Here is a 144,179-nt window from a genome sequence, read left to right as displayed (position 1 = left end):
CCTACCTTCAATCCTCTGACTTTATTACTCCGATCACCAACTTCTTCATATATTCTATCAGATTTGTGACAAAGGAAGGGGTGGAACAACTGAAGGAACTAAAGTTGTTGGTAGCTGATCCTCCCTTCAATTTTCCTGATGTGTGGAGGATAGTGAGGAATCGTCCTTCGGATTTCTTTCCCCATCTATTGTAACCCCTGCTGCATTGTAACCTTAATGCTTCACTAACTTTCCTTTAATTGATGAGCTTTGTATGACTATTATTTTGAGCTCATCCCAGCCTAATCGGCCATAATTTTTGGATGTAGAAAACTACTTGAATGGTTGGATATTTGTATATGCATAAGTTAACCCCCCGGCCGACTCAACTTGATAGTTCATTCTCATCTTTCACGACCTTATGACTTTAGTCTATACCTATGCATACGGATTTTTCTCCTTTCTGGACATGTTGTGAAGAATGCGTTACATTTGCTTTCCAGTATTCTCTATGTATGCAGGAAGGGTGGAGCTATTGGAGGGTATTTAATTTTTGCTCAGCATATAACGACAAGGTGAGCTTGTTGACTAGGGTGACTCAGGTGAATGAGGCGCCCACCTTTTCTGCTCATTCCAAAATGACCGTGCAAAAGCCTTCACTCGTTTTATTTTTCATGTCATATATCTGAAAGCCATAATTTGGTTGGGTTTTAAAAGATTAATCATGACTTGCCTCGGGATCTAACAGGTTTGAATTTTGCGCTTGGGGAGTGTACTAGTCACGTTTGTCCAGGTTAGCGTATTCTCCCTCGCATACTCAATATTTTACCCAACTGCTTGCTGGTTTGTTATTGGTTCACTTATTTATCGCTTTAATATTTACCTCCCCTTCGGTAGTGTCATCGAAAGGTTTAGAAACAAAACCCTAAGGGTTTATCCCATCATCTTCTTCCTCCGTTGTGCTTGTTCCTTCTCTGTTCCATTGAGGTTCTCCTTCCTTTCTCAATTTTCTGCTCACAATGGCCTCTTCTTCCTCTTCTCCGCCCGATTGGTTCGCTAACTATTCTTCCAGTGCTATTGATTCGGAAGCCTATGCGATGGGTGTGAAATTTGGGTTCCCTTCCTATTTGGTCCTTCCTTCTCCGGCAGACCATCCTCATCTCCCTTTGCAGGGGAGCGTTGCTGTCTTTTGGGAACAAGTGGTTTCTGGTTTTCGCTTCCCTCTTCATCCTTTATTTGTTGCCATAAGTCAATATTTCAACATGCCTTTAAACCAACCTATCCCTCAATCCTTCTCCATACTATCAGGCTTCGTCACCGTTTCTCAACTACTTGATTTTCTTCCTTCCCCCCATCTGTTTCATCAATTTTTTGTCCTCTGTCAAGTAGAAGATAGTCTTTTCAAATTCCAGAGTCGTCCTAAGGCTATCTTATTTAACAGAATTCCAGAGCAGGCTGAATGGAGGCAGAAATTCTTCTTCTTGCGTCTACCTTCTCTTCCTCCTTACCCCATTACTTGGTAAAGGACTCTTCCCCCTTCTCTAAACTACCCCGAGGGTGCTACTGACTTGACCTTTTATGAATCTATGTCGAAGTTGAAAGGGGCTAAATTTTACTTGCCGGCATTAACTGTTGAAGGCCTACTTTTTATTTTTGGGATAAGCTCTATAGACACGGAGTTGGAGGCTCCTTTTGGTGATTTGCTTACCTTTCATCGTACATATTTACTGTAACACACATAGGATCCCTAGAAATTTTACATGAATTTATGCATGATTAAATGGGTTTCATGTGGATTCTTCCTTAAAAATAAAATAAAAAGAACCAAAAAGAGGCATGACCAAGGATTGAACCTTAGACCTCTTAGTAAGTGGTTCCATGTTATAACCAGTAGCCCTAGCAGGGGTGTGCTGATATGAAAAGAGGGAAATTATGGTTAAAGGTAAGGAAAGTGAAAGCTCTCTTCACTAAGAAGGAGAAGTCCAAGTTTCCTTCTTCTTCTTACAATGAAAGAGAGTTTTGCATTCTCCCTTCATTTAGGATGAGTAAAAGAAAAGGGAAGGAAAAATTCATTTTTCCTTCTTCCTTTCATTTGGAATAAAAGGAGAAAAGGAAAGAGAAAATTTCATTTTCTTCTCTTCCTCCTCCCTCCTCCTCTCCACCGAAACCAAGCTCCCTCTTCTCACCATTGCCGAGACCAAGCTAAAAGGGATTCTTCTCTATGAAAGCTTCACAAGCAAGGTTACTTCTCTTAGAGAATTAAGCGAGAGGAAGTAAGTATTCCCCCTCACCTGCAGTACAAGTAGCCTCCTACGTTTTCTATGCTTAAAATGTTTTGAAAAGAGACTTAGGGTTCGGCCATGATAAGTTTTTGAAAGGAAAATATGTTTGTTTATGCTCCTTCATGATACATGATCTATTACATGTTGTTAGTTAAGTTTTCATGCTACATGTTGTATAAACAAAACCTAAAATTTTACCTTAGGTTTTGTCCAAGGATGAACATAAGGTTTAGAGCAAGGTTTTAAATTCTAATCATGTTTGTTTATGCTCCTTCATGATACATGATCTATTACATGTTGTTAGTTAAGTTTTCATGCTACATGTTGTATAAACAAAACCTAGAATCTTACCTTAGGTTTCGGCCAAGGATGAACATAAGGTTTAGAGCAAGGTTTTGAAATATAATCATACTTGTTTATGCTCCTTCATGATGTACGATCTATTATATGTTGTTAGTTGAATTTTCATGCTACATGTTGTGTAAACAAAACCTAGAAACCTTACCTTTAGGTTTCGGCCAAGGAAAGAAAAGGGGCTTAGAGAAAGTTGTAGACTTAAACTATATTTGTTTTATGCTTCCCCATGATGTATGATTTTCTATACAATGTTAGATTGAATTTTCATGTCTTAAGTTGCAAGAAAAATTTAGAAACCCTACCTTAAAGTTTCGTCCAAGTTAAGATACAAGGTCTAGGTCAAAGTTTTGAAATGAAAACATGCTTGTTTATGCTCCTTCATGATACATGATCTCTTATATGTTGTTAGTTAAGAGTTTTACGCTTCATGTGGTATTAAAAATCTAGAAACCCTACCTTGATGTTTCGGCCAAGTTAAGATACAAGGTCTAGGGCAAAGTTTTGAAATGAAAACATGCTTGTTTATGCTCCTTCATGATACATGATCTCTTATATGTTGTTAGTTAAAAGTTTTACGCTTCATGTGGTATTAAAAGTCTAGAAACCCTACCTTGATGTTTCGGCCAAGTTGAGATACAAGGTCTAGGGCAAAGTTTTGAAATGAAAACATGCTTGTTTATGCTCCTTCATGATACATGTTGTTAGTTAAGAGTTTTATGTCTCATGTGTATTAAAAGTTTAGAAACCCTACCTTGAAGTTTCGGCCAAGTTAAGATACAAGGTCTAGGGCAAAGTTTTGAAATGAAAACATGCTTGTTTATGCTCCTTCATGATACATGATCTCTTATATATTGTTAGTTAAGAGTTTTATGCTTCATGTGGTATTAAACGTTTAGAAACCCTACCTTGATGTTTCGGCCAAGTTGAGATACAAGGTCTAGGGCAAGGTTTTGAAATCTAATCATGCTTGTATATGCTTCCTTATGATGTATGATCTTTAATATATGGTTGGTTTAAGTTTCATGCTTCATGTTGTATTTAAAAGTTTAAAACCTTACCTTTAGGTTTCGGCCAAGAATGGATGAAAGGCTTAGGGAAAAATTGTGTAACCTAACTATGCTTGTATAGGCTTCCTCATGATGTATGATCCCTAATATATGGTTGGTTTAAGTTTCATGCTTCATGTTGTATTTAAAAGTTTAAAACCTCACCTTTAGGTTTCAGCCAAGGTTGAATTTGAGACTTAGAGCAAAGTTTTGAAATCTAACCATGCTTGCTTATGCTTTTTCATGATGTATGATCTCTTACATGTTGTTAGTTTAAGTTTTCATACTACATGTTGTATTGAAAAGTTGGAACCTCACCTTTAGGTTTCGACCAAGAATGAGTTAGGGTTTGTAGAAAGATCAAAACCCTAACCATGCATGATAATGACTCCTTATGATGTGCTATGGGCTTTAGGTCACCATGTTGTATGTTATATGCTAAATGTTATGTACACTTATGCCATCATGTTATGATTCCTTATGATATGCTTATGTTATGTGCACTTATGTCATCATGTTATGATTCCTTATGATATGCTTATGTTATGTGCACCTCATGCTATCATGATATGTTTATAAAAGGCTTATGTAAGATGAAAAGCCTAAGAGATGCTTCCCTTAAGTTGGGATCAAGAGCACTCTTCATGATATGACAAGGAGATGCTTCCCTTAAGTTGGGATTAAGAGCTCTCTTCATGATATGACAAAATATGATACGCTATGATATGATAAGAAACATGATATGCTATTTTACTTTTGTATGGCTTGTACCAAGAGTGGACTCCATAAGCGTCCCTAGGTTGATGGTCTATGAAACGGGCCTAGTAAAAGGGATGGGCTCCTAAGTTGCCCCTAGGTCAATGGTCTATGAAACGGGCCTAGTTCCTAGTAGGTTCAAGATTTGCTACCTTGGATCTATTTAGGATGCGCGCATTTATGTATGTATGTGGTACAAGCCGGGCCCTCATGTTGAGATTATGTTTATGTATATGATATATGTTTTCAAAAGGACATCTTGCATATACTCATTTCATGATACATGTTTTCAAAAGAACAACTTGCATCTACAAGTTCATATTATATGGTTTCCTTTATGCTTACTTAACATGCTCTTGAAAATATGACTATGATGCTTATATGATCATGTTACTACTTTAAGTTTATGCTCTCACATGATATGATATGACTTTATATTTATGCTCTCACATGATATGATATGACTTTATGTTTATGCTCTCACATGATATGATATGACTTTATGTTCATGCATGATTCATGATTTTTGTGAGTAGGAAAGGGACTTGCTAAGCCTATGGGCTTATAGTTTTTATGTTTCCTTGTACTGCAGAAAAAGGAAAGGAATGGCTAAACTAAGAGGAGCAGCAGGAAGGGCAAGAGTGTGTGTGGCAGTGGCACGGTGGAAGAATACTGCTTTATGCTTTTATGTTCTAAGTTTGCATATGAACTATGTGTTGTCTTTATGCTTTGATAGTACTTGAACTAGTATAGATAGTTATGCACTTATGTTCTTCATTGTTTCATGCTAGTATGCTTATGACATCATGAATCATGTTTCAAGTAGTTGGTATTAATTAAGTTGTATGCATGAATACTAGTATGTCTACATGTTCAGTATGATAAGCATGATGATTAGTGTAGAAAATAAATAAATAAATAACTGTTTCCGCTGCCATGATTTTATATATATGCATGCACATATAACTGTAAGTAACCCCGTCCCTCCTGAGCAGTGGGAGGGGGGGGCATTACATTTACTATCTCTAGTTTGTTTCTAAAAAAAAAAACACATGGCCTTTGTCTTTTTCAGCTGATGCCATTTTCCCTACCTTGTGTATAAGAATTCACGATTGATAAAGCCCATTTTGGCTAGGTTGGGGGAAAGGCTATTAGCAAATCATCGTCTCAATCCTACAGCTTCATTTCTTGGTTTGATCCCTCCTCAGAAGGTCCCCGCTGAGGAACCTGAATCTTCTGAGGAAGAGAGCCCCTTCACTGTTCGCCAAGCGGTCACACTTGTTTCAAAGAATAACTTGGCTCCAATCATTATTTATGAAATAAAGCAGATTCCCATAGTCCCTGCTGAGATGTCCCATGGGAGGGTTAAGGAAATTATGCCTTATACTCGTGTCCATCCTAACATGGCTCTTAACATGATACGACTAGGTTTATTGATTCCGCCCATTCTTCCAGTTACTCCGGTCCTCGAGATAACTACAGGTGCACCGCTATCTCCTCTGCTTGCCCAGATTTCCTCTCCTACTCCTATTGCAATGAGGGCTAGGAGAACTCCCTGTAAGAGGTCCTCTCATTCAACCACCTCTAAGGTTGTTGTTGGGCCAGCTGTGGATTCTACATCCTCCGTTTTACCTCCCGCCATTCCCATTAGTGCACCAAGACCCCCTCTGCCTTCCCACATCGGTCCTTATCCCCCTCGCTCCAACTCAATACCTTCTTCTCCCCTTCCAAGGTCGTTTCCTTCTTCTTCTACAGGTCCTACAACTTCAACCCCTCCTCGAATGCTTTTCAAGTTGACCCAAGGTCTCCCTTCGTTGTTGAGGAACGACCCTATTCCTTCTTCTATTGGCATCCTTCAACTGAAGGACTCTATGGTCGAGTCTTAGGTACAAGGCTAGAATTCTTTGAGGGGCAAGAATATTTTCGATCAAGCTGACCTATACAATCAACAAGCCTCTTCTGTAAGTATTTTTAGCTAAATCTTTCGAATATGTGCATATAGTTTTTAACCAAGTTACTATGTTTGTCTAATTTTCCCCTATGTGCTTCTACATGGACAACTTGGCCGCTAACCTAGAGAGGGAGAAGAGAGAACTGAAGAATCAGTTGAGGAGCCTAAGGTCGGCTCCCACTACTCCGAGTAATGAGGTCCTTCAACTTCAAGAGAAGGTAAGTTCTCAAGCTAATATGATAGCCCTTTTGGAGAAAGATTTGCAACATCACCGCCAAATGCTAGAGGTTAAAGAGGAAGAGAAAAGGGCCTTAGATTTGCAAATACAGAGCTTATCTTCTCAGCTAAGTGTTGAAGTGGCTCAGAAGAATAAGGCCATTTCATATGCTATTCTTAGATCTTCTATCCTAGAACAATTCCAAACTTCCATCTCCAGGTCCCCAGATTCAGCTCAAGAGTTGGCCTCTCAAAATTTTGAATTATTGCAACTACAAGAAAGATTGAAAGCTCAAGATTCAGAAATAGATTTCTTTACTAAAGAATCAGAGCATTTCAAGACTGAAAAAACCAGTCTACAGGAGAGGGCCAAACACCTTGAGTTGGAATTACAGACCTATAAGGTTGGTGAAGAGGAAAGATGGGAAGTTCATCGTCAAGAGTACCTGGCTTCCCCTGGGTTCACAAAGGAGTTTGTCGGACGTATGGTAGGAGCCTTGAACCATTCAGTTAACGGGGTTCTAACACAACTGTGGGAAGGAGGGTTCATACCTCAGGAGCCTCCTCCTCGATTTATAGATCGCCGGCGACTTAACAAGGAACTACCTAGGGAACTTGTCAGCAATTTCAAGTAGGTCTTTGATGCGCCAGTAAGACTCTGTGTGTTACATTCTTTATGAAGTCGTATTTATGCAGAATACTCTACTATTTTAACCATGTCTACGTATTTCCGTTATGACTATATGTTAACCCAACCATGCAAAGGAGCATTCGTAAAGCAGTTAAGTGTATGCGACATGTTTTTAGATAAGGAAATAAAATAACTAAAAGTTTCAACATACCAGCTTGTCTTCCAGAATGGGGTTCTTTTGCCAGTAACCGTACTCTTGAGCGGATGTAAGAAAGACGCCTTCTCGCCATCCCTCTCGGAGTGCGTCCGAATCAGTGTGGGAAGGTGGGCGAATATGAAATAATGCCTAAATTTTAATATATTGTGCCTGGAGCTATATTCTTGACCACATCTAGCGTGATGTGGGGGGTAAAAGTGTGGTTATCTCTTAGTCACTTATGTATCCCAGAAAACCAAGGTACTGCTGTATCTCGGTCAGGCATGTAAGCCCAAGTGAGTTTATATAGATACTTAGAAGACCAAGGTCTAACTATATCTCGGTCGGGCATGTAATCCCGAACGAATTTATATTGATACCAGAAGACCAAAGTGCTACTATATCTTGGTCGGGCGTGTAATCCCGAGCGAATTTATATTGATACCAGAAAACCAAAGTGTTGCTATATCTTGGTCGGGCGTGTAATCCTGAGCGAATTTATATTGATACAAGAAAACCAAAGTGTTGTTATATCTCGGTCAGGCGTGTAATCCCGAGCGAATTTATATTGATACCAGAAAACCAAAGTGTTGCTATATCTTGGTCAGACATATAATCCCGAGCGAATTTATATTGATACCAGAAAACCAAAGTGTTGCTATATCTCGGTCGGGCATGTAATCCCGAGCGAATTTATATTGATACCAGAAAACCAAAGTGTTGTTATATCTTGGTCGGGTGTGTAATCCCGAGCGAATTTATATTGATACCAAAAAACTAAAGTGTTGCTATATCTCGGTCGTGTTAGAGTGTATACTAAAAGTCTAGCTTTTGGTATAAACATTTATCTAAAAATAAGAATCACATTGGTCAAATGTCTACATTTATGATAAATGTAGTTGTTCAATTAATTTATATTGTAGATAACATGGTGTGTGGTGTCACACACAGAGGATCATGTTATCAGTACCTTATAAATTATAAACAGTTGCTCACGACCATAATGGAAAGGAACAAACCATTGGAAGGTCGTAGTGTAATTAGGTATTAGTTTATCTTAACTATATAATTACACTAGTACACTTAGAGTGTATTGAGTAGGACCATTTGAGGTCGTTTCTTTTATACTGACTTTATAAAGAAACATAGACCTCGGTTACTATGGAAGTGTGTGCTCTTAATCCTAATATAATAACAAGCACATATATTTGATATTTATTTCTTTAATTTATCAATGGGTGAGATTTAGTTCGATAAATCAATAAGCCCGATAAGTTGGGAAATGGTATCACTTATAGTGTGTGTTGTTGATTATAGAAGGAAGCCGTGTCCTAGAGATACTAGGTTGATAATGTCCTCAAGAGGAGCTCATAAGGATTGTCATGTTAAACCTGCAGTGGACTTAGTCCGACATGATAATAAGGTTGAGTGGTACTACTCTTGGACTAAGATATTAATTAAATGAGTTGTCAGTAACTCACTTAATTAGTGGACATTCGATATCTTAAACACAGGGAGACTAACACACTCATAATAAGAAGGAGCCCAAAAATGTAATTTGGGATTGGTGTGGTAGTTCAATAATAGTTCTTTAGTGGAATGAATTATTATTGATGAAATTAAGTTGTGTGTTCGGGGCGAACACGGGATGCTTAATTTCATCGGGAGACCAAAACCAATTCCTCCTCTCGGTCCCTATCGTAGCCTCTAGTATATAGAGATTTATACCCACCGCATACCCACCTTCTTACCCATCCAATGGGGCCGGCCAAGCTAGCTTGGAACCCAAGCTAGGGCCGGCCAAGTCCAAGTGGATGAGCCATGTAGGTGGCCGGCCAAAGCTTGGGTCCCAAGCTTAGGTGGCCGGCCATTAGAATATTAAAAAGGATTTTTATTAAAATTATTTCTTATGTGGATATCATGATTTTAAAAGAGAGTTTAAAAAATTAAAAATTTCCTTTTATAACTTTCTACAAAAGATTAAGAGAAGATATTAATCTCTTTCCTTATTTGTAGATTAAAAGGATGGTTTTAATTTTTGGTAAAAACTTTCCTTATTTGTAAATCATCTACATGTTTAAAAGAGAGTTTAAAATTTGAAATCTTTTCTTATTTGTTGATTAAAGGAGAATTTTAAATTTTAAGAAAACTTTCAATTTTAATCATGATTTAAAAGAGAGTTTAAAATTAAATATTCTCTTTTATAAGTTTCTACAAAAGATTAAGAAAAGATTTGATATCTTTCCTTATTTGTAGATTAAAAGAGATTTTAATTTTTAGAGATAACTTTCTTTTTATCCACATGTTTAAAAGAAATATTTTAATTTATAAAAATTCCTTTTTATAAACCACCATGAAGGGAAAAATTATTTGAGAAATTTTTATAAATTTCCGAAAGTAAATTAGGAAGTTTTAATTCTTGTGTGAATTAAAATTTCCTTGATTTGTGGAATGGTGTGGCCGGCCATTGTATTTGTAAAAAGGAAATTATTTTTAATTAAATAAAATTTTCTTTTTCATGGCAAAATAATTAAGGAAGATTTTAATTAAATTTCCTTATTTGCCAAGACCAAGGATTATAAAAGAGGGGGTAGAGAAGGCTTCATGGGGAACAACTCTATTCTATTCTTCCTCTCTTTTCCTCCTTGGTGGCCGGCCCTAGCTTCTTTCTCTTCTCTTCTTCTTGTGGCCGGCAATCCTCTTGGAGCTCTTGATGGTGGCCGGTTCTAGCTAGGAGAAGAAAGAGATAAAGGAGGTTTTGTTTCTTGCATCCCTTGGAGCTTGGTGGTGGTGGCCGGACCTCTACTTCTCTTGGAGAATTTTGGTGGCCGAAACCTAGAAGGAAGAAGAAGGTGCTTGGTGGTTCTCATCTCGGAAGATCGTTGCCCGCACAACGTCCGAGGTTAGAAGAGGAATACGGTAGAAGATCAAGAGGTCTTTCTAGAAGGTATAACTAGTATTTTTCCTTTCCGCATCATACTAGTTATTTTTGGAAATAATACCAAATACAAGAGGCTTACGATTCTAGTATTTCGAATTTATTTTCGATGTAGTGTTCTTATGTTTTCTTCTTTTCCTTGTGATTTGATTGTTCCTTTTGGTTAACCTAAAGTTATTTTAGGAAATTAAATATTATCTTTCTATAAAAGGTTTTGTCTAGTCGGTGGTGGTTGCTCCCATATCCAAGAAGGCCATGTGCCTCGCCACGTCAGTACTGGGAACCAATTATGGAAATTAATATTTAATGGAATTAATAACTTAGGTGATTTGGATCGAACGTGTTAAGTTCCGCAGGAGATCCAAGTCAATACCTAAAAGAACAAATAGATTAAGTTTTGGATCAAACGTGTTAAGTTCCGCAGGCGATCCAAAATTTAATTTAAAAGAACACATGGTAGCTAGGAAAAGGTTCAGACCTTTGTACAAAATTTTTGTACAGTGGAACCTCTAGGCTTTCCGAGTAGCAACCAACAGGTCGGGCGTGTAGTCCCGAGCGAATTTGCATTGTTTTAATATTAGGATCCTCCTACGCCTTCCCAGAAGCGCTGCTAGATTTTTTCTGATTAACCAGTGTCGAGCGAATACAGCCTGCTCGAATCATGAATTTTTACATTCTCCGTTTATCCTCAGGGAATTTAGCCCATCGAATATTATCTTCAAGGTCCCTAATCGAATATTATCGAGCAGAGGGAGCACGCTCGTATAAACTTGAGCGGAGGAAACGCACTATATTCCTTAAAGGTTTAAAGTCTCTGGTTCTCCTCTAGGAAGCCAGCCTCGTCACTCCTTGAGGCCCCCGATCGATTATTATCGAGCGGAGGAAGCACGCTCAGATAGATGGGAGCGGAGGAAACATGCTCTATCTTTTAAAGGTTTAAAGTCTCCGGTTCCCCTCCAAGAAGCCGCCCCGATCACTCCTTGAGGTCCCCGACCGACTGTTATCGAGCGAAGGAAGCACGCTCGGATAGATGGGAGCGAAGGAAACACGCTCTATCTTTTAAAGGTTTAAAGTCTCCAATTCCCCTCCAGGAAGCCGGCCCGGTCACTCCTTGAGGTCCCCGATCGGCTGTTATCGAGCGGAGGAAGCACGCTCGAATAGATGGGAGCGGAGGAAACACGCTCTATCATTTAAAGGTTTAAAGTCTCCGGTTCCCCTCCAGGAAGTCGGCTCGGTCACTCCTTGAGGTCCTTGATCGACTGTTATCGAGCGGAGGAAGCATGCTCGGATAGATGGGAGTGGAGGAAACACGCTCTAAAGAAAAATTGTTGGATTCATTCGAATAACTGTGTATATTGATTGAAGGGTAGAAACCTGCATCTTTCCATTATATCCAAGAATTAAATGAAATATAAAGACAAATTACAAGCGTATTTGTTAGGCCATGTATGGTTGTAAATGGTTAGCACTCCAGGGTCTTTCAAGATTCCTTTCTTCTGAGTCTTTGAGGTAATAAGAGCCGAAAGCAAGTTTCTGTATAACTTTGTATGGTCCTCCCCATTGAGGTGCCAACTTAGTAACATCACCCACAAGTTTGACACGCTTCCACACTAAATCTCCCACTTGAAAGAATCGGGGGATGACCCTTTTGTTGTAATTCTGTCTCATTCGCTATCAATAAGATGCAAGACAAGTTGCTACCTTATCCCAGGCTTCCTCAATAAGATCGAGTTCCATAAGACGTCGACCATCATTGTCTTCATCATAGAGTCATCTATGATCAGATTCTATTCCCACTCTAATGGGAATTATTGCCTCCCCACCATATACTAGCTGAAAGGGGGTTATTCCTGTAGCCTCTCATGGGGTGGTGCGATAAGCCCAAAGCACACTGGGTAACTCATCTGCCCAGCTACCACCAACATGATCTAGTTTAGTCTTAAGTCCTCAGATAATTTCTCTGTTGGTCACTTCTGCTTGCCCATTACTCTGTGGATATGCCACAGAGGTGATTGCCTGGGTGATACCATATCCCGTGCACCACTCTCTAATTCTTTGCCACTGAAATTGTCTGCCATTATCATAGACCAATTTGTGCGGAATACCAAATCTGCAAACGATGTGTTGCCACAAGAATTTGATGACAGCATTTTCAGTAATTCTCGCTAACGGTTCAGCTTCCACCCATTTTGAAAAGTAATCCATAGCTACCAATAGAAACCTTCTTTGAGCAGTGACTAAGGGGAATGGACCTACTATATCCATACCCCATTGATCAAAAGGGCATGAAATAATGGAAGTCTTCAATAATTGGGTAGGATGATGTGAGATATTTTGATGCTTCTGACAAGATAGACATGTCCTTACGAGCTGAGCTACTCTTCCTGTAAGGTAGGCCAAAAATACCCAGCTAATAAAATTTTACATGCTAGCGATCTGCCTCCAATATGACTACCGCATGAATCCTGATGAACTTCTTGCAATATGTATTGCATGTCTTCCGGTCTAATGCATTTGAGTAAAGGACTAGAAAAGGCCCTTTTATAAAGTTGATCTCCTATCAGAGTATATATGATGGCTTTCTTTTTAAAGACTCTTACTTGTTCGACATCACTCGGCAAGATACCTTGTTGTAAAAAGGATACGATTGGTGCTCTCCAGTCTCCTTGTATCTCCATATTAGCTTGTCTTTCAATACAAATACCAATATTGTTTGCTCTATTGGTCGATCTAAGCTCCAAGGTATCACTGCTGATGCAAGCTTTGCCAGTTCTTCGGCCATTTGGTTTTCTGATCAGGGGATCTTCTGTATATTTACCTCTTGGAATGTAACTTTTAATTTATCAAAAGCCTCTATATATAGTTGGTTGTTGGTCCTAGGAAAATCGTACCGGCTCCACTGTACAAAAATTTTGTACAAGTGTCGAACCTTTTCTAAACAACCTATTGTGTTCTTTAGAAATTAGATTAGGAATCACAAACAGAACTTAACATTATTGATTCCAAATTTAACTTATCTGTTCTTAATGGTTTAGATTTGGATCGTAAACGATGCTTAACATTATTGATCCAAATCCACCTATGTTATAAATTCAATTAAATATTAATTTCCAAAATTGGCTTCCAGGACTGCATGGCGAGGCACTAGTCCTTCTTGAGTATGGGATCATCCACCACCGCCTAGACAAAGCCTTTTAAGGAAAGCTAATATTTAATTTCCTTATATAACTCTAGGTTTAACCAGAAAGAACAATCGAATCACAAATTTGAAAAACAAAAAAAACACAAACTCGAATCACAAATTCGAAACTCTAGAATCATATGTCTCTTGTGTTTGGAATTTATATAAAAAAAAACTAGCATGATGCGGAAAACAATGACTAGTTATACCTTTTCTTTGTATGCTAATAACCTCGAGATCTTCTGCCGTATTCCTCGCCTCCTCTTGGACGTCGTGTGGGCGACAATCCTCCAAGATGAACCACCACCCAAAAGCTCCTCCTTCTTCTCTAATATTCGGCCACCACCACCACCAAGGAAAAAGATAGCAAGGGGAAAGGAAAAAGGAGAGGGCCGGCCACAAGAGAGAGCACAAGCAATAGAATAAGAATTGATACCTCATGAGCCCTTTCCTTCCCTTCTTTTATAATACTTGCCCAAGGCAAATAAAGAAAGATTTTTTATAAAAAATTAAAATCTTCCTCTTGTTTTCCTTTTCTCCTTTTTAATTTCCTTTTCTCCTTTTAATTGATTGAATGGCTGGCCCCCTTGCTTGGGCACCAAGCAAGGGTGGCCGGCCCTTAAAAGAAGAAAGAAATATTTTGTAAAAATTTTATAAGCAAAGAAAGAAAACTCTTATAAAATTTTACAAGCTCTCTTCTAATTTCTTAACGTGGATGTTTAAAAAAGAAAATTTTAAAACAAGTTTTAAAATTTAAAACTTCTCATTTAAAATTTTGTTTTTTTAACATGGTTACAAAAAAGGAAAGTTTCAAATTTAAAACTCCCTTTTTTTAAAAAACATGAGGATGATTAAAAAAGGAAAGTTTTAAAACTTTTAAACTTTCTTTTAAATCATGTGGCCTAATTCACATAAGGAAAGTTTTATAATTTAAAATCTTTCTTTTAAAACTTGTAGATATCTACAAAGAGAAGATTTTAAAAATTGAAAACACCCCTCATAATTTGAATTATGTGGCCGGCCCCCGTCAAATTGCATGTGGCCGACCCCTTTTGAGAAGATAGTGGTCGGCCCTTGGCTTGGTCACCAAGCCTTGGGCCGGTCCCCCTCTTGGACACCAAGATGGGCTTTTCATGAGTGGATATGAGGCATTAATGAGGCTACGACAGGGACCTAGGGGAAAAACTGGTTTTGGCCTCCCGACGAGCTTGAGTATCCCCTGTTCGCCCTGAACACACAACTCAAGTTCATCAATAATAACTCATTCCACTACAGAGTTACATTACCGCATCAATCCCAAATTATATTTTGAGCTCCTTCTTATTATGAGTGTGCTAGTCTCCCTGTGTTTAAGATGTCGAATGTCCATTAATTTAAATGAGCTACTGACAACTCACTTTAATTAATTTCTTAATCCAAGAGTAGTACCACTCAACCTCATTGTTATGTCGGACTAAGTCTACCTGCAGGGTTTAACATGACAATCTTTATGAGCTCCTCTTGGGGACATTATCAACCTAGATTACTAGGACATAGTTTCCTTCTATAATCAACAACACACACTATAAGTAATATAATTTCCTAACTTATCGGGCCTATTGATTTATCAAACTAAATCTCACCCTTTGATAAGTTAAAGAAATAAATACTAAATATATATGCTTGTTATTATATTAGGATTAAGAGCATACACTTCTATAATAACTAAGGTCTAATTCTTTTATTAAGTCAGTATAAAAGAACTTGCATTAAATGGTCCTACTCAATACACTTAAAGTGTACTAGTGTAATTTATTAGTTAAGATAAAGTAATACCTAATTACACTACAACTACTCCAATGGTTTGTTCCTTTCCATCTCAGTCGTGAGTTGCTATTTATAATTTATAAAGAACCGATAACATAATCTTCTGTGTGTAACACCACACACCATGTTATCTACAATATAAATTAATTGAACAACTACAAATGTAGATATTTTTAACCAATGTGATTCTTTATTTCAAAATAAATGTTTACAAAAGCTAGGCTTTTAGTATACACACTAACAATAGTTTAAGCCGATCACTACTGATCTCGAACTTGCCTGCCAATTTTTGTGCTGCCAGTTGAGAGTCGGAGTAAATCCATACCTGAGCTTCTCCTACATGTCGAGCTGCTTGTAAACCAGCTACTAGTGCTTCATATTTCGCTTCATTGTTGGTGGCTATGTAACTTAAATGAACGGAAAGTTGAACCCGATCTTTCCTGGGAGATATGAGAAGGATACTGATACCACTACCTTGTCTGGTAGAAGACCCGTCTACATAAATCTTCCAACCCCCTTCTTCTTCGTGGCCCTACACTTCTATTATAAAATCTGCCAGAGCTTGCGCTTTAATTGCTGAACGAGGTTGATACTGTATGTCATATTCACTGAGCTCGGTCGTCCACTTGATCAATCGCCCGAATACTTCTGGATTGAGGAGCACTCGACCGAGAGTTCTATTAGGTAGCACTATGATTGCATGTGATAAGAAGAAGGGGCGCAATCTTCTAAACGTTAAAACCAAAGCATAAGCTAATTTCTCGAGTGTAATATATCTACACTCGGCTCCTTTCAATAGATGGCTTGAAAAATACATTGGTTGTTATTCTTTACCCTCATGCCTCACTAGCATTGAACCTACAACATGCTCGTTCGCCGAAAGATATACCCATAAGGTTTCCCCTATTACAGGCTTAGCTAGCACGGGTAGGGTTGACAAGTAGTCCTTCAGCTCTCGAAATGCGTTGTCACATTCCTCATCCCACTGGAATTTATTGGCCTTTCAAAGTATCTTGAAGAAATGAAAACTCTGATCGGCTGATCGGGAGATGAAACGAGATAACGCAGTGATTCGGCCAGTCAGTCTTTGGGCTTCTCTCATATTGCATGGGGGCTCCATATCCTGAATTACTCGAACTTTGTTGGGATTTGCTTCTATTCCTCGCTCTATCACCATATATCCCAGGAACTTGCCACTTTTGGCCCCAAACAGGCATTTACCAGGGTTGAGCTTAAGCCCATATTGCCGCAGGGTTCTACAGGTTTCTTCTATATCTCTACATAAATCATCAGCCCAAAGTGATTTAATTAATATGTCATCTACATAAACTTCCATATTTCTCCCAATTTGTTTTCAGAAAATCTTATTCATAAGCCTTTTATAAGTTGCTTCTGCATTCTTTAGTCCAAAAGGCATAACATTATAATAATAAGTACCTCCGGCTATAATAAAACTAACATTTTCCTAATCATCTTTTGCAAGAAGCACTTGATGATAACCTTGGTAGGCATCTAACATACAGATATACTCGCACCCAGTCGTAGAGTCCACTACCTGATCAATGCGAGGTAGGGGATAGTAATCCTTTGGGAAAGCTTTGTTGAGGTCACGGAAATCAATACACACTCTCCATTTGTTCACGGGTTTAGGTACTAAGACAACATTAGCTAGCCAGCTGGGAAATTGCACTTCCCGAATATATCAAGCCTCTAGTAACTTATCTACTTCTTCCTTGATGATCTAGTTCTGGTCGGCTCCAAAATATCTTTTCTTTTGTTTGACAGGCCTAGCATCAGGATAAACATGTAATGAATGTTCTATTATTAAAGGAGAGATACCTGTGACCTCCTTAGGAGTCCATGCGAACACATCACTATTCTGGCCCAAACATTGTATTAACTCGGTTTTGAGCGAAAGGTCTAAATTGGCTGCCATATAGGTTACAGCTTCTGATCGTCCAGCTTGTATTTGTACCTCCTCCTTCTCTTCGTACACCAGATTGGGCGACTTCTCCTGGATAGCATTAACCTCCATCCTCTGAACTTTGCGGGCCACATTAGCCTCCGCGTGAATGACCTCCACATAGCACTTTCGTGCGAGTAATTGATCTCCTCGGACTTCTCCTACTTGGTCATCAACAGGGAACTTAACCTTTTGGCAGAAAATAGAAATGACCGCCCTAAATTCATTCAAGACCGGCCGACCCAATATAACATTATACGCAGAAGGTGCATCTACCACCATGAAGTAAGACCTCCTCGTTCTCATGAGGGGCTCTTCCCCTAGGGAGATGGTTAATTTTATCTGGCCGAGTGGTTGAACTTCATTGCCTGTGAAACCATAGAGGGGAGTTGCCATGGGTTGTAGCTCACTCGGGTTTATCTGCAACTGATCAAAAGCTTTCTTGAAAATAATATTGATCGAACTACCGGTATCAATGAAAGTACGGGAAATGTTGTAGTTAGCTATGACTGCTTTTATTATAAGAGCATCATCATGGGGTACTTCCACTCCTTCCAGATCTCTGGGCCCAAAACTGATTTCTGGTCCTGCTGCCTTTTTCGTGCTGCACCCGACTGCATGGATCTGCAACCGCCGAGCGTGTGCCTTTCTTGCACAATTAGAGTCACCATCGGTAGACACACCCGTTATCATATTGATATTACCTCATGCTGCATTGCTTCGATTCTCTTCCTAGCGGGCAATCGCTATCTCAAGCTACACTAGTTCATGTGCCCGGGATGATCCGCCCAGCGCCTGTAATGTACCCTGTTGTGTCTCGGTTGCCTGATATTCCCGTTTAGGAGGACTGTTATGCCACTGGTAGGGTTGTCAATTGGGAGATCGCTGATGATAGCGATTGTTGTTGGTTCTTTGGTTCCTTAAGGCAAAACAATTCTCAGTATAGTGCGTACCCGACATGTGATAGGTACACCACCTTCGAGGGGCTTCTTGTGGCATTTCCACATGTTGAACTGCTTGTGGTCTCCTCTCAGGCTGGCGAGGTGGAGGGGGAACTCCCTGAGGCCCCCTTAGCAGATGAACAGGAGCTACAGCTCCCTCAGGGCCTGTGGTTGAGATCGGGGTTGTACCTTCTTTCTTGTGGGCTGCTTGAGCTTCTTCAACATTAATGAATTCGGTGGCTCGCTCAATCAACAAGTCAAAGTTGGTTGGGGGATTACGCACTAAATTTTTGAAAAAATCATTGTCATTGAGGCCTTGAGAGAAAACACTTACCAATATTTCTGTGATAGCATTAGGAACATCAATAGCTACCTGATTAAACCTCTTGATATAGGCTCAGATACTTTCCTTAGGCCCCTGTTTGATGGAGAAAAGACTCCAAGGGGTCTTGTGGTATCTTCGATTGCTAGAGAAATGATGTAAAAATACTTTACAAAAATCCTTGAAGCATCGAATAGAGCCCTCGGGTAAGCGTTTGAACCATCTTTGAGCTGCTCCACCAAGGGTGGTGAGGAACATCCGGCACTTGACCCCATCAGAAAATTACTGTAGCAGAGAAGCATTCTCAAATTTGGCCAGATGATCCTCTGGGTCTGTGGTCCCAGAATATTCCTCGATATTCAAATTCTGATAACGCTTTGGCAATGGATCGTCTAGAATTCTCTGACAGAACGGAGTAACAATTCTTTCAGGAGAGCTATAACTGGTCACCGCTTTTCCTTTGTGCTTTTCCCTTACTGGTGCCTCATCGGAGGATTCTTGCAGTACCGGCTTTCGCCCTCCTTATTCCAGGGAGTGCGAAAAAATGCCCGAGAGTGTCTAGTGGGGGAAATGGGGGCAGGGGTTATATAAGCTATATCGTCTTCTTCGATACCTTTGTTTTTGCGGCGATCCGTAGTTGAGATCGCTGGATTTATTGCTACCGGCAAGGTGCCTCCAATGTTGGCTTGCTGCTGTTGTTATTGTTACTGTAATGCTTTCTAGACTCTAGAATTGGTAACTCCAGGTCTTCGTGTGTGAGAGTAATTGTATTGGGCTTTCCAGCATCTTCCATCACGTAGTCTCGGATTCAGGTAAGAGATTTCCCACAGATGGCGCCAAATTTGATCCTATCTGAGAGCTTGTGAGATGAAGCACTGGATGACGATGAATGATGACATATTCTGATACTAGCGAGTAGGGGAAAATTCCAGAAAAATCACACCGGACCTCACTGATATCCGAAAACTGGATGATCGATCCGAGAAAACCAAAGCGGATCGTATAAATGATATCTTACGAAAGGGAATTCCAGGGAGATGGCTTTGAAGATTAGCGAAAACTCTTCAATCTGATGAATGAGATGATCTAGTCTCCTTGCACACAATGAGACCAACCGACAAAGCGTTAGCGACCTAAGACTGGGGTGAGAATCCATGGCTAGGTCCTCCGACGCTCAAGTTAGTCTCCGGCGAGAGGAAGAAGCAATATGAAAATTAGGGTTTAATTCGGCTGCAATGCGTATGTTTGCGTACCTGGCCAGTGGAGAGGATTCCCCTTTTTATTCCACCTCATCTAACCTCCACAGTCATGAGATGGACCCCGGTTTGTTAAAGTTTGTTAAGAGATGACGTAAGTTAGAACTACAATAATAGTTTAAGGAATCTTTTTCTTACACTAGATGTACCTTCTTTGTCGTTTAGCATACTTGCAGGGACTTCTGGAATCCATTTATCGCCAGATTAATTAAACTATCACATAGTGTTATGGTTCACCTGTTACATACATTGGGTTAGTCACATAAGTTCATTCTATATAAACAAGGAATATCTTTTGTTATACTAGTCTCGACCGGTATTCTATACTCAATTGATTATTTATACTCAACCAGGGTTTTACTATCATAGATGTGCAAGAAACCATATAAGGTTAAAGTCCTTTATGTTCGATCTACTTCCCATACTCGGTCGATCTGTTGAACCCGGATGTTCACACCTTGTCGACCAAGATTAACCAGCCAGGCGTATAAAAGTGTCATTGCCCTTTAACCCTTCCTTTAGTTGATCGTATGCTACTAACTACTTTTGTGCTCGACCGGTCTGTTAAGCTCGGACAACCCTACATCATTGACTAAAATTGTCCGACTGAATCGGCAGAGACAATTTTATCCGGTAACCCTTCCTTCAGCCAGCCATGGGTCTGAGGTTACATGAGACCAAATGCATCTGTGTTCACTAGATCTACAGAACCCGGTCGGCCTCTACTCACCAGGCTCAGAGGCTTGATCAGTATATTATGTTCGTTCGATCTCTATCTATCATGTACGAAGTCAAGGACTTTTGCATTCGGTCGACTCTTCATGTTGGGTCAGTCATGTGTACCCGGGCGAGTACTCGAGCTCGACCGGTCTTCGCTTACCAAACCCATGCACTTGAGTGACCCTGCTATGTCCCACTCTACCCAAGGTTATACTTTCTATACATTGGATTGATCCTTTATATCCAACCGACCAGACCTACTTGGTTGGTTTTTTCAACCGATCCCACCTGCCTGGCCAGTCCTACCCGCTTGGTCGGTATTGCATACTCGATCGGTCTGTCACATCCGAACTATCCCCGTTCACCGTGCATAGAGCGACCTACCTTTGTCGATTTTAACCTTTTCCAGACGATCTTTCCTCTTATCCTTTCCAACCTTCCTCCTCCTCGTTTCTCTTTATCCCCTTTTCCTCTCAAAAAGGGGTCCTCTTATCACAACCCATATCAATTATGAATTCTTGAAAAGGTTGTTCAACCCTTATTAGATTCAAACCTAGCTAAAGGGTCTCAGGCATTCCCCTTTCTAATATTATGCTGGTTGGTGAGAGATTGAGCAGGATTCGTTTGAAATGCACTCTACAGGGACTGGATTGGTCTTACTTCATCATTTGAATTTACAAATTTAGCTGGTTTAGTAGAGAAGATCATGTGAACTCCTGGATCTTCTTGGATGCAAGAACTCTCATGAATCAATGAGTAGTTGATGCTCTGAACATTTCTATTCACACTTGTGCTAATGGAGGGGACTTCAGTACTTGCCATTTTAGGTGCATCCATGAGAGCTTTGTCATTAACCTTGCTTCCTGCACTTTAACAGATTATTTCAAATGTGCAAATCAAAGAAGCAGAGCAAACAAGTAAAAATTACCAGCAAAAGGTTACTTATCTCATTTTCAATCTCTATTTGAGTAGAATTTACAGCATCTTTAATTTCCCTTATGTAAGCAACAAACTGCTATATATCCATATTGGCTATTTTATTCTATTCAGGTAAGAGAACTGGAGAATCAATTAAATGGTGAGAGGACAATCAAGAAGGATGTTGCAAAGTTCCCAAAGCCTCCAGTGGCTCCTTTAAGATGGAGGCCTCCTTTACAAAGAATCACCAATCAATTGTCACCCTCAGGACACCAAACAAGCAGAGGTGTCCATCCAGTAATAGATAAAGAGAATTGTCTATTAACAAATAAAACTACTGGGGAAGATTTAGTTAAATCTCTGCACAGAGCAAGAAGGATAACGTTGGCACCAGTAAGAAGAATATTTGTGTACTATCTATTACCTTTAGATGTTGTAAGAAGAATAGTTATGTGTAATTTATGGATACTGACTTGATGTGCACAATATCTATTATCTTTTTATGCTGTAAGAAGAATATTTATGTGTTGGTTATATAGATATTGACTTGGTGTGTTTAGATACATCGGTGCATTTTTATTTGTGATTTTGTTAGTGAATTAATAATATTAACTTAATTTTATGATTTGCTTGGTGATAATATTGGTTTTTCACCATTTCGGAAATCGAATTTGTGTCGTTAAACAATACTGATATTACATCATTTTCCCACCGCTGCAAAACCGGTGTCATTAACTACTGCCAAAACTGGTGTTATTAACATATAATATTACATCGGTTTTACACCCGATGTCGTTAAGTGATACTACACCGGTTTTAACCCGATGTCTAAAATGGCAGACCTTTTACATCGCCTTCATAGACATCGGTCGAAAATGTAATAGACATCGGTGGAAAATCGATGTCTATGAGGGTTTTTATTCTAGTGACTAGATCAAACTTCCTTTATGGATGATTATAGGAAATTATTTAGGTTTGTGTGATCTTCTCCATCTGAAGGGGCATAATCCTATTTAATGGAATAAGTATCAAATAATAGTATACACTTAGGCGCATTTAATAGTATCCTCCCCATCAGAGTCACTGCTATTATTTGTGTGACCAAAGAAAACCAACTATTAATTTTATTTGTCATAAATTTAGAATGACAAGATAATAAAATTAATGGGTAATACCCTCTCTTACAAATGTTTGAATTTGTATACATCCACACTATCGTGGCATATAAAATTCACAGTGTTTTGAGGTGTTGGTGAATTTAAATGATATTGTTTGAGGAATCAATATTATTTTAAATTCTAAAGTTTTGACCAAATATTTTATGATTCTTAGGATTTCAAATGGCTTTCAATTCTTTTGCTGTTATATTGAAAAAAAATAAACTTACTAGTCCTAATTACATTGATTGGAAATGAAACTTGGACATTGTCTTAACTGCTAAAGGCTACAAGTTCGTACTTTTTGAGATCTGTCCAAGTTTGACTAATAGCGATTCTAGTGAAGAGGAGACTGAGAATCATAAGAAATGGGTCAAGGCAGATGAGATGGCGTGGTGTTACATTTTGACTTCTATGTCAAATGTGCTGCAACATCAACATCAGACCATGGCTACTGCTTATGATATAATGCGCAATCTCAAGGAACTCTTCGGGCACCAGAATCGGGCTGCTAGGCAGGAGGTTATGAGAAACTTGATGACAACCACCATGACTGAGGGGACACCCGTAAGGGATTATATCCTCAAAATAATGGCTCTTCTGAATGAGATGGAAGTCTTTGGAGCAGAAATCGATGGGGAAACTCAGGTTGATATCATTCTCCAAATGCTGCCTAAAAGTTTTGAACAGTTCCGCCTAAACTACAACATAAACAAAAGGATTTATTCGTAAGCGGAACTTCTAACAGAACTTCAAGCAGCAAAAGGGCTATTTCGTCAAAGTTCTCAAATTCACATTGCTGAAAACGTTTCTGCTTCTAAATCGAAAGGCAAAAAGAAGTAAAAGAAACAAGTTGGTTCAACAAATTGATCTCAAGGGACTGGGCCGCATGCAGGTGTGAAGAAGCCGAAGGGAAAGTGCTTCACATGCAAGCAGTTTGGATATTGGAAAGTGAACTATCCTAGTAAAAAGGAGAATAATAAAGGTATATCTTATTCTCTAGTGGTTGAAACATGTTTAGTGGTGTTATTTATCGGTGCCTGTGTGTAGATATGGGAGCCACTGATCATGTCTGCAATTTATTGCAAGGGTTCCAGGAAACTCGACGACTACATGAAGGGGAGATTACCATCAACATGGGCAATGCTACAAAAGTGGCGGCTATTGCAGTGGGAGATGTTTATTTATCTTTTGAAAGGAATAAAATAATGATTTTGAGTAATTGTCTTTATGTACCAAGTTTTAGAAATAACTTGATTTCAGTTTCTAAACTATTTATGGATGAATATTCTGTTTCTTTTGATGATAAAGTAGTTGTCAAGAAAAATAGGGTAGTTATCTGTTCTAGTACGTTGGTTAACAATTTGTATACTCTAAACCCAATAACTCCCATGATACAACAATAGGAAATTTAAAAGAGAGATATTTTTATTATTGTTAAAATCTTTCTTGTTTAGAATTACCAAATTCGTTTTGGGGATATGCTCTGGAAATGGTAATGTACATTCTGAACTTGGTACCTTCTAAGTCAGTACCCTCTACTCCCACAGAATTGTGGAATGAGTATAAGCCTAGTCTGAAATATATTCGGATTTGGGGTAGTCTAGCACATGTGCTGAAGGGAGACATTGATAAGTTGGAATCACGTACAGAAGTTCGCTTGTTTACGGGTTATCCTAAAGGAACGAAAGGTGATTTATTTTATAGTCCTAAAGATTAGTCATTGTTAGAATCAATGCCTGATTTTTAGAAGAAGACTATGTAATGAACCACAAGCCCATGAGTAAAATTGTTCTTGAAGAAATAGGAGAAGACACTTCTAACTTAGTACCAACGGTACAAGATGAGATACCACAAGAAACTGCAACACGTGTCACAAATGATGCACAATTACAAGTAATGTCTCGTCGTAGTGGGAGAGTTGTTAGGCAACCTGATAGATTCATGTTTTCAGAAGAATCTTCAGACTTGATCCCTGGTGAACATGAACCTGATCCCTGGACATATGATGAAGCACTCCAAGATAAAGATGCAGCATCGGTCTATCTATGGACTGAAGTAAGCTTCGAGATCTGTTAGACTTTCGAGTCGCAAAAACCGCTTTTTGCGTTGCGGAAACCTCAAAGCTAGCCATGGATTCGTGCGAAGATAAATAAATAAAATGCATGTACATGTTTGTCTATACTAGATCTACCTTAGATCTACATGAAAAGGAAGTATACCCTTGTAGCGATGCCCTTCACTTATCCCGCTCGTCCAAACGGTTGCCGGATCTCGTAGAGTGTCAAGTGTACACTCCTCTACACGTATCCACACGGACAAAAGGTGGAGAGAACCACTTAGAGTGTGCTAGCACCCTTGAGAGGTCTCGGCAATGGAGGAGAAGGAGAGCAAGAGAAGAGAGGAAGAGGAAGAAGAAGCCTTGAATGAGAATTCACTCACCACTAATGTGGTCGGCCACTTAATGGAGGTTTTATACCTCCATGTAATACCAAGAGTCATGGCTCTTGGTCTTCCTCATGAGGTGGCACATAATGATGTAGCCTTGATGATGTGGAACACCATCATTGGCCGACCCATGCCAAGTTACAATGAAGTGACATTTGGTTAAGTCAAACTTGACCCTTCATCTTCCCTCTCAAGTCAAGTCAAACTTGACCTCTTATCTCCCATGGTTGATCAAATCTACTCTTTGATTCAAGTCAATTTAATTTAATGAATCTCTATTCATTAGTTTAAATTGACTCAATGAATCATAGTCTAAATTAGACTTATTCGACACATGAATCAAATTGAGTCCAACTCAATTAGTCTAATTTAGATTACTCTTAATCCAACTTGGTTCATCACATGAACCTAATCCTCTTGGTTCATCATATGAACATAATCCTCTTGGACCATCATATGAATCTAATCTCCATCTAACTGCCCTTTGTGTGTGACCCTATAGGTTCTTGTAATGTTGGCAATGCTCCTAAACTCATTTAGAAACATAAGTAATGAGCGGTATCTAGCAACACATCATTACTACCCAAGTTACAAGAATGTTGAGATCCAACATCATCATTGTGACTACTAATTGTGACTCTTACAATATGTGACAATGTCCTTCTATCCTTGACATCTAAATTGATCAATTGAGGTATAGACCATGTCATCCTCTAATCAATTTATGTCTTGAACTCCAAGTAAACTCACTCTAATCAAATGAGCTCAATATCTCATATTAACTAATTTGGGCATGGTCATGCACTTAATGGTCTCACTCTATCAAGAATCATGATGTCACTCCCATCATATAGGAGGGATAGATCCCATCTACATCACTCACATCCCTCCGCATAATTTGTTACATACCCAGTAGTCGCCTTTATAGTCCACCCATTTACGGGTGACGTTTGACGAAACCAAAGTATGTAACTCCTTATGTAGGGAACCATGGTGACTTCAGGTCCAAGGATTGATAGTCATACTAATAGTCACATGAGAAAGTATATGACACTCATATAACGATCCATGATACTTTCTCATAGCGGGTCATTCAGTATACATTCTCCAATGCATACCCATATGTCAACTTGATATCTAATATACATGACTTATGAGATCAAGTCATCGAGTTGACCTACATGTTAGTCTCATCGCATTAACATTGTCCCTGAATGTTAATACTTGACTAGGAATGATTAAGAGTAGTGTTCTCTATATCATCTCGCTATCAATTCAACCAATCGATTGATATAGATAAGAATATTTTACTCAAGGGCGCTATTATACTTAGTTATTTGGTACCAATACAAGTAAGTATAATAACCATAAAAAATACCTTTGTAAATATATAGGAATATGATACATGGAGTCCATATAACAATCATCACATGATCGGCTCTAGGGCTCTCACTAACAAGATCTTGGATCATCCGGTTTAATGAAGTGATCCAGTCTTATGGATTCATTCAGTGTCCGGATGAGTCTTGTGAAGAGTGATGAAAACGTGATAGTATTTCTTGTACTATACGTAGATGACATTTTTGCTCATTGGCAACAATGTCAAAGTGTTGTCAGACGTAAGGGTATGGTTGTCCAAGTAATTTGATATGAAAGATTTGGGAGAATGTGGGCATATTCTTGGGATCAAAGTAATAAGGCATCGCAGGAAAAGAATGGTATGCTTATCTCAAGCTTCATACATCGATACTATTCTAACTCATTTTAGCATGAAAAACTCCAAGAAAGTGTTGGTGTAATCGACCTCCAAGGTTTTAATGTCAGACAAATATGTTTAAGTATGCTTAAGTATGTTTAAGTATGGAGTTTGATCTAGGGAAGTCCTAGTTGTAGGCTAGGCAAGGGAAGTCCTAGTTGGAGGCTAGGCAAGGAGAGAAATCTCGGTATATCGTGGAAGCCAGGTGGATAGGTCTGGAGGACCTAATCCCTAGGTAGCTGAATATTGAGTCATAGTTGTAGGCTAGGTAAGGGAAATCTCGGTATGTCGTGGAAGCCAGGTGGATAGGTCTGGAGGACTTGATCCCTAGGTAGTTGAATACTGAGTCTTGGTGAGTGAAGCCAAGTGAAGAAAATCCTAGGGGATGGTAATCTTAGGTAACGAGAAGTCTTGGAGGAATGAACTCCAAGCAAGGTTGATCTGATGGTTTCCGGTCGACTGTGCGCGGTCGACCAGACTAGCGGATCTCGGTAAATCTAGGTTTACCATTGTTTTCTGTATTACTATATTGTTGTTGGCTAATATGGTATTGCAGGAAAAGTCTTAGTGGATCAGGCGATCAGACACTGAGCAGACAAAAGACCAAACATGTCTGGAGGATCATGTTTGGCAGGTAAGTTGAGGTATGCAACTGGAAGAGCGACAGTGAGGTCGGGTTCCTAAAGGGAACAACCTAAGGTCGCTGATCCAACTAAAGAAACCGGGAAGGTTTTCAAGTTGAGATCAAGACAGTCCTAACTGTCATACTCATGCATTATATATTACTGTGCTAACCTTTGTGTTGTAGGGATACTTTGCTTAATACTGTGTTGCAGGTTTGGCCGGATCGGTCGACCAAACCAGAGGATCGGTCGACCGAACCAGAGGATCGGTCGACCGAACCAAGATGACTCAGCACAGATCAGTTTAATCAGCAACGATCAGATGTAGAAGGAAACTACACTGATCGGTCGACCGAACCCGAGGATCAGTCGACCGAACCATCAATATTAAAGGCGCAGTAAATGCAGATCACGGCAAATCTCGACGAATAGGGAAGGAACCTGTTCGGTCGACCGAACAGAGGGATCGGTCGACCGAACAGAGGGATCGGTCGACCGAACCATTAAAGACCAGTAAATGCAAAAGATTGAGCCAGCTTTGAACTTCAGCCAGGAAGGAAGGGAGCGGGTTCGGTCGACCGAACAGTGGGATCGGTCGACCGAACCTCCAGTACATCTATAAAATCAGGCTCAAAGACAGAGGCAAGAGTAACAACTTTCTGATCAAAAATTCCTGCTCTGCAAGCAACTCATCCTCATTTGTGCAGCAAGCTACATCATCCGGAAGAGCCGACCTAAGCTACATCTTCATTTTAAGTTGTCGGTAAAATTTATTTTAAGCTTGCATTTGTAATTCATTTAAGCAAGATAGGTGTTACTATCTTGCTCCATTGTATGATCTGCTTCTTTCCGAAGAATTTTAGAAAGAAGAGTTATAGTGGTTTGCTCACCGGTGCGGTCAAGGACCGCGAGCCTTCGAGTAGGAATCGAGCTAGGCTCCGAACGAAGTAAACAAACTGTCTCTATTTACTTTCCGTTGTGCATAACTTTGATTTGAAAGAAAAGATTAGTTTTAAAAAAGCGCGATATTCACCCCCCCCCCTCTATCGCTTCAAACGATCTATCAGAAAGGTTTTCAACCTTTTTGGTATGGAGTACCTTTATCTAAAGAGATGTCTCCTAAGACATCAAAGGAAATAGAGGACATGAAGACAGTTCCTTATGCTTCAGCTGTAGGAAGCCTAATGTATCCAATGCTATGTACAAGACCGGATATATGTTTTACCGTGGGCATGGTTAGCAGATATCAAAGTAACAGACAAGGGCATTGGATTGTCGTAAAACATATATTGAAGTACCTAAAAAGGACTAGAGATTATATGCTAGTTTACCAGGCAGATGATTTGCTCCCTGTGGGTTAAACGGATTCTGACTTCTAATCAAATAGGGGCAAAAGTAAGTCGACCTCGGGGTATGTGTTTACTTTGGGAGGTGAAGCCATAGCATGGTGGAGTGTTAAACAGAAATACGTTTCGGACTCTACCATGGAAGTTGAGTATGTGGCAGCCTCTGAGGCAGCCAAAGAAGCTATATGACTCAGAAACTTCTTGATGGAGTTAGATGTGATTCCTAGTTTACCCAAAATTATCATAATTTATTGTGATAATAGTGGTGCAGTAGCAAACTCGAAGGAACCACGAGCCCATAAGGCAAGTAAACCGATTGAGTACAAGTACCACCTAATACGAGACATCGTAAAACGAGGAGAAGTTGTTATCACCAAGATTGCATCAGCAGATAACCTAGATCCTTTCACTTAGGTCCTTCAGGCGAGAGCTTTTGATGGGTATGTTGAGGGGATGAGAATCAGATGTATGGCAGCATAGTCTTTTAGTATAAGTGGGAGATTGTTATGATGTATACTAAAAGCCTAGCTTTTTGTATGAACATTTATTTTAAAATGAGAATCACATTGATCAAATGTATGCATTTAGTAAAATGCAGTTGTCCATTTAATTTATATTGTAGATAACATGGTGTGTGGTGTCACACAGAAGATCATGTTATCAGTTCCTTACAAATTATAAATAGTAGCTCACAACCAAGATGTATTGGGACAAACCATTGGAATGGTTGTAGTGTAATTTGGTACTAGTTTATCTTGATTATAAAATTATATTAGTACACTATGTATGTATTGAGCAGGACCAATTGAGGTTGTTCCTTTTATACTGACTATATAAAAACACATAACCTCTGTTATTATGGATGTATCCACTCTTAATCTCGATATAATAACAAGCAAATATACATAGTATTTATTTCTTTAATTTATCAATGGGTAAGATCTATTCGTTAAATCAATAGGTCCGATAAGTTGGGAAATAATATTATTTATATGGTGTGTTGTTGATTATAGAAGGAAACTATGTCCTAATTATTTAGGTTGATGATGTCCCCTTGAGGAGCTTATAAGGATTGTCATGTAAACCCTGCAGGTGGACTTAGTCCGACATGACAATGAAGTTGAGTGGTACTACTCTTGGAGCTAGATATTAATTAAGTGAGTTATCAGTAACTCATTTAATTAATGGGCATTCGATATCTTAAACACGGGGAGATTAATGCACTCATGATAAGAAGGAGCTCATAATGTAATATGAGATTGGTGCGGTAGTTCAATAATAACTCTTTAGTGGTATGAGTTATTATTGATGAACTTGAGTTGGGTGTTCGGGTCAAACACAGGAAGCTCAAGCTCATCGGGAGGCCAAAACCAATTCCTCCTCTCGATCCCTGCTGTAGCCTCTATAAAGCCTCACGTTCACCCATTTTGATTTTGCTTCTTACCCAAATGAGGGGTCGGCCACATCCTTGCTTGGTGCCCAAGCAAGGGGCCAGCCAAGCCCTCTTGGTGCCCAAGATGTGGGTCGGCCAAGCCATGCTTGGTGCCCAAGCATGGGGATGGCCATACAAGAAGAGAAAAGGAAGTTTTGTTGAAATCAAAATTTTGTTAAAATCTTTCCGTTTATAGCTTTCTACAATGGATTAAAAGAGATATTTTAATTTTATTAAAATCTTTCCTTTTTTGTAGTTATCTACAATGGTTAAAAGAGAGATTTTAATTTTGTTAAAATCTTTCCTTTTTTTTGTAACCAACCATTATAGGAATAAAAGGAAGATTTTGTTTAAAACAAAATTTTGTTATAATCTTTCCTTTTATAGATATTTACAATGGTTTAAAAGAGAGATTTTAATTTTGTTAAAATCTTTCCTTTTTTGTAACCATCTACAATAGCAAATAAAAGGAAATTTTATTAAAAACTTTCCTTATTAGACGCTAGCAAAGATTATAAAAGAGGAGGAGGGTGGTGCCCAAAAACTAACACAACCTAAGGCTCCTCTTTTATTCTCTTGTGTGGCCGGCCCTTTCTTCTATCTTCTTCTATTGTCTTCTTCCCCTAAAGGTCGGTGACATCCATCCTTTCTACTTCATTAGGGTTGGCGCCCCTTTGGAGAAGACTCTACCTTGGTGGTCGGTTGCTTGGAGGAGAAGAAGAAGAAGGAGGAGGCCTCTTCACTTTGTATTCTTTGGTGGTCGAAAGCTTGGAAAAGAAGGAGAAGGTCGGGTGCCTTCATCTTGGTAGATCGTCACCCACACGACGTCCAAGAAGAGGAGAGGAATACAGCAGAAGATCAAGAGGTCTTTAGCTACAAGGAAAGTTACAACTAGTTCTTTATTCCGCTATGAACTAGTTTAGTTTTTTTTTTGTATGGATCCTAAAATACCAACACAAGAGGCTAGCGATTTTGTGTTTCAATTTTATGCTTCGATTTTATGTTTCAATCTTGTACTTTGATTGAGGTCTCTTTAGTTAAACCTAGGGTTTACTGTGAAGAGTTTAAATATTCAATTTCTGTGGAAGGCTTTGATTAGGAAGTGGTGGATGATCTCATACCCAAAAAGGCTGAGTGCCTCGCCAATGACCTGGATGACAATCCTTGAAATAGATATTTAATCAACTTCTGTAATATGGTTTAACTTCTGATGAACACATGGGTTGAACTTGGATTAATAATGTTAAGTTTCATTTGCAATCCAAGTTTAACTTCTGAAAAGCACATAAGTTGCTAGGAAAAGTTCTATGTGTTGGAGGATCGGTGGCCGGCTTGAAGGGGGGTTGGATAAACGGCACCCCCAAATCGTTAGCTTCCTATGATGTTAGCGCAGCGGAATACAAACAAACACAAATAGAAAGCTAAACTCTAAATACAAGAATGGAAATGCAAACCAAATTGCTAACACGTTCGATGTAACGTGGTTCGGAGATGATGCTCCTACTCCACGGCTATCCATAAGGTGGACGATCCCGATCCTTCGGTGGATTAGCCCCCGGAAACTCCGGCTATCTCAAGTCGCTCCTTGTGGGTGGAGAAACCTCACCACAACACACCAAGACCTCTTGGATTCCACAAACACTTGAGCACTTGTAGACTACTAATTAGACCTTAACCAAGTCTAATTTCGTCGCCTTGGCCGGCCATACCAAGCTCCTTCTTATAGAGCTTGGAACAAATCAGAACCTGATTTACCCGTTACCAGTCGACTGGTCCTTGCACCAGTCGACTGATGCCAGCCCAACGGCTCTCTGCTACAGTGCATCAGTCGACTGGTCCATACACCAGTCGACTGCTACAGTACGCTACAGTAAAACCCTAAAACTAGGATTTTACTCCGAGTACAATCTCTCATGCACTCGTACCCTCACGACTCATTTGACTCTTCTTTGCAGCCTTGACCTCTTGCCTTCAAGCCTACTTCCTTTGGCTCTCGTCCCTCGGATGCATCCAAGCCCGCGGCTTGTCTCCAATGCCATCCTTCGCGTATGCCTCGAAGTCGCTTCCCTCGGCCCTTGTCCTCGCTGCCTTGTCCACGGTCCCTCGGATGCTCCATCCTTCACCGGACCCGAAGCCGTCAACCTGAGTCACATGTGTCACCTGCAGTCCTGCACAACTCAAGTACACATATCAAATAACGAGGGTAAACCTAACTTAAACCCTTTGCCCAAATACCAAAACACATGGTCCCGCGGACCATTGGGATTGCTCCAACAATCTCCCCCTTTTTGGTGTTTGGCAATATGTTTAAGTTAGGGAAAACAAATAGCAAAATAAAAATGCTAAAACAAATGGACTTACGTTGCCAAGGCTACACACTTGGACTTACACCGCTGAATGGACTTACATTACCAAGGCTACACACTTGGCAATCGCCGAATGGACTTACATTGCCAAGGCTACACACTTGGCAACCGCCGAATGGACTTACATTGCCAAGGCTACACACTTGGCAACCGCCGAATGGACTTACGTTGCCAAGGCTACACACTTGGCAACCGCCGAAACAATGCACCAAGCATTTGAACCTATCACAAGGCTCCCCCTACACCTAAGCTCCCCAATGAGCTAGGATTTTACCACGGGCTTTTTAAGAACCTATCCCAAGGCTCCCCCTACACCTAAACTCCCCAATGAGCTAGGATTTTCCCACGGGCTTTTTAAAAACCTATCCCAAGGCTCCCCCTATGCAAAGGGAACCTATCCCAAGGCTCCCCCTATGCAAAGGCACTTAAGGTTTTCCCAACTAAACCTTACTTCTCCCCCTTTGCCTAACATCAAAAAAGTTCTCCAACAATATCCCAATTGTTGAAAACTTATCATCCAAACTGACCCTAAACTCATGTATTAATCCCCCTTGGATCCCATACATCTAAGCGAGTTGACATGGTCACAAACCAATGCTGAAAACAGTTTCAGATTGGTATCAGTCGACTGCCCTAAGTGCCAGTCGACTGCCCCTTTCGACAGAACCTTACAGAAACATTCTGTGGTCGAAATCTACTGTTACCAGTCGACTGGTATCATCACCAGTCGACTGGTATCGACAAAATGAGCTTACAAAGACATTCTGTGCTCAAAAACACTGTTACCAGTCGACTGGTATCTGCACCAGTCGACTGGCCAACTTCAGAAATGCACCAGTAATTCCCTAGACCTCCAAAAATCCCCAAATTTTATGGAGAGGTCTATTGTACCCTTGTCTACTTGGGAAAAATATATTAAAAAATATATCTATCACCAATCCCAAGATTGACACAAAATCCAAAACTAGCTAAATGGTTCAATTGAACCTTGACCTAAAGTCCTAGTTTTGACTTCCTCTTGATGTATTTGCCCATACTAACCCACAATGCATCCCTAGCATTGGTTTATATGGCATCTATACATCCAAAACCAATTATCATGCTATATGACCCCAATGTCATATTTTCAAGCATGAAACACAACCCATGTGTGCCAAATCCCTAGGTTTGAGACTCAAGTCCGTCTCTAAACCACTTGGCACACTCCATGGCTCCTCTAGACCCCCAAGTAGAACCCACCTGAGATCCATTGGCCATGGGTCCCAAATTGACTCTTGGAGCTCCCCCTAGAGCTCTTTGCCTTAGCCACCTCCCTAGGTGACTCATCTATTGTGACCAAACCACAATGATGTCCCTTAGAAGATCTCTTTATCTTCTTGGCCTTGGACACATCATCCTTGCCATAATCATATGCAACCCTAGCATATGGTCTCCTTTTGACCTTGGAGGGACTAGATCGGTATCCCAAGCCCGATCTATCATTGTTGGGTTTTTGGCTACCCAACACCATACTTAATCCCTTAGATCCAATAGTGAATCTCTTAAGGAATTTCTCTAAACCATCAAGCTTTGCCTTCAAAGCTTGATTCTTCCTTTCTAGGTTCCTAACCCTAGAGTCAACATATCCACCTTGGACATTCCTAGACCTACCCTTTCTAGGCATGTGTCTCCCCTTCTTAGGATTAATGCCTTGGGCCTCCTTAGGTCTACCATTCCTAGTTTTTTCATGAATTGGCCTCCTAGGGTTTTGATCTACATTAACCCTATTCCTATCATGATACTTAAATCCAAAATTTTGCATTGCTACATAATGAGAATTATTCCTAGCATGCATGGAGGAATAAAAATTTGAATTGCATTTCAAATTAGGGTATACCTCCCTTACCCTTGAAGCTCCCCCTTGACTTGAGCTCCTCTTCTTCTTCTCCCACTTCTTTAGATGCTCCAACTTCTTGAACTCTCCCTTCCTCGAGCATCTTGTGTGGTAGTGTCCAAGTTCTCCACACGTGAAGCATCTAATGTGCTTCTTCTCCTTCTTCTTCCTACAACTCAAATTAGATTCTAAAGGAATTGAATTGAATTTAGGAGATACCTTCTTCTTGCTCATTGGACACCTACTCTTGTAGTGTCCCTTCTCATTGCACCCGAAGCATACAATGTGATCTTTTGACTTTGCTTCGGTGGAGGTACTTACTATGTTGGTCACTTACAAAACCTCTTCTTCATCCTCTTTCTCCTTGGATGTGACCGAATTCATTTCCTCTTCCTCTTTTGATGTTGAATTGGTCTCCACACCCAAATGGTCCTTCTTCTCCTCCTCGGATGTTGAACATTTCTCAACTTCTTGTTGATCTTCCTCTACTTGAGCTTCTACATCCGTTTCTTCGGATTTTTCTTTTTCTTCTTCTTCTTGTGTAGGCATGAGTTCTTCCCATTGAACCTTCTTCACCTTGCTCCACAAATCGTGGGCGTTCTCATAGCCACCTACACCACTTATCACATTAGGAGGCAATAAATCAATTAAAATTGCTATTACCTTTGAGTTTGCCTCCGATCGTGAGGTTAGCTCCTCCGTCCAATGTCGTGTTCGGAGCTTCTTTCCTTTCTTGTCCTTTGGGACTTTGAACGGTTCATTTACCACCATCATGATGTCCCAATCCGTGTTGAAGAAGATCTCCATCTTCTTCATCCAATAGGTGATGTCCCCAAGGCTTCCTCCTTCAAACTTTGGAGGGACAATCAACCCGGCCATCTTCTTATGTGTTGCTCTTCTCGGCGGTTAGTCCGATGGAGAGCGTCCTCGCTCTGATACCACTTGTTGGAGGATCGGTGGCCGGCTTGAAGGGGGGTTGGATAGACGGCACCCCCAAATCGTTAGCTTCCTATGATGTTAGCGCAGCGGAATACAAACAAACACAAATAGAAAGCTAAACTCTAAATACAAGAATGGAAATGCAAACCAAATTGCTAACACGTTCGATGTAACGTGGTTCGGAGATGATGCTCCTACTCCACGGCTGTCCGTAAGGTGGACGATCCCGATCCTTCGGTGGATTAGCCCCCGGAAACTCCGGCTATCTCAAGTCGCTCCTTGTGGGTGGAGAAACCTCACCACAACACACCAAGACATCTTGGATTCCACAAACACTTGAGCACTTGTAGACTACTAATTAGACCTTAACCAAGTCTAATTTCGTCGCCTTGGCCGGTCATACCAAGCTCCTTCTTATAGAGCTTGGAACAAATCAGAACCTGATTTACCCGTTACCAGTCGACTGGTCCTTGCACCAGTCGACTGATGCCAGCCCAACGGCTCTCCAACGGCTCTTTACCAGTCGACTTGCTACAGTGCGCTGCAGTACTGCTGCAGTGCCGCTACAGTAAAACCCTAAAACTAGGATTTTACTCCGAGTACAATCTCTCATGCACTCGTACCCTCACGACTCATTTGACTCTTCTTTACAGCCTTGACCTCTTGCCTTCAAGCCTACTTCCTTTGGCTCTCGTCCCTCGGATGCATCCAAGCCCGCGGCTTGTCTCCAATGCCATCCTTCGCGTATGCCTCGAAGTCGCTTCCCTCGGCCCTTGTCCTCGCTGCCTTGTCCACGGTCCCTCGGATGCTCCATCCTTCACCGGACCCGAAGCCGTCAACCTGAGTCACATGTGTCACCTGCAGTCCTGCACAACTCAAGTACACATATCAAATAACGAGGGTAAACCTAACTTAAACCCTTTGCCCAAACACCAAAACACATGGTCCCGCGGACCATTGGGATTGCTCCAACACTATGCTTGTACAAATTTTTATATAGGGGAAACAGAACGGAATTTCGAATAGCGCCAACAATTGGTATCAGAGCTAGTTTTCTGCCTCTATGTGTTTGGTTTGCAGTTAAATTATGCACTTTTCATACATAAATTTAGGCAGGATAATAGTAGGATGTGCAAATAGATTAACTTTGTGGTTGCAGGCATCCTAGTTCCAACTATTATAGCCCTATTGTGTTTGTGTGTGATTGGACCCTCGGGCATATCAAGGGCATTTTATATGTGTGCATGATTATAATTATTAAATACAGCAGGAGTTGTATTAGTTTTAGGATTTTACATTATGTTCGATCTAGATTACATGTACATTCCCTTGTGGAATATAGGATCGATAAATATAAAATTTTATTTTTGTCGCGGATCGTATCCTTGCGAGGTGTGATGCTATTTGAGGACCAGAGGCACAGCGAAAAAGGAAGTAAGATAGATGCGACGACATGGACCTGTTGGCGGCGGCTAGGGTTGGTGGCACACGGAGGACAGCTATGGATGAGGCCATAATAGTTGAAAAAAATTTTTTCATGCATATTTATTGCCTTTTATGCTGTTTATATGTGTTGTGTGTGTGTGCATATTAAAATTCCTCGTTTTAAATAACTAAGTGGGAGAGGAATTATTTAAATTCCATGGTCTCCATTACTGGTTTGTAAGTGAGCATTCAAGCTTACGCATTGGCTTTAAGTGCCTTCCTCCACATCGGATGAGCTTGTTTACGGATCACTAGATCAAACTTCCTTTATGGATGATTATAGAAAATTATTTAGGTTTGTGTGATCTTCTCCATCTGAAGGGGCACAATCCTATTTAATGGACTAAGTATCAAGTAATGGTATACACTTAGGCGCATTTAATAGTATCCTCCCCATCGGATTCACTGTTATTATTTGTGTGACTATGATTATTTGTGCTATTAATAGTCTTCTAGTGTTGTAGTAGCTTGCATGAGCAAATGAGATGTGAACGAGCACAGTATAAATTGAGGAATCATTGAAATCAGTTGTTGTGCTCGAATTCCTGAAGTCTTCTTTTATAGGCACTATTTGGTTGACTGAACCCCCGTTTGGTTGATCCATCTATCAGTCGACTGAACCTCACACCTTCCTTCCGTTCTTTGATTCAATCTAGTCAATCCCATGATTTTCATTGTTTGGTCGAGTGATCCCTAGTTCGATTGATCGATCAATCTGAGTTGTCATTCATCGATGATTCGATCTGATTCTCTGTCATTTCCTTTTATGATTTGGTTGACCGATCCTCGGATTTGGTCGACTGATCATGCTATGATACCATGTTTGTGAACCTGATCTATTTTTCCATTTTTACCTATTCAGTCGATCAAACCTTCATTCGATTGACTGATAAAATGGCTTGATTAGTCAATTGAACCTCCTGTTCAGTCGACTAAACCCTTGTTTAAATGAAGATTTCTGAGTTCTACACGCATGACTGCTGATAGAGCTTGATTTTGAATTTTGAGTTAAAAGTTATGACGCTTTAAAGTTCAAGGGTCATATGATTCTGCAACACAGAGTTAGTTCAATATAAAAATAATATATCTACAAAATAAAGTTAACACAATATGCATGAGTAAGAGAAGATAGTAAGACTTGTCTTGATCTCAACTTAAAAATCTCTTAGTTTCTTTAGTTGGATCAACGACCTAGGGTTTGCCCCTTCCCGGGACACGACCTTCCTATTGCTCTACTTCAATTACTTATCTCAATCTACATGACAAACATTGGGTCATGCAGACTTGTTTGGACTTCAGCTCAGTATTGGATTGGCTCACCATGGCTTCCCTTCGATATTTGGTCTTCCAGACCTATCGAGTCCAACTGCCAAGTGTCAGGTCCTCGACCCACCTAGACTTCTTGCCTAGCTTCCACGATCTGCTAAGACTTTCCTACCTAGCCGCAACTAAGGCTTTCCCAGTTGAGTAAAAAGTCTACATACTCAGTCAATTCATCAAATCACAACAATACTTAATTTGAACCTTTGACAACATCATAACTTAGATTTGATTCTGGTGCTCCTTGCACTAACAGATTTGAAGTAACAATTATTTACATCGATTCTTGGAGATTCTGAGGCGAAGTGTTGCTACATTTCTAAGTTAATAAGAGGCATTTTTTAGCAACAAGAGATTAAGCAAGCAAAGTTTTCATTTCATTGTGTATTTAATTCCTTATTCTTGTTGTATTCTTATTTCAAACTTATACGTAGCTTCTCTGCCTTTGGAAAGTTTCTAAGAAAGAGACCTTTCATAGTGAATGAGATTGTAAGAGTCAGACTCTTGGATTAGTCACCCAAAGGAGGTGGAGACTAAGTAAAAAGTAAATCAAGTTCAAAGAAGCAATCGAAGTTATTCACCCTATCTAGCTCTCTACATGTCCTAATAGTGATTGTGTACCCTAGCCGACCGTCAAGTTATCTTGAACCACCACCATTAGAGAAAAACTCCAAGCCAAGGGTAACACATTTAATTAGGCAAGATTTCCAATTAATGATGGTTAAGTTATTATTAGATAACTACATGCTTTTGTTAGTCGATTAATATTATGAAATTAATCAAGCTTCACTTGATTAATTTATCTAATTAATTAATTTGTTCGAGATATTATTAATTCATTAAAAGATATTTGATTAATTAAAGTAATTAAGTTTGAACTTAGTTGAGTAATTAATTGGTTAGATTAATTAGAGTTATGAGTTTGATTATTGTCATTAAATAATCAATAAATTCATTATTTTGATTAAGGGATCAACATATTATTAAGTTGATTAGTTATTAAATTCATTAACAATTAATTGAGCAATTAATAATATTTATTGATTAGGGAATTGATTTAATTATTAGTTGAAAATGAATTAATTAACAAGATAGGTTAATTAAGTCATAGATCGGTTAAATGATTTACAAGATTTTATTTAAACTAAGAATTTGGTACAATAAGATTAAAAAATTTAGATTAACTTATGTATACTAATTATGATTACTAGGATTATTTTAGTGCTTAGTTTTGTTTCATATCCTATAATTGTAGGATTCAAGTTCAAGGTAGATTGCTTGACTAGAAGATAGTCAGTACCTTCTAAAGTAGAGGTGGGTAGTTCCTCCTTTGACTTCTTTAGATCTTTGATCTTAGTGTATAATTTTTCTTTCATATTGATTAGGTAACATTTACTTGCTTACCTTAATTCCACTATATTTTCTTCGAGTTTGATACTTACTTGTTTGTCCTTATTTTAGTCTACTTGATATCTATATAGTCTCGTTACTATCCATAATATTTATTATCATTTATACTTGTGCTTTTATGTTAGTAATAGTATATCGTTGCATAGTCGGTAGCTTATACTTTTGGATGTGATTGCTTACTACTTACTTGCTCATTATTGCATTTTATACATATACCTTGACTGCCCACTAGACCAGTAGTGGTAGCATGTTGTCACCCACAGTCTATAATTAGATAGTTATGCATCATATCTGCCTACTAGATCAAATAGTGGTAGCTTGTTGTTGCCCACAGACAGTGACATTTATATGCTTTAACTGTCCACTATATCAGATAATGGTAGCATATTATCATCTGCTGTCAGAGCTAAGGGTCTAGATAGCTACCTCATCATGTTTACCCACTAGACCAGATAGTGGTAGTGTGTTGTCACTCGAAGACAATCTCTGACTGCGCACTAGACCAAATAGTGATAGCGTGTTATTGCTTGCAGTCAGTATTTATTATATACTTGTTATGTACTTATTTTATACAAGATTTGAATGCATGGGATGTACACCCGATTTATTTGTCATACTTGGTTAATCATGTTTGTAGATGGTTATTGTTGGTGTTTTTAATTATTTTTTACTTTTACTTTTATAGTAAGTAAATTATTACCTAAGATTATTTTCTTTGATCTCCTTATACTATTTAGTTCATGCACTTTCCTTCTTATACTCATTGAGTCGTTATGCTCACTATTCTTACTTTTTTTTCCTTTGATTTTTAGGTTAACATGTATAGAATGTGTCGTGTTTCTCAGAGGTTATGGTTGCCAGTCTCACTCATGTTAGGATTCTCTTTTAAAGTTGTTTGATTTATTTTCCTTTGTCTTTGTTTATGATTTTCTTTCCTTATTGAATCTTTGAGTTATGTATAACATTTGTTTTGTTCAATTTAGTATATTTACATATACATGCATACATACATGCATTAACATTTAGAAACTTAGAGAACGCTTGGTTTATATTTTCATTTTTTGAAAAATACGTACTTTTCCTTTTCTTAGAAACTTACTTTTAGATATTCTCTATTTTTTCATACAATAATATCTCCTTTTTTTAAAAAAAAATGTAGATATTGTCAACTAAACAATATTTTTATTTTCTCATAAAAATGAAAATAGAAAATTTACAAACCAAATGTTGTCTTAGTGATTTTATATTGCATTGGTATTTATATTGGCTTTAATTAGTTTGGTATTGATTATTTCTTATATTGTCAATAGGATTATCGATCGTCTGCTTTGGTAGACAAATATATCCTTAGAGCATGACAACAATAGTGCTTTTACTCAAGAGAGTTTGTTGGGAAAACTGATTTTTGGAAATAATTCTAGGACTTGCATTTTACTACAATGATCGTTGACACCCTAAATATAACTCACTCTTTTACCTTTGTATTTGATATGCATGAAGGTGATCAATCCCTAGGAATCTGATATTTCCTCTTGGACAATACCGATGCATCTACCCAAACGTGGCTCATACTTTCATTGTAGCCTTACTAAAACAATCACTTTCTCAGTGAGACTCCTATCACGATGTCCCCATGATCCTTTAGGTGCTATCCCTGACTTCTTGACATAGAATCACGGTAAATCCTTTAAGTTTTATAATAGATAATATTACCCTCAAGAGATTTTGGACTACTTTCATGAACAAACCCTCAAGTTTGGGATTTATAGGTCGGAGAGTTAGGTTCATCTCTCGATCCTTCCCTTTCCTTTATGGTATGATAATGCATGCTAGCACAGTTAACATATATGTATACTAAAGCCGAATCATGTATCAAACATATTATATGTATTACAATGCATCAAACTACTCCTTAATTCTAGAATTAGGAAAACTACTCTATTAAGATAGAGATACAAGCCAAAGATATAATAGAAAGTATTCTACAACTTCTATCGAACAGAGAAGAGTAAGAAGACTTAGTTATGTTGTGTGATGCCATCTTCGAAAGATCTCCAAACTCCTAGGTGGATAAAATCCTTACTGATCCTTGGAAACGACTCTCTCCTAGGGTTCCCTGTCACGGGGAAACCCTTGATGCCTTCAATAAATGTCCCCTTTGTCCTTTTATAGCCTCTAAAGCTTTTCAAATTTGTTATAGCTTTCCTAAAAATTTGGGGTGCCGCCATCGAACCACACTCGTGTTAGAAAGTACAGTCTAGTCGTTTGACACTCTAGTTAATAGTAGTCGACCGAACACGACCATGCCAAGGGACACAATCAAACTGTGTTCAACTTTGGATCTCTTGTCAACTAACAACAAGGAGCACAATTGTGTCAGGGGGCATGACCTACCGGTGTACGATGCTGGAAGTCCAATTTCTACTCCATTGCCCACCTAGCCCTATAGAGGATGCACAGTCATGTTAGGGGACACGGTTAGACCATACATAATATTGAAATGTATGCTCCAAAGCTTCTTGACTCTAGTTAAGATCCAAATTCATATCCTATCAATGAAAATGCATAAAAAGCAATTCTCCAAATTAAAAATATAAAACAATCTAAAAGAGATAAAAGTATGCAAAATATGCTCATATGATGAATCAAATACATCCAAAATAATATTTAAAACATATGCATGAAACACACACATTAGGCAACCTGGATCGTCTCTTGAGAAATTTAATAATGAATTATAATCTTAAGATCAAATGGTACTAGGGGATTTTTTTTGTATTTAACACGAAGAGCAACAAATATGTAAATCAAATGCAACTAACAAATATGTAAATTGACTAAACTACAATGTAAAGGAGATAATAGCAAACGTAAAGTAATGCAAGTAATAAAATCTTAACCTCACTAAACTACAAATGTAAAGAAATTAATAGAAACCTATAACATTCAAGTGAAACAAAGCATTGTAGAAATTAAATGAATTAAAATGCATTAACATAAATAAAAATAGTGTAAGGAAAGCAAACAATGTGTTGCAAAGGGTTGCAGATGAAATGCTCATGTGAGGATGATGATTTGCAACATGGAACTATGAAGGAGTTGTTGGCAATGGAATGGATGATGGCTACAAGATAGAGAAGGAACTTTGGAATCCCAAAGTTCTTGGATGAGAATTGGAGCTTGAGGAGGCAATCCTCGGGAGATCCCCCAATGGTAGTTGGATGGGTGTTGTGGCCGGAGGAATCCCTCTGGCCAGTGTGAGGAAGGAAGGATGCAGATAATGGTGGATAAGTGAGGATGGATGAGGATGATGGTTATCGATGGTCATGGCATCCGATGAGGAAGGGAATCCTCTTTCCTCCCTATGAGGATGGTTCTGTCAATGGAAGTCGTGTCGATGGATGTGGATGCGAGCAGTGATGGCGTATAATGAGGAAAGGAATCTCTTTCTTCTTTGTGAGCTTAGTTGATAGTTTGTCGGTGGTGGATGAGCTCTAGAATACCAAGGGCTCATGGATAGAGGGCTACTGTACGAATCTTGGAATCCCAAAGTTTGTGGATGAGAGGGCTTGTCGATAGTGGAAATGGGATGGTGGCTCCACTCCCAAGAGGGAGAGAGTGATGAGCTCCTATGGAAAGGGAGGGGTGCATGAGTTGGGAGAAGTGAACTAATTGCCAAGAGTGAATCAAGTTGTCAAATTGAATTGACCTCTCTACTAGTGAACTCCTCCAAATTGAACCAAGTTGTGAACCAAACTCCAAATTGAGCTATGGCAAGATGAATCAACTCTAAAATTAAACCATAGATGAGCTTGTTAAACCGGGAGAGATGCATAAATAAGGAATAGTGAACCATCTTCTCCTTAACCCTAATCTTGAGTTCAATTGGTTCAGTTTACGTCCTAGTCCAATGGCTCATCTTTAATTTCTATAAGACAAGATTCATATTACAGAGATAAATGACATAAAATGTAGGAAAAATATCAATGAATTCAAAATAAACTTTTACTCATAAAATATGATATAAATAAGAATTTAAGCATATGAGAGGATTAAAATGTCAGGTATGAGTACAAAATAATATGTAAAAATGTTAGTTATCAATATGAGATTGTAATCTTAATGTTCCCATAGTTTGGGAAACATAATACAAGTAATGATATGAGTTAACATGGCTTGTAGAGAGTCTTTCACTTAGAAATAGGGTTCTAGTCCTACAGTTTGGACTGCATGGGGAAAAGAGGAGTTGGCTTCCCGGATGGGTTATATTTGCATACATCATATGAGATTATAATTTTAGTGTTCACATAATTTGGGAAACATAATACAAGTGATGATATGGGTTAACTTGGATTGTAGAGAGAGTCTTTCACTTAGGAATATGAGGTTGATGCATGCAAAACTCTAAGTATATATATTCATCATCAAGTAATAAACATATCAATCTTTGGGGCTGTATTGTTGAATATTAGTTACATATAAAGTAGGTTATCTAAACCAAATCAAGGTGAGGGAATAGCTATAATTAAAAACTAAACCAAACTAAGAAAATTGAATAAAAAGGATGATTAGGAAACCAATTGTTAAGTCAATTCTTGGGTTTTAGTTTCATCGAGATGAGTATTGACAAATCATATATGTTTAGGTAATCAATGTTTCAATAGGATCGAAAAGTGCACCGGGAGGGGAGGGGGGTTGAATAACACTCGCGTTTTTTTTCCCGTTTGTGTTCGTTCTTTTCTATAGATTAGTAAGCAGTGGAATAAGAAATAAACAGAAATAAATAAGACAAGAAGCACTATCGATTTACTTGGTTCACACCCCAAGGTGCTACATCTAAAGTCTGCATATGAAACGCCATCCACTAATCTTTCTCCTTTACAGAAATAATTATATAGATTTTGAAAACCTTTTCAAAATATTTTCCAAATTAATTATCTTAACATTTCACATGTTCTATGTGTTTCAGTACACACAATATATGTTAGATATGTGTGAATGGAGAATAGGTGAAAGATGATAGAAGCTCTATTCGGAATGCAACTTTAGTCCCATATTGGGAATTTCATGACATGTTGGTTGGTTTATATTGATTCATATGCATTATTGATGTGAATAAATGCATGGCGAGAGGCTCTCTTATGCATGGGTGAGTAGGGGGGTGCAAATCTACAACTTGTATTGCACTGAACCATGTTGACTTGTGAGCGTGCATGCACGCTAAATCCCAGACCTGTCGAGGTAAAATTTACCTAAGTGGAACAACTAATATTTTACCATATATATCTTTTGCTGCTTATTTAAGTGTATAACGAATGTATTAAATTGAGGATTAATGTAGGATGTAAATGGCCTAGTGAAATGTAAGTGTTTTACTACTCGACAAATAATGATCATTAATCGATCATTAGTGTTGCCATTGGTTAGAAAAATGATTAACCAGGCTAGGTAATGTCGAGCCTGGGGTGACTGGCCTGGCCCCACGGAAGTTTCCCACCGGCCACCAAGGTAAATCGGGAAGTGCTCATAGCGGGCAGCCCAGGAGCACAACATCCTTTAGTTGTGTATCCCATTTTGAGGAAAAATTCTTGCAAATTCGTCATAGCTGGGGCTCGAACCGCGGGTGCCTGAATGACAACCTAGATGCCCTACCACTGCACTATAGCCCCGGGGCCGCGTTGCCATTGGTTAGAGCTCCTATATAAGGAGGCTACGATCATAAGCAAAAAACACACACAAGCAGAAGCTCTCCACCTTCGTTCCCCTCCTCCTTTGTCGTGCAACTTTTGTTTTGCGGAGTGTCTATGATAGCAGTCGGGTACCACTTAGTTCGCCGTGACCACCAGTGCTTGGTGGAAATCATGGTTAACCATTGTATCCTAGGAAACAGACAACCCGATGAAATCTCGAAGTACAGCCGGAGGTGGGGTGAATCTGTTTTAAGGAAACTGCGTTCATCGCAGGCCTCGATTCGCTCGGCTGTAAGTCCTCTTGCCTGGCCTTTCGTTCAGTCCGCTCAGCTGAACACTCACTCGCCCAGAAGGTCTCGGCCCAGACGTTCACTCCTCCCCCCCGACTGCATCACCTAGACATTCACTTCGCCCTCTCGCCCACATCGCCCGACTGACTACTTCATCAGCTTGAGCTGCTAGCTCGCTCAATTCACTCGGCCACTCACCTAGTTCACTCTGTCGTTTGACCGCTCACCTAGTTCACTCGGTCATTCGACCACTCGGCCTCCAACTCGGTTGGCCTTTTCGTCCGGTCGGCTGCACTCCCGTTCGACCGTTCACTTGCTCGACCGCTCGACCTCTATTCACTCGGTTTCTCCGCCCCTCCGGCCACGACTCTCTCGGTCTACTCGCTCGGTCGTTAGCCTGGACCACTCGACCTCTCTGCCTTTAGGTCATCCTGCCATCCACTGTAAGGCTAATTGCACGCTCGGGTTGACTGTCCACTCGACCTGTCTGCCTAGTCGACCAATCTACTACTTGCCCACCCGACCCTTCAGTTTGCTCGAACTTTGCTGCTTAGACTCAGAGCTCGGTCTGCACTCAGTAATTAGTAGAAACCAACCTCTGTTGGAAGTCTGAGATTATCTACTTAGGTCATCTTGACAAATAAGTAAATTTAATTTAGTATATTTAAATTCTGCTAATTCCCATAATCTCCGACAGATTGTTCGTCCAACAATATACATGGTAAACTTATAAATTTTTGTAAGATAGGTCTTTCAATTTTAATTGAGTAATTAAAATGATTTGTCTAAGGTAGTTTGCTCTTGTGTTAAATTCAAACTTAGCTTTACGTCCATCGAGTAAGCATTTTTAGAATAAACTTCTACGTTGTGCTGAGTTAAGGGGACATCATTAAAGTAACCACGTGCCTTAGATAAAATTTTTCTAAAACATCTCATTCAGATGACTTAATACTAAGTTTTGATCTAATTAGTTCAGATTGAACTGAGATAACATTAGCTAGAATGACACAAATCGATTGCACTATGTAGAATATTCATTATTCAACTTAGATATGTTTTGATAGAATTTCCTTAGTCTATTATATATCATATGAACTCTCTCTCAATTATTGATTAAGATTAAATCCATTTTTTCTTATATTTATCTTATCTATCTATTCTAAATTAAGCAATTAATATAAGAATAGTGTACATGCATGTGAAATATGACATATAATAATTAACTGAAAACATGTATGAGAATGACCATTTACACATGGGAAATAAAATAAATCATAATATTAGTTTATAATAATATATCAAATACTCGGTTTGATATATTTCATGTTAAACCTCAAATGTGTCAACCTAATTTGACTCATTTTAATTTTTATTAAGTTTGTTATCGGGTAAAAATCAAAAGAATATTTTTTTTTTTCCAAATCATCAAAAGGATATTCCACTTTGATTTTTTATCAAAAGGTCACTCCAATATCTTGTAAAATGACTCAACTACCTTCGTTACATTGTTTCCATTATTATCTCTTAGAGTTGTAGTAACTACGATTTTATAGCTGCTAAAACTAAGCTACTATACGATTGTAGTAGTTATAATTTCATAGTTACTACTATACAATTATAGTTGCTACGAGTTTATAACTATTACAACATGAATATATAAGTACTTAAATCTGAGCAGCTATTCTAAAATTGAGGCACATAAATAGCTTCTCCACTCCTTCAAGTTCACCAAATGAGTGACAGACAATAAGTGAGGAGAGATCGTCAACTCTTCTATGAGGTCTTCCCTTTATCACTCTACTTTTTTATATGTTTGATTCTATTAATTATAATTTTTTACCCTTTATTTTTAAAAATTTGTTGATGATGTGTTTACTTGATGCAAAATATATATATAAGAAAATTCCATTTTAATCTATAGGACCACTCTTATATATAATACACATTAAATTTACTTATCTAATATTATATTGTAGCTACTATAATTATATAATAATTATGAAATTATAATTACTATAATTATAATTATATACTAGCTATATATTCATAGCTACTATAATAAGCTTCCGATTTAAGATTTAGACACAAGATAGTAATAAAAATAATATAATAACGTTAAATAGGGTACTATATCAATTTATGAGGCGGTGGGTGATTGAAAAAAAAATAAGACGCTCTTATCATTTAGCCCTTAATATTTTGTATTGAAACAAATTTCTTACTCTTGCAGAAAGGGGCTCCTATTCACGATTTATGCTGGTAGCGGAAAGCAGCCGATATTTTCACTATATCGGGTGGTGCAGTACAACCGAACCCACGCGGTGTAGCCCTGTCTTCGTGCGCGATCCCGCTGCGTATGGCATCGCAGTGACGTATGCCGTGAGCGAAGGATATGCGTCTCCCATGATCGGTGGTAGAGTAGAACTTTGCTTCGCGTTCTTTCCTTTCCTTTACTTTTCTTTAAACCATTGCACCTTTGATCTGGTCTCGCCTGCGTCTCGCTTTGTCTGCTTTTTGTTCCTTGGACTTTTGTACGAGGAATAATTTGGAAACGTAGTTGCTTTTCGCGGTGTTCATGGAGGATACGACGGAGAGAAGGACTCCGTTGTTGGAGAAGGTATACTTCGAAGGTTGTCCGGGTTGTAAGCAAGATAGGAAGAAGGCAGCTTCTAGTGGAATCCCCTACACAGAGTTCTTTTATGTGTGGATTGTCACACTCTGCACAGGTACGCATGGATTTGCACACGATGCAATGGTTTCTTGTTCGAGGTTTTGCTTGATGGGTGGAAAACAATAATTTCTTGTTCACTCCAGGGTGTCCTTTTATGCACGAGATGAGGTCACCCTGTCACACGGTCGCTTTGTTTCTTGCTCGAGTTGGTGCATAATAAGGGGAAACTTTGTCTCCTAATTTTTTTTTTCTTTTTGATGGTTACCAGAAACTTTTTGATTAACAAAAACAGTCTGACTGATATATCAAAATTTGGCGCATGTCGATTTAATCACCGCTATATCAATGACTTTTCATTTGCGCATCTTAAGTTGTAACAGACTGCATATAAAAATTTGGTACATGCTTTTAATAAATGATGGCTATACGCCAACAACTGTTCTTTTGCACCTCTGAAGTTGTAGCTCAGCAAAATAGAAAAGAAAGTTGATGAGCGTCCTAATGAGGATAGCTCATACATTCTCAGAGGTGGTTTTATTCCCTATCTTATACAGTCATTGGTGTAAGGGATGATCAGAGCGATGGTAACTAGAACTTGTTTGTTTTAACAATTATTTGGAGCAATTCTTTCTTTTTTGAACAAAGATATAGCTTGATGGAAAGGTACATATATGCTTTCCATCTGAATAAGTTCTCTTCTTCTCTGCAACAACGTGGATGTCTAATGCAGAAACATCTACAATGAGGTCACACCATTCTTTGTGCTTCAATCAAGCAATCTAAACTTTCCCCAAGTTGAAGATGTCTTTAATAATAAAAAAGTGAAAGAGAAAAAAGATGTTCATTCTGACTGCATCATATTTTACAGTGCAACCAAGGTAATATTACTATACTCCTATCTTGGTAAACTATAATGTGCAATCATAGAGAGAATGCTAAAGTTAATGCGGAAGATATATCAGATCTTAGTCAATAGAAATTTGTGTCAGCTGAGAGATGGTCTACATTTGCATTTCTTTAGTTTATCTAAATGACAGAAATATCCTTTTCATTTTGATAGTTTGTTTCTAGGTTGTTTGGATCACAGAATACATAGAACTAGAACCTCCCATACTGATACGATCTATGTATTTTAGTTAACTTTACATAGGACTTCATTCTTATAGGAATGGTCTAGTTTGGTAATTTGTTTAACTCCAATTATTAACCTTTTAAAATTTGATCTTATTGTGTTGGAATTAGGAATCTGGAACTTGATGATTCATTTTTTTAAACTTTCAATCAATATAGGAATGCCATGGATTAGACCTTTGTTAGTGTGAAAACACAAGTGCACGGTTTTTGTCAAATAATAAAATATCGTCCTCTTGGATAGCGTTGTTGACTACTAGCTATGCACAAAACAGGTTATCTAGACGAAATCGAGATAAGGAAGCAGTTGTAATAAGAAATTAAATCAAACTCGAAAAATTGAATAAAAAACAGATTAGGAAATCAAATCTTAAGAAAAATTTTAGGATTTCGGTTTTACCATGATGAGTATCAACAATTCCATTATTATCTCCTCTCATACAACGTTAGGTGAATTATTCTTAAGTAATCGATGTTTCCTCATGAAATTTAACGATGCATTTATCCTAATGCAACTCCTATTCTCATAGTACCTTTAAGATCCTTGATATTCAATGTTACCTCGAGAGATCTGAACTACTTTGTGATAAAAAACTCAAGTTCAATTTTATAGTTCCTAGATTAAGGTTCACCTCTCAGTTCATCCCTTAATTTCTAAGTAATGCAAACATATTGAGCACACTAAAATTGAATCAAAGATAATCATAATATTAACAAGAGAAGGAAATCAAAACTTAAATGTCGATATCTTATCGAGCTATTCCCTCATCCTAGAATAAAGAAACTATTCCATAACGTTGAAGATGCAATCCATTGAAATCAATAATAGCATTCTACAATATGGAAATAAGAACAAGGAATAGAACTCGATTGTAGATGCTTGTCGATGTTTCTCGAAGATCTCCACGTGTTCTTTGATGTTCGGAATCTCTTAGCTCCTTCGATGTCTTGGATGCGGCCTTCTCTTTGATCTCTTCTCACCAGATGCCTCAAAACCACCGCCCTTGTTCTTTTTTATATCCACCGAATCCTAACAAATTTTCCTAAATAAAAGGGCAGCACAACCCTAACGATCCACGGTAGCGGAACGTTCCATGGGTTGGTTGTGGATTGTGCTGTCTTGATTCTTCGATTTACTCAGTGGTGTCCATAGCAGTGGTGGCTACCACGGGTTGGTCGTGGATCATTCTGTCCATGCATTTCCTCCATTTTGCCATCTCTAAGCATGCTCCAACATCAAGATCTCTTCTTTCTGTTAATACAAAATGCAAACCGCACCGCAGTAATCTGAACTAAAAAGATAAAATGAATGCAAATGCTAGAAGTTTACACAAAATATGCTCATGTGATGCAACAAATGCATGCTAAATAAGACCAAAAACATATGCATAATTCACACACATCAACCTTATTTTGTGAAACTTAATCTTTATATCTGTAGTATCCTTGCAATTTACTGCATGGATTTCATTTTAGTTGTTTTGACCTTGTATTTTTTTTTCCGTTTTGAGGCAAGGTTTATAGTTTGATGACTGATCATTTTTCTTTCTTTCCTTTTCAGCTTTGCCGATATCATCATTGTTTCCATTTATATACTTCATGGTATGTCTACTTGTCCACAATTTATTGTATACACACTATTATTCATACAAGTTGATAGTTTACAATGAATATGCATATACCGTTTTATTTATTATTTTTCAAATCCAATTTGTTTGGTTTACTACGTCTTTTGTGTCTTCAAGTGGCTTACCATGATTCCTTTGTTTTCATAATAGTCTACAAAACTAAATCAACAAGTGCTTTCTCTAAGATGGAGTGCTTTGAATATACTTATTTTCTTTTTTTTGATGATTTTTCTACTTTAATAATTTCACATTATGTGCTTATTGTAGAACCATATGTAAGTATACAAACTATAGGAGTGTATTATACTATATATATTTAGAGAGAGAGAGAGAGAGAGAGGGGATGAAATTAGAGTGGGTGCTTCTTCGTCCCTCTTGTTGCATAATGGACATTCTCCTTTGTCTATTTGTTGCATAATTGAGTGAGTCCACCTTTGTGTGTATCATCCTCTGCCCGCTCATCTTTAGTTTGTCTTATCATGAGGTCCTCATCCTTGTGAGCATTGCCAATCAGATTAGGGTGTGGCATAGTTATTTAAGGCCCAAGGTGCACTAAAGCGCCATAATGCTCGGGAATCTGAGGTGCAAGGCTAAGCGCACGCTTTATTGAAGCAAAGCGCATTTGGCATAAATTTTGAGAATCCACATATATAAAGTGATTTACTATAATATCACATAAACTAATATATATTTCACAAAGATATCAAACAATGTAAATAGAAAATTCATCAATAAATAATGTAGCGTAAATCGTAACTAAAGAAAAAATGATTCCATCAGGCATCATCTCCATCTCTAGAAAAAAGGTCTATAGAGATCAAAAAAGCATTAGTAAGTGCATAGTATAAATAAGGAATAAAACTTCAAAATTCAAATATTCTAAATCATCAAATCCATCGACATCCTCCTTAACTATATCATCTTCATCATCTCTAGAATTTCCAGATTTGTATCCTTCTGAATCCTCATTGGTTTCACCAAAATCGATTTCTTCCTCCTCTTCATCAATAAGATGGCACGCAGTAGCTGTAGATCTTCTCTGTTACATGTTTGTAGTACATGTCCTTACTTCTTGTGTAGAAGATGAACCTCGACCTCGAGATCTAAAACCATAGGCATCTTCACCAACCCCAGAAGCTCGTGCAACTTCACTCCAAGTCAAATTATCATCATCAAACACGAGATCATTCTCATCATCACTATTATTATTTAATCCCCCATCAACCATTCATTACTATCATCTATTTCATCTAAAGAAATAGGATCAATCCTGTCACGCATGTCATATCGACGCCTCAAAGCCTTATTATACTTGATATAAACCAAATCATTCAATCTTTTTTACTCCTATTTCTTTTTTTTGGAATGAAGATGTTCAAATACACTCCAATTTCGTTCACAACACTTGCAATTCGGGTGTTGAACACCCATAAGCCAACCACCATTCAACTGGTGATTTTGTGGTTCTCTGTCTAATGGCCATGGGCATTGCAAAAAGTCCTTCAGCCCTTTTGTACATTAGCAACTGATCCATGATCTTATCTTGCAGTTGATCACTTCCATACATTCTAGTTATACACTTATGCAAACCTGCTACAACTTCTGTGTCATTTTCTATATCACAATTCGAATAGAGAACTCCGGGTTTAAGAAATGACCAGCTGCATGTAGAGGTCGATGGAGTTGTATCGACCATCTTTATTAATTATGTCAAAAATATCTTTATACTTATCCTCCCTATTATCGAATGAGGCAACAATAGCTTCTTTAGCTCGATCCATTGTCTCGTAAATATAGCCCATTGGAGACTTTTTTCCCATAAACCAATCGAAGAACTTTTACTAGTGGACCACCTACTTTAATAGCATAAACAAGTATATTCCAAAATGAAGGCATCAATATAACCTCTGTTGCCCGTTTACTTGGTGCCTCCTTTGCAAATCTATTGCTGGTCCATTTATCAGATGTAAACATTTTTCTCAAACTCGCCTTGTGTTTTTGAAACCGTTTAAAAGTAAAAAAAACAGTTGCAAAGCAAGTGTTTCCCACTCTAACCATATCTTTCTGTTTCGTGAATTCTCTCATCATGTTTGACAGTTGGGGCCTATTATATATATATCCATTAACCATCATTGCCCTTTCATATACCTTCTTGAAGCAAGGAGTTTTAAATAAATCTTCAAACATCAAATCTAATCAATGAGCAGCACATGGAGTCCAATATAAGTGATGATATTTTACTTCAAAACGTTCCCCAACATTTGCGTTTGCATTATCAGTAACAACTTGAACAACATTCTTTTCCCCAATCTGCTGCACATATTTGTCAAGCAGCTCAAACATTTTCACACCCATGTGAGAATAGCTCGACCCATCCACAAATTCTATAAATACACTCCTCTCTCTTGGACCATTTATCAAAAAATTAATCAAAGTTCTTCCTTTTTTATCTGTCCAACCATCAACCATTAAAGTGCAGCCATATTTAACATGATCATCCTTGTAGTCTTTCAATAGTATTTTTGTATGCTCCAACTCCTTTTTTGAGTATGTAACTCTAACTTCATGGTAAGTAGGGGCCTTCATTCCAGAACCGAATCGTCAATAAATGGTCCAAAGCTATCATAGTTCACTGCATTAAACGGAATACCTGCATCATACATTCATCTGTTAAACCTTTGCATTGCATCCTCCCTCAATTTCTTCTTATTTTCATCAAATAACTTTGTATCTTTTTTCTTTCCTTGCTTCACAATCTCATCAACATCTTGTCGGAAATACAAATCTATTGGGACAGTTTGTTTTGGTTTCTTTTGAAAATTAGGTGCAAGATTAGAACATTGACTAGATGAAGCTGATATAGGTTGTTTTCCTTTTGCTGGAACATCTTCTTCAACTTCCCAATACTCTTGCTGTTCAACAACTTCATCAAAGTGAGGCATCACATCCATTTGATTTTTCAATTCTTTCTTTTTAGCCATATAAGAATTTATTTCTTCTTTCACATACTCCGGACATTTTGAGCAAGTTGTCGTATTTCTGTTGCCTCCAATAAGATGTTGCTTATGTCGATAAATTCCTCCATTAGTTATTTCCCCACAAAAATTGTACTTCACTTTATTGGTATTTTGTGGGTCTACTACTGTTGCATAATTCCATGCTGGATCTTTTCAAAAGCCTGATGATTCAGAATTTGACATTTTTATCGGCAAGAGTAGACTTCAGTGGAGACTGGAGATTAGGAGAGTCAAGAATGGAATTGAGATAAAACTGGAAGTAAACGTAATTGCAAATTTGCAATAACAAAAAAAAAGAACAGTGAGAAGAAACATGTTGTTCTACGCTTATCGCTTGGTATTCTGCGTGCAGCTTAGACTTTGAAGTTCTAGGGAAATCAAAAGTCTGCCGATACATGCATGCAGGGTTTTTTAATTATTTATTAGTTATGGGCTTAATAATTGGGCTTCAAAAATGGTTGGGCTTGGGTTTATTGGCCGACACTTCAATGAGTCGCACTTTTCTATGCCTCACCATCGCCTTGCGCCTGGGAAAAGGCGTGCGCTTAAGCGTGCCTATTGCAAGGCATACGCCTGGAGGGTTACCTAGGCTCACCCTGCGCAGCCTGCGCCTGTCGCCTGTCGCCTAGGCATAGCTAGGCACCACTTTTAACAACACTGGGGGTGTGGTTATGACTCTTCCTCACCGTGTTAGTCTCTCATCTTAGGAGGAGCTAGATTTTTTCATGCTTCTCCACCAAACCTCTCTTCTTTGATGCCCCTTTCGACCCCACCTCATGCACTCAATCCAAAGCCCACCCCTAAATCTTTACCCACTCTTCTTCTTTACGTGGCCTCACTCCAACCAAAGAACTAGAGAAGCTCTTTATGCTTAGGTGCTGTGTTTTGTGCCTACACCTCAGTATGTTCCCAACAGAACCATTCTTAAGTGGCGTTGCCACCATTTAGTTACTTAACAAAGAGAAGGATCACACTAAAGAGAAAAACGACGCCACATCTGGATACTTTCGTAATTATCTGACCATTTTCGTAGTCTATCTTCTACTTTTCAACCTACAATGACTAATACACTGTTTAATAATGTTGGAATTCTTTGCCACTGTTTTGATGCCTTTTGTTAGTACTTTTCCTATTATTTTAGGTCCATGACCATCATGACAAAATTTAATAGAAGGAATCATGCCTAATGGGTTATACTTCATGTATCATTTGTGTCATGGTCAACTAGAATACCTTACTATACGAGTTATCAATTCCACTTGCTCATCGAGGGTATTGAATGATATTGTAGTCAATTGATTCTAGTCTTATGATCATCTTCTACTATTATTTTGTCTTTTATAAGATGTGCAAGATTAAATATGGCTGACTAGAAGGGGGTGAATGGATAATTTTTTTTTTTTCTAAAATACACAAATGAAATGATTAATCTAAATGTGTGTGCACGTCACGACAATAATGCTAATACGATAACATGATAGTTTAATTTGCTTTAAAGATGCAGAGTAACAACGTTGTTGTAACAGCAACTGTGTAGTAGCTACTTAGTAACTTTTAAGATTTTGATTAATTTAAAGTGATTTTGATGATGTTTAAATAATTTTCGCCAACTTGGGAAAGAGTATTTTGATATAATACTGCTCAACGTTTAGGATTTATGTTTCAAAGTTTTAGGGTTTAAGATTTTGAGTTTAGGGTTTACTTATAACTGTGTAGCAGCTACTTAGTAGCTTTTATAATTATGTAGCAGCTATTTAGTAGCTTCTACAACTATTTTAAAGGTGATTTTGAACAATTTAAAGTGATTTTGATAAAATTTATACAATTTTGACTAAGTTGGTAAAGGGTATGGAAGTAAAGTTGCGGAATTTACGGGCAAAAATAGAAGTGCGCACACATGAGGAAGGTCATGGGCATACATGTGGGACTAGCTTAGGGTGTTCGAGTGCCAACAACCTCAACTCTATCCTAATACTAACAAAAGTCATCTACAAGGGTGTTCACGACGTTGAGGTTGATAGTTTCTTGTACAACCTTTAGAGGTTTATCAATTTCAAGGGCATATGTGATGTTTTGAGGATCAATGGTACATCTATCTACTTACAACATATTGTGCAAATGTGGTGCTGTCATAAGTTTGATGATTAGAATAAGGGTTGTCACTTAATGGACACTTGGGAGGACTTCAAGAGGGAACTTATAATTCAGTCCAACCAAGTCTAAGGAGGAGGCAAATGGTTGTTTATGATGACTGAAGCAAACTGGCTGTTAGGGACAATGCCAATTAGTTCCCTTCATTGTTATTAGACATTGATGACATCTTCGATAAAGATTCTATCTTCTACTTCATGGACGGATTGAAGGATTGTCACATGTAGAGTTGAAGAGATGAGGTATCCAAGATCTAGAAACTACTATCATCAAGGCTGAGTCACTCATCGACTAGTCTTCCCAATCGAATGAAAATGAGTCCAACTATGGTAAAGGTGGGGGAGAGAAGAGTGGACATAAGAATTGTAAGTCCAGCAATGGTAATAGCACTAAAAAGCCTTGCTTCAGTTGTTATGGTCCACATTTGATGAGGATTGCTTAAAGCGCAAGACCATCAATGCCATAATGAGCCAACATGAAGAAAGCCAACCCTATGCTGAAGAGTCCCAAGTTGACATGAGATCACTTTAAATACTTAGCGCTCTTGAGACAAATTATAACTCCTTCAACCAAGAAGGGTCTTATGTTTGTAAGCGCAACTATAAATGGAAAAAAAGGTTCGAGGTTTATTGGATACAAGAGTAACTCACAATTTCATTGCTGAAGACAAAGCTAAACAGTTGGGCCTCAAGATTACTATTGATGGAGGCTCCCTTACAGCCATAAACTCGGTGGATAGGTCCATTACTGGCATTGCTAAATTGATTTTCTTCAACCAATAACTAATTCCCTCAACGCACTTGCAGGAGAAAAGGCATGCATAGTATGGATGGAGTGTGCTACCATGGTTGAGTCCAAGGCACTATGGGCCCTATAATTTAAGTGAGAGTTGAAGTCAGATTCAAGGTATCTGGCCACTATCTGGGAGATGAATGGTAGGGAATTCCTTGCTAATTCCAAGGAGCTAGTTTTGGTGGCCATACAATAACGCTTGAAGCATTCAAGGATGAAATGGCACAAGAGCTTCCAAAAAACTTCCACAAGGCATGAGGTAGATCACCACATTATGTTGGAGTCAAGTACTAAGCCACCAGTTATGACACCTTACACTTTAGCGTATGACACGTCCTGAGTTAGCTGAGTTGCAGACACAATACTTGCTAAAGCTAGGCTATGTTCATCCATCCAAACTCCCTTTGACACTCTAGTATTATTATTTTAGAAGGAGGATGGGTCTCACAGCATGTGCATCGACTATCAAGTATTTAACAGGATCACTATCAAGAATAAGTACCCTATCCCTTTAATAGGCGTGCTTTTTAATCTGTTGGGAAAGATTGTAGCATAGGATGAGCCCAGGACAACATGTGTAACAAGGTACAATGCTTTTAAATTCTTTGTTATGCCATTTGGTCTTAAAAATAGTGGCTACTTTTTGCACCCTTATGGATAAGCTCTTTTGCCTCTATCTTGTCTGCTTACAATTCTGGAAGACCATATGTAACACATTAAGCAAGTCTTCTAAGTGCAATGTGAGAATGTCTTGCATGTTAAGCTGGAGAAATGACAAGAGGCAGAGTATTTTTACTATAAAATCTGCAATGAGGAGCTCATAATGGATAAAACCAAGGTAAAGGTTGTTCAAGTCTAGGAGCCATCCACCAAGGTTACAGAGTTGAGCTCATTCCTTGGGTTGGTAAACTACTGGCTATGTTTCATCGAGAGCTTTTTACTAGAGCCACACCCTTGATTGATCTCCTCAAAAAAGTTCGCCCATGACAATGAAAAGAGAAGTGCCACCTAGCATTTGAGGAGTTGAAAAAGGCTATCATGGAGGAACTAATGTTGGTATTGCTCGATCATACCAAACCATTTGAGGAACACACTAATGCCTTAGAATTTGCTATTCATGGAATCGTACGCAAGAGGGACACTCTATTGCCTTTGAAGGTTGAAAGTTAAATGACACCGAGAGGTTCTATACAGTGTCTTTCAACATGGCATCATTACTTGCTGAGTTCTCATTTTGTCCCTTAACAAACAACATTGCCACAAGTTATTTTTAGACTCAAAAGAAGTTCAACCCCAAGCAAGCTCGGTTGCAAGATTTTTTAATGAGTTTGACTACCAATTCGAGTACAATCATGGCAAGACTAATGTGGTGGTTGACACACTAAGTAGGAAAGTGAAGGATGCTAACGTGAGTCAACCATAAGGTACACTTGTTGACCGAATCAAAGAAGGATTAAACCATGATCCCCTTACCCAGAATTTGCTAAAGTTAGCTAGAGATGTAAAAACACGACACTTTTTGGTAGATGATGTAACAAATTTTTTTTGCCCAAGTATGACTAGTTGGAGGAAATTATTGAGTGTCATGATTCCAAGTGGGCTGGTTATGCGGGATACATGGGTATATAATTCCAAGTGGGTTGGTCATAGGTATGGCAAGGACCCTATCTCTTATGGTGACACATTATTTGCCACGAGTGTGAGATGACATCGAGATTTATGTGCAGATTTGTTTTGTTTGCCAACAAGATAAGCTGGAGCAGCAACACCCACCGAGGCTACTTGAGCCCCTACCCATTCCAAAGCAGTCATGACAAAATGTCTCAATGGATTTTATCATGACCGTACCTAAGTCCAAAGGGTATGGAAGTATCATAATGTTTCATTTCCGTCTCATTAAATTCCACTGTGAATGAGTCAATATGCTTGTTCCTTCAACATGTGATGATGTTTGGGGGCCTCCACAAAACAATGGAAAAACTGTTAGTGATGGATTTAAATCTAATTTTGTTAGACAATTTTGGACCGAGCTTTTCAAATTGTTAGTGATGGATTTAAATCTCTTTACAAGTTTCCCTCCCTCAAGCGATGGAAAAATTGAGCGCATCACGCTACTTGTGCTTTACTTAAGGCGCTATGTGAGTGTTGGGTGCTATGTGAGCACTTATGTGACAAAGTTGCTAAATGTAGCCCAATTCTCCTATAACTTATAGCAAAGTGATGAACAGGTAAGGGTCCATTTGAGACTATGATTGGGCAACAACCTATGACACCCAATGTTATTGCCTCGACTTATGAAGGGAATGTTAGGACCAGTGTAGTAGATGGTCGAATAGATAAGGGAGGAGTGAATAACAATTGATCTGCAAATAAAACTTATACTACTCTTGCTAAGGCTTTTGTAAGGTCACACAAATAATTTGTCTAGTGAAAATAAAAACATCAAGCAAGCCAATGCATACTAATGCTAACAAGGTAATGTAATGTTGTTTGGAATCCTCGTTCTTACTTCACAGCCTATGACTCCTTAGTGAGTCACTCCCGAAGGCCCACTATCTTCTCCTTCGCGGATAACCTTTGGAGGTTGATAAACCTCTTACAAGATGAACTATACAATGAAGATTGAGAGGGAAGATTGAGAGGAAAGCTTTAGAGTACAATAGATCACGGCTTAAAGGATTTTACAATCACTATGTTACTAGCCTTCAAACTTCTCTCTTGGTCCCCTTTATATATCCATCATAGATTCCTATCTTCATTTGCTTCCCAATCACTTTAGGCTTCTGTTTGCCAATTACTACTAGAGGCAATTGGATTCACCATCAATCAACTATTCCAATGAAACCCTTAAGTTATTTAACTGTTGCAATGTATTTTTATCAAAACAAAAACCCATTTGATTGTTGTAGTGTATCTTTGTCAGAACAATGATTCCTTCCGGGTTTCCTATGACTGCCTTGTTGATTTAGTCACAAATAAAAATATTCTATTCGTTGTCTGATCTCGACTTCTTAGTCAACTCAGTGCATTAATTGATTGGAATACCTTTAGTTGACTGGAGCCCTAACTATAATCATCTTAATAATCAAGCCTTTGCCTAAGTTCAGATTTACCCTCTCCCAAGGATATATGTCTCTCAACTCTCATAGTTGACACAAGAACTTACCCACGTAGTTTGCCTTCTTCCTGCAACCACCAATGCTGTGCCTTAATGCTACTTGTCCTATGGTCTCTCAGATGTCTTATATAATTTTTCCTCTAATCTCTAGGAGATCTCGAGCCATTGAGCCAACTAACTTGGTCACAGCAAGTCATTTTCCACGAGCTACTCTAATACCACCTCAATATTTCTTGTTCTGTGATACCTTGGATGCCTTATTTAACCTTCTTTAAACTCCATTGGAGTTCCAAATCATTGAGCGTGTTGCCTTGGTTGCGCCATCATCCACACTCAACCTCGTTGAGTCACAAGCTCCTCAAGCTCTATGTATGTCTCATCAAGTTTCTACATAACATAAACACATCAAAGACAAATGCACGTCTAACTTATACCCTTTGCACAAACATCGAAATTCAAGGTTGAACCCAATCACTTAGGGCACTCTTGCATCAACAGGAAGAGCCTAACAATCCACATGCTAGCCAAGGACTCACATTAGTAAGCTACAATTTTGAGGGCTTATTTGGACAAATATGTCAAGAAGATGAAGAAATAGGCAAATAAAAAGAGGCCATATGCAGAGTTCGAGGAAGACAACATGACACTAATAAAAAACCTGCCCCAACAATTTAAGTCCATATGGAAAGTGCACAAGGATCCTACCCCAACAATTTAAGTCCATATGGAAAGTGCACAAGGGACTGGTAACACTATATGATTAATCCCTTCCCAGTTATCAAATGTGTTGGTAAGGTATCTTACCAAATTTAATTTTTGCCAAAGTTCATATGAGTGCCTTGTCACAAAGACAAGTTTGATCATGCATCAACAATCATTGTCACCTCCTTCGATAAAGATTTGTACATTGTTGCAGATAGGATAATTAAAAGGAGAGAGGTTCCAAACTACACCAAATAAATTGGAAGAATCTACTAGATAGTGAGGTGAGTTGGGAATGAGAGGATGCCTCGTCGCAATTCACTGAGCATATCAAGCACTACAAGTAAGAGAATGCTCGGGATACTTAGGTGGCAGGAGAATTTCACAATCTATCAAATTTCAAGCTCCCAAGAGTGGTTATTATTTCACCCCTTTGGCTGACTCTTGGCTTATGGTTTTGGTTCATGGTCTTTCTCCTAGCTTTTTCCTTGAGATTATTCTAAATATTTCTCTAAAATATTCTCATCATGAAAATATTTTATAGAGCTTTCTAGACCCATAATATACACCGTTAAATCAAATTTATCGCAACCTCTATTTGGGAGGAAGATGCCTATAAATAATAACTTCACTTGTAAATCATCTTTAAGAATAGTAAGGACTCTTTACTTACTAATCTCTTAGGCCCTCTTAATCTTTCTTAACTTCTCTTTTGTAGATCTCTAAGAAGTTAGACTTAGTGACTTTATAGGGGTAAGTTGTTTAAGTGTTGCACGAGTGGGTGGTGCTAAAATTAAGTCCATGACACTATATTGGTTTCGATTTTGATGGTATCATTTCAAGTCCAATTCTAGTGGTGAATCAAGACATGTTGATGGACATGTGGAGGAATAAATATCAATACCACATACCATATATATCATGATTATTATTTAATTTGAGTGTAAGAAAACTATGAGGTTGATATTTACAAAGACATTGCAAGAATCATTTCTTCCACCAGATACATGACACTCCTTTTGCTATTCGTAAGGTGATATGATTGCTTCACTAAACTTATTCTAATTATTTGTGTAATTTTTAATTAGAGTTAGTTGTATTAAGTTCTTTTTTCAAAAAGAGAAATATATTTATTCACCTTTATCTAACAATCTCAAGTTGTCCAAGACCTAAAAACTTACATAAAGATAATATAAAACTAAGTTTCGCAAAGAAGTATATATATATAATTATATATATATATATATATATATATAGAGAGAGAGAGAGAGAGAGAGGAGTAATGTAGATACTATATACTATATCAATAAGACAAAGCTAATGATCCTTATCCTCTCAATATACAATAGGAAATCTAATTTCATCTATATTCCTAAACTAAATTTAGTGGATACTTCTAAATATTCTTGAAATGTAAGATTTACATTAAATTTCTATGAGTAATTTAAAATTGAAACATCTAAATAAATGTAATATAAGCAATGCCTATGATCATCAAAATTCAAACTTGTGGCAATTTGAATTCATTGTGTATCTAAAGATGTTGAACCAGGACCAATTGCAATGACCATTCTAGATTCAAGTTCTCATATATAATGTGTCTGCAATGAAAGTGCCTAATCAGCACTTGTACCATGACTTTTATTTTTTCCTCTTTAATCTCTTAACTGTGAGTGACCTCATTTGTTTAATATAGTGAATGAGAAAGGAATGATGCGTTGGCATCATATTGTTTATAGAGGATTGATTAGATTTAACACCTAGATATATGCATGGATGATAAATAGTCTTTTGATAATATGAATGACATTCTTTATCCTCATAATAGAAAATGAGTATTTGTAGCATGGGATTAATGAGGGATAGTTGAACATAATTGATGAATAAGTTTAAAAATGCTTTGTACACATCTGAATAAGATTAAATTAGATTTAACTTCTTTCATTTTTGTTTATCCTCTTAGATAAGGGACTTGCATGTTGCCCAAAAAGAAGAAGATATTGGATTTTATGCAGGTTTTGTCGGTGAGTATCTTATAATTGTACAAGGGATTGTTTAATATATTGCAGTTGATTGATTAAAGGAAATTGGGATGTATTTAATTTCAACATCAATACAAGTCACTGAAAGTTTGTATTATGAATTGAAGGAGCTTCATTTATGCTTGGAAGAGCATTGACTTCCTTATTGTGGGGAATAATTGCCGATCAACATGGAAGAAAACCTGTTATAGCAATTAGTCTTGTTGCAGTGTTAGTATAGCTTAATCTTGTTACTGCTGATCATCATCTACCATGAAAATATTGTGGTGGTATATTTTATTTTTTTGCTTTGTAGTTTTTTCTTCCATTTATTTGTAAATCTTTCTACTTCAGGATAGTATTCAACACTCTCTTTGGGCTGAGTACTACTTACTGGATGGCAATTACAACAAGATTTCTTCTTGGATCACTAAATGGTCTACTTGGTCCAATAAAGGCATGCATGAAGAAATACCTTCATGTCTTTCATTATGTTAATTAAATTCTCACTAAAAACTAAACTGTGAATGAGATATTTTTGTTTTTTCTATGTTTTAGGCATATTCTATAGAAGTTTGTAGAGAAGAACATCAAGCTCTTGGATTATCACTTGTAGTTTCTTCATCACTTCTTGATTCATCAAGTCTCTTTGCATATGATTCAGGAACTTATTAATGATTATTATATATTTTAGGTGACAACAGCATGGGGCATAGGTCTTATAATTGGCCCAGCTATTGGAGGCTTCTTTGCTCAGGTGCTTTAGTGTAATTTTATGAGCATCTTAGTGCCCAAGCCAAAGTTTTGTTTACCACTTTCTCAAGTACTTATTGAGTTATTGTCATTGTCAGAATGTATCACTTGAATTTTCTAAAGGGAACTGTTAAGCTATGTGCACTATAAGTTATACTATGAGATAATAAGCACGGTTTTTGGATACTACAATATTATTTCAAATATTATCATTTATGACATTTCTACATTGCTTGGGCAGTGCATGAATCAATAATTCTAAAGTAACAATGTCATGCATTTACATTAAGGAGGACCTTTTTTGTGATTATGTAAAAATGCATAGATGAAGATATTATTAATTTAACACATACAGGTAGAGGAATGAAGCCAAGAAAGAAGTGAGTGAAGTCAAGAATGAAGCTTTCAAGTGCTTGTATCAATAACATGATACAAAAGGAGAGAGACATTTATAGAATAGCTAAAGACAAAAAATCTTATCAAATAAGATGCATAAAAGATGAATCCAATAGAGTACTAGTGAAGGATGAATAAATAAAGGAGTGATGGAAGAAGCATTTTCATCAACGTTTTAATAAAAGTTTAGATGACCAACTTAGCTTAGAAAATTTAGTAAATTAGAGAAATATAAAAATTTAAATTTTTATTAGAAAATTTAAATTTCAAAAGTAAAATAGGCGTTTAATGGGATGCAAAATTAAAATATATTCTAATAGAGGTATGTAAGTACTTAGGGAAGCAGGTCCCTCTATATAAAAACCAAGGAGATATATAAAATTGTGCAAATTATAGGAACATTAAACTAATGAGCCATATTATGAAATTTTAGGAAAGAGTGATAGAAACAAGATTAAGGAGACCAAGATGATCAAAAATCAATTTTGATTCATGCTTGAAAGGTCGATGATAAAAGTTATACATCTTCTTAGGGAATTGATTGAAAAGTATCATAAAAAGAAGCAAAGATATGATATTCATTCACTTAGAAAAATTTTATGGTAGAGCCCCGAGGAAAATTATGTGGAGAATTCTAAAAAAAGGAAGGTGTCGTAGTGTGTATTAAAATAATTAAGGATAGATAAGAGAATGTAATTACAAGAGTAAAACTCGAAGCGGATTAATTGAAATATTTCCTATCAAGTTAGGGTTTAAAATGTGTCAATGTTTCGACCTCGTATCGGAACGATACGATTTCGGTACCGTATAATGTCATATCGATGTAGTTTCAGTATTTTTTAAATATAACATATTAACTAAAAATTTAAAAAAAATAAATTTATTTAAGAAAGAAATATATATTAAATTAATGGGATAGTTTTATTAGGGTTTAATTAATCCTACTTAAATTATCCCTATAGTTAGGAGTTAATTGAAATTATTAACATAAGTTTTATTTAGTTAAAGGCTAATGCCCCTCCCCTTCCTATTATGCGTTGCCAGTGCCCCTCGTGCGATACGTCTTCGGCGACCACGGGGCCTCGGGACCTCAGAACCTCAGGCTTGTTGATGCTAGTCTATAGGAGGAACGAAATGTTTCGCTCATATAGGACAGTTCATCATGAGATTTTAAATCATAGATAGGATTACATCATGAATCAAGTCTAAATCTATATTTTTTTATACTAATCATGTATGAACTCATTGAATACATAAAGACAAGTTACCATAGTGTATTGTTTGTAGATGACATTGTTTTGATTGATGAGACACGTAAAGGAGGAACTGCTAAGCTCTAATCTTGACGAAAAATATTAGAAATAAAACTTTTTAGATTTAATAGAGTAAAGACAAAATATATAAAATTTAAGTTGAGTAGTAGTAGATTTGAAAAGATAATTTTTAAAATAGGAGATGATAAGTTATAGAACTTTAAGTATCTATGATAGTTTTGAAAAATGCTAGTGGGGTTAATAAAAATGTTTTAAACATGAAACAAGCAAGACGTCAGATTTTCTTTGTGATCATAAGGTACCTCAAAAGTTTAAAAGGAAGTTTTACAAAATGGGAGTGCTATGAATCGAGCATATGAACAGAATATGAGATTCGCAAAGATGAGAACATTAAGGTGAATATGCAAACATATAAGGGTGAACAATAAGAAATGAGAATATTAGAGAGAGTCGAAATTATGCTTATTGAGGAAAAACTCCGAGAGATACGTTTAAAATAGTATGAACATGTACTAAGCACCGATAGATGCCCCAGTTAGCCAATGTAAGACTATGATAATTTTGTACATTAATCGAGGAAGAGGGATACTAAAGAAGACTTGTTTAGTAATGATAAAATAAGATAAAATTCATTTAAATATAGATGAAGATATAATAGGGGATCAAACAGAATGATGAAGAAGGATTCATATAACCAATCTAACTTAGTGGGATAATGACTTGATTGTTGTAACACATACAGGTAGAGGGCTCAAGGATAATTATCTATTTTTTCCCCATAATTCACATAGTATCACATCCCTAATTCTAGTTTTATTAGATCTCCACGACTTAACCCTGACCAAGCCGCATCTCTACATTGCGACTCTTCCTCTACTTGGATCATCTACTATAGATGTGTACTATTAATAGGTCTTTCTTCCTAGTGGTGCACCTCCTTCCTTATTCTTAGCGTGTAACTTTAGAAGTTCTTTTGTGGATTGAAGCAGTCTTTGAAGAATTGTTTTAGGAAATTCAATTATATTCTTATATATTTTTGCATGATCAACAAGTGTTATAGATCATTTAGTGTTTCACATCACCTCTCAATTTGGGAAGCTAATTTTCATCATCATTGTTTATAGAGATTATATAATCATCATAGGTGATCACACTACAGGACTCATAAGGTTGAAAGGGTTTTTTTAGCACTTTTAGATTAAGAGCTTAGGAGACTTATTGTATATTCTAAGCATTGAGGTTGTGTGATCATGGTGGTCAGACTTCTATATATCGTGATCGATGTGATAAACGTGTCACATCTAATCGGTCTCAATACTTGAGATAATTATATTATCTGCATGCTTTTTTGGTAAAAATTCAAAATTAGAATGATTTTTTCTACTTGTTTAGGAGAATAATTAAAAGAAACTAACGGTGATGATCAAGGAAGCTTTGTGACCTCAAGCTCCTATATGAGAAGGGTAATGTTTACATGGTTTAGTGAGAAAAGAACAAAGAAAAATTCTCCTTCTATGTATCTGTGATGCTGCCTGCCTTGCACCACCTTGCTATTGCGTGCATGCCACCCTATTTCTACTCATATGTCACAATCACAATTTGGTCTGCACACTGTACATAGTAAGTAGTGTAAGAAAACAATGAGTTGTGCTATTTCTCATAGTCCATGCTTATGCATGAATCTGCTTTGATGTTGTGCCTGTCCACTCTGCTCAAACTGCCTCTAACAAAGCCTAACTTTTATGTAAGTGACACTGTATAAGCAGATTTTGCTACACCAATCTCTACTATTAAATGCTATGTTTACTGTCTGTGGATATTTGTTAGCATGAGGATCCTTAGCATGGAAGACATCTTGCCTTGTATGGACTCCCCTAAAAGGAAATAAATTTTAGTCACGTTTGTAGCATAACATATATATGAACTGATGGAAAAATATTCTTTTGTGGTTGTTTTTCTCCACCCCGTTTCGAAAAACTTTACAAAAGGAAGGTAAAGAAGTTACCGAATTTTCAGGGAAAATAAGGCAAAAGGTGTTGTCGAATGCATTGAATGGATTAAATAAAATGGAGAAATATATAACAAATGAGGTGTTAAATACAGGGTAGAGGGATGGAGAAGTATATGGTTGAGAGAAGTTATGGCTCCATTGATTCCATAGGAGATCTGAGTAGGCAAGAAATTATTGTATGTGAGGTGCCTATTGGAAATGTGATTGTTTATTTCCCACTAGGTATGTCAGAGAATAGAGATACTTACCACTTGTTTTGCTGCTCTATGTCCTGTGGAGAGTGGTGATGTGCATAGTAGTAATCGTGACTTCCAATTTCGTGTCCAGTCAGCACGGGCAAATTTTACAATTCTACCCGCAAATTGGTACCACGATTGCGAGGCCGTCATGACCTCGCAACGGCCTCGTGAGGTTGCGAAGGGTGCTGTGACCTTCTTGGTGGCTTTGGTGGGGGCGCGGAGGCCGTTGCGACCCTCGTGACCTCGTGGTTGCTCTGCCGGGGTGCGACACTAGCGCGAGCAGTCATGCATTTTTATTTTTAAATTTTATTATTTTAATTTTAAAGGTTATTTTTTATTTTTTAAACAAGTATTTTACTTTCCCTATTAAAATTTTCCTTTCTTAATTTTTCTCCTTTATCTATTAATTTTTTTCTTCCTTACTATTTTTTTCCTCTTTCATTCATTATTTTTTTTCTCCATTAAAATAAATAAAGAGAAAAAAAACCTCTTAAGGTAAATAGAGGGAAAAAAAATCTCTTAACCTCTTTAAAGATGGTTATCCTTTTCCCTTATTAAATAAAAAAATATAATATAATTTCTAACTTTATAAAAGGTATTACTACTAATAAACTAAATTATTATATATAAATTAGATTTAATTTTAAATTGATCAAAGTATATCTAAATTAAATATAGTTTAAACCTTTTTGATGGACTTAGTTAACTTAAATCGACTAACATTTCATAAGATAAGATCAAAACATAAACTCAACTTTCAACATCTCAAATATAAGTTAATAATAGATATCTACATCGATCAAATATTAATAAAAATATTTTATTAATAAATTTTATATTAAAAAAATGTCGAAACAGTTTTGGCATGATACTATAACGAAACCGTATCATTTCGGTTATATATCGAAATACCAATGGGTCGAAATTTTAAACCTTGATAGTAACTAGTAACCATCGAGGCAGAAGGATCTAAAGATAGAAGGGCAAGGAGATGAACAATACTTTGTGTGGATCTAAATGGTAACATATTCTTTGAATTAGAGCCAGCCAATCTGGAGTATGTAACTAGAAAGGACTGGAAAGGGAGAATCACATTTAGAGGAAATAGAGGAATCAAATATCAAGGTAATTTCCTTAGGTCTCATAATATGCCATGTGAAACAATCCTTATTCTGGTTCAATTATTTTGATCCCAATTTACAAGTGTAGATGTTACAGAGATTGCCACTTTGATTGTTGTCATCTTGTTAAAATATCATAGTAATAGTATTGAGTGGTATGGTTTATTTGTGTGGTATCATAATGGAAACCATGGCAAGCATGTCTTGAAGTTCGAAATTGGCATGACATAAAGATCTTTTGTTAATACAACTAATGGGTTGATGACCAATAAGTGAACTCCAATACCTTAGTTGTATATATTTTTGTCCACTCATATGAAAAGTGATCCAAAATATGAATGGTTTTAATCCCAATAATTGGATTATGATTTCTTTTTTTATAAAAAACATATTTATCAACATTATACTAGTATATTGTATAATTCATATTATTGCTATTTTCTTCTTTGATGTCTGTCAGCCTGCAGAAAAATATCCTGAGATATTTTCACAAGATTCTTTATTTGGAAGGTACTAGTTCTGGTCCATTCTAAGTTATATACTTCTATGCCTTTAATTGTAAGTTTTGTTTGTTTGATATTTGCAGGTTTCCATACTTCTTGCCTTGTCTTTGTATATCAGTCTTTGCAGCTGCAGTTTTTATAGCTTCTTTGTGGCTTCCTGTAAGTTACTTGATTATTGTTATTGTACTTTCCAACTCTCTTTTTAGAGAACAAACTTTTAGTAACTATTGTAATCAGATTTTGCAAACAAAAAATTTTCCCACCATATTTTGTCAGTTAAACCTACATCTTTATCATCTCATCACTTGAACCAAAAGTAAATCAAGAAGAGACTTTTGTCATTGTCACTACACTTGTCAACTACTCTGTCTTATGAATACACACATTAAGAAAGATATTTAATGAAAATGGGATGGTAAAAACTTCCAGTTTTTGATATGTTACAAAATAATATGCTTTTGAGAGAACTACATTCTTGAATGTTGTTATGTGTGGTTTTCTGATCATTGTAAATGAACTTTGAGTCCTTCAACATGAACTTTGTAGTCTTCTTGGTTATGGTGATGCTTAGAACTAGATAGCAATACGCTCCATTTGATAATTGCTATGAGATTATATTTGTAGCTCTAGAAGCAAAGGGATATGAACTTGGGAATAATAAAGAATAAATAATCAAAACAATCTTTTAGGCATTTTGTGATAGGTAAGGGTGTTTACAGGTGGCATGACACTATTTCTATCTTGGTTTGTTAATCATAGCTTGATACACCTAAAACTTGTTGAAGAATCTGGTTCCAGCAATTGTTATTTGTTTAATCATGTGGCTTTGATATTTGACAACCAATTTGAGTCAGTTTGGACTAATGACCTTGTCTTGTATACAATGTTTTGTCTTTGATGCAATGTTTTATCTCGGATATTATGTTAAATTTCAATGAATCTACTTAAAGATTAGTGTGAAGCTTCTTAAAATTTTCATCTTGTTGATATTGTTTTGAGTTTATAGGTAGACCTAAAACAAGCATCTATGATCAGTTATATTTACCTACAAAGCTTATTCTTGAAATCATCACACTTATAGTATGGTATTGGTTAAGTTCCTTGTTTTCTATGCTAAATATCGACAATCACTCATGTTTAATTTAGGGAGTTTTAGACCCTTGTTGCAGATTTGAACAAATACACTACTAAGTGTTTTTGGAGTGTCTTAGAATTCTTTAGGAACTTTAAAGAGATATTTTGGGTGTTTCTGATTAAGCGACCAATACTTTATTTTGATCGATCAAAGATGAAATTGAAACTAGTCTCCACCTTGTATCACGTTTGGTTGACTAAAACTTTTGTTCAGTCAACTAAATTGGGAACACTAGGAACTAGAATCTTATTAATAAATTTTTACGTGACTTGCACTATTTTAGGCAGCAAAGTTTACTCTTTAATGGAGAGTGGTTGACCCAAACATTTGTCAATCAAAAGTTTCTCTATGTTGGATTTAGGACTAAAGGTTGGTCACTATAGCTATTTGGTTAGTAGAAAAAAAGGACACATTTAGACTTTTCAATGAGAGAACAAAATTTGAATTCTAGCTTGCAATGGACATTTATATTCGACTTTGGTGGATGAGAGAACATGGCGAGGCACTTAGCCTTCTTGGGTATGGGAACATCCACCACCGCCTCGACAAAGCCTCTTAACGAAATTCAATATTTAATTTCCTTATATAACCTTAGGTTTAACCAAAAGGAACAATCAAATCACAAGATCGACAAATAGAATAAAAGAAACACAACTTCGAATTATAAATCCGAAAATATAGAATCTCTAGCCTCTTGTGTTTGGAATTCATACAAAGAAAACTAGTATGATGTGGAATAGAATTACTAGTTATACCTTTCTTTGTATGCAACGGCCTCTTGATCTTCTACCGTATTCCTTTTCTTATCTCGGACGTTGTGTGGGCAACGATCTACCGAGATGAGAACCACCAAGCCTCCTTTCTTCTAGCAAGATTCGGCCACCAACCAATGAGCTCCAAGGGATGCAAGAGCAAAGCCTCCTTTCTCTCCTTCTCCAAGCTAGAACCGGCCACCAAAAACCCCTCTAGTATTGATGCCGCCGGCCACCAAGGAAAAAGAGAAAAGGAGAAAAACAAGGACTAGGGCCGGCCACCACCAAGGAAGAGAGGGAGGAAAATAGAATAGAGTTTTATTCATGAAGGTACCCCCTCCCTCTCTTTTATAATCCTTGGTCTTGGTAAATAAGGAAAATTTAAATAAAAACTTCCTTATTTTCGTTGCTATGAAAAGGAAAATTTAATTGATTAAAAACAATTTCCTTTTCTCAAATCAACATGGCCGGCCACCTTATAGCTCCAAGCAAGGAAATTTTTAATAATACAAGAATTAAAACTTCTTAATTTGCTTCCGGAAATTTTAATAAAAATTTTTCTATCAAAATTCCTTCATGGTTGGTTATAAAAGGAAACTTTTATAAATTAAAATCTCTCTATTAAAACATGTGGATGATTTCAAATAAGGAAAATTTTCTCAAAATTAAAATCTTCCTTTTAACTACAAATAAGGAAAGATATATAATCTTTCTCTTAATCTTTTGTAAATAGCTATAAAAGGAAAGATTTAAATTTTAAACTCTCTTTTAAAAACATGGCTTCCACATAAGGAAAAATTTTAAATAAAATCTCTTTTATTTTTCTAGTGGCCGGCCACCTAAGCTTGGGATCCAGGCTTTGGCCGGCCACCTTAAATTGGCTCCACCCTTGGCTTTGGCCAGCCCTAGATTGGGCTCCAAGCTAGCTTGGCCGGCCACCTAAAGGCTCCCTTTAACCATGTTTTGGCAGGCCCTAGCTTGGGCTCCAAGCTAGCTTGGCCGGCCACCTTAAGGTGGGTAGAAAGATGGGTATAGGTGGGTATAACATTTTATAAATAAGAGGCTACGATAGGGACCGAGAGGAGAAATTGGTTCTGGTCTCCCGATGAAATTAAGCTTCCCGTGTTCGCCCCGAACACCCAACTTAATTTCATCAATAATAATTCATACCACTAAAGAGTTATTATTGAACTACTGCACCAATCCCAAATTACATTTTGGGCTCCTTCCTATTATGAGTGTGTTAGTCTCCCTGTGTTTAAGATGTAGAATGCCCGCTAATTAAATGAGTTACTGACAACTCTCTTTAATTAATATCTTAGTCCAAGAGTAGTACCACTCAACCTTATCGTCATGTCGGACTAAGTCCACCTGCAGGGTTTAACATGACAATCATTATAATCAACCTAGATTACTAGGACATAGTTTCCTTTTATAATCAACAACACACACTATAAATAATATCATTTCCCAACTTATTGGACCTATTGATTTATCGAACTAAATCTCACCCTTTGATAAGTTAAAGAAATAAATATTAAATATATGTGCTTGTTATTATATTAGGATTAAGAGCACACACTTCCATAATAACTAAGGTCTTGTTCTTTTATTAACTCAATATAAAAAGAATTTACCTTAAATGGTGCTGCTCAATACACTTCGAGTGTACTAGTGTAATTTTATAGTTAAGATAGACTTATACCAAATTACACTACGACTATTCCAATGGTTTGTTCCTATCCATCTTAGTCGTGAGCTACTGTTTATAATTTATAAAGAACCGATAACATGATCTTCTGTGTGTGACACCACACACCATGTTATCTACAATATAAATTAATTGAACAACTACACTTAGCATATAAATTTAGACATTTTTGACCAATGTGATTCTTTATTTTAAAATAAATGTTTACAAAAGCTAGGCTTTTAGTATACACTCTAACATGGTTAACAACAATCAAGTAATCATCTAAGTCAAACCAATCAACTAATTACTAACCTTGATTAATTCGGGTTAATTACCTTAATCCTTCTCCTCTATTATCATTCGAGATTGGCTAGTGGTGGGGAACAGGAACTGATGGTCGGCTATCGAAGGCGACAATGGCATTCAGCTGTGTCTGCCTTCTAGGACAGTAGTGTAAGAGGGAGGAAAGGTGTGGTCATAGCCGTTGGAGGCTGGTAGGGATGTCAGAAAAGGAGGCAAGTAGCAACGACATTGGAGGTGGCTAACTGGTGATCCTCTTTCAAGTTCTTGTAGGGCTTGGCGGCGGTGGTGAAGCCGATTTGTTGAACTCGTTGCAGTAGGTGACGGTGAGGTTGTGGAAAAGGGGGAAAATGAGAGGGGAAACGTTGCGCTTGCTTGCGTGATCAAAGGGGTAGGCCAGGGCGCCGACGCCTCGTGAGGTGGTGGCGACGGCGTCGCAAGCACACATGAGGAAGGAGACTTTAGCCGACGACGGTGACTGGCTGCACGACACCGTACACGAAGGGGAAGGCAAAAATGGTAGGCGCGGTGGGAGGAGAAACTGGGCAATAGGGATGCGAAGAAATGAAACCTAGGTTTTCATATTTATACTTAGGTTAATTAATTATAACCTTAAGTTAATGAAATCAATCAACTCCCAACTTAAGTGATATTCTAATTAGGCTCACTCAAAGCCCAATATATTTATCCCCTTAAAAATGTCATATGAATTAGGTTTAAATTCCAAAAAATTCCTAAAATGCCCCCAAAAATTATATAAGGTTATTTCTTAATTAATATTTATTATTTTATTATTATTTAATTATCATATCTAGCATTCTCTTCCACTAATAAAAATTTAGTCCTTAAATTTCCTGCTTAAGTGCGATAAGTAAGCAATACCATGTTCAATTAGTCCAAGTACTGAAGGAATTACACGCACTTTAAGTAAACAGGTGAGAGCATCGAGCTTGGATCATTTCTTCAAGCTCCCAAGCGGATGGTTTTGTTCCGCAATTGGTGCTTTTTGTGACCCAGAATCCGCACAACAACCTCTTCATAAGTTGCATCTAGTTGGAGTGGGATCGACACACCCTTCAAAATGTGAGTAGGATGCAACATATATTTCCTCAGCATGGATACATTATGTATACCAACAAGGGTAGGTGGTAGTGTCAGCCGATAGGCTATCTCATCTATCCTCTTCAATATCTGAAAGGGCCCGATGTAGTGAGGGAGTAACTTACCTCTTAGTCCAAACCTCTTAACCCCTTTAATGGGTGAAACACGCAAAAAACACATGGTCATCTATTATAAACTCCAAAGGTCTCCATCTCCAATTTGCATAACTCTTTTGTCGATCCAGGGCTTCTTATATTCTTCGTCTAATGGTATGTACTAATTCTGCATCATGCTGAATGCTCTGTGGTCCCAAAATTTGTTGTTCTTCAACTTCTCATAAAGTAGGGGATCGACAAGCCATGCCATATAAAGCTTCAAAAGGCGCCATCTGAATAACAGAATGATAGTTGTTGTTGTATGCAAATTCCACTAAATGTAAATGATCTTCCCAACTGCCTCCGAAATTCTTTATGCATGCTCTCAACAAATCCTCCCGTGTCTGTATGGTGTGCTTTGATTGCCTATCTGTCTACAGGTGAAATGCTATACTAAAACGGAGCTATGTACATGGCTTATTAGAGACTTTGTCAGAATCGTGAGGTGAATTGCAGATCTCTATCAGATATGATACTCGGAGATATATTGTGTAGTCTGGTAATCTAATGAGTCCGTCCGAGTAGATTTGGTTAATTTCTAAAAATCCTTGGATATTTCATCTTTAGATAAAACTATTATTCTCATTATATATAAAATAATTGTCACGCCCCAGGTAGTCCCTGCCGATAAAATTCGACAGTATTTTTCCTGTACGGGTGACAATATGAATCCTGAGATACATATATCCATAGCTCGGCTCACACGACTGGAACAATACAATACAAATAATAGACAAACCACGCAGTTTATATAATCAATCCACACAGTTTAATATACAGCCTCTGACTGACAACAAAAATTACTAAAAGAAAAGACGATAAAGGAATCATCGCAGATATATGTAAATCCTACTCCACTACAACGAAGAAATGAAATCCATGAAGTAATGAAAACATCCGCAGCGGAAAACAAGAGTAGCAAACCCAAAAGTTCATCATAAAGTCCACAATACAAGAACCCACATCACAAGAATATAAAGACATAGTAACAAAAACAAAACTCGACAACTGAAAGTCCTCGCAACAAGGGGGCTAGCGACTGGAATCTTCCGACGGTCTCAACCTGAAAAGTAGTACTGTAACGGTGTGAGTCCAAAGAACTCAGCAGGTAACCAATAGATATGTACAGTAATATATAATTACCAACAATAATCTATAGTACAGTCTCCTAAACAATATAGCAAGTATGCATAACTGAATAAACTGTAGTAATCAACAATAGGCATGTAATACAGTCTACTGCAAGAATAATAAGAAATGCATAATTGAAATAAACTGTACTCACTTGCGAGTCTTGAGCAAATGACTGTGAACATACATAGATAAAGATAGTCAGAGTAAATAAGTATGTATCATGTATGCATGTCAATCATATGCAGTCACCAAAATGCATTATCCAATATGCAACAACCACAATAAATGCAATCTGTGCATATGATGCAATATGACATGGTCACCCCTGACGGCAGTCAACCATCTCACACACGATGGTGAGACCAAGTGGGTAGGGCTATGACAACCGTGTACTCTGCCATCACTACTCCCGAAGAGTGACTGAATGGACGGGATGCTGTCGGAGTACACCTATCCTCCTACCTCAAATATAGTGAAGGAGCGCAATGCTCTCATCTCCCGGTATGCGATAACGGGGAGGGATCCCTGCCGGCTACCACGCTGCAGTCACACTACCCATGAGCGGACCAGCGGAGCCTAACAAAGCAACTGTCATACACACCCTGGGTGCTATGCCACTACCCATGTAGTGGTCACGTTGTGTGCAGGCCCATGCAGCCGGCCGACGAGCTCAACAATAATGGAGTCGTCAATCGCCTAGCATGCAATCATGCGAGATGGTGCATGATGCTACAGTATGTCATACCTGAATATATCCTCATCCATATATATGTGTTAGAAAGATAAACGCATATATAACAATGATATAAGCAACATGAATCCAAGATCACATATCCAATATGTCTAGCAATTAATCCAGTATACAGAAGCACTAAATAAATCTATCTCTATGAACATAGATACACATGACAGAAGATAAGAGCATACAAGTCTAATGTATAACAGCTAACAATAGAAGCATGTAACAGGTATCGAATGAACTATAACCAGGGAAGTGATAAATCTACCAATTACCACTAGTTATATATATACTACACATATCATAAGACAATATAAAAAAGATAAGTCAAAGGGTACCCGCCTCAAATAGAAGGTGGTATCAAGCCAAATCCGACGTCGAGACGCTGATCTCGAATCAGGATCTGTATCAATCAACATATATGCTTTTATTTAGCTAAAATTCATATAAATAGCTAAATAAAATCTCTAAAACTAATTTAGGGTAAACCCCTAATCAACACAAACACATCAATCTACCCATAAGCCCTACCTAAATTAAATCTAACAGTTTACTTAGGGTTAATTGCCTTAACCCTAATCATTCTATTAGACAAAATCTAAACCTAAATAAATCTACACATGAACAACCATCTAAAATGATCAAATTACACAATGTATCAAAATCCCTACACATACCTCAAGCCTAGCCCCTTCTGTTGATCCCCAATCTAGAATCGTTACTGCCATGAAAGAGTAGCTAATGGGACCAAAGAACACCACAGAACTAGACTTCCCTGCTGGAATCTTCCTCACGTAAGATTTAGAGGCAATCAACAGTTCACTTTCTGTTGATCCTCAACCATAGATGGCTGCCGGAAGAAGACTCCACAATCAGATTACCTCAACAATCGAAAGTCTCTGGTGAGCAAGTCAAAGGAAGAATCGGTCACACAACATCTCAACAACCCATAGAGTACGATGCCTTACCTCCAAGATCTGGCTAGGGCACAACACCACAAGACGAAGAGGAGGAATCGAGGAAAGGTTCAGCGCTGAGGTTTGCGTAAAATCAAGGAAGAACAAGATAGCTCACCCTTGAGGCTCCGGGAATAGATTTACACCGGCTATGCCGAGGAAAGAAGAAAAGGTCCGGCGAAAAGCAAGCGATCAGTCATGCCCTAGGTACCGTGTCGTCGACGATCGGCCGCAGGGACCACCAGGGAAGCGATCACTGAAGATGGCTTGGACTCCGCTGGTACCGTTGAGATCCGGCGACTTCCTCAATTGACACCGTCGATCGCCAATGGTCGAGGCTCCGTTCCGTCGTCTTCGAGTCGTTCGCGAGAGAGAGCGCGCCGAGCAGAGGGGAGATCGGAGAAGAGAGGGTCGGGTCGGGATCGATGTTTTCGGGGAGAAGGAAATAAAAGAAAAGGAATATAAATAATAAAACATTTCCTCACTTAAATGGGTATCCCAAACAGGCTTAATCCGGATCCGTAAATTTCGTCCCCTCAAAACCCATCGTATGAGCTCTGAAAAATTCTTAGAAAATTTTTAAAAATTCCGAAAAATTCTATAAGGCTATTTCCCAAATAGCCTTATTAATTAAATTTTTCGATATCTTACAATAGTGAATTTCACGGTTAAAATCTTATGATAATCCAAGGTTCAAAATCTCAAATCATGTCAAAGTTTCATCCTTTAAATGGAATGATAATTGTGCCAACATTTCGATATATGGTGTTGGTGATAGATTGGAGGTTGAAGGAGGAAGGAGATGAAACATGAGAAGGAGACATTGTTTGTGTCGAAGGAAACAATCGAAGTCATGAAGACTTTCAACATAATATATAATTGTTAAACCTAAAGTACCCAAAGACTCATGCGGAATGTGTTGTTGTAATCAAGGATCTTTTTTAGGTAGATTGATTATATGGATATTTGATAACGTAGGTAAACATTATGGTACCTTGAGCTTATTATTTTTAAGTATTGTCATTTAGGTGTGTTCGTGAGTTATGTCTTTATCAATGGATCAACTCTTGAACTATTGGGTAATTTAAGGAGTTCACAGTCTTACTAAAGGCTGCCTAGATTGGATTAAAGTGATAACCAATTGGAATAATTGTTTCATTCAAAAGGAATACTAGTTTTGGTGTACTAGATATTTTTATTGGAGTTGCAGTTGACAAGATTATTTGAGCAGTCAACTAGGAGACGATAGACAACTTGGAACTCTTTTCAATCAATTAGAATATTGCTATTGGATATAACCATGCTTTAAAATCTCGTGCTGAATTGCCCGGTACGGGCGAAACATTTCGTTTCATCCGCCGATTGGCATTCTCGAGGTCCTGAGCCTCATGGTCGCCACGGAGGGGTCACGCGATCCTCGCGGCTACGGTGGACGCGTCGCACGACCCCCGTGGTTGCTGGCGACAGAACGGGAAGACGCAAGAAATTATCTTTTAATTGAATAAAACTTAGATTAATAATTTCAATCAACTCTTACCTATAATATGGATAATTTAAATAGGCTAAATTTAACCCTAATAAAATTATCCCATTTTATATATATATATAAATAATTTATTTCTATTTTTTTAAATATTTAGATTAATTTTTTTATTATTAGTTAATATATTTTATATTTAAAAAATAGTGAAACCATATCGGCACGGCACGATACCATATCAAAATCATATCGTTCCGGTCCAAGACCCCTGGATCTTCTAAATGAGTAGGATGTAAACCATTATATATTTATATATAATATGGATGATGTTTTCATTCAATAGAGTAATTTTTGTTCTATGTGAAGTGAATTAGATCATTGTATATAAAGCTTTGGATGTTTTTGATTTTTTATGGCTTATTTTGACCATGCTTCATTGCTATTGTGCCCAGAACATATCCAAGAACTTGTATCAAGATTAAAGTTTTGATTTATTCATCAGCTCTATGAGTTACTCTCTTCTCTTGTGTTTCATTTTATCTCTTAAGGAGACATTGATGATTTTGAGAGTGTGCTTGCTTGTAGAGGGCATCTAGAAGCTTTCCTTTGTATTGGATTGTAATTGCTTGTTAGAAAATTTCTAACAATGATGACGGGAGTTCTCCCAAGATGACCAAGATAGGTTGTGAGAAATGAACAAAGACTCCATGGTTCGTTTTGGTATAGGGTATCTATCTTAGAGGTTTCTTAATTTAAAGAGGTCCAAAGGCTAACTTGACCAAGGAGAAGTCTCGTCAAGCGTGTCATTATTAGGAGTTCTAATGCTCTCTCATACTTATTGCGAGGGCTTACTCCATCAACTCATTTAAATGAGTGGATTTAGGGCCATGCACTGGACTTGTTGTCAAGAGATATGGAGTAGGGAGGAAGATCTCTTAATTATATTATATCAATTGTTTAGCAGACATTTCTTTTTTGCTATTAATTGCACTGCATATTATCACTTGATATTGTTGACAGACACATACTTGCAATTTTAGTTTTTGTATTTAGGTTTCGTTGAAAAGAAAAGTTAGCCAAACCATCAATGTTGGCAATTTTTTGTATTTAGGTTTCGTTGAAAAGAAAAGTTAGCCAAACCATCAATGTTCCAACAATAATTGTTTTAGAAAATATTATTACTTTTCATTGAAGGGGAGCCTTGGCGCAACGGTAAAGTTGTTGCCATGTGACCAAAAAGTCACGGGTTCGAATCCTGGAAACAACCTCTTGCAAAAAGCAGGGTAAGGCTGCGTACAATGGATCCTTCCCCAGGACCCCGCATGGCGGGAGCTTCGTGCACCGGGCTGCCGCTCTATTACTTTTCATTATTTAGTTGACTTCATTTAGAAACACTAAAATTCCATGACACAATTTTAAAAAAGGGCCAAGTCCAACTATTTTTTTTTAGAAAAAGAAAGAATAAATAAATCAGAATAAGAAATATTTACAAATCATGTAAATTCTTGAAAAAAATATAAAAATTAAAATAGTAGATTATACCCCATTAACAAAGAGGAAGAGTAATTAGTGATGTGGATGAGGAGTTGGAAATAAAAATTGTAATTTGATAAGGATCATTAAAGATGAATGAAAAGTGGGGTATTTATAGGGCTGTAAATGACCAAACGTTCATGAACAAGCTTGGTGTTCGACTTGGTAAGAGCTTGTTTATGTTCCTTCAATACACAAGATCGATTAAATGAACCAACTTGAATAACTCATTAAACTTAGTGTTCTAAATGGCGTTGTAGGCGGCTGCCTAGGAGGGAGGCAGAGCTCACCCGCCCTGCTTTTGTCGGAGGCGACCTTAAAAGGCGGGGTAAAACACAGGTTAAAAAAAACCTTTGTTGCCTTTTGCTTTCTTCCGCCTGCTATTGCTTCGCAGTTGCCACCCACCGTCAATACTGCCCGTCGCCTACCGCTATCATTAGGTAAGGTTTTCAAAAACCTAGATTTCGAAGTTTCTCCGTGCTTCCTTCTGAGGCTTGCGTGAAGGACGCTTTGTCGGGCATAGATGCGTTGCTCAAGCCCAACGAGTGGCGAGGCATCCGTGCACGCGCGACAGGACCGACGAGTGTCTGTCGCGTGAGCCTCTTACGGGCAGAAACGTGATCATTTAGGTTTTTTTCTGTTTTGTTTTTAAAATTAGGATTTAATTGAATTTAATCGAATACTTTATATTAATAATTTTAATCAACTCCTACCTATGATTGAGATAATTTAAATATACCTAATTAAAGCCTAACTTACACCGCATACCCCTAAAATATTTTTTTAGTTTGAAAAATTTTTATGTTTAATACTATAACCCAACTTCTAAATCCTAAAGGCAAAACCCTAAATGACATATTCGCAAGCTAAAAAAAATAAAAAATCTTAAATGCACTGATCAAGTGGTATACCTATTATATATTTATTTTTTTAATATTTAGATTAAATTGTTGTTCTAACTTTTAATTTTTAATCTTTTATTTGATTATTGAGGATTAATGGCAGAAAATGAGAAACAACCGGAGGTGGAATTGAAGCGGAAGTCTAATGGTATTGTTTGGGATTATGGGTGCAGTATTGCAAAGAGGAAAGAGATTGGATCACATGCGAATTATGTAAGAGACTTTTTAAGGGAGGAGTTTATTGAATGAAATATCATATTGCGGGGATTGTGGGACAAGTTGAAGCATGCCCTAAAGCATATGATGAGAGAGTAAGAGCTTATCTTGAAAATAACAAGACTAAGAAGCGAGAAAGAGTGGAAGAACTAAAAGAAGAGAGGGTGGAAGTAAATATAGGTGTTGATGTAGAGGATGAAGATTTTCATGTTGAGGGAGATTTTTCTTAAAAAAGCCAAAGCATCTCAGGCCTTTTGATAAGTGGGCATCTGCAATCGATCCAACAAAGGAAAGACAACAAAACATAAATGATGCATTAAAGTTAAAGTTTATAAATGATGTGCATGAGTACCTTGCAAGATGGATTTATAAGGCGGGGATTCCTGTTCATGCAATTGACAACCAAGGCTTTAAACAATTTGTAGAGGCAGTTGGCCAATTCGGTCCAAGCTACAAACCTCCAAGTTAATATCTTCTAAGAGATCCACTTTTGAAACAAGAAGTTGAGAGAACCAAATTATCTCTAAAAAAACATGAAGAAGAATGGATGAAAAATGAATGTTCAATTATATCCGATGCATGGACGGATTGCAAGAGGAGAAGCATTATGAATTTATGTGTTAATTACAAACTAGGTACTTCATTCTTTGGTTCTATTGAAGAATCCATGCAGGTACACACTGGGACTTACATCTTTGAGTTTGTGGAAAAATACATCAATGAAATTGACCCTCAACATGTGATTCAAGTAGTGACAGATAATGCGACACACAATATGGCGACCGCGGAGTTATTGAAAGTTACACAACCTCGAATTTTTTTTTGGACCTCTTGTGCGACTCATACAATCAACCTCGTGCTTGAAGCAATTGGAATACTTGAAAAAGCGAAGAATCTAACAATATTCATCTATGCATATCATAGAACTTTGGCTATTATGAGAAAATATATCAATAAGAGGGATATTACGAGGCCCAGGATGACTAGATTTGCTACTTCATTTTTTAGAAAGTCTTAAAGGCAAGAAAGATTAATTGAGACTTATGTTTACATCTTAGGAGTGGAGTAACACAAAATTAAGGAGTAGTGTGAAAAGGAAAGCGGCGGAAGCGACGGTAACAAGTATCTCTTTTTGGAATGGTGTTTCTTTGGCTTTGAATGTTTTCACCCTATTAGTGAAAGTTTTACGCCTTATTAACGACGACAAAAAGTCCTCAATGACCTTTTTATTGGGTACACTTAAACAAGCTAAGGAAGAGATTAGAAAGACTTTTAAAAAAGAAGAAAATGTCATCCCTATTTTGAAGATTATTGATGAGAAGTCTAAAGTTAGAGTTGATAGTCCTTTGCATTATGCCGCTTACTTGTTGAATCCAATTTTTTACTTCAAAGATCCAAGCATATAAAATGATATCAATGTTATGAATGAGTTCTTAAATTGTATTGTGAGAATTTTTTCCACTGACAAGAACATACAATCTACCATTTCTAATGATGAATTGTTGAAGTCTAAGAGTAAATCTAGAAACTTCGGAAGAAAAATGGCAGTCACGACATATGAGAAGGTAGATGGGTACCATGACTTTGATCCAGGTATTTATGTTATTTATTCTTTATTTTTATTATTTTTAATAATTTTCTAATTGTTTAGATACATACTAAGAAGAGTAATAGGCTCGAGACATGAAGAGTGAATGATCTTACAAAGAAAAAGAGAAAGAGAAATGGGCGGAGATTTGCTTTTATCCTCTCAAGCTAGTGAAGCTCAAGGTTGGCTTTTTGATAGTGGTGATGAAGATGAGGTCGTACCGGGTTCGAGATTTACTTTGAGAATGGTGGCGAAGGCCTCGGGAACGGATGAAATGCTACAACTAAGAAGGAGCACAAGGAACATCTCCATTAGAGAACTTGAAGAGGATTTAAATACATCGGAGGAGGAGAATGAAGAAGATGTTGATTTTGAGTCTAATGATGAGAGGATTATGGATGTAATTGCTGGTGCATGTGTAGATAATTTAGAAGATTAGGTATATTTAGTCTAGTCCTTGCTGACTTGTTGTCATATTGAATTGAAACTTTGAATTTTAAACTTAGACTTTTGGTATAAGTAGTTATATTACTTTTTTTATTATTAATAATGGTGATGAATTTTTTTTAATTATCTTGTTAGATTATCTTTTTATATTATATGAACCCTAAAAAAAATTTCAATCACCTAGGCGGCCGAGGCGGTAGGCTGTCACTGACCGCCCGCCATCGCCTACTGTCTTTTACAAAACTGTGTACAGCTCGTTAATGTTCGTGAAGAATGTTTATTAATAAAACTCTTATCAACATACTAAATAAACGAAAATAAAGTTTCAAAATGAATAAACAAGTTTGTATTATCAAACTCAATAACTAATCAAACAAGTTTAAAATGTAAAAGTTTCAAACAATCAAATAAACTTGAAGTGAGAGCTCGATAATATCTCAACGAACCAAGCTCCAGTCACGCTTAAGCCAAGCTCCAGTCAAACTTAAGCCAAGCTTAAGCCAAGCTCAAGCTCGAGCTAAGCTCAAGCTCATAAAAAATGAACCAAGCCAAGCTTGAACAATCATTTCAACGACTTGGTTCATTGGCCCCGGTTCGGCTCGGTTACCTTATCAAACAATCTTGAACACCATAAAGCTTGGCTCGGCTAGGCTCGTTTATAGATTCATAGGAAAATTTGATAAATTTTCTATGTTTTTGTAAATTCAAAGTGAATTCTGTAATTTTATAACCAAATAACCATTATACCTCTATGTATGTTTCTAATTTTTTTGTTGTTTTGGAATACAACAACAACAACCGAGTCTTATCCCACTAGGTGGGGTTGTTTTGGGATAGAAGGTCAATATACCCATTCTTAGGCTATCTTGTGGGCACATTGTGTATCATGCTTAGGTCAATTTTATTCATACCAATTTTGGCACAAGTTTAGTGTTCCAGCTCGAAAAAAGCCAACAAGTTATTCTATGTTGATCACAACTCAACCTACAACATATGGCTGACTTATCCTAATTGGCACCTCTATTTTTGTGTCAAATCTTTATAGACTACATGTTACCAAAGTTGTTGTCCTTATATTCGTCTCATGTAATTGAACTCCATTTCCGACATCTCTCATACTCGTTTAATTTCTTCCATCGTCTTTTTATATGTCTCTTTGGTTAAATAATTTGTTTGAATCCATTGTATATATACAGGAAGGTGTAAAGGCATTTTCTTATATTATTTGCTATGAGATTTACTGATGTGAATACTAATTGTGAAATGGTATTTCATTCATGCTTTAAAATCTCACACAATACTAATCAACATAGGTAATTTTTTGTGCCACCAGTGCCAATCATGTCTATTGGTATTATGTTGAAACTAGACCATTTTGGTCAAGATGGAAACCTCTACATGAAGGATAATTTAAACCTTGCCCTAGATGCCCCAGATATGTAGTTGTCTGTTTTTTTTCTCTATCTCCTTTTGTAGTAAAAAATAAACTCTAGCAAGGTTTGAGATTTCAAAGCTTGCTTTCATTACAGTGTTGAAGTAATTTTATTGACTTATATAACCTAAAATAATTTTGGCTCAAATCATCTTTTGTTCTATATATTTTGTTCTAGGAAAGTTTAAGTTATATTGGTCTCTTCAAATTTTATCACTGCCACGTGTTAATGGATGCAGAGATCCTTAATTACGTACTCTCAGTCTCATGATATTTTGTGTGCAGAAGTATTCTTCTATTCTTTCAGCTAATTTATTTTCTTAGTGACTAATCCACTAAACTGTTAGCATGAAACCTAACTTCATCTATTTGCTGAACTGACAGTATTATTGATGTGGTTATGTAGGAAACAGTGCATAAACATGATTCATACAAATTGGGGGACGCGACAATTGAACATATGGAGTCTTCTCCATTTAGCTCTGATGTAAAAGGATATGTTGATGAATGTGAAAAACAAGATTCACATCCAAAGAAGAGCCTTTTTAAGAATTGGCCATTAATGTCATCTGTCATCGTCTATTGTATTTTTTCACTTCATGATATGGCTTACACTGAGGTGTCACTTCTGACATTCAACTGCTTCTATCTTTTTTCTTCAAATTTTTACTATGCTTGTTACATGTGCTATGAATTTTTTTTTCACATAAATTTACTAAAAAGAATTGGAGCATATGAAATTTCCAGTTACTTTCCTCTGTTTCTTACCAAATATTTGCTTTAAGCTGGACGCTAAAGTTTGTTACAAAACATTTTATTATGACAACCATTTAATTTAAAAATTTGAAAATCTAGATGATTACCATGAATGTTTATTATTTTGTACAATCAATAATTTATCTTTATTCTTTGTAAACTAGTGGTTTAAATTTGTTGAAACGTGCTCAAATTTACTCTTAGATAGATGATTAGATTTGAATGTGCCTGATTGGGAAGAACAAGTCTTTGTTGGCACATTCAGGTTGTTCTTACAAGAGATAAAAAAATTGCGTCAAGCTTCCTAAGGGGAGGCTAAACTTTTTGAAGACAGTTGTTCATGTTAAAAATTTTCATAGAAAAGCAACAAACTGATAACTGTGCAGAGATTTAATCATGCCAATCATATAATAGGAACGTGATGCTTGTCTGGTACATGCATAACTTTAAAAAGAAATAAAAAATGGAAAACGAGTATATTGTGTGTATTTTTGTTCTGTGTTTGCTTTCCCACTTGTACAAATACTTGCATGTTTTAGTCAGTACATAAGATTCTAAATCACTTAATATACACGAGATATTGAATTGTTAGGTTTCCTCAACAAATTAACCATACATTTTTTCTTCTTGCCTCTTTTATTGTATGTATTCTCATTTTGTGTCGGCTGTCACTCTTGTAGAAATACTTCTTGCTTGTTTTGGTCTGTACACGAGCTGTTGGTTTTCTATTATTTTCTTTCATCTATTGGTTAATTTGTTGGATTATGTGTTTCCAAACTAGTTATTTTATATAATTCTAGTGATGCCACTTTTTTCTCAAATGTTTTCTCATCATGGGTGTATTGAATCATTTTCAGATATTCTCTTTATGGGCTGTTAGTGATAAAAGTTATGGAGGATTAAGCTTTTCATCTCAAGATGTTGGTGAAGTTCTTGCTATCTCAGGTTAATATGGATCTTGCCTTTTAATTCCAGTGACAGTTTATTATTTTGTTGTTATAATTGGTTGTATGACAAACATTCACCTCAAATACAAGGTAATGAAATAGCCAATGAGTTTTAGGTAGCTTAAAATTGAACAGAGAAGTGAAGCATAGAGGTTCAAGAGATTGATTAGTTCCTATCCTAGTTTATCACTTGATTGGTATTTGAAAATGAATGATTTAATTAATCCAATTTGAGGCACTTGTCCTGACTGCAATATATTAGCAAAATTATGCCTACATGTTTGCAGGGTAATATTGTCAAGGAGAGATGATTATTTGGTTCTTATAGGAGACATTTGAAGTTTGTTTAGTAGATTTTAGTATTTTTTAATATTTTTAAAAATATTCTTTAGATATTTAGATAAGTGATCACTGAGTTAAACATAATGTGATATACTAGAGTAGGAGATTATGTGCTAAATTCTGCACTAGTCTCAGTATTTTAAAATAGCACCCAACTAAGTTAAAGTCAGTCCATGTGATGGACTTGGTCTATCTTGTTCAGTCCAATCTGCTCACCCATACTAGAAATAAATTGAGCTTTCACTGATTGCTTTTATAGTTTTTGGGATTAGCACTCATCCAATCAAACTCAGTAGAAGCTAGCCTGTCTATTGATTTCTTTTCTGGATAATAGCATGTTCCTTATATTTCAATTACCAATACATGATAAGTAGTTTCCATGTAATTATAATATCGATCAACAACCTTGTGCTACCACACTTACATGATCGATTGAATCTGCACAAATTTGACATGCTGCAAATTTCAATTTTTCAATGAAGTGTTATCAAATCATGTCTTTCACCTAGGTGTTTTCTTTTCTATTAATCCAATATTTTTGTGTATGTTCAGTTGGTAACTGGATATTATTTCTTGTAGTCAGATTAATTATCTTTAATTTATGATGGCGATGAATCTTATTTATATCATTTCCTTATTTAAGATAAGATTCTAAATCATTCCCTTATGGTTTATAGAAAAGCAGATAATGAGATCCTATATCATGTGCCACCTGTCTTCACTTTGATCTAGTTTTGTCAAAAATGAAAAGAAAAGAAAAGAAAAGAAAATTCCTCCCTTTTAATAGAATTCTCAAAGAGGGGTTCCATCTTGACATATCATCAAAAGGACGGCCTCTTTTACCCTTTTTTTTGTTTTAATTTTTGTTAAATCTTAAAGAATAGATTCTGTTGAAGTGAATGTGTACTATTCTTACTCTCCACTTCTGCTAGCACCAAATAAATCAATAACAAATTCGTTTTGGCAGAATCTAATGTTTAAGTTCTAGACGCATTCATACAAGTCTAGAGCCTAATTTATAAATAGTTTCCCAAAAGTTGTATTTTTCTCATTTTGCTTCCAAATTGAATTGATTTCATTCTTGGTCTCTCTCAACAAGTAACTTGTATACTAATTAATTCAATTTGAAGTTGATTAGAAACTTTTCATTAGTTTTGAATGGGGTTCCAAATTTTTCTTTCAAATTATTTTCTGGATCACTTCTGTCATCCAACAATTTTTTAAAACAAAACTGATTTGAATTGGATCTCAAATATTTTTTTATCTTAAGGTAATATTTGTTAAAACAATTTAAAAAGTAAATGATAAACATATGCTCGATGGGTTTAAGGGAATCTTTTTTTATTCACTATATCAAATTTTCTTCATTTTTGACCTTTATGCTAGAAAGCATATTTTATCTACCTCCATATTCTATATCGTCCCATGCTTGTACCATTTATTTGGAGACCTAATTGCAATTTAACAGGGACCTGATCAATCAGTTCTGGTTGTGAAGAAGGTATTGCTTGAAGGCTAAGAAAACTAGGTTGAGGAAAATCCTTTTTGGCTACTGTTTTAGGTCACAGAAACTTGCAACATAACTTTCTCTAACCTAAAACAGAGTCAGAGGAGAACAAGGATCAGTGTGTAATACTCATATAATCTATTCATCCAATATAGTAAATGCTTGGGGAATTCAGAATGATAATATAGCCTCTGTCAGCTACTAGTTAAGTCTTGATACTTTTTTGTTTTTTTTTTTGATTCAAAGTTTGTTTCCAAACACAGTGGCTATAACTCTAATGAGCGGTGTATTAAAACTCAGTTCTCAATAGTTGACAAAAGTCCTGGAGTTGAAAGCTAACAAGATATATTTAAAAGAATATATTTGATGCACTAGGTGACTTTCCTATAAGCATTGAATCAATTATACTAAGTTACTGACCATATTAAGTCTAATCATCTCTTGTTTTATTTCTTCTAACTTTCAACCTATGATTCTGGCATTGCTTCTTAACAATGCTGCTTTATGAGTAAGGACTCGTTCTTCCACTTTCTAAGTTCTCTTGCAGCATTGGAACATAATATGTGAGTATTTGTTGTATTTAAAGGACTTGGTCTTCTGGTATACCAACTTCTTGTTTATCCTTCAGCTGAGAAATTGCTAGGACCAATCAAATTAATGCGTGCTGCTGCAGTAAGAACCAACTTTTTCTAGCTTCTCTTTTCATAACTGGTATATACTTGCTTTTATTTAATCCGTTCTATTCTGTAATATTCAGGCTTTATCTATACCTTTGCTTGCGGCTTTTCCCTTTATGACTAAGTTATCAGGACTTCTACTTACATTGATAGTGAACTGTGCATCTTTGATGAAGAATGTTCTTTCTGTGAGTAAATCTAAATTTAATCTCTCTCTCATACTTATATTGACGCCAATAATTTCAATGCTATCTCCTCTTCATGCTGATATTAAATGATTTTCATACTATATATGTCCTTTTTATATAGCAGATTATGTTGATATAGATGGATGTACTGGTGGTATCTGATGTGACACGATTAGGATCATTTATAGATCTAATAGGAGTTTTCTTATTACCATTTGTCTTTGTGTAATCTATTAAATTTTTAAGAAGATTGATAAAATCTACTGTGATGCCCTACTATAGTAAAGCTATTCCCTTAATGAAAGTGGATAATAAGATCTAATTTATTTTTATTATATGACAAAATCATTCTACTTGGAACTTTCAATCAATGGATGTTTTCTATATAGTATGAGGTTCTAACTTGCACCTTATCCAAGCAAAAAATAAACGAGCAGGCCCATGCACACAACTATCCTCTGAAAATGAACAAATTAAATCTCAACAAAGCGATGTATCTTCAACTACACATCATATAAATTCAAATTTATTTGGAATACCACAGACAATGGTGTTGCTGCTACATGGACCATTCTCTACGTATTCACATTTGTTGTTGCAACCAGAATTTTTATATATTGGACCATATAATCCAGTTCCCATTGAAAGTTTTTGTTTTCTACTTTTCTTCTTATCTAGGATGTCTATCTGGAAACACGAGGCATTTGTAGGATCAGGTTGTAAGATTGTAGCATAGGATCATAAGATCCAAAAAAATTAATATTTTCTAAATTGTATTTGCCATTTATTACTTAGCATAAGTATTAGTTTTCAGTATGAACATTTCAAACTTTTCATTGAGTGCAAATTAAACTTCATTTACACAATAAACATAATGATAAAGGCTAGTGCACCATAATATCAATTTCATATAATTATTGAGATTGGCATTCAATTGGTAGTTTAAACCTAGAATGTACTACTATTTAGATCTTACTAAACTCTAGTCATCAAGGCAGTCAAGCATATATTATTATTAATAATCAATATTAACAATTTTTGTTATTGAAAAAATTACATACCTACCAAATAAATATATTTTTCCCATTGATTATCATTTCTTTAGTGATTATATCAACATAATGTAGATGATTGATAATTCTAGATGTGTCTCGATTTTTTGTTGCTTGCTTTGTGAATAAATGGTAAATGTTACCTATTTGTAGCTTTTTGTCCATGTTGTTCTTACAAAGAACAACTTATATATATGGGCTTTATTGCTATAAGCACATCTATAATGTAATCTTAAAATCTGACACATATTCTAATTTTTATGTTTGGCTTTCCAATCCTCAAAAGTGACATAATCTTTAATCAGACATTATTTGGGATGACTTTAATAAGAGGAATGGAGTTGTAAATGTAGTTGTTCCTAGTTATAAAATATTTCCATTAACAAATTTCCTCATCAATCAATGAATCTAATGATGATTAGAAACAAATTTTATGAATGATTGCCTCTTTTTTATATTTCACCATATCGAGTATATCAATATCCGTCATCATTGAATTAATACAGTGTCTTACGTTTAGTGTCCAAGATAATGGTAAAAGTTTTCACTATAATAACTCTCCAACACTTTTAAAGTTGACATTATTATTTGTGACCATTTACACTAAATCTTCTAAACCTATGTCTAGAATTATACTATTTATTAGACAATATATGTTGGATACTAAGACCAGACTTTTAGATGCTGGACACTATATATGTTATGGACGTATGTCATTGTTTGTTGTATCAAGTGGAATTTGATTAAAGTGAAAAAATTAGCATGATTGTTGGATATCTTATTCTCCTTGTTGTGGGCATGCCTTTGTCCTATGGAAGGTGATATGGTATGTTGTGAGCGGACCGATGTGGCAAGTGATGTGGTAGTCAAAGTCAAGATCAGGTGGTGGTGAAAGTTAGGGTGAGGTGACAGTTAGAGTATATACATCTGAACGAGTTATTCTCACCAGGACTTAGCTCCTCACCCTCAGTGCTATGACGCTTAGCATGAAGTCGGTGGGCCCAGGAGTCGATCAGGTTAGGAGCCAATCGGTCTTAAGGGACTTAGTGCTCTACTTCTCGGTATCAAGGTACCTAGCATATAGCGGACCAACCCTAAAGTCGATCAGACTTTATGGGACCAGTTCCCTATTCTTTGAGCACAAGTCTCTCAGCTTACGGTCGGTTGGCCCTAAGGGCCGGTCAGACTTGGAGGACTTATTGCTCCACTCAGACTTGGAGGACTTATCACTCCACTCAGCTCCACTCAGCGCCAAGATACGGTCGGATAAGCATGTCGTTCTCTCATGAAATATTAGAGGATAAATTGTCGAGCCATTTCTAACTCCTGACAATAGGGGCATATGGAGGGGTGGTCGACCCAGAAGACCACCTCCTCAAGTTTGAGAACGCAACCATCCTTCAACAGTATACGGATGGCGTGAAGTGTTGAGTGTTCCTCACCACTCTCTGACTCGGCACAAAGGTGGTGTAATCGGCTTGAAGGCCTTTCGCAAAATTTTCATTTATCACTTTGCCAACAGTCGCCGGTACCACAAAACCACACTGTGCCTATTTTCTCTCAAACAAGTGCCCAAGGAGACACTGAGGGCCTACATCAAAAAGTTCAACCAAATGACCATGGATATTCCTTTAGCTACTCTAGAGATTTTAGTGAGCATCTTTTCTCAAGGGCTCACAAATAGTGAGTTCTTCCGCTCCCTGATTAAGAAGCCCCCAAGGGACTTCGATCACTTATTTGGAAGGGCAACCAAGTACATTAACGTGTAAGAAGCCCAATCTTCTTGGAAGGAGGTTGCTACACCCGCTCCACTTCCTGTTCTTGAGCTCCTTCGCCTCTTCCGTATAAGGGACCCCGAACGGGTCCTCAACCTCATCATCAGGAGCAACCACTTCACATTGTACAACACGTGGAGGCTGAGCGGACGAGATTCCCTGAGCCCCAGATGGGCTCCACCAAAGTTCTATACCTATCATCAGTCAGAAACGCATAACACCCAGGATTGCTACCATTGCAACCAGGAGAAGTGTTAGGCGGCTAACCAAGGGTTCTACTATCGCTCACCGTCTCCTAACCGCCAGCATTATCAAGGACCGAATGGACCACCTAGGAGGGATCATCGAGACGCCGAGTGGCGCTAAAGAACGCCCCGTAGTAAAAGAACTGGGCTTAGGCCCCCGCCCGGGTACAATAGGAGCATCCCTCGACATTGCAAGAAGAAAACTGCAATAATGCCGCTCAGGGAGATATTGGTATGATAGTAGGAAGCTCCAACCGGGCCCACAAATTGCATGCTCGCCGGCTGGAAATTCATACGGTCAAGTGTAGCTGAGAACCAGCACAGGGCCTGAAATCAGTTTTTGGCCCAAGGATTTGGAAGGGGTGAAAGTGTCCCATGATGATACTTTAATAATTAAGGTTGGTCAATTGTAATATACACCATACCTTTGTGCTCAGTCAACATTATCTTTAAGAAGGTGTTCGAGTAGCTGCAGATTGAAAAGCAAGCTCCAACAATGATGACGCTTTTATACGGATTCATTGGTAATGAAGTCTAGTCGCTCGGTCAGATCAAGCTGGCCATATCCTTAGGGGAGGAGTCCCTAATGAGGACGCGTCAGTTGACCTTCATCGTGGTGGACGCACCCACAACATACAACGTAATATTGGGCCGATCAGCCTTAAATGAGTTCCAGACGGTTGTCTTAACTTTTTGCCAGAAGATCAAATTGTCCGTGAATGATCAGGTCGGGTACACCCCCCCCCACTGGTTTATGAAGAAAAGGAGGTATAGATTTAGCTAGGTCGGCCAGAGGCTACTACTCAGATAGCTACTGACCTGGCTCCATAGCCTAAAGTTGAGCTTGTCGTGTGCTTAACGTGTAATAATGACCGACATATCATCCCTTGTCATGGAACATATGCTCCACATCCGTTCGGACGCCCGGCCTGTTAAACAGAGGAAGCAGGATTTTGAGGCCGAACAGAATAAAATCATCCGGGCTAAATCATCCGGGTTGAGGTGGATAAGTTGCTAGAGGCTGGCTATATCCGGGAAGTACAATTCCCCAGTTGGTTGGCCAACGTGATCTTGGTGTCTAAGCTAGGGAATAAATGATGAGTCTGCATTGATTTCAGGTATTTGAATAAGGCATGCCCCAAAGATTATTATCCCTTGCCTCGCATCGACCAAGTGATGGACTCGACATCCGGTTGTGAATTGATATGTATGTTGGATGTATACTAGGGCTACCATCATGTCTCGTTGGCCAAAGAAGATCAAGAAAAGGTTAACTTCATAACTACTAAAGGAACTTATTATTATAATGTTATCTTGTTTGGACTAAAGAATGTAGGAGCAACTTATCTGGAAGTAGATTGGGCGGAATATAGAGGTTTATATGGATGATATTTTTATCAAATCTCTTCGAGTGATTGATTTATGCACTGATATAGATGAAACCTGCCAAACATTAAGGGAGTATGGACTCAAACTCAATCCCAGCAAGTGTATATAGTGATAGAGTGGGGAATCAAAGCTAACGCAAACAAAGTATAAGCTCTTTAAGAGATGGCTCCCCCGTGTAATCTTAAGGAAGCAGAATGTCTGACTGGGCGAATCACTACGTTATCCTGGTTCCTATTGAGATCGGCCAACCGGAGCTTGTCCTTTTTCAAGATACTCCGCCAAGCGACCAAATTTCAATGGGATGCTGAGTGTGACAAAACTTTAGAGGAATTAAAAAATTATTTATCCGTCCTGCCTGTAGTTGTCAAACCCATAGTGGGTGAGCCCTTGTGGGTGTATTTGTCAGCTAATGAGAATGTCGTCGGGTTTTAGTACGGCAAGAGGGGAAGGAGCAACAACCCTTGTACTTTTTAAATCATTTATTAAAGAATGTCGAGTGTCGCTACATCGACTTGAAAAATTGGCTTATGGACTAGTTTTAGGCCTCGGAGGTTACGTCCCTATTTTCCCTCACATTCAATCATCGTATTAATTAACAACATCTTGGGTCGGGTGATCATTAACCCGGAAGCCTCTGGAAGACGGATTAAGTGAACCATTGAGCTTAGTGAATATGACATACAATACCAACCCGAGCGGCCATCAAAACTCAGGCCTTAGCATATTTTGTAACTAAAATACAAAGCATAGAGACAGAAGAAACCTGGAAAATATATGTGAATGGATCGTCCACTCTGTAAGGAAGTAGAGTGGGCATTCTTATGATATCACCTAGGAGGACAGAATACAATTATTCTTCTGGCTAAATTACCGAGCTACCAATAATGAAACAGAATATGAAATATTAATAATCGGCCTGTAGGTCGCAAGGCATGTGAGAGTCACATGGGTCTTAATTTATTTAGATTCTCAGTTAGTTATTCAGCAATTGGCAAGTAATTTTGAGATTAATAATGAATGACTCAAATTATATGCGAAGGCATTCGAGAAGTTGAGGACAGGATTTCAAGAAGTTATTCTATGGAAGATACCTCGAGCGGAAAATCATAAGGCAAACGGGTTAGCCAAATTGATTGGTCCTTTAATCGTATGGACTTTGGACAAGCATGTAGAATCTAACAGCTCTTATTGAAATACCGAGCTGGAATTACAAACTAGTTGGAGAGTACCATTAATTTTGTTTCTCCAGCAGGGGGTCTTGCCCGCCGATCGGGAACAAGTATGTATGACCAAGAAAAGGGTCGGTCGGTTCACTCTAATTGGGGATCAATTATATAAGAGGGCTTTCTCTCGCTCGTTACTCAAATGTGTCAGATCGGATGACGTACAATTTGTTTTACAAGAAGTTCATCAAGGCTCCTGAGGAAGTCACTCAGGCAGTCGATCACTTGCTCGAAAAATCTTACTGGCTGGGTACTTTTGGCCCACTCTACAGGCTGATTCCGCTTAGTTGGTAATAACTTGTCTATCATGCTAAAGCATCAAAACATTCAACATCACGCTACTGAGCTATTTAAAACTTTAATTTTTTCCTTCCCATTTGATCAATGTGGTATGGATATCGTAGAGCCCTTCCCTATGACGCTTGCTCAGAAAAATTCTTGCTAGTTGCCGTGGACTACTTTTCCAAGTGGGCGGAGGCTCATTGGTCAAAATAACTGAGCGAATGGTCATCAAATTCCTCTGGCAAAACATTGTGTGTCGGTTCAGGATTCTTTACAAGCTTGTCTCAGATAACGGGAGGTAGTTCAAGGGCCAAAAGATCCAGGAATGGGGCTCAAGTTACGACATTAAATAAATGTTTACATCTGTGGCATATTCTCAAAGCAACGATCATGCTGAAGTCATTAACAGAGAAATCATCAAAGGACTCAAGACTAAGCTTGATCATGTTGGATGAAGTTGGGTTGATGAGTTACCTAATGTGTTGTAGGTTTGCCGCACTATTCTACAAGAAGCGATAGGTATAACCTCTTTTATCCTTGTTTATGATGGTGAAGCAGTTGTCTCGGTCGAATTGGGGGTGGAATTCGATCGGAGACAACTCTACGACGAAGATAATTTCGGGCGGCGCCTCATTGAGCTCGATTTGATAGAGGAAATCAGAGATAAGCAACAACTCGGCTCATAGTATATTGTTAGATGAAACACAACTACAATAGATGAGTTGTTCTAAGATTTTTTTCAAGTGGAGAACTTAGTCTAGAAGTGGAGCAAGCCGGTCGGGGATGTTAGCAAGCTGGAGCCACCATGGGGCAGACCATATAAGGTTGTGTAAAAGCTCACCTCGGGCTTCTATTATCTCCAGGGTACAGATGAAAGGAATTTGGAGCAGCCTTGGAGTGTGAATCATCTACAACCCTATAGGATTTAAGAGTACGCTTGTAATGAGTTAATGTATCATATTGTATATTTACACTCAATGAAAATACAGACAAATTTATCTCAAAAAGCCCTATATCCCAGACTCTCGAGTCATTCGGCCGAGTTATAAGTGAGTGTGCTCTCGCGCTATGTCCCCGACTCTCGAGCCATTCGATCGAGTTATAAGCGAGACTCTCGAGTCGTTCGACCAAGTTATAAGCGAGCGTGCCTATATTCCAGACTCTTGTTCCGTTCGACCGAGTTATAAGCGAGTATACACTCGAGCCATTCGACCAAGTTATAAGCGAGCATGCTCTCGTGCCATATCCCAGACTCGAGCCGTTCGGTCGAGTTATAAGCGAGCGTGCCGAGTTATAAGTGAGTATGCTCTTGCACCATGTCTTAGACTCTCGAGCTGTTTAGCCGAGTTATAAGCGAGTGTGCTCTCGCCCCATGTCCCAGACTCTCGTGTCATTCTACCGAGTTATAAGCAAGCATGCTTTCGAGCCATGTCAATGAGCGTGCTCTCACGCCATGTCAGCGAGTGTGCTCTCGCGCCATGTGTTAGACTTTCGAGCTGTTCGGTCGAGTTATAAGTGAACGTGCTCTCGCGCTATGTATCAGACTCTCGAGTCATTTGGCCGATTATGAGCGTGCTCTCGTTCATATATTCCAGACTCTCGAGCTGTTTGGTTGAGTTATAAGCGACTGTGCTCTCGCGTGGTCGTGCCCATATTCCAGATTCTTGAGTCGTTTGGCTGAGTTATAAGTGAGCGTGTTCTCGCACCTATATTCCAACTCTCGAGCCATTCGGCCAGGTTATAAGCGAGCATGTTCTCGTGCCTATATTCCAGTCTCTTGAGTCGTTTGGTCGAGTTATAAGTGAGCGTGCTCTCGCGTCTATATTTCAGACTCTTGAGCTGTTTGGCCGCGTAATAAGTGAGTTACTCTCGCGCCTAATTCTTGAGTTAGACCGAGTTATTAGCGAGCTTGCTCTCACGTTTAAGTGACATATTCTCACTCCGCCCGACCAAATTATTCCACCCGAACTAATTATTCCAATCGGTCAAATTATTCTGCTCTGTCGGTCTATCAGGATTATCGCTTACTTGTTTAAGTTCCTGACCGGCGAGTCACTAGATATTGCTTATAAAGTGGCTTCACTTGGAGCTCATCTTAGAAACCTAATTGCTCAATCAATAATAGAAAGCATGAGAATATGCAAAAATTAGGTATGACATAGTGAATTGCCAATATATGTTTACAGTTTAATTTTTTGTTCCCCCAGAAGACTCAGGACATAAATATGGTTACATTGTACAATTAATCAAGCTTGCTGAAGAGGTCTTTTGGGAGACCATCCATAATTTGTTGGCGATTTACGAATCGCTTAGGAGGATCGATCGTTAGATATCTCGCTTCGCGAAGCTGCTGGATCATTCCTTCGACTCCATATGTAAGCATCCTTATGATGCGTTGGTTGCATTGCAAGCCAAACTCGTGAGACTGGAAGTAGGCTTTTTGCCTAGCCTTAAAACGTTCGTCTTCTCTTGCTTTATAGGCCACCAGTTCAGATTTGGCCGATTCTAGTTCAGCTTGTATTGAATCTATCCAAGGCTCCTGTGTTTCCTTTGTTGCTCCAAAATATGCAGATCTTTGGCTGATAAATCTTTAATTTTCTCAGCTAATTCTGAGGTATGAGAAATCTTCAGTTCCTCAGCAGAGTGCTTTTCTATGCTAGGTCAGATATTGCCTCGTCTTTTGCTGCAGTTTCTGCTCATAGTTTGGCTTCACTAGTTTGCAACAGGATTTTCAGTTTCCCTTTTTCCGCTTGTTGGAGATCCTTGAGACTTCCTTATTGTAAAATACCGAAAAAGGACGAATAACCATAAGAGAATTTTCCGGAATTTTTAGAAATTTTCTGGAATTTTTCGGAGCTCGTATGATGAGTTTAAGGGGATTAAATATTGGGCCCCGGGAAAACCTGTTTAGACTGCCCCATTTAAACGAGGAAAAGATTGATTTTTTATTTTCCTTTTCCTTTCCTTTTCTTTTCTTTATTTCTTTTCTCCGCCGTCGAACCCGTGCCAGTGCCCTAACTTCCTCGCGTCGAGCCTCTTCTCCTCTCACGCCCGATCTCCTTCTTCCTAACCGACGCTGCACGCGACGGTTCCTTTCTCCCCGCCATACAAAACCCCTCGGCCAAGGGTCTCGCTTCTTCTTCTCGCCACTGCCTGAACCCCTCCTCTGCCCCATCGTGCCAGCGTCGCGGAGATCCCATCGTGTCAGCGCGGATCTGCTGACTACCGATCATCGGGCGTCAGTGCCAGCAACCAAGAAGTGATTGGACGCCACTGGCTCAGAGCAGGTTGCGGTCGCGATAGGAACAGTGGTCGTCTCTCACAGCCGCCTCGTGAGTGCTCCGCCACTTCGCGAGCGCCGGCGCCGATCGACCACCATCGCCTTGCACTAGAGCAACCTCACACTCTGCACGAAGGAGCCGAGCCCTAGTCTCACCTCCCGTGCCCTAGACTCATCACCAGGCCTTCTTCTTTCTTCGTCCAGCAGTCGCCGGCAGAGAGGGAACGAGGGGCACCGATTCAGGTAGGGCAGATTTGGGTATTGGACTATGATTGGGATGTTTGTATGAGTTGTTGGCTGATCACAATGGTATCTGCCATTGGTGTTTACGCAACAGCTTCTTCAAGTTTCGGCAGTGAGTTCTTCAGAATTGAATCAGCAGCTGAGGCATCGGTTTCGGGTGAGTTTTGTAGTATGTTTCATGGTTAGCCTAATCCTATATGATGGGGGAATTCGGATCCAAAGTAGTGGTGATACACTTTTGGTTAATTGTTAGGTTTTGTTGCAAAAAGAAAATTTGTAGGGTCAGTAGCATTAATTTGAGCCGAATCATAAATTGGACTAGGATTTTGTTTAGCTAGTTACCAATCGGAATTAGCTAAAATTTTATGTTGGATATTACAGGACTTTGATTCGAAACGGTGTCTCGACGAGGGATCTATTTTGGACACGATCCTCTTATTGGAGGCGGGTACTTTGACTTATCTTTTAAGATATTATCGTTTGATATGCATAGTAATATTTAACGAGTAGTAATATTTATGTTTATTTCTGCATTTGTATGTCATTATCTATTACTTGAGTATGCTGTATTTATTAAATGCGTTGCATTATGTTTTTATATATATATGTTCCTTAAGGTTTTGACATATCATGCCTGATATGTTAGAGTGTATACCTGTACAGGGGAGATGTTATCGAAATTTTTTCTGGCACGGACTCCCCCGGGGCGTGACAATTTATTTAGTATCATAGCGACCTTGCGATCGTGAGTGTGTCTGTGGTAGGAGCACCCAGGGCATCACCTAGCGAGGGAGATTCTAGGATTTGTCTGTGGTGTGATTCGTGGTTACACAACGAGGACGTTGTGTCTTTAAGTGGGGGTGATTATATCACCCCGGTTCTGAGATTCTGGTTAAGTATGACTTAAAAGGTTAGATGGTACTATCCATATCGCCAAGGTGCACCTTCCTTTTCGGAAGCCCAAACTTAAGAACTCCAAAGTTAAGCGTGCTTGGCTTGGAGAAATCTAAGGATGAGTGACCTCCTAGGAAGTTTTTTAGGGTGCGTGCGAGTGAGGACAAAGAAAGGACCTCCGGTGGTCTGTGGAGCTAGTCGTCAACCCGATGGGCAATTCTGATGGCGTTCCTGGTTTGGTCCGGGTGGGGCCCGCCCGGGCCGGGGCGTTACAGATGGTATCAGAGCCAGGTTTCTGGTGGTTGTTTTTTTTTCGTGTTTTTAGTTGTGGTGAGTCAAGTTTTTGTGTGTTGGATTTTCGAAACAATCTAATACCAATTTATTTGGTATCAGAGTGGGTCACAATACCTGCTTTTCGCAATCTGGATTTGAGAGTTAGCCCAAGTTTGCTAGTTAACTTGGGTATTTATTTTAGGATTTGTATGGGTTTCCGTCGATTTTCTCGTCCGAAATTTTGAGGTCAAAATTAGTATTGGACAGCGACAGAACATCTCCAGACGACAAATAGGTAAAAAGGTAATTTTAAAATTTTTGTTACTTGTAGTAATATCTGAGTTATAACTTAACAGATATGAGGAGATCTACACGAGTAGCTGCGTCGAGACGTGGTGCTGGGCGGCCACGTAAGAGGACTTTGGAATCTCTGGCAACGGACTCGCCAGAGATGTCTACTGGGGTTGAGCCTGTCGGTCAGGGACATACCCAAGATACTGCGGGCGCGTCGGGCTCTCAGACTCCGGTGGCTTCGTTAGAGGTACCCACCCATACCTTATACATTGTACCGCCCGTGGCAAACCCGATACCTCCACCAGCAGAGCCTGCGGCGTACCCGGCACCATCGCCACCTGGACCTACCGTGTACTCGACACTAGCGGCACTCACGCCCCCAGTGCCTACAGTGTACCCAGCACCCGCACCAGCAGTACCAGTTGCTCCATTTCCGGTACCACCACCTACTGTACCTCCATCCGCGACCACTCATATTGACCTTGCAGTACCACCAGTGGTATATGCCCTAGTTTATGCAGCAAAACCGGGAGTACCTCCCCCGGTCTATCCAGCGGTACCACCTGTAGCAGAAGTTCCAGTGATTCCGCCAGTTCCCGCGTCGATCCCTATCCTCCTAACTGATATTGTCGCGGCACGAGCCCGAATTCCAGCATTGGCAGAGTCGATGAGTTGATTCACACTATTCCGCGGAGAGACTGATTCGAGTGTGGCCCAGTCCTGGATAGAGACCATGGAGGGATCTTCTTCTACATGGCTTGCTCCGAGTGGGAGAAAGCGGAGTTGGCTGTTTTCCATCTACGGGATGAGGCCGACACTTGGGGGATACGCAGCGTTCCATTATAGGCGAGCAGAATATTACCTGGGCGAGTTTTAGAGAGACTTTTGAGAGCCGATATTGCCCATGAACATATCAGATGACTCGTTAGCAGGATTTTCTGAATCTGCGGCAGAACAATCCTACGGTGACAGAGTACAATGTTGCGTTTAATCGATTGACCAGGTTTTGTCCAGAATTAGTTGCTGAAGACAGATCCCGCATGCTACAGTTTGTCCAGGGACTGGATGGACATCTGCAAGTAAAGATTGCCGGTTTTGCTAATTCTTCCTACATGTAGACATTGGACAGAGCCCTGATGATAGAGTCAGCTCACCAGAGAGCATACCCGGACAAGAAAAAGAAACAGATGGATCGGACATTTGGACAGATCCAGCAGCCATAGGCTACACAACAGCAGAGTAGTCGCAGTCAGACATGTCAAGATACTTCTGCGGCATCTGGTCAGCCTCAGAAGTCGAGGCGGTTTTCATCAGGACGTTTCTGGCCTCCTCAGCAGACCCGGAAACAACCCGCCAATGACATCCATTGCGCCCGGTGTGGGTCCAGAGAGCACACCACATCAGCCTGCACCCTAGAACAGTTAGTTTGCTATTATTGCAAATTGCCTGGGTACATGAGCCGAGATTGTTCGCTGAAGGCTCAGCATATTGCTTCCGGAGTTTCTGGTCATGGAGTTCAGCTCAGTCAAACAGGAACTCAGCGAGGAGGGCACAGAGGCCAAATTTCGCATCGCCAGTACAGGATAGCTCCCCCTGCAGCTGCTGCTTATGGCATACATGGACAGGAGCACCCCAGCGCCCTCATAGTACCACATAGTTTTGTCGTGGGATCTCCATATCAGCTGCAGCCTCAACCCCTAGTCCAGTATCTGCAACCCCAGCCTCTGGTTCACTACCAGACGCAGTCACAGCCACCAGTATAGTATCAGTTGCAGCCCTCACTTCCACCTCTGGCCCCATATCTAGCACCGCCTCAGTGGTCGGCTCCTGTCCAGATGCAACCGCCGCTGGCGGTGCTACCACCTCCACCTCCGCCAGAGACTGAACGGATTCATGCGGTTACCAGAGAGGATGCGCAGCGGGCCGACGGATCCGTTTTCCGCGGTACGATTTTTATTTATGCCTTATCTGTTGATAGATATTGGTAGCTCGCATTCTTTTATATCCTGTACCTTTATGAGGGAGATTGGTAGATTACCCACTATTAGACCGCAGCGACTGACCGTCTCTCTACCATCCGGTGATACTTTGGACGTCACCCAGGAGGTCAGAGGTTGCCCGTTAGACTTTGGCTACATGATACTTATGGTAGATCTTTTAGTACCGGAAATGATCGAGTTTGATATTATTTTAGGCATGGATTGGTTGTCAGCATATCATGCCACTGTTGATTGCCAGACGAGGGTGGTCACATTCCGACCTCCAAATCAACCCTCGTGGGAATTCACTGGCATCAGAGACGACGACATATCGACTATTTCGACGATTCAGGCTCAGAAGCTGTTGTCACATGGCTGTCAGGGTTTTTTGTTATCTTTGATTAATACTGAAGACGGCAGTAGTTCTCAACTCTCCGACGTTCCAGTAGTCCGAAAGTATCCGGATGTATTTCCAGAGGAGCTACCAGGTTTGTCTCCCAGAAGGCAAGTGGAGTTTGCTATTGAGTTGATTCCGGGAATCACGCTGACATTGAAATCTCCTTACCGTATAACATCAAAAGAGTTGAACGAACTGAAGGTTCAACTCCAGGAGCTTTTAGACAGGGGATTTATACGCCCTAGTGCTTCTCCGTGGGGTTCTCCGGTATTATTTGTTAAGAAAAAGGATGGTACTATGAGGTTGTGCATATATTATAGACAGCTGAATGCAGTGACCGTCAGAAATAAGTACCCCTTACCTCGAATCGAGGATTTATTTGATCAGCTCAGAGGTACATCAGTGTATTCTAAGATTGATCTGCGGTCCTAATATCATCAGCTGAGAGTCAAAGAAACTGATATTCAGAAGACAACATTCCGTACCAGATATGGCCATTATGAGTTTTTTGTAATGTCATTTGGGTTTACCAATGCTCCAGCGATATTTATGGATTTGATGAACCGCATCTTCCTGGAGTATCTTGATCAGTTTGTTATCGTTTTCATCGATGACAAATTGGTCTATTCGCGTTCTTAGGAGGAACATGCGCAGCATCTTCGCACATTCTTGGAGACTTTCGACGACATCAGCTATATACGAAGTTCAGCAAGTGTGCCTTCTGGCTATCTTCAGTCGATTTTCTGGGTCACGTGGTCTCTAGCCGAGGTATTTCAGTAGACCCTTAGAAGATCGAGGCTGTCACCAGTTGGGAGCAGCCGAAATCAGTACAGGAGATCCGCAGTTTCTTGGGACTGACAGGATATTATAGACGTTTTGTCAAGGGTTTCTCCCGCATAGCTATGCCATTGACACGCTTGATCAGGAAAGGCATGAAGTTTATGTGGTCCAAGGCTTGCGAGACCAGCTTTCAGGAGTTGAAGCGGAGATTAGTATCGGCACCAGTTTTGATTTTGCCTTCCGGAGAGGACGGATTCGTACTCTACACAGACGTTTCTCTACAGGATTTGGGCGCTGTTCTGATATAACACGGTAGGGTAGTCTCCTATACTTCTCGACAGTTGAAGGAGCATGAGAAGAACTACCTAGTTCATGATCTGGAGCTAGCCGCCATCATCTTTGCTTTGAAGATTTGGCGGCATCATCTGTACGATATTACCTTTGAGATTGTCACGGATCATAAGAGTCTCAAATATATTTTCACCCAGAAGGAATTTAATCTCCGATAGAGGAGATTGATGGAGTTCTTGAAGGATTATAACTGTACCATTAGCTCTCACCCAGGGAAGGCTAATGTGGTTGCCGATGCACTCAGCAGGAAGTCCGGAGGGACTTTGGCTTGCCACCGAGCTTCAGTCACGGACTTAATTCAGGGTTTCTCCGAGTTGGGCCTTGAGGAGCAGGGACAGACAGAGCGATGTGTTTTGGTTACTATGATTTCTCAATCGTCGATCAGGATGAGAATCCGGGAGGCCCAGGCCGAAGATCAACATTTTCAGTTCATTAACAGCCAGATAGCTTCCGGGCTATTATATATTTCTGAGGCCGATTATGCATTCCTCCATCTCACCTGGTCAGGGAGGAGTTACTTTAGGAGGCTCATTGCTCCCGATTTGCTATCCAGCCAGGCGGGACCCGCATGTATTGAGATTTGAAGCGTTCCTACTAGTGGAACGGCATGAAGAAATGCATCGCGGAATTTAGAGTTAGATGTCTTGTTTGTCAACAGGTGAAGGCTGAGCACTAGAGACCTGCCGGATTACTTCAGCGGATTCCTATTCCTGAATGGAAATGAGAACACATTACCATGAATTTTGTGGTGAGTTTGCCTAGGACACGATGAGGTCATGACGCGATTTGGATAATCGTTGATCAATTAACCAAATCGGCGCACTTCTTAGCGATTTGGAAGACTGATTCCCTGGATCGATTGGCAGATCTGTATTGCCGAGAGATCATCAGATTACATGGAGTTCCTTTGAGTATTATTTCAGATAGAGACCCTCGGTTCACATCCCGATTCTGGCAGAGTTTGCAGCAGGCCTTGGGCGCTCAGCTCCGTTTCAGTACAACTTTCCATCCGTAAACTAATGGACAGTAAGAGCGGACCATTCAGACTCTAGAGGACTTGCTGAGGTCTTGTGTATTGGATTTCGGAGGTAGTTGGGAGGACCATTTGCCATTGATAGAGTTCGCCTACAACAACAGTTTTCATTCGGCTATCCAGATGACACCGTTTAAAGCGTTGTATGGTAGGCCTTGTCGGACATCTACCCTCTGGGAGGAGGTTGGGGAGGCCCAGCTGCTAGGGCCTCATAGAGCTCAACAGGAGCCAGAGTTGGTCTGTACTATTAGATGGAGGACGTCAGAGGCGCATGACCGCTAGAAGAGTTATGCTGATCGGAGACGGAGACCCCTGGAGTTCTCTACTGCCGACCATGTTTTTCTGCGAGTTTCACCGACGAAAGGGGTGAAGAGATTTGGCCTCAGAGGTAAGCTAGCTCCGCGATACATTGTACCTTTTCAAATCTTGGAGAGGATTGGAGCGGTAGCTTATCGTCTAGCACTACCACCATCCTTGGTAGGCGCTCACGATGTGTTCCATGTGTCTATGCTGAGGAGATATATATCCGACCCGACACATGTGCTGACAGATATCTCAATTCCTATTCAGCCTGACGTTACCTACGAGGAGGTTCCAATACGGATTCTGGACCTAAAAGAGCGTGTGGAACAAGACTATCCGGTTGGTTAAAGTCGGATGACAGCATCATTCGAACGAGGAGGCTAGCTGAGAGCTCGAGGATACGATCCGAGCTCGATACCCCCATCTTTTCACTTGAGGTATGTGAGTTAATTTCCGTTCAACATTTATACTATCTATTTATTGTTAGTACTTGCTGATGGTAATAACGAAAATTTGGGGACCAAATTTTTATTAGTGGGGGAGAATGTAAAATACTGAAAAAGGGCGAATAACCATAAGGGGATTTTTCGAAATTTTTAGAAATTTTCTGGGAATTTTTCGAAGCTCGTATGACGAGTTTAAGGGGATCAAATATTGGGCCTCAAGAAAGCCTGTTTAGGCAATCCCATTTAAACGACGAAAAGATTGATTTTTTATTTTTCTTTTTCTTTTCTTTATTTCTTTTCTCCCTCGCCGAACCCGTGCCCGTGCCCTAACCTCCTCGCGCCGAGTCTCTTCTCCTCTCACGCCCGATCTCCTTTTTCCTAACCAGCGCCGCACGCGACGGATCCTTTCTCCCCCGTGTACAAAACCCCTCGGCTAAGGGTCTCGCTTCTTCTTTTCGCCACTGCCCAAACCCCTCCTTTGCCCCATCGTGCCAGCGCCGCGGAGATCCCATCGTGCCAACGCCGATCTGCCGACCACCGGTCATCGAGCACCAGTGCTAGCAACCACGAAGTGATTGAACGCCACTGGCTCAGAGCAAGTTGCGGCTGCGATAGGAGCAGCGGCCGTCTCTCATAACCGCCTCGCGCCACCAGTGCTTCGTGACTTCGCTGCCACTTCGCGAGCGTTGGCACCGATCGACCACCATCGCCTCGCACCAGAGCAACCTCACCCTCTGCACGAAGGAGCCGAGCCCTAGTCTCACCTCCCGTGCCCTAGACTCATCACCGGGCCTTCTTCTTTCTTCGTTCAGCAGTCGCCGGCAGAGAGGGAATGAGGGGCGCCGATTCAGGTAGGGCAGATTTGGGTATTGGACTATGATTGGGATGTTTGTATGAGTTGTTGGATGATCACAGTGGTATCTGTCACTGTTGTTTACACAGCAGCTTCTTCAAGTTTCGACGGTGAGTTCTTCGGGATTGGATCAGCGGCTGAGGCATCGGGTTCGGGTGAGCTTTGTAGTATGTTTCATAGTTAGCCTAATCCTATATGATGGGGGAATTCGGATCCAAAGTAGTGGTGATACGCTTTTGGTTAATTGTTAGGTTTTGTTGCAAAAAGAAAATTTGTAGGATCAGTAGCATTAATTTGAGCCGAATCATAAATCAGATTAGGATTTTGTTTAGCTAGTTACCAATCGGAATTAGCTAAAATTTTATGTTGGATATTACAAGACTTTGATTCGAGACGGTGTTTCAACGAGGGATCTATTTCAGATACGATCCTTTTATTGGAGGCGGGTACTTTGACTTATCTTTTAAGATATTGTCGTTAGATATGCATAGTAATATTTAACGAGTAGTAATATTTATGTTAATTTCTGCATTAGTATGTCATTATCTATTACCTGAGTATGCTGTATTTATTAAACTGCGTGGGTGCTTGTTTATTTTATATATATATATATATATATATATATATGTTCCAGTTGTGTTGGCCGAGGTTTGTGTGACCCAGAGGGCTTGTAGGTATGTCTTAGATTGTCATTTGTACAGGGGAGATGTTGCAGAAATTTCTTCTGGCAGGGACTCCTCCGGGGTGTGACAATTTATAGTCTTCTCCTGCTCTAGAGCAGCTCGACCTGAACGTCTACTTCTTTTTGCAGGATGACCACCTCAGGGATCGCGATGGACGTAAAAGGGAGTTCTAACTCCTCTTTCTACACTCTTTCAAGATCTTGTTGTCCTCCACTAAATCCACCACCAGATGACTCAGGCTTAGCTCGACAGAAAAAGCTAAGGAAAACAATGTTAAGTAGTTTTACTTACTAAAGGGAATAAAATTAAGAACTTACTGAGGTCGCATCCTGAGCAAATTCGTCCGCACGCTCAAAAATAGAGAAATCCTTCGGTCGTCTTGTCGCACTCGTCTAACATTCGGCCAATGACCCTCTTAATTTCACCACCCTGAAGGGCGGCAGGGGATTGGAACCCATCCCCTGTTTGGATGGCAAGCCAAAGGAAAAGTAGAATTGACACTCAAGTCTAGGGAGTGTGTCAGGCCTCAAAGAAGAGATGCCCGGAGTGGGATCTGCTTCCTGCGGTGGGTGTGTGGAAGACGATGGTTCATGAGTTGGATCGGCTAGCTGGGGCGGCCGCATGGATGTAGATGGTGCGGAAGTAGAGGCTTGGTCAGTCATGATGGAATAGGCCCGGTCAAGGGACAGTTAGTTTCAATCGGGGTTTTTCCCCGAGCGGAAGGAGCCTGGGGTGTATGATAAGTCACAACTGTCACTTGCGCAAATCAAATTAACAATTTCTAATCAACCGAAACCCTTTAACTTACACTAAGGTAGTATAGTAAAGGCTCGGGTCATCTCTCACATGGAACCAATGGTAGGACATTTGTTTTCAGACAAAATCGAACAAAGGGGTTTTTGAAGTTGCTTTTGTAGCTCGCTGAGTTGGTCGATTTGGGTCTAAGCTTCTTGGGATGATAAGGCGGGGGCCGAAAAAGATTCTGCTTCTTATAGTCACCCCTTCAAGGTCTCGTTCTCTCGGGCCAAGTCCACAAACGATTGGGCTATGTTCATCCCTACTCCCTAAAGTTGCATTCGAATCAACATCAGAAGTGTGCTAGATAAAAAAGGATTGGCCAGCTGTCACTTACCATGGTTAAATCATTGGTAAACCCATCAACCCTCTCCGCTATCGTGTAGTCTTCCGACCGGGTTATGGCTAGCTCCCAAGCCTCTGTTAATTGGCCCTTTAGTAATATTCGGCCGCAGGCTGATAATGGATTCGAGGGAGATGCTACCACTCGACTGGAATAAGAAAACCCTCGGCTCCGATTTCTTAGGATAAGAAAAATAGTGGAATCTATGTGGGGTCAAAGGAATACCATACAGACGGAACAAACGGTACATTCCACACATTGTGCAGAAGGCATTGGGTGCAAATTGTTGGAGTGGAAGGTTAAAATAGTGATTTATCTCAGACAAACAACGGGAAAGCATAAAGCGTAAACCCGCTAGAAGGTGATGTAGCTAGGAGGAGGACAAAATGCGAATACGAATATGAAAGTTTTTAGGTATTTCTAGAGCTAGACAAAGCATTTCCAGGTCACAGTTATCAAAATCAGAACGAGTAAAGGTGTACCGAGGAGCAAATGTGTCTTGGGCCATGGATGGATGACGGAAAAAAGAAAGGAAGATCGGAGAAATAACTTACTAATGCAAGTTGCAAAAGAGGGAAGGTAGTTGACAGAAATCTCCGGAAGAGAAGGTTGAAGAAGACGAAGCACAAGTGATTTTTTTCTGGGACGCTTGGGTTTTTAAACGTAAGCTATAAGAGGTTTTTCATTTTCAACCATCCAATTAAAATGATTCGAGTAATTGGTAACTGTTGGATCGGAGTGGAGGGAGGGCAGCTGGTTTGTACGAAAAGACATGCGTCAGTTGTCGCTTCAGAGAATGAGGAAGTGGGACACGCGGCAAAATGGACATTTGTGATGGATAAGACAACCACATCATTGCTGAAAAACGCCCTCTTGTGTACCATAGGCATATTACCTGGCATATCAAGCGTCTGACATGCGTTTTTCCAAGAAAGATAAAATTAACTACTTCATTAAGCGAGAAGCATGGCCGTTCAGTGTTGATTGAGTGGAAATAAGATTTGGGTCTAGTTAGTTGGCCATAAACCTCCTTCGACCAGACTTGAGAGGGAGGCTAGTGATATGGTATGTTGCGAGCGGACCCAGAGGTGATGTGGCAGTCAAAGTCAAGATGAGGTAGTGGTCAAAGTTAGGGTGAGGTGGCGGTAAGAGAGTATATGTATCTGAACGAGTTATTCTCACTAGGGCTCAGCTCCTCACTCCTTAGCAATATCACCCTCAGCATGAAGTCGGTCAATCCAAGAGCTAGTCTAGCTTAAGGGACTTAGTGCTCCACTTCTTGATATCAAGGTACCTAGCATATAGCTGGCCAACCCTAGAGTTGGTCAGACTTTATGGGACCTAGTTCCCCATTCTTTGAGCACAAGTCTCTTAGCTTACGATCGGTCAACCCTAAGGGCCGGTCGGACTTGGAGGACTTATCACTCCACTTAGTGCCAAGATATACAAAATAAACTTAAACGACCATAACGCTGACCAGACATACGGGGTTTAGCTCCCCATCTTTTAGAAGTAGTCTCCCAGCACATAGCAAAGGCAGTTTCCTAATTTCCGGCTTGACGGACTAATATCTGGTTAGACTTACAAAGCAAGTCACTCGGCATACAATGTAACGCCCGCCCTTTCCACCACTCAGAGAGGGGGAAAGGACGGGGTTACTTGAACCATACATACATGCATATAAGGCAGCGGAAGTAAATAAATCTTTTTTTTCTTTCCTTTGAAACAAATTAAACTAACTAAAGCATATGTGTTATCATAGAAGCATGTTCATTATCATAGAGCATATATCCAAACATATCATGTGAACCATGTATTAACATTCATAACTTGATCTAACATCTACTACTTGCTACGTGATGCATGACATTTTACTTGAACAAAGCATACTATCAGGGAACATGAAAACATAAATTCATAGTGAGTAAACACCAATAAATATCATCCATCAAACGTTATGTAGCAAAATAAGATCACACGTAAAGTTTTAGAACATAGAAGCAATAAGCAGATCTATTCCACTATGCCATTGCCACACACATTCTTGCCCTTCCTGCTGCTCCCTTTTAGTTCAACCATTCTTTTCCTTTGTTTGCAGTACAAGCGAAATTAAACTATAAGCACATAGGCTTAGTAAGATTCTTTCCTACTCACAAAACATAAATCATGCATCTAAATATAAAGTGGTGACATGTTCATTTAACCAACATCTAGATACAAATTTGCATGTTAGCATAAAGTAGAGTCATACTCATGTAAGCAAATCATAACATAGCATGTGAGAGCTCATACATAAAGTAGTAGTATGATCATCTAGGCATCATAGACATATTTTTCAAAAATAAACATCTTACTAAAACATAAAGAAAACATTTAGCATGAATAAGCATATGCAAGATGTCCTTTGAAAACATGTATCATGAAATGAGTATATGCAAGATGTCCTTTGAAAACATATATATCATATAAATACTTGAACATAATCTCATAATGAGGGCCCGACTTTGTACCACATACATGAATTTGCGCACATCCTAAATAGATCCGAGGTAGCTAATCCCGAACCTATTAGGAACTAGGCCCGTTTCCTTGACTATCGACCTAGGGGCACTTAGGAGCTCATCCCTTACTAGGCCCGTTTCTTTGACCATCGACCTAGGGACAACTTAGGAGCCCATCCCCGGTACAAGCCATACAAAGTAAAATAACATATCATGTTTCATATCATATCATAGCATATCATGTTCTTGTCATATCATGGCATATCATATTCTTGTCATATCATGAAGAGTGCTCTTAGTCCCAACTTAAGGGAAACATCTCTTAGACTTTTCATCATACATAAGCCTTGCATAACATAATGACATAAAGTGCACATAACATATAGCATTTCCTAGAGAAAACATACATGATGGCATAAGTGCCCATAACATTTAGCATATCATAGAGAAAACATAACATGATGGCACAACTGTACATAACATATAACATGGTGACATAAAATCCATATCACATCATAAGAAGTCATTATCATGCATGGTTAGGGTTTTGATCTTCCTACAAAACCTAAATCATAACTTAGCCGAAACCTAGAGGTAGGATTCTAGGTTTTTAACCCAACATGAAGCATGGAAACTTAAACTAACCATATATCAAGAATCATACATTATGAGGAAACATAAACAAGCATAGTTAGGTTTTAAAACTTTTCCCTAAACCTTTCAATCAATCTTGGCCGAACCCTAAGGGTAAGGTTCTCAAACTTTTAATACAACAAGAAGCATGAAAACTTAAACTAACCATATTAAAGGATCATACATCATGAGGAAGCATAAACAAGCATGGTTAGATTTCAAGACCTTGCTCTAAGCCTTATATTCAATCTTGGCCGAAACCTAAAGGTAAGGTTCTAAGTTTTTTATTTTATACAACATGTAGCATGAAAACTTAAACTAACAACATATAAGAGATCATACATCATGAAGAAGCATAAACAAGTATGATTAGATTTCAAACCTTTGCTCTAAGCCTTATATTCTATCTTGGCCGAAACCTAAAGGTAAGGTTCTAAACTTTTTAATACAACATGTAGCATGAAAACTTAAACTAACAACATATAAGAGATCATACATCATGAAGAAGTATAAACAAGCATGATTAGATTTCAAAACTTTGCTCTAAGCCTTATATTCCATCTTAGCCGAAACCTAAAGGTAGGGTTCTAAACTTTTTAGTACAACATGTAGCATCAAAACTTAAACTAACAACATATAAGAGATCATACATCATGAAGGAGCATAAACAAGCATGATTAGATTTCAAAACTTTGCTCTAAGCCTTATATTCCATCTTGGCCGAAACCTAAAGGTAGGGTTCTAAACTTTTTGGTACAACATGTAGCATGAAAACTTAAACTAACAACATATAAGAGATCATACATCATGAAGAAGCATAACAAACATGATTAGGTTTTAAAACTTATCCCTAAACCTTGTATCCATCCTTGGCCGAAACCTAAAGGTAGGGTTCTAAACTTTTTGGTACAACATGTAGCATGAAAACTTAAACTAACAACATATAAGAGATCATTCATCATGAAGAAGCATAACAAACATGATTAGGTTTTAAAACTTATCCCTAAACCTTGTATCCATCCTTGGCCGAAACTTAAAGGTAAGGTTCTAAGCTTTTTATACCACATGTAGTATGAAAATTTAAACTAATCACATATAAGAGATCATATATCATGAAGAAGCATAAACAAGCATGGTTAAATTTCAAAACTTTGCTCAAAGTCTTATATTCAATCTTGGCCGAAAACTCAAGGGTGAGATTCTAAACTTTTTAATACTACATGAAGCATAAATTGAAAACTTGACAACCATAAGTGACCACAAATCCTTATCTTGGCCGAAACTTGCAAGGAAATCCCTAAGTTTTTCAAACAACCTTTAAACATAAAGCATACAAGAACTACTTGTACTGCAGGTGAGGAAATACTTACATCCTCTCGCTTGATTCACTAAGAGAAGGGACCTTGCTTGTGAAGTTTTCCTAAAGAGAAAGCCCTTAGCTTGGATTCAGCAAAATGAAAAGGAGAGCTTTAGGGTTCGGTGGAGGAAGGAAGGAGGAGGAAGAGAGAAGACAAAATGAAAATTTTCCTTCCTTTCTCTTATTTATGCCAAAATGAAGGAAGAAGGCAAAACCATCTTCTCATTGGGAAGGAAGAAGAAAACTCAAACTTCTCCTTCTAAGTCTCCTTCTAAGTGAAAGAGCCTTCACCTTAACTACAATCTCCCTTCTTTTCCTAACAACACACTCCTGCTGGGGCTACTGGTTATCACATACATGCATCTAACAAGAGGTCCAAGGTTCAAACCTTGATTATGCCTCTTTTTGGTTCTATTTCCTTTTTATTTTCGAAAAATCTACATAAAGCCTATTTTAATCATGGGAAAATAATTCATAAAATTGCTAGGGATCCTATGGGTGTTACATACAATTGGTCAGCACTACAATATAACTTTCAGCATATAGTCGGGCAGACCTTGGGGCTCAGTTCCCTAATCATGTTCTAGTCTCCCTTCATACAACCAGTCGGGTATGCATACAGCTGATCGGACTACCTCCGGGGGACAACATTGTTAGGGAATTGCAACAATCTGTCAGAGAATAATAGCTATTTACTAGGGAATATTTTAATATTCTGATATATATCTGCAATGAAACCTTCTTATAAGGATAGCCATATAGCTTTCATCAATATTTGCGGAAGTTAAAAACAGACTGTTCATATATATGAAACAAAATATTTCAGTCATGTTGTGCAGCACAACTCATTATTTCAAACATTTGTCCATAACGTTGCATGAGTTGAACTATCATTATATAAGACTGTTGAGGGACACTATATAAATGGTTAATCATCTCAATCCTATTGTTAACAATGTGACTTCCCCCTTGCAATTTGCAAGTGTAAAGTAATTTCTATTCTTTTTGAATTTTAGGTAGGATTGTTGTGAGATTCTTTAAACTTATTTTTAATTGTAAGTATTTACTTGCCTTGTCTGATCATAAGTAATTCCTTGTCTTATCAGGTATCTATCTTAATTGGATTGTTCATTTTGCAAAACAATGCTGTGGTAATTCTCTCAGATAATTCATATCTATGTTTCCTGAATGTTGCTAAATTTTTCTTGTTTTCTTATTTGAAAACTTAGCCAGTATAGAATTGAACCATTTAATTACTTATGCATTGCATGATGCTCTCATATCACAAATTATTACAGTCTCAAGAACAAAGAGGTGCTGCAAATGGCATAGCAATGACTGCAATGTCCTTGTTTAAAGCAATTGCTCCAGCTGTTGGTGGTGCTATGTAAGTACTAATCTTATAAGAAAATACTTGATGCGTGAATCCAAGATGCCATGTAGCTTAGTGAAAATATTTATTTGCAAGTCATCCTCAATGGAAAATTTGGTCATCTTAGGCTTGAAATATTATCTAAATAGTAGCTGATGGAGAAAATAAACCAATCTCTCTGTAAACCCTTCGTGCTCCAAATGAATCCTCACCAAAAGCACACAAAAGCCCCCAAATCCTTAAATGGTGGTTTTCCTATTACTGGGCCATAACCTATGTTTTTAAAGTCTAAACTCCTCTTGGAGTTCGGCTTGTAGATGCTAGGCTATTGGCCCAACATCTTGTGGAAACCAACAAAACTCTTTCTTAGTAAGATGCTTAATACTGCTTGAATGTAGGTATTAACTTAGATGTTTTTTAAAAAATAATGTTTAAAACTTTGTAATTTTTTATTGTCAAGAGATGTTTAAAGTTTGTCATATTCTTTAGCAATAAATTAGGCCATCAAAAGTATATTCTAATTTTTAGAGAGATAATTAGCCTTTTTATGATTATGTGGTTCTATTTTGATCCAATAAAAGAGGTTAGAATCTCATATTATATTCAACTTCTAGTTTAATAATATTTTATCTTTGTTGACTTGAATTATTCTGGGTGCTATATCAATTAGTATCAGGGTTGGATATTTAATTTGGTTATACAAGTCTCATCTTTGTTGTGTCTCCCAACACATTTAATGTGACTTGGCATTGCCCCCTATTGTACAAGTCATGAACTCAAATCCTCGCCATTATTTTTACCCATGACATCTTTGTTTATTCCTTGTTGACCTGCTTGGTATTATTGTTGATCTTCTCTCTCCATAGCTTGCAACAAGGTTTTTTTTTTTTTGTCCCCTCGGATGGATCTAGTGGCTAGCGCATGAGGTGTTGTCACCATGAGGTCTGGGGTTCGAATCTCGGTAAAAGTCGAGATAAAGGCCTCCCTTATATGCTAGTCACTATTCCAAAGGCTAATAGCCGCTTGTGATTTACCTCCTCCGTGTTGGCCTTAGGACGGGTTGGCGGGGGCGAACATATTTACCTTTTTTGCCACCAAGATTTTTTTTTTTCAAATGAGATGTATTGTCTTCTTAGATTGGCACGAATGCTCTAGACCATCACCTTCCTATTGCTCAGGAGAGGCCTATCATCAACATCATTCTATTAGTGTTGCTACAAGCCTTGTGATTCCCCATCCATGGTAAACTCATGTTATCACCCATCCCACTACAACACTATAACGATTCTGGTCAATAAAGTCGTTTGCTTCTCCACTTAACGAACCACAACACGTTTGTCGAAGATCCTGGCCCACATGCCTTTTGATTGTCATATCCACTCCACCCAGCATGCTCCATCCATTATCAGCTACCATCATCCTCCATCTTCTACATAAAGGGATCTATAGCCAAACAAGTGGAGATTGAGAGGACTTGCCATTGTCATTCATAGCCAGATCCACTACACTCAAACTCATCGATTTTCTTTCATCTTGCTATGTACATCAGCCATAGAGCACCCCATGTATTACACTCCTAAGGCATGCATCTAGGGTCGTCTCAAGGTTTCATGAAACCCTAGGCAAAAAAAAATTGTTTAGGCCTTTAATATATTTTTTAAAAAATCAAAATTTTCCCACCCCTTTTCATTCGGACTTGGGACCGACAATAGCTGGTTTAAAATTTTTATGATAAAAAATAAAATATTAATTGAAAAATAAATTTTTATATAAAATTTAGTTTTCTAGCTTTCTGAGATACAAAATTATTAATCTTCTTGATCTATTAAGTCGTCATTGTCGTCTTCTTCTTCTTAATTACTATTATTTTCTTTATTAATATTTGATGAATTAGATTTGTGATCAATCTCTTGATCGATTTCTTTTTATCCTGAAGTATTATCTTATGGTGAAGATTTAATTAGTTTTTTATTTAAATTTTCAATTGTATTATTTTTTGAGTTTTGATTTTGAATCATTTTTTTTTAATAGACATATTTATATTCAAATAATAATAATAAAGAAAATATAAGTCCCTACTATTATCAAAATACAATTGCTTAAAATTAAATGAACAATAAAACCTGATTTATGCTGTGTAGTTTCAATTTGTAGATATCCTTCAGACCTTCACCCTCCAAAGCTGCGGAATCCTCACTCTCACGAGAAGAAGAATAGAACAAAATAATAAGAGTCCTAGTCAAAGCCAAATGCCAGGTCAAGCACCGAAGACAAAGAACATAGGAACCTGATATTCATTGGATTAGGTAATGGGTCTTATAAATTAGTGTGGTCTAATTACAAAATGTGGTGGAAAGAGACAAATGTATAATTAAATTGTAGCCATTAAAGACATAGGTGAAAGGTGTAAATGGGGCCAGGAATCGAAGCAGCATTGCATGTCTGCATGCAACATTAATGACTTGGCAATTAAATATTTTATAAAAATAATAAACAAATATTTGTAACCATAATGGCCCGAATGGAAGGTCTAAATGGGGCTGGGAATTGAAGTAGCATTGCATGGTCCGCATGATGCAATTGCAACGTTAATGCCTTAAAATAATAAACAAAGATTTGTAATCTAATGGGCCCCAATTTTATTGGGGCCCTAGGCTTGGCCTTAATGACCTATGTCTTAAACTGGGCTGCATGCCTCTCCTTCCCTTGAAGAAAACAATTGCATGAAGGATCGACTATTAACACCTACTAGTTCTCTTAGCATGTTAGCTTGTGAATCTCAAGCAAGAGCAAGAAGGGGTCCAACTCAAAACTAGGGATGACAATGGGTAGGATTTGGGTAGGATTTCATATCCTTCGTACCCATACCCATTTATTATATCTATACCCATACCCATCCCCATACTCATCGGGTATTTAACTTTCATACTCATCCCCATACCCGTCGGATTTTCGGGTATCCATATCCTACCCATCATCCTATTACTCCCTACCATTCTCATTTTTTTTAAAAAAAATTATCTCAATGTACTTGTCAGCTCTTCCTCGTCTCGCATTCCTTCGATGGGGTGAACATTTTCCGTAGAAAAGAAGATAAGATACGTGTTGATGACCGGAAAAAGAGACAAAGTAAGTCTTTTTTTCTAAGATGGAAAGCGGGCTAAAGTTTTTATTTCTCAATAAAAAATGAGGCTATATATATATATATATATCGGGTATCGGGTAGGGTATGGGTAGGATTTTACCACATCCGTCTCCATACCCATACCCGAATACCCATTTACTATAATCGGGTATAAAAATGTCCTCCATATCCTCCTCCATTCGGGTCGGATGTCGGATTATCCATCGGATTCGGGTGAAATTGCCATCCCTACTCAAAACTCTATCGAAACTACTTCCGCATTGCGTGTGCATTAACCCAAATGACAACAAAACCACTAGTTGCCCACCCCTAAACCATAGCATCCGCATTACGTCATGACACCCACCCAAGAGACCCTATTATATATCCTCTTTGTTGCAATTCCCAGTCACTACAATGACTATATGCAAGATCAACTAGGTTTCTATTCTAGACCTAAATGGTTTCCCTCTTCAAGAAAGGCCACACCTCTATCTGTAGGATCGAAAAGAATTTAGATATCTCCACAATAGCATGATATTGTCCACTTTGGGCCTAGACCCTCATGACTTTGCTCTTGGGCTCTCCCCAAAAGGCCTCATACCAATGGAGATATCTTTCTCTTATAAACCCATGATCTTTTCCATGTGTTTTCAATATGGGACTATGTTTGCAACCTTGCAACCCCAACAATCCCCCCCTCAAACAAAGGACCATGGGCTTCCCACGTCCGATCCTTGACCCACCAGGTCTTCCTGCCCCTCGGTCTACCCGACCTACTAGGACTTCCTGCCCCTCGGTCTACCCGACCTACTAGGACTTCCTTGCCTAGCCGCAACTAGGACTTCCTGCCCCTCGGTCCACCCGACCTACTAGGACTTCCTGCCTGGTGTATGGTCCTCTTGATCCGAACATAGGAGCTCCCACTTTCTTTGTTCAAGGTCAATATTGTACTCACATGGTTCAATCAGACCATAGCTCTTGTGCACAGTCGGCGGTTAAACCTTCTGGCAGTCCGGGCTCTGATACCAATTGTAGGATCGAAAAGAATTTAGATATCTCCACAATGACATGATATTGTCCACTTTGGGCCTAAACCCTCATGGTTTTGCTCTTGGGCTCTACCCAAAAGGCCTCATACCAATGGAGATATCTTTCTCTTATAAACCCATGATCTTTTCCATGTGTTTTCAATATGGGACTATGTTTGCAACCTTGCAACCCCAACACTATCAACTAAAGCCTCTCTGAGAACAAGCTCAAAAGAAGCCTCCCTCTCTCTGGTAATATTAAATCATTTATTTGTAGCAAAAGGTTGCATTTTGATTGTTCTTAAAGGGAAAGGAGTTTTAAGCGAGGCCCCTATCAAAGTTGGTTTTATTGCAACACTATGGATTTGATCCAATATTAATTGCAAAGAGAACTTATAAATAGATTTAATACAAGGCTGATTCCCCCCCAAGATGAATTAAGATAATGTTATTATAGTTTTGTAGCTTGTGTTCATACAAGATAATATCAAAACCATATCAATTTTACAAGGATCACAAACTTCGAACTTATGTGCATAGTTGTCTTATCTTCTTTTTTTCTTCTTCCTTCCACCTCTAATTCAGCATCAATGTTATACATTTGAATGCCAACATGATATTGAAACAATATCATTTCATTGAAAGAATGAAACTCTGATATATCCTAAGATTTTGGACATTGGTTTACATAATTCTAGAAACTAATTTTCGCTACTTTAAATAACTCTTATTTCATTAGTTGGAAAATTTAAACAAAAAAAAAATTATTATAAACCTATCTTCTTTACTTGAAGCTTAGTTTGTTTATCATTATTTGTTGGCAATTTGTTTAGTTTGTCATGTTACTTTATTCTATAAGCATGTATGCCCTCATATATCATGACTAAATAAAAAACAAAAATTAAACAAAAAAGAATAATGAGAAAAAAAATATATAAGACATCCATTTTAAAATTGGTAAATCAATTAATACTTTAATTAATGACACCTATTAATAGATTTTCATGACTCCAAATCTTGTTATTCTAAAGTGTTGATTTTCTTGTCTTCTTTTATTTTAAAATCTCGAGTTGTGCTAGGTTTCAGTCTTTGATTGGCAGGATGTTCTTTCGGTACCATGTTGACATTTTGATGTATGATGACAATGGTGTTGTATTAAAGAGAGTTTAAAGATTCATTCAATTCCAGTAGGATTACATATGTTTATATAGCTATATAACCCTAAGAATCAACTTATTAACAAAAGATAAAAAGACCTATCTACCCTTGCTTCTCACAACACTCCCCCTCAAGTTGAACATATATATCAAACATGTTCAACTTGCTAAGAGAAGAGTCGAACACAGCTTGGGGTATAGCTTTTGTAAACATATCAGCAAGTTGGTCCTCAGACTTGACATAAGGCAAACATAGCTCTCCAGAATCAAGTCTCTCCCGAATAAAGTGACGATCAATCTCAATGTGTTTAGTCCGGTCATGTTGTACTGGATTATTTGCAATATTGATTGCTGCCTTGTTGTCACAATACAGCCTGAGAGGTAATTCAGCCTTTAATCCCATGTCTGTCAACAGAAAACTCAACCACAACATCTCTGCAAGACCATGTGCCATGGCTCGATATTCTGCTTCAGCACTGGACCGTGCACAAACATTTTGTTTCTTACTCCTCCACGTTACCAAGTTTTCTCCCAAAAAAGTGCAATAGCCAGAAGTGGATCTTCTATCATCTCGAGAACCAGCCCAGTCTGCATCAGAATAGCATTCCACCTTCAGATCACCACCTCCTTTAAACAGCAAGCCTTTTCCAGGACATGATTTCAAGTACCTTAAAATTCTGTCAACGATCTTCATGTGGATAGTTTTAGGAGCATGCATGTACTGGCTTACTACACTAACAGCATAGGTGATGTCAGGCCTAGTCATAGATAAATAGAGTAATTTTCCAACCAACCTTTGATATGTTCCCTTTTCCAGATTTGTAAGATCCTCCCCACTAGGACTAGTAAGATCATGATTTACTTCTATAGGAGTAGACGTTGGCCGAGAACCCAGCTTCCCTGTCTCCTTGAGTAAATCCAACACATATTTTCTCTGACATACATAGATTCCCTTTTTTGATCGAGCGACTTCAATGCCTAGGAAGTACCTCAATGATCCAAGATCTTTAATTTCAAATTCTGATGTTAACTTGGACTTAAGAGCCTGGATTTCTACCTCATCATCACCTGTAACTATCATATCATCAACATAAACCAAAAGAATGGTAGTTCTGTCCTCTTTCTTTTTTATAAAGAGTGTATGATCAGCATTCCCTTGTTTAAAGCCAAACAATATCATGACTTTGCAAAACCTATCAAACCATGCTCTGGGAGATTGTTTAAGCCCATGCAAAGCTTTTCTTAGCTTGCAAACCTTTCCTTTTGTTTCAATTCCAGGAGGTGGTAACATGTATACTTCTTCATAAAGGTCACCATTCAAGAAGGCATTTTTAACATATAACTGAAACAGAGGTCAATTATATTGAGCAGCAAGAGAAAGAATTACCCTGACCGAGTTCAGCTTTGCAACTGGTGCGAAAGTTTCCAAGTAATCCACCCCATATGTTTGGGTGAATCCCTTGGCAACAAGTCTGGCTTTATATCTGATCACTTCACCCTCTGAGTTATACTTGATAGCATAGACCCATTTAGAACCAACCAAGTTCTTCCCCTTTGGGGGATCAACTAATTCCCAAGTACCATTTCTGTTAAGAGCCTCCATTTCTTCATTCATTGCTTCCTGCCACCTTGAATCCCTTACAGCTTCATAATAGGAAGAAGGTATAGCATGATTTGATAATTGTGAAACAAATACATGATATGAAGGAGACAAACGAGAATATGAAATGTGGTTGGAGATAGGATGTTGAGTACATGACCTGACACCCTTCCTAACAGCAACCGGAAGGTTCAGCTCATTCATATTTAGAGGTGCGGTTGGCTCAACTGATGAGGATAACTGCTTCACAAGATCAGGAGCCAGAGCATCCGATTCAACTAGCCGATCAATAGTAGGTCCTTGCTTGTGTCGTCGTCGTTTGTAAGTAATAATATCTGGTGAAGACTGTGAGCCCAGTGATGGAGCATCTTTTCCATTTTCCATGACATCTAGTGGAATAGGAGAAGGAACCACATGAAGAACCACTTGAGGTACAAAGGAAGAGGTAATATTCTCCCCCTGAGGACGAGACTGAGGAAAATAATAGGACTCGGACTCAAAAAAGGTAACATCCTTCAAGATATATCTCGTCCTAGTAATAGGATCAAAGCACTTGTAGCCTTTCTGGCAAGTGGAATACCCTATAAAAACTCCTCGTATAGAACGAGGATCAAGTTTAGAGGACTTGGGATCAAGAACATGAATAAAACAAAGAGAACCAAAAACTCGAGGTATAAGGGAGAACAACTCTACGCCAGGATGAAGAATAGTGAGAGGACACCGGTTCCCGAGACCTTTAGATGGCAATCGATTGATGAGATAAGCAGCTGCAAGGACAGCATCAACCTAGAAATATTTGGGTAAGTGACGTTGGAATAATAGAGCACGGGCCGTTTCAAGAATATGACGATTCTTTCTCTCGGCCACTCCATTTTGTTGTGGTGTGTAGGGACAGGATGACTCATGAAGAATTCCTGAATCCTCAAGAAAAGTATTTAGAGACTGTGCAAAGTATTCAGGGGCGTTGTCAGAACGAAGAATCTTCACCTTTGAGTTAAATTGGGTTTCAACCATTCTACAAAAATTTTGAATGAGACGAGGAACTTCTTCCCTGTTTTTCATCAAATAAAGCCATGTACAGTGGGTGTAGTCATCAATAAAAGAGAGAAAATATCGATAGCCATCCAAAGAAGTCACAGGAGAGGGCCCCCACACATCCGAATGAACAAGATCAAATGGAGACAAACTCTTCTTTATAGACTGAGAAAAATGTGTTCTACAATGTTTGGATAACTGACAGATTTCACATTGAAATGACTGAAGAGAAACAGAAAAGAAGAGACTAGGAAATAAAATTTTCAAAGACTGAAAAGACAAATGTCCCAACCGAGAATGCCATAAAAGAATTTCTTGATGCTTATTTTCCAAACACTTGGCTGCAGATTTCAGAGCAGATGTTGTTTCAAGCTGATAATAATAAAGACCCCCTACTTCACGGCCAGTCCCAATCGTCTGCTTGGTCTCGAGATCCTGGAAGACACAATGATCAGGAAAAAAGGTTACGGAGCAGTGTAGTTGTTTAGTAATACTACTAACAGAAAGTAAGTTAATAGAAACGGAAGGAACGTGAAGTGCAGAGGATAGGAAAAAATGATCTGTAAGTTGTATGGAACCTTTGCCAGCAACAGTAGCTTTGGTTCCATCTGCAATAATCACTTTCTCCTGCCCAGAGGATAAAGAGTAAGAAGTAAAGGAGTTAGCAGCATTTGTCATGTGATCCGTAGCTCCTGAATCAATGACCCAGGGGCTGTAAAAGCTGGGACCAGTAACACTTAATCCCAAGCCACGAATACCTGTGTGCGCTTGAACTGGAGTAGAGACAGAAGATGAAGCCTAAAGCCGAGAGAGAAGATGCTGGAGGTTAACAATATCAGTAGAAGACAATCCAGTGGTAGAAGGCACTGAGGAACCAATGGTCTCTTCATTTTCTAACTTTTGGACAGCAATATTACCACTATTAGGAGCCTTCTTAGCATTGTGTTTAAATTTTTCAGGTTTCTTTTCTGGATATTTTTCCCAACAGAAATCTGAATCATGATTAGTCCTCTTGCAGTGCTGACAAAATCTGCCCCCTCGTCCTTTAGTTCCCCCAGGTCGGAACTTGTTTGCAGAACCAATAAAGATAGAGGTCTCTCCAATCGGAGGGCTTACAGTGGAAATCCCCTTGTTGTTCATGGTCCTTCTTCTACCTTCTTCACTTAGAATTTTGTAGTAAACTTGTTCTAGAGAGGGAGTAGGATCAAGACCAAGAATTTGCCCTTTTAAATTTTCAAACTCTGCATTAAGTCCATCTAAAAATTTAATAATTCTGTCTTTTTCCAGAAGCTTTAAATATCTCTGATGATCATCAGTGGAACTCCAATTTTCCATCCGATAGTAGTCAAACTCTGATGAAGAGCCCTTCAGAGGAGCAAAAGAAGGTGACGACAAGAAGAAGGAGAAGGTGACGCTGAGCTGATAAGTACGCAGCAAATCATGAGAAGTGGATACATCTGCCCTAGCCGCCGCGAGAAGAGAAATTGCGAACTCAAAGAAAAATTAACCTCACTCGCTCTGATACCATGTTGTATTAAAGAGAGTTTAAAGATTCATTCAATTCCAGTAGGATTACATATGTTTATATAGCTATATAACCCTAAGAATCAACTTATTAACAAAAGATAAAAAGACCTATTTACCCTTGCTTCTCACAACAAATGGCAAACTAGTGGTGGAAGTAGGAAGGTGATGAAGACAGAATAGAAAAAGATAAAAAAACTATAGTTCAAACTTTGTTTTCCATAAACAATTCTTTAATTTTAAGATTATCTTATACGGAGACAAAATAAAAAAATAACATGATCTTTATTCATCTTGACATGTATTTTAGCATACAAAGGGTGTCGAGGGCCATGTGTTAGTATGTAAAGATACTCATCAACATTATTCATACCACGACATGGGAGACAATGTTTGTCTCGAGTAGTATCGAGTTTCGATAATTTATCAGAATAATACATTTCGATCGTTTCGTCTGGTACAGTACGAGATTTCAAATCATGCACTACACTAAGAGCTTCAGTGTCTACGGGAGAGAGATACATGCTAAAACTAATAGAGAAATTGATTACAAGTAGCTAGTGATACGGTAGATTACTTGCTTGCATTTATAAGCTTAAATTGTCTCAGTTACTCTTTTAACTGAAAGATTTTCCATTTTACCTGTCTAAACTCATGAGGTACCTAAACACATGACATGCTTAACACCTCATCCCTCATGTGTCTTTAGTATGTTTGCAAACAATAATTAACCTTCCTATTATTAGCTACTTGTAAGGATAACCCTCTAAATCTAATTGGCTTAGTGACATCAAATTCCTTATCTTTGGAACAAAGATCTATTGCCTAATCCCTAAGCCCCATGTAACTAAGTTTAATTATGGTGATGCCTTGGGCCTCCACCTTGAGTAATGACTCATGCTTGAAGTCATGCTTGCATTGAATGTCTCAAACCACTCTTTTAGTTTAGACACACAGCAAAAAAGTTGAATTCAAATACTATACTAGATGGGCACATTCTTTTCCTCTAAAAGGGACAAGAGCAACAATGACTTTAGCCTCAGTTGTCATATTGCCCTAAGTGTGTGCCTTTTTCTTAGGATTTCCCTCCCCTCCTATAGTGGCCAAATGCCTTGCACTTGAAGCTCCAAATATATTAAACATATATGCTGGATCTAAGTCTGCAGTGCTGAATTCTTGACACAATGACTACCTTTCTTTGTCCGAGCATCATATAGCAATAGCTTCATTTGTTACCTCTTGTAATTATCTTGTTTCTTTGCTTCTTCTGCCAATTTGGAGAGTCTCCACAAGATAGACAAATCATATAGCAAAATAATCAACTTTTGAGCCAACTTCGCTATTTAAGATTTTCTCACAACCATGTTTGAAATCTCGTACCGTGCAAAGTAAAATGGCCAAAATGTATCGTTTCGGTAAATCATTGAAACTCGATACCACTTGACGCTAAGGTTCAAAATCTAGAGTTGTGCCATAGTTTCGGTCTTCGACTTGAAAATATTATTCCAGTATCGTGCTAACAGTTTGATGTAAGGTGCTAGTGACAAGTGGGAGGTTGAATGAGGAAAGGAGATGAAGTAAAAGAAGGAGACATTGTCTATGCTTAGTGGTATCGAGTTTCGGTAATTTACCGAAATGATATGTTTAGATTATTTTACCCAAAATGATATAAGATTTAAAATCATGCTCAGCATAGACTCCTTCCTATTCTTCATCTCCTTGCTTCTTTAACTCCATCCATTACCAACACTATGCATCGAAACATCGGCACGATATTGAAATAATATCATTCCATCGAAACTTTGGTACAGCTCCAGATTTTGATCCTTGCCCACAATCTAGTTAATTCATCCACAATGTTTGAGAATATCTTTGTGGGCTTCATCAAGTCTTAGAGATCTGCCATATGTAACCAATACACGCTCCTCTAATAATGGATCTAACTATGACACGACTCGAACACTCATCTCATCTTTTAATGACGATAAATGTTGTTGTCTGACACGCCACTAAATATACAACTTTGTGTAGTTATAATCAGACATAATCTTGATGACGTTGAATCTTTGTTGCTCCATCTCCCAATCGCTCTATCTCATATATGATGGCTGGCTCTTCTTTCTTCAAAGTTTAGTTCCAAGCAATCCCTACATGTCCATATATTGGCATCCTTGTTCTTGATGATGGGAAATTGTAACCTTTAAATAGATAACCCTTTGATATTTATTTAAAGTCCTTACTATCCTCATATCACTTGTCTCTTGTACTAATTGTGCCATCCACTATGAGCCCTTGATACACCAGCTAAACATCTGACAACTTGAGCTCCGTTACTAATTAGAATCACAATTATCCAATTACCACTTGTTTGGGTTAAAGGCGACTTTAGCATTGTTTATTTAAATCAGCTCATCAAATATAAAACCTTGTAGGATCAAAGTAGTGCTTAGATCTAGTGCCTTAGCCCCACTCCCACAAGATCAAGATCTAATATTTTTATATTGTGGAATCTCATCCACCTAAAATCCACATAGTGGAATCTTCATCTTCCATGCATAACACACAAAAAGATGGTGGAATCTTCCACTAAGAAATCAAGTATATATCATATGATAATAAAAGTACAATGAAACTTAGACAAATCACTAGTCACACCTTATATATGAACCTTTTAATCAACCCTAACTCCTCTCTCAATACACCTTAGACTCCTCTCTCAATACTAATAGAGAAAATAAGAAAACCTGCGTCTAATATTTCCACCAAAAGTTCTTGCCTAAAAGGAAACCTTTTCTCTATAAGGACTTTGGTATTTTTGGTTTCTACACTCTCTAAGTTATCCTCTAGCCTTGGGTGAAGGAACCCACAATCTCCTCTTGTTCCAACTAAATTTTTTACAAAAATTCAAAAATTCTCTTAAAATCTTAAAATAGGGTTTTGGACTAGTACTAGGTGTTTCAAGGTATAACCTAGTCTATCAAGCCTCCTATCAATAGGATATTGGCTAAAAACTCATACAAACCAACCTATCTTGCAATATTTTGTACTTAATACTGATTCCAAATTCATTTTATCGAGGTCAGTTAGTTTCAATACCAGTTATTGTCTGTGAAATTTATTTTGGTCTCTTGGACTTACTACATGCATACCTAGCTATGCCCTTAATGAGTTTTAAGAAAAGAAAACATCAACGATCTTATAACATCATGCACTTGATGTTACTCTTTCATTTAGGTTTTATATGCTTTGTTACTTGAAGTCTGTGATAACTTTCTCATACCCATGTTGACATGACACCACATGGATACATGAACATTGAGTCCAAGTTGTCATACTTCTTTGGAAGAATCAGAGGAAGCTTACTTGCCTCTTATTGGTCATAGGTAGCACACATCACGGAGGGAGGTAGAGGATTTTGATGGCATCACACATTTTGATGGTGTTGCGCATGAGGAATAGGAGTTTGATGACATTTCCACAATAAGGGAGGGGAGTTTTGAACTTGACAGCATCATGCAAGAAAGGTGGAGTCTCGTGCCCCATCATTGGGTAGGAGGAAGATGACCCAACTTGGGAGAGGGAAGGTGGATTTGCTCATCGGAGGAAAGAGACTGCAATTAGTGTATTAAGTTAATAATTAAGTCTATAAGTTGTGGAACTTATATTTATAAATTATATAACTTAGACTATAAGTTATATTATACCTATATTGTATCATCTAATTTTTTAAGGGTTATATTATAAGTTCTATAAATGTACATAACTTATATTATACCTTGAGTTGGGGTTTAGATTCATGACACTATGTTATATATATTATAAATGGCATTAGATTAATGGGTAATATATCTTAGGTTATATTATCAAGTAAATAAATTAATTTTAGTTATATTGGATTATATTATCCAATTTTTAGACCCTTCTTCAACAAAAAGAAGAAACATAGAAGGACAAAAACAAGAAAATATCTGATGTATTATATGATATTGGGCATATTTGTGGCATAGCCACCACAATCTTATAAATACACATACATAATTCTAGAATGACATTAGTTAATACCAAATTAATTTGGTCATCATTTACTAGGTTCATGACAGTTTGAATCTCGGTAAAGCCGAGGTAAATGCCTCCTTTATGAGCTAATCACTATTCCAAAGGCTAGTAGCCGCCCGTGATTTACCTCCTCCGTGTTAGACCTGGACGGGTTGGCGGGGGCGCTGGAGGCGAGCGTATTCGACTTTTGCCACCATGAAACCACACAATACATGCATATGCATTAATCTAAAATTTAATTTTTAATACTTTCTCTTAATTTTGAGAGATCTAGCACTCCAAGCTTTTCACATAAGTACAGAAACTTTTCAATTGAAATTAGCTTGGTGAAGATATATGCTATTTAATCTCTAGTCTTATATAAAGTTTGTACGACCGTGAAAAAAGGTTCTTGGCCATTGCAATGGAAGAAATATTGTCACATAAGAGTATGGTTGGTGCAAATTGATTTTGCTTCATATCCTTGAGAAACTTTTCAATTGAAATTAGCTTGGTGAAGATATATGCTATTTAATCTCTAGTCTTATATAAAGTTTGTACGTCCGTGAAAAAAGGTTCTTGGCCATTGTAATGGAAGAAATATTGTCACATAAGAGTATGGTTGGTGCAGATTAATTTTGCTTCATATCCTTGAGAATTCTCCTCAGCCAAACAATTTCACACATTATGCCAAATGTTGATATATATTTAGCCTCGATAGTCAACATACCCATAGTGTTTTGCTTCTTTGATGACCAAGAAATAAGTTTCGTTCCTATGAAGAAAACATAGCTTGATGTACTCTTGTGATTGTCTATTGAACCTACCCAATCAAAAGAGTCATGCAATTTATTATCTTCATCAGCTTCAAATATAATTCCATATTTATTAGTTGCTTGCACATATCTAAGAATATGCTTAGTTGCTATAAGATGAAGTTTGGTAGGTTCACTCATAAATCTTGAAACAACACTAACAGGATACACAAGATCCGGTTTTATATTTGTGAGATAAATGAGTGACCCAACAAGTTTTTTTTAGATAGTCTCATCAACCTTCTTTAATCCATTTTTTTAAAACTTATCATTGACTACAATAGTAGTATAAGAGTCTTTGCATCAAGTCATGTTGACTTTCCTCATTCAATCAACATGTTTTTCTTGAGAGACATATTCTCCAATTTGTTTGCTTCACTTGCATCCCAAGAAAATATCTTATAAGCCTTAGATCTGTCATCTCAAATTGGCTTATCATGGCTTTCTTAAAATGTTTAATCATCAAATTATTGCCCCATATATATCAGATCATTAACATAAATGCATCCTATAAGGAAATTTGTTGTACCACTCATCTTCACATACAATAATGGCTCACTTAGACTTCTCTAGAATCCATTTTTTGAAAATAATTGTCAATTTTGCTATTCCATGCTTGTGGGGCTTGCTTTAACCCGTAAAGAGCCTTTTGAAGTCAATACACCATGTTTTCTTGGTCTAAAATTATATATCGTTGTGGCTGTCGGATATATACTTCTTCAATTTCTCCATTCAAAAATGTTGATTAACATCTAGTTGACTAACAACTTGAGTTCGGTAGCAAGAGTCATGAACGTAAGAATAGTTTCCATACGAGTGATTTGTGCAAATATCTTGCTAAAGTCAATTCTGAACTGTTGAGTATATCCCTTGGTGACAAGGCAAACTTTATGCTTTTGAATATAGCCATCTTCATTGTACTTAGTCTTGAAGATCCATTTTAAGCTGATAATCTCTTTGGATGATGGCTTTTTAATGAGCTGGCAAGTGTGGTTCTTCTCAATCATCTTCATTTCTTTATTCGTGGCTTGTACCCAAACTTCTTCTCCGGTGGCTTCCTCATAGCTTTAGGGCTCACTAACAGCAAAAACAACATCACATGCTTCATATAATTCGTGCAATGAACGAGTCTTTCTTGACTGTGAGTTGTTGTATCTAAAACCGAATGATTTGTTGATAATGAAGAGCTTGGAGTTTTTAGATTTTAAGAAATCAAATGAGTGACTTCACTAACTTGAGGAGGTGCTATTTGTGAATCCAGTTCCTTGTGTTTCCATTCCCATCCACTTCATCAAAAATCACATCCTTTGAAATGATCAACTCTTGAGTGTTGGGATTATGCAACTTGTAGCATTTTGGAATAATCACTTTAGCCAATAAAGATGTGTTTCTCTCCTTTTCCATCAAACTTTTCTATGTTTTGAGGAAGATATGATAATAAGCCAAACAACTAAAGATCTTAAGATATCTTGGTTCTTGTTGGAACCATGCTTCATTGGCGTCTCTGTCGGACAACCTTTGTTGGAGATATGTTCAAAAGGTGTATAGTTGTATTAATAGCTTCTGTGCAGTAAATGTTTGACAAACTTTTGACTTTCAACATACTTTAAATCAAGAAATGAAATACTGTGTCGTGCCGCTCGAAACGGGCAGTTTTATTGTCTGACACAGGACCGACACCGGCACAATGCACGCGATAATTTTGCGTTTGTCATCGCGTGTGTCATGCGTGCACAATATAGGGAAGAAGGAAGTAAATTGGGTGACATACCTTCTGTCGTCAAGCATAAGAGATCACCATTAAAAGATTAGAGGTGAGCGGCGGTGTGGCGATTGCGCGATTGCAAGGCGGCGACAAGGTGATTGCGTGATAAGGTGAATAGTGCGGAAGGGGAGGCAGTAGAAATCGTGTAATTTTGAGGAAAATGTTTTATAAAAGTTTTAATTATATCCATATATTATATAATAATTTATAATTAATTATTATATAAATTATAATTATATATTATATAAATTAATTAAATAAATTGTTAATTAATTAATATAATTATAATATATAATTTTATTATTTTAAAAAAAATATAAAAAATTAAAGTAACTAAATAGATAATTTATATAATATATAGTTATATAATTTAAAATAAATTTAAAATCAAACTTTAAATTATTTTTATAAAATAAAAATAGATTAAAATTTTATAAAAATATTTAAAACAATTTTAAAATTTTATAAATAATTCTAAAAAATTTAATTGTTATAAAAATTTAAAATATATAAATTTTTTAAATAAATTTGATTTTAGAATGCAATATATTTAGAATATTTACTATATATCATTTAGAATATTTATTAACTATAATTATATAAATAAATAAATAATTTATATAATTATTTCATATAAATTAGGATTTTGTGTTAATTTATATAATTATTATAGATACCAAAAATAAAAAATCCTAGAATTAATTTGAGATTTGGAACCAATATTAATATACATAGCTTTCTACTTTTAGATTCTTACTTCCTAAACATATGAAATACATATATTTGTTGATATGAATATCTTATCTTTACGTGTAGGAAATATTTTAGATTACCTATCCTTTATTTTGGAAGTTTTAAGAAATATGTTGAAGGTATATAAAATTAATATACAACCTATTTTTAAATTATATATAATAAACACACACACACATATATATATATATATATATATATAGTATTGAAATCGTATCGGCACGATACGTTACCGAAACCGTATCGTTCTGATTTGAGATCAAAACCTCAGCACGGGTTGAAATTTTAAACTTTGCTTCAAACCATTTCCACAATATTGTGATTTGTACACTCCACAATGCCACTTTGTTGAGGATTTTGTCGAACGGTAAACATCCTCTTTACTTTTCTTTGCAATAGTTCCAAAATGGTGTTTAAATGAATTCTCCTCCATGATTTATTCTCAAGCCTCTCTCCTTCAACATAAGCCATGTATTGAAGAAATTAGAGAAAACTTTAAATTTCTGCTTAAAAAATAGACCCACATCATCCTTGAATAATCATCAACTAACAAAAGAAACAAAAGAAAATATCTTCTATTATTCTAAGAACGAATTCTAGTTGGACCACAGATATCCATGCAATAATTCCAATGGATCTATAGCTCTCCATGAAAATCTTTGACTTATTTATGACTTTAGATTTCAAAACCAAATTTTCTTTATGAGACACATTGGGAACACTTTATTTGATATTACAGGTACTATAGTTATTTTTTTTTAATCCCTTTTCTTGTCAATAATTATGCATTTATCTTTGTCAAATGTGATCGTATAACCTGTTTCAACTAGTTGATTGACACTGGCACTGGGGCCACCATGGGGTCGTCAAGGCGCTGCGATCCCAAGGGACCTTCGTCGGGTCGAGGAGGCCTCGTGATTCCCCGGCGACCTCCATGGGGTCGCGGAGGTGCTGTGACCCACCGAGGTCGCCCTAGGGGAGCAACAATCCTATATTTTTTTCTTTTTATTTTTTTTTGTATTGTTTTAAATATTTAAGTTAACTTTTTTATTTTTAAATAATATATTTTATATTTAAAAAATATCAAAACTATATCAACATGCCATGATATAGTACTGAAACCACATCGTTCCGATCATAAATTGAAACTCAAATACGGTTCAAAATTTTAAACTATGGTAATATCACCTTTTACCTTCACATACTTTCCATCTCCAAGATTCACTTTGGTTTAAAATGAATCATCGAGGAAGATAAAACTGAACTTCATTCTTGTCATGATGATTGCACGACTATTAAGGTACCATGCGTCTTGATTTTCTTGTATACTCATGCAAGAGTAGAACAATTGTTCTGAGGATTCATTATTTTTAGTGAAGTTGGCTTGACTCTTCTACTTCTTTAGGCAATTGATGTAAGGATTGCCAATGTCTTTACAATTATTATATGATCTAAACCAATAATTTTGCTTTCATGATTGCTCTTTTTGCATATATGGCATCGTTTGAAATCTTTGTTGTTAGATTGATTTTTCTTCCGATGTTTGCCTCTTGAATTACCTCTTGAATTGGAATTCCGATGCTAGTACTTTAGGTATCTCGGTCGGTCTTCATTCTTGCTTCCTATCACATTCATCTTGGATTTGAGGGCTTGCTCTATTGGTTCATATTTAGCCATTTAATTTTCATGAGCTTTAAGGGAACCCATTGGTTCATACATAGTGAGTTTAGATAAGTCTTTAAATTCCTCAATAACAATGACATGTTAAATTTTTTTAGTAAAATCCTTAAAATTTTATTCAACTATTTTCTGTTATCAAACTCTGCCCATGACGAATTATTCCGTCATGATCAGTCCTAAGCTCGGATAAAGGAGGATGGTTGTGTTAGGTTGCCAGCCAGTGTTAAACTATGACAAATGTTCAATGAATATTCTCATTAAACTATTGTGCTAATGTTAGGTTGTTCTCCGAAAGGAATGAGTTGTAGAGTTCGACATATCTAGAACTCGGGTGTAGTGTTAAATATGCAAGAATTCACATTGCGGTGTAGTGTTGAATAGACAAGAGTTTTCACACCATAGGTTAGATAAAAATAAATATTATAAGAAAATTAATAGTCTAAGATTTGGAATATGGAATATAAGAACCCTCACTCGTAAAATAATGAAGGTAGTAGATACGATGATTAAGAGAAGAATTAGTATTTTGTGTGTACAAGAGCTAAAATGGATAGGCTCGACAAAGATGATAGAGAACTGGAGTTTTAAGTTATAGTACACATGAAAGAGTGAAACAGGAAATGGAATGAGTATTGTTGTAGATAGTTTGTTAAAAGATGAAGTTGTAGGAGTAGTTAGAAAATGAGATAGAATTATAGTTCTCAAGATAGTAGTGGCGAACGAAACTATGAACGTAATTGGCATATATGCACCTAAGTAGAATTAGATGAAGATACCAAATCAAGATTTTGGGACGACCTAGATGGAGTATTACAAAACATTCCGTCAAATGAAATGATTTTAATAGGAGATTATCTAAATGAGTATGTTAGAGTGAAAAATGTGGAATATGATAGGATGCATGGGGTTATGAGTTTGGAACAAGAAATGAACAAGGGAAAACTATATTAGATTTTACGATAGCATATGACCTTACATTAACCAATACGTTTTTTAAGAAAAAAAGAACACTTGGCCACGTTCAAAAGTGAAAATAATAAATCACAAATTAACTTTCTTATGGTTAGGAAGAGAGATAGAAAGATTTATAAATATTGTAAAGTCATTCCTGGAGAAAGCTTAACTACTAACATAGGTTAGTAGTGTTTGGATATACGCCTCAATCATAGTATTAGAAGGAAAATATACACGACTCCTAGAATTAATTGGTAAAAGTTAAATGATGGGAAGCAAAATATATTTAAGGAAAAGGTAGGAGTACAAACATTAGGTGAAATATACGATGATTCCAATACAACATGAGATAAGATAGTATCAAAGTTGAAAATAATAGCCAAAAGTGTACTTAGTGAGTCAAAGAGGTATACACTACCAAGTAAGAAATTTTGATAGTAGAATGAGAAATACAAGAGAAAGTGAAGGAAAAATGAACAGCCTATGAGAAATTATATATTAGTAAGAATGAGAAAAAAAAAGGGCAGCCCGGTGTATGAAGCTCCCGCCATGCGGGGTCCCGAGGAAAGATCTATTATACGCAACCTTACCCTGCTTTTTGCAAGAGGATGTTTCCATAATTCGAACTCGTGACCTTTGATCACATGGCAACAATTTTACCATTGCGCCAAGGCTCCCCTTCATTTGTAAGAATAAGAAAAACTTAAATATATATATATATATATATATATATACAATAGCCAAGAAAGAACTAAGAAAATAGTGAATGAAGCAAAAAAAAAAAAAAATGATACAAAAGATACAAAAGAAGGGGAAAGAGACATTTATAAAATAGCTAAAGTGAGAGGGAGGATGACAAAAAATCTTATCCAAATAAGATGTATTAAAGATAAATGCAATATGGTACTACTAAATGATGGAGAATAAAGAGCAGTGAACAATTTCACCTAATGAAAGTTTAGATAACTAACTTAACTTAGGTAATTTAAGTAGGTCAAATGAGTATAGAAATTTGAATTTTTATCGTAGAATTCAAACTTCAGAAGTAAAACAAACTTTAAATGGGATGCAAAATAAAAAAGTCGTTAAACCAGATGATATTTTGATAGAGGTATGAAAGTACCTAGGAAAACAAGGTATTGAATCTTTTTTAAAATTATCTAACATGATATTAAAAACTAAAAAAAATGGTTGATCAATGGAGGAGGATAAGTATTCTAGTTTTCTTATATAAGAACAAGGGAGACATACAAAATTGTGCAAACTATAAGGATATTAAACTAATGAATTATACTATGAAAGTTTAGGAAAGAGCAATAGGAAAAAGATTAAAGAAGGAGATCATAGTAACTGAAAATCAATTTGGATTCATACTTAAAAAGATCGATAATAGAAGTTATACATCTTCTTACACAACTAATTACAAATTATCGAGAGTAAAAGTAAGATCTACACATGATAATCATTGACTTAAAAAAAGTTTATTAGTCCCAAGAGAAATTTTATGGAGAATTCTAGAAAATAGAGGTGTTAGCATATATTGAACTAATTAAGGATATGTATGAGGATGTAACGACCAAAGTGAACACTTTAGGCAGATTAACTGAAACATTTCCAATATAGATAGGGTTACATCAAGGATCGACTCTTAAGTCCCTATCGTTTTACACTAATCATGGACGAATTCACTGCACACATTCAAAATGTAGTATCGTGGTGCATGTTGTTTGCAAATGATTTATTGTTTTGGTAGATGAGATATATGGAGTAAATGCTAAACTAGAATCTAGGCAAGAAACACTAGAATTGAAAAACTTTAGGCTTAGTAGAGTAAAGACAGAACATATGAAATTTAAGTTTAGCAATATTAGACATAATGAAACAATTGTTAAAATAGGAGATGAGGAATTGTCTTGAGAACTTTAAGTATTTAGGATCATTTTTGTAAAATAATGGAGAGATTGAGAAAAATTGAGAGAGATGTCTTACATTGAATACAAGTAGGATGGTTAAAATGAAGGATAGTGTCGGGTGTTTTATGTGATCGTAAACTACTTTTAAAACTTAATGAGAAGTTCTACAAAATGACGGTTAGACCTGCTATGTTATATGACGTTGAATGTTGGGCTATGACTCGAGCATATGAGCAGAAGATGAAATTACAAAGATAAAGATGTTAAGTGGATGTGTGGATATATGAGGATGGACAGAATAAGAAATGAGAGCCCTAGAGAGAAAGTTGAAGTTGTATCTATTAAGGGAAAACTTGGAGAGACACGTTTAAGATGATATGAACATGTACTTATGCAAACAGTAAATGTCCAAGTTAGGCGATGTGAAACTATGATAAATACGCACATCAAATGAGTAAGAGGAAGATCAAAAAAAGACTTGGTTAACAACAATAAAACAAAATAAAATTTATTTAAATATAGATGATGATATATTAGGGGATAGAGCTCAATGGCGTAGAAAGATCCATATATCCGACCCCACCTAATGGGATAAGGATTGATTGTTATTGTGGTTATTGTATTTTCTTTTTTCAACTATTTTCTTTTCTTTTACATGTCACCATAACTTCTAGTTAAATTAACTGTCTCATCAACTTTTGAGAAAAATCATACCCTTTATTTTTCTTTATAAATTATCAATGGAAGTTGCAATATGGCTATGAGTACAAAACTTACACGATTATGGCAATGAGTACCAGGCGCTAATTGAATCCGGTGATGGAAGAGAAGGAACACAAAATATTTTGTCTTAGATGAGACGAGTATTTTCCCTAGAAGATCCTACACAGGATTCTACTATTATCCAGGACGCTGCTTATCGTGACCGGGAAATATTATCATGTGAGAATGTTAAAAACATTATCCAATACATGAATGAGTATATGAGGCTAGCTACAAAGACTGGAAGACTCTATGGTAGTGAGCTGTCCGAGAAATTTTGGCTAAAAATGCCAAGAGATCTTGGCCGAAGAAAGAAAAAAAGCCTTTGAGCAAAAATATCCAGGGGTAGTAATCGGGGTAATGCCACGAATATTATTTGCTTACCGATATTTAGAGAATGAATGCAAAGATGCCGCTTTCAAAAGATCTCTAAAGGATTTATCATTCTGTAGCAAGATTCCCATCCCAGGATATTACAAAGTAGAAAAAAAGGTATGGAGTCAGAAAATCAAAAACATACAGAGGTAAACCACATGATACCCATGTACGAATAGAAAAGAGAAAACATTTAGTGCGCAATAAGCGCTGTAAATGTTATCTTTGCGGACAAGGACATTTTGCCAGAGAATGTCCTAATGACAAAAGAAGCATCAAGCGAGTTGCTATTTTTGAGCATCTGGAAATTCCTGAATGTGATATTCTTTTAGTACAAGAAGGGGAAGAGCAAATTGACGCCATTTACAGTGTCTATCAAGATGAAGGCAACGAAGGAATGGGAAAATCTCTCAAGACATGTATCCAGGAAGAATATATCTTCATGCTTGGAGAAATTGATGGAGGATATCGACCATAGGTACGGTTGCCTGACCATCAAATTAATTGCTTACATGATTGGCAGCATAACATCTTTTCGCAACCTCAAGATGAGATATTTGTATGCTACAAAAGAAAGTCAATGCAGAGGGCAAAGATTCATTGTTCCAAGTGCTTGGTAACGACCTGTAATCTATGTGGACCTTACTATTTTAAAAAGGAAGTACCAATTGCACCATCCCCTCCAGCGCCCTTCTTCCCACAAAAACTGATACAAGAACAACAATACTATATTACTTGGTGTGAAGGAGAAATGGAAAGATTGAAAAAGGAAGTTGAGCACTATAAAAGGCGAGTGGAAGAATTGGAAATAGAAAAGGCCCTAATAGAAGACTTTGCGAGCCTCAACAAAGGCAAAGGAATTCAAATGGAGGACCCCAATCCAACGCCGGTATTGGTAGAGGATGAGTATGCAAATGTTCTTTACCAAGAAAGCGTACTCAAAGTAACCGCTGAAGAAACAACAGGACAACAACATAGTCCAAGACTGGTAAAAAATATGCTATATAACATGAATGTTGAAATTATCGTTCCCAATGTGCCTAGGTTCAAGGTGCGCGCAATTCTGGATATGGGTGCTACTACATGTTGCATTGATGAAGGTTCGGTACCCGAGGAGGCATTGGAATGAAATAATATTATTGTCTAGCTTAGCGGCATCAACTCTAAGCAAACAGCTAACAAAAGGATGAAGAATGGAAGGATGCATATTGGGGACAATATCTTTCGAATCCTATATACATACAACTTCAAAATGAAATTTGGAGACGGAATCTAAATGATTATAGGATGCAATTTTATCAAGGCCATGCAAGGCAGTGTTCAAATAGAAGGATGGCTGAAGATAGAAGACCTGAACAAAATCGAGCTGGCAGCAATATAACTCCAAGAGGTGCAGGACAAACCCAACAAATATGCTCGAGATCAGATCACACAAATATTCCTCATGCTCTAACAATTATTGAACAATACAAATGCCTCCTGCATCACTCCCAGCACTTACCCATGTCCCTCGCCGAACTTGGCACGGTTCGAGGCCAACTCCACCAAATCTAGCAGCATTCAGCAGACCAAGCCGTACAAGACCTGCAACAACTTCGGCCACTCCATTACTTGAAACTAGAGGCATGTCGAAGGCTGTACACATCCGATAATTTTTGGAGAGATTGGTATCCAGCTACGCAACAAATTGATACGCAATCGGAAACAGCTGTCAACCTAACAAAGATGCAGTGGCGCGGATGGCCACCTTCCAACTTTAGTACGCAACGGAGCGTGGTGGTGGGTAAGTTATGCTTTAGTTTTGCTTTATGTGGAGGCTTTAGCTTTATGTTATCTTTATGTCAGTCAGCGTGCTTTAGCTTTATAATCTTTATGTGAGTCAGTGTGCTTTATATCATAAAGAATCTACTTTAAGAGGACAAGAGGTAATGCGATGGGACCCAATGAGCACCCGATTCCTCTTTGTAATCTTATATAAGCAGGCCATATTTGAAACGACCCAAATTTTTTTTTTCATGACATATCCAACAAAAATAAGAAAGTATGGTCTGCAATAAATAAACGATACTCCTAAACTCACATCCATTACAGATACCATGAAAGAAGAAAAGTTCATAACTTAGACACCCATCCTATACAGGCTAAATTCAATACTACTTTATTCCTTCTTGATCAGAATCACTGTTTATTCGTTCTTAATGCGGAATTGTAAGGTCCCTGGAATGTACTGTCCAGTCCAGTCCGATCAAGGGTCCAAGCCTCCAACATCATCAGATCCTTCACCTGCCATAATATCAAACCTCATGAGTTTAACTTAGCACCTCTAAACCGCAATAGCGAAAATTCTATATACCATCACATGCATCGTTAAACCTACCCTTAACTGAAATTCCTTATCAAAGTGCAAGCAAATTAGACAAAGGAAAAGCAAGATAAATATAAAAAACATGGGCATCTACTATACAACGTCAGCTTTTAACACAGCAACTCACGTATTCCTTTATAGAAAATCATCCTATTATATTACAATATCTTTTTCCATTATATTTATATATCCTTCATCCTTTATTCGGTTGATCAATCCGTATAACCATGGTACCAAGTGGCGGGGCGTCAGTAACTCTCGTCACTGGGCCGTGGCCTAATATGGAAATCTTATTTTGAGGCCCCTCTGGGGCCTTGTCCCGTAAACGGGATTTCTCTGGGGCCTTGGCCCTCACAGAATTACCATTAGTCCTCGCCATCATTGTTGTTATTGTTGTTTTTTTTTTTTTTATCATCAACTAAATAAAACTAAATGAGCATGAATTATCATTTACTACATAAACTGATTAAGCAATAATATCATTATATATATGAGTTCGGTAAGCATGGAGATCTTCAACTAAATAATGCTAAATAAGCATGATTATCGTTTACTACATGAATCTAGTTAAGCATTGGTACCAAAGCATAATCCTAACACATGCATATCACATGCATACCGAGATGAGCATAGAGCTACAATAGTGCAAATAAAACCTTTGAATCCTAAGAAACTCGTACTATTACTGTAACCATCCTAAGTTCCATTTTCCCAAATCTTGTACCCGAAATTCCAGCAACGCAAGGGAAACCAAACTATCGCTAAATCAAGTTTAAAGCATCATAACCAAAACTGTCCTTAACTCTAGCAACAGAAACAACCCTCACCGCAGAAAAATCGACACAACATTTCCAATGCTGTTTTAAAATTCCAGCAACACAAGAAAAACTCTCACAGCAAAATAATCAATACAACGTTTCCAAAATTGTCCTAAAATACCAGCAACGCAAACAAACCCTCACAGCAGACAAATCGACCCAACATTTCCAAAACTATTTTAAAATTCCAGCAACACTGGAAAACACTCACAACAGAAAAATCAACACAGCGTTTCCAAATCTGTTTTGAAATTCTAGCAACACTAGAAAACCCTCACAACAGAAAAATCTACACAGCGTGTCCAAATCTGTTCTATAATTCCAGCAACACTAGAAAACCCTCACAACAAAAAAAAATCAACACAGCGTTTCCAAATTTGTTCTAAAATTCCAGTAACACCAGAAAACCCTCACAACAGAAAAATCAACACAACGTTCCCAAACCTGTTCTAAAATTCCAGCAGCACTAGAAAACCCTCACAACAACATTATAACCCAACTTTTCGGATACAAAGAGGAGCAAATAAGAGCATCATCCATCCAAAATCTGTCCAGAAATATTTGGCAGGAATAAAGGAAACACAAAACAAGGAGGCAAAACAAATCACAGAAAACCGAACACCATATCTCGAATCCGAAGTGGAGCAAGGAAAAACGAGCAGAAATCTCAGCGCCGAAAGAAATTTTGAGGGGAAAAAGAAAAAAGAAATCTGCTGCGGAATAAACTTAACAAATGGAAAGAAAAGGGCTTTAAGAGGTGCCTTGGTGCTTGGATTGTTCTTCCCTCCGAGGTTGAAGTCCCTTCTCCCTTCCTTCTTCTTGTTGCCGCCGAGACTCCTCCTCTCGTTCTCCTTTTCTTTTCGTTTCTTTTTTTTTTCTCTCTGCCGCCTATCCCTTTTATAACAAACTAAATCCTATGGTTTTCCATGCATTGGGTTGAGTCCATAAGTCACTTATTTTCCCCCCTTTGAATTTTCCCCTTTTTTTAAAAAAAAAAAACACGGACCTTACAATATCTCATCGCAAGACATCAAGCAATCCTTAAGTCTTACTCTGAGCCTTGTAAGGAGTCCTGTAATAAGAGTTAGCTGTACACATGGAATGCGGATTCACATAAATTTTTCTCTTGGTCAGCTTAAACAAGCCCATCAGGTTTTATTAATGGAACCAATCATAAAATGTCACATTTTCCACTGGCTCTCAGCGTCAACAATGACCTGAGCTTTGAGATCCATTGGAGGTGACATGAATTGTCGATTATGCCAAGGTGCCCTCAGGCTCTCTAGCCTGCCAATCAGCATAACAATTGGCTTCAGTCACCAGCCACGAATGTAACAAGTCTCTGATATGACTGATTGCATGTTTACATGAATGGGGATGCCTGCACACTCCATTGATAATGTAGCAAGCCTCCTTGCAGTAAAGTTCTTCCTGCACTTTCTTAACTCTGATTGACCAATAAAATTCCAGCGCCTTCTTGAAGCTAATAAGTTCGTCTTATAAAAGAAGTAGGATCAATCATGAGTGGTACCCTTCTGCAGCGTGTTCCAGTGCTCCATTTCCCCTTTTTCTATAGGTTTGACATATTTCAAGAGTCTAGTATCTCTAGGCCTTAAGTTATTTCTGGATTAAATAGCTTCTGATGATCTGGATCAAAACACCACTAACTCAACATTTTTGTGATCGCGAACACAATTTGCAGCGCAGAATTACTGACATTCATGGAATTTTTGGTACATTGATAGATGTAGTCCTTTTCTTGTTCTAGTTTCAATGTCAAAGCAAATGCCCTCCTTATACATCAGAAATAAAATCTTTGTTTCTTTACTATTATTATTATTATCAATTATTATTTCCCTAACTTGTGTAGCTATCTCATGTTTACAGATTTTCTTGGGCTCAAAAGCGGCAGCAGGCATTTTTCTTTCCAGGCAAGTAGTTTCAATATCTGACAAGCCACCATCATGCATAGTTTAACAGTTTCTTTGATTATGGAACTTAAACTTCTTAAATGTGTTGAGAGTGATTGAAGTTTTCCCATACTGGTTTTACTTTGTTTAAGTATGTTTATGCACCTTGGCATTCCTTTGGAGGCTCGGATTTTCCTTTTGTTCCCCCTTTCAAAGCATTAGGCTAAGGTATCAGTGTGATAAGAAAACTTCACTTATTGCAGAAGTCGAAGAGAAAACACCATAATTTTTCCAAAACATGCATCCAGATTTGTCAAATGCAATGTAACAATTGCATAGAATCAAAGCATGAATTATTTGTAACACTTGTTAGAGTTAGTATCTCTGTGATGTGCTTATTTCACGATGTCTTCTCCCACTAATCCTAATGGCTATGAATTTCATTTGCTCCTGTTTTCTTGAATTTATCATCGGTAATGATTGCTCAAGTTTTTTGCAGGCGACCAGATGGTGTTCTTCCTGTTGCTCATTATTGAGTTGATTGGATTCATTTTTTGCTTCAAACCTTTCCTAGCTCAACCCAGAAAATAGAATGGTGCTATGCTATAACAGTGCGTAAGTGTCAATTTTGGAGTCGAATCAACTCCTTGTAAGGAATCTATAGTTTTGATTCCTCACCAAATCCATATATGATTTAAATAACTTCGAATTAGAGTCATTTGTTCCTATTGATTGTGAAATGCATTGCCATGACCAATTCATGGATACTGATAATTACAGTAGAGTATAAATTTGAATAATTCCTAACTCCCCAAGCATAATTGCAGTTTTCCTCAGTGTCATAAATACAATCCATTTAGTGTAGTACTACTACATCGTTATCGTCTTTTTCTCACTTCCTTGGACCTTTTTTTTTTTTGCGACTTTGCGTAGCTTACTTTAGATCGGAAGGAATGAGATTCCAAAAGGGAAAGATACAACAGGAGTATGAAACTTGGACAAATAATGCAAACATTGGTGTACAAGAAACAACTCTTGCTTGTCCTGTATTTCTCTCCCAAAGTTAACGGGAAAAAAAACTGCAATAAAATGTCAGTAAAAAGTATCCATTAGAGACTAATTCCCAGTCTTGTGGTCCCTAGTCAGAGGCAGCACTTGCACCCATGATAAGTTTAGAAAGTATATCAAAGTTCAGAATTAATTTTGACCCCAAAAAGTTTGAATATAATAAACCTTTGAAAATTCTCTAGTATTACTTCATGTACTTACAGATATTTATCTGATGCCATTACAAAGCTGAATAACCTCCACTGCATATGATAAATTTAATGTTCCATAAATGGTTAGAGTATAATCCCATAGGACGCTGCACTACTTCGTGTAACATCCAGTCATACAAATAGCAGAGAAATCCTAAACCTTATTTCTAGGTGCACTGCCAAGAGAAAATCTCCAAGTACGTAAACTGACATAATAAATCTCAGCCATCAAGATGTCTAATTTTTGACATTACCTGTGGGCATCCGAAGATTATTTAGTTTCTTCTCCACCCAAGAATTAAAAAGGAAACATGAGCAGGATTAACTTAGCATAGCTGAAGCACACCACACCGAGAGCAAATTTCTACCAGGGGCTAATCTTCCTAAAACCCTCGAGACAATCCTCAACCATATCCACAATCAATATTAACATTGATCCAATCATCGATAATGATTAAAAGAAATAAACTTTCTCAAAATGAATCATAGATTTTTATAACAAGTATCGACCTGATAGATTTATAGAGCGACTTGTAGTGAAGGTAAAATCATATTTTTATAGGCTCTATTTGATGGTGAATAAATTTATAGTCACATACAACAACTTTTATGCATATCGTGAAAGTGGGTGGAGCGATGAGAATATGCTTATGAGAGCACATAAAATGTAGCAAGAAAATCATTGTAACATGTTTGGCAAATTCTCAGAGGTTGTAAGAAATATGCTTCACATAAAGTTGGTCATCATGCTAACAAACAATCGAAGACCTCAGAATCAAGGGGGCACACATCCTCATCCAATCTAGATACTCCTATCGATATAGATAATTGTGAAGTTCATACTCATACAAAATTAGTGAGATAACAGAAGATCAGCTTAAGTTACATTTTAATTTTATGAAAGTATTAAAAAGAAACATAGTATGTAGTGAATGTTTCTAAGATGATATTTATAAAATTTGTTATTTTATTTTATTTATGTAATTCATTTTTATCTATATTAATGTTATTTGTATTGAAATGAATTTACTAAAATAAGGAGAATTAATTTAGTTTACTAAAGATGAACAATTTTTTTTTTTGAAACCATCGGCTAGGTTCAAAATATCAAACCCAGGTTTTTGTCAAATGGTGAGCCATAGTTCAAAAAAAAATTATGATTTAGCCATTGTTTTCGACCTTTTTTTCTATCATTTTATTTCAAATCATTTTTTTTTAACCTTTTTTAGCCAATTTAAAAATAATCATTACAAATTAGTCAATTTAAAACTAGCTATTATAAAACTAGTCATTACAAATACTTCTATATATTCACATATAGAAGCTAGAATTATCCATTTTACTAATATTGTCTTCTCAAACCACATTAATTGTATTCATTTATTTCAAATATCATGTGTTAGTCACTATTCCAAAGGCTAGTAGT

General features: G+C 37.8%; 1 protein-coding gene across 1 annotated transcript; it reads left to right on the top strand.

Moving 5' to 3' along the window:
• Positions 1-48,097: 48,097 nt before the first annotated feature.
• On the top strand, positions 48,098-113,897 carry LOC122001415 (protein ZINC INDUCED FACILITATOR-LIKE 1-like). Its single transcript, XM_042556132.1, has 15 exons — positions 48,098-48,320; positions 50,958-50,998; positions 62,768-62,828; positions 62,954-63,056; positions 63,180-63,282; positions 63,384-63,437; positions 63,520-63,582; positions 69,080-69,129; positions 69,206-69,281; positions 85,092-85,304; positions 86,299-86,386; positions 88,824-88,909; positions 88,995-89,102; positions 113,613-113,657; positions 113,805-113,897. The coding sequence occupies exons 1-15, from the start codon at positions 48,170-48,172 to the stop codon at positions 113,895-113,897; spliced, it is 1,335 nt and encodes a 444-aa protein (XP_042412066.1). The 5' UTR covers positions 48,098-48,169.
• The last annotated feature ends 30,282 nt before the right edge of the window (positions 113,898-144,179 follow it).

This window comes from Zingiber officinale, chromosome 7A (genome assembly GCF_018446385.1).
Source record: "Zingiber officinale cultivar Zhangliang chromosome 7A, Zo_v1.1, whole genome shotgun sequence".
Classification (NCBI taxonomy): domain Eukaryota; kingdom Viridiplantae; phylum Streptophyta; class Magnoliopsida; order Zingiberales; family Zingiberaceae; genus Zingiber; species Zingiber officinale.
Note: the sequence above shows the minus strand (reverse complement) of the source record. Positions and strands in the feature narration are given on the sequence as shown.

Excerpts from the sequence above, each read along its gene's own strand:
- LOC122001415 (XM_042556132.1), top strand. The coding sequence starts at position 48,170 with ATGGAGGATACGACGGAGAGAAGGACTCCGTTGTTGGAGAAGGTATAC. Across the intron at positions 62,829-62,953 it reads ATTTTATGCAGGTTTTGTCG|GAGCTTCATTTATGCTTGGA; the intron begins GTGAGTATCTTA and ends TATGAATTGAAG. Across the intron at positions 69,130-69,205 it reads CAAGATTCTTTATTTGGAAG|GTTTCCATACTTCTTGCCTT; the intron begins GTACTAGTTCTG and ends TGATATTTGCAG.